Source organism: Centruroides vittatus, unplaced genomic scaffold (assembly GCF_030686945.1).
Source record: "Centruroides vittatus isolate TY-2023 unplaced genomic scaffold, ASM3068694v2 contig_680, whole genome shotgun sequence".
NCBI lineage: Eukaryota > Metazoa > Arthropoda > Arachnida > Scorpiones > Buthidae > Centruroides > Centruroides vittatus.
In genome coordinates this window covers 4,421,611-4,565,789 of record NW_027122427.1, presented here as the reverse complement: position 1 = coordinate 4,565,789, position 144,179 = coordinate 4,421,611, and the positions used below count along the sequence as shown (strand labels likewise).

Below are 144,179 nucleotides of genomic sequence, written 5' to 3'. Positions count from 1 at the left end.
ATATGGATCTATTAGGTTCTGCGTCAATAAACGTGTTTTAGTAAATGAATTCTTTGCATAAGTCATTTTCGGTGCATTGTCTCTGCCTCCATCCCGAATCCAATCACACCGTAACGCGACCAGACTTTAAACTGTTACAATTTCCGTGTCCATTACAACACGGTGGTGTCAGTCCTGACAGGGCATCGAAGAGGTTCTGACTCCCTGGTCACACTACTCATCACTCATCAATTACCTGTCCTATTTCAAGGCCGATTTGAGCATTCTTCATGTTTTCGTTTAAGGATAGAAAAATCACGCCCAGTGGTGTAGCGTAGCGGGGTCGGCAGGAGCGGACCGCCTCAGGTGGCACTTATTTCCTTTCCTAATAAGGTGCAATAAGTCCCCGGGCAGCACTTATTGCACCCGGTGCAGCAAAATTTCACAATAAATAATAATACCTTGTAAGAATACCTAAATAAGGGGGCGGCGAAACTTTCCTCTGCCCCAGGCAGCTGACACCCATGCTACGCCACTGATCACGCCTTTTTAAATTTAGTGCGATTTTTAAAGAAAAGGGAAATGAGATCCACAGATTATTGGATTAATTATTATGAATTATTGTAACAAAACATTTTATTTCTTTGATAAATTTCTTAGAAAAAGGATGTACATTTTTGTTTCCGAGAAAGGGAGCAAAAACGAACTTTCATTTTTTTACCAACTAAAACTTACTCACTGCCCTATGACGCTGGGTCAGTTACCCAGCCATCCCTATAAAAAGAGGTTGATATCCCTTTTTTGAGTGCAGTTCTTAGAAGACATACTTCTTCATAATAACTAGCCCAGTTCTTAAAACCTGAACTGGCCACGTAAGCGCAGTTCTTAGAAGACAGAAATTGCCAAAATAACTAGGCAGTCTTCCATAGTCTTGAAGGCATAATATAGAAGATATAAACCATAATGTATACTGAGGGCATAGAAGATTGATTCTCCTGTTCCGCATTCCTCAGAATACTTATAAACACGTTGATATTTAAGAAGATCAAACTTTAAGTGAAAGTAGTATAATATTTAGAATGATTGTAAGCTCTTTTTCTCGTGAAGCATTAGTGTCAGATATACAGAATATAGAGAGATTTAGATCCTTTGATATGATATTTTTGCACTTTATAATACTTGTGGACTATTGTATATATTTTATCGTTATATAATATAATATAATAAATAATGTATATACATAGAGTTATATAGAGGCATCTGTTGTTAAATGGCCCTCTTAGAAATCATCTTTAATATATGCTTGTTAGTCCGCGATGAATTGACTTGGTGTCAACCTCCGGACAGAAGACCGTGATTTTACGATCGTTTGTCTTCACCTTTAAATAAACACTATAATCGCCATCCTTCAACTCAGACAGCCAGTTTACCCAACTGGACAGCCAATTAAGTGGTATACGAGTACATTCCAAACACTATATCCCTGGTTAGCCCCTCATACATTTGATTTAATGTAAGATTGTTTAGTTTAAAGTCTTGATTTTGTTTAGTAGATATTAGTTTTTAATTTCATATTTCTGATGGTATTTATTTAGTCCTTCACACTCTCTTACTAAATGGTTCAAAGAATAGTCACTGGAGTTGCACCAATGACACCTGTCTTTGGTAAAATCCAAATAAGTATTATTACTAAACAATGAATATATATTTAGTCTTAATTGGATTAATAATTACTAATAATCTTTTTATATTCATACTGATATTAGCGGTTATGATATTCGAAGTAGACAGGATATTTAGAATGTTGATGTACCATGGATGGTATACTGAATGATTTAATAAGTTTTGATCCATTATTATTGATTGAGAAAATGCTGATTTGATCATTAATGAGTAGCCGTATTGCCAATTCGTTTCTGAATTATCAAATAATCTGTCTGATACATCAAAAGATTGTAATAATTTATTACATTTATATTGCCATAGATTTTTAGTGTTATCTGAGTTATTATTTTGATTTAGCGTTATTTGATGTAAGAATTTTATGTTATGTTCGTTAGTATTCTAAAATCTATAATAAAATTTAAACAGTCCCTTTAAATAAAACAGATATAGTTGAAATCTATTTGTTTCGGCTCGAATTTCATATTTTTATATAGTTTTTGTACGTAAATAACGTGGAATTTTTATTAACCATTGAAAATTATGACAGACTTACATAGTGATTAAAATAATTTTGTTGAAAAGCTGATTTAATAATTCATTCAGATACTATGATTCAAGACATTTAATTTATTAAATACATTTTTCTAACATTGTAAGAGTACATATTTACTATTTAGTTAAAATTTAGAAAGCAACTATACAAAATAAATACAACAATTATCAATAAAATTTAAAAATTTATAGATATAAATAAAATATTTTTTAAAATATAAATTGACAATAAATATATATAAAAACACACATTTTTTTGAATATAAATTGACAATAAATAAATATAAATAATATACATTTTTTTGAATATAAATTGACAATAAATAAATATAAATAATATATATTTTTTTCTAATATAAATTATCATTAAATATATATAAAAACAAACATTTTTTGAATATAAATTGACAATAAATAAATATAAATAATATACATTTTTTTGAATATAAATTGACAATAAATAAATATAAATAATATACATTTCTTTTTAATATAAATTATCAATAAATATATATAAAAACAGACATACTTTAAATATAAATTGACAATAAATAAATACAAATAATATACATTTTTTTCTAATATAAATTATCATTAAATATATATAAAAACAAACATTTTTTGAATATAAATTGACAATAAATAAATATAAATAATATACATTTTTTTCTAATATAAATTATCAATAAATATATATAAAAACAAACATTTTTTTGAATATAAATTGACAATAAATAAATATAAATAATATACATTTTTTTGAATATAAATTGACAATAAATAAATATAAATAATATACATTTTTTTCTAATATAAATTATCAATAAATATATATAAAAACAAGACATTTTTTGAATATAAATTAACAATAAATATATATAAAAAAATATAGTTGAATAGTTGAATATAGTTGAAATATATTTTTTGAACATATATAAAAAATAGACATTTTTTTTAAAGGAAAATTCACAATAAATAAGTATTAATAATATTCATTTTTTTCTAATATAAATTATTATTAAATATATATAAAAACAAACATTTTTTTGAATATAAATTGACAATAAATATATATGAAAAATATAGTTGAATAGTTGAATATAGTTAAAATATATTTTTTGAATACATATAAAAAATAAACATCTTTTTGAACATAAATTAACAATAAATAAATATAAATAATATACATTTTTTTCTAATATAAATTATTATTAAATATATATATAAATACACATTTTTTGAATATAAATTGAGAATAAATATATATAAATATACATGTTATTGAATATTAATTAACAATAAATATATATAAAAAATATGTATTTTTTAAAATATAAATTATCAATAAATATATATAAAAAATAGACATTTTTTTAACATAAATTATCAATAAATATATATATAAGAAAAATACATTTTCTAAAAGGTCAATTAACAATAAATATGTATAAAAACACAAATTAAAAACTAATTTCTTTTTACATGCAAATAAAAAATAAAAAAAAACAGCAAAAAACTTTTTCTTAAGTTTACATTTTAAACTATTTTTTTACTCAAATTTTAAACATTTTTTTAAATTTAAATTTTAAACTTTTTTTTTTAATTTTCAAAACTTTTAAACTTTTTTTTTAATTTCAAAACTTTAAACTTTTTTTTAATTTTAAACTTTAAACTTTTTTTTAAGTTTAAATTTTAAACTTTTTTTTTACTTTTAAAACTTTTGAACTTTTTCTTATTTTCAAAACTTTTAATCTTTTTTTTATTTCAAAACTTTTAAACTTTTTGTTTTACTTTTAAAACTTTTAAACCTTTTTCTGAATTTCAAAACTTTTAAACTTTTTTTAATTTTAAAACTTTTAAACTTTTTTTTTAATTTAAATTTTAAACTTTTTTTTAATTTAAATTTTAAACTTTTTTTAATTTCAAACTTTTAAACTTTTTTTTAAGTTTAAATTTTAAACTTTTTTTTTACTTTTAAACTTTTAAACCTTTTTTTTTAATTTCAAAACTTTTAAACTTTTTTTAAATAAGTTTAAATTTTAAACCTTTTTTTGTAATTTTAAAACTTTTAAACTTTTTTTTTAAGTTTAAATTTTAAACCTTTTTTTGTAATTTTCAAACTTTTAAACTTTTTTTTTAAGTTTAAATTTTAAACTTTTTTTTTAATTTTAAAACTTTTAAACTTTTTTTTAATTTAAATTTTAAACTTTTTTTAATTTTAAAACATTAAACTTTTTTAAGTTTAAATTTTAAACTTTTTTTTACTTTTAAAACTTTTAAACTTTTTTTAATTTCAAACTTTTAAACTTTTTTTAATTTTAAAACTTTTAAACTTTTTTTTTATTTTCAAAACTTTTAAACTTTTTTTTAAGTTTAAATTTTAAACCTTTTTTTAATTTTCAAAACTTTTAAACTTTTTTTTAAGTTTAAATTTTAAACTTTTTTCTACTTATTTTCAAATTTTCATTGTTCATTGTTTCACAGAAAATGAAAAACATTTTCTTGAATATTTTAAAATGAAAATATGCACAAATATGCACAGAATCAAGAAAAATAAAATTGATTGTGAATAAACACAAATAAAGTAAAATTAAATACTAAACATATAATGGCCAAACATCGATGTAGAAAAGATGAAATCTTTGAATTTCTTTTGTTCTGTAAAAATAAAATTATTATTTTAATTATATTTTTAAGATTTTTATCTAAAATATTCAATTATTTAAATAATTTTCAAATCAGTAACTTTTTATTTTTTAAGATAAAAATGTGTGCAGTTGAAATGGAATTATATTACAATAAAGAACTGGCGTATATCTACTATGAAATTAACTTGGCTTATGCTTCAAGGTTTCTGATCTCGAATGGCCTCGAAGCAACTACATTTACTGTAATCTGTAGCTCGAAGTGTTATGGGGACAGCTTCGTTGCTGGTTTCAGAGAGGCCCCATAACAGTTCAAGCTGCATAGTATCGAAAATGTAGGTAAGCATTGACTCTGAGCAATTCAGCGATACTGCGACGTGTGATTTATAATATATCCAATTGTATTACTGTCAATTCATATTCACGTCACATAAAGTTACTGAATAATCTTTCTATACATCCATTTATGCTATTGCTTTTGCAGTGCCGCAGGACTACAACCCTACAGAATTTTGTATTAGAGGGAACATTGAAACACGTACGTAATTTCGATCAGATAACCGACTAATTCACTAAAATTGTGATCCTTAAACACTGGTTTAGACTTACACTATCAACATCTGGATAAAATTACCGAACACTAGTAGTAGTTGGTGTGGATTCCAATCGAATGTATACACAAATCAATTGATATATAGAAATTCGGTTAGATTTACCTTAGGTAGTCAAAATGGCGGCTCGTCTGTGATTCCAGCATACAGAAGAAAGGAAACAGTGGGAACGCACGTTATAACCTAACCTGACCTATTCTAATAAATTACAATAATTATTACCAACTAAATTATTAGAATAGGTTAGGTTAGGTTAGAACTTGCGTCCCTCACTGTTTCCTTTCTTCTGTATGCTGGAATCAGAGACGAGCCGCCATTTTGACTATCTAAAGTAAATCTAACCAGAAATTCAATCAATACTTAGAGGTGGTATGTACTGTACGACATTATCTAAGTTAGAAGTATGTTAACGTAACTGCCGAGTGTCATAGCAATTTGTCGAACGGTCTATGTGTGCATAGCTAATAAACATATTCATATATATATACATATAAATTAAAAATACATACGTAACGTGTTTTGAATTTTCTCTTAGGAAAGACAAAAAGAAAACTAAAAATAACTATAAATGAACATATTACAGCTATAAAAGGAAATTTTGCAAATTCGGCAGTAGTACTGAAGAAGGATTTCAAATTGTTTTAAATACTACAAAAATAAAGAAAATGAAAGAAACAATTTGAAAAGACAGTCATACGAACATATTTATACAGAAAGGCAAAGAACGGAATAAATCATAACTTGGGTTGAAATATCCACCAATCATGAAACAGTATTATCGATAACAGGAGCAATAAAATGGAAAATTTATAAAAGGAGTATGCTAAGTAGCTGTTGTTACTATGTTGTTCGGCGTTTGCTGTTGCAGGCACAGCTATATGAGTAAAAACATATTTTATTAAAGGTTTTAAAACATTTATGTAAATGTGTTTTAACTTTATAGATTATCGTAGTAATTAACAAAGGTGAAATTGTAAATCATGCTAACACTATGCTATCATTGTCAGGTAATGTTTGTTATATAGTATGATCAATTTTTATAAATTTTTGTTTGTACACCATGTTTTTGAAAACCTGCTGAAGAGGGACCTGCAAGTCCGTAACACAAAGAAAGTGTGTACAGGCGTAATACAAGGTGAAGAATAAAGATTGATTATTTTCTCCGAATAAGTTATTCTCAATTGCAGAAACCAAACACCAGTACAATAAGTCGTATTAATAAGCTCTGTTTTAGTAGACAATTATATAACAAACTGTATAAAATAAGGACATAAAGGCATGTGAAATTACAGAGCAGATGATTGGATTTCATGTGCCGCCCCAAGTTCCTCATCACAAATTTTCATTATATAAATTTTGAAATGTGTTCTTCTCGTATAATTATATGAACGATATTTATTCATTAATTTATTAATCATTAAGTTTTAATATTAATTGAAAAAATCAATCTGAAATGTAACGTTCATGAACGAAGAAAAATATGATGATATACGTACACCTATTAAATTGTTTAACTCACCGATATGTAATAATTAAAGTTCATACAATCTTCTATAAACTTTCTTAACCATTGGCCAATTTAGTTTTTTCTTCTGGACCAAAAACAGATGATAGATGGAAGTTGACAGAAAAATTCCACAAAACCATCAAAACATTTGGTGGTTGCCTGCAAATAACATAAACATTTTGTAAATGAAATATGAAAATTAAATTATATAAAATTTTGGTTCGAAAATAATACTACGAAAGTAATGCAAGTATAATTGCAATAAATAATGGCAAATGGCATATTTAAATCTTTTAAATGAGTTGAAAATTTCCTATTAGAAAGACACGAGTTGTCTTATGTAAATGTTATCAAAAGTGGATAAATATGAAAACTAAATTTAAATGCCTAACATTTACAAAAGGTCTTTAATCAAATTAAACGAAAGTATTTTCTCACTTTCTTTTCTGTTTGTGGCTTGGATTCCTCTCCGACTAAACATACAGAGCCACCATATTTGATTTCTTCCAAATCAGTATTATTTAACATTTGGGTTGTGTATTCCTCTTCCTTAGTGTTTCCTGAAAAATAAATTTTACGATTTAAATTTAATTCATTTTTTTCATTAAATATTATAATGTCGTAATTGCGTATACACACAACATTAAAGAAAAAGAATAAGAATAAAATAAAGCAGACAGGATTTCATTTGTAATGACGACGTCACAATATTACAAGTGGTTTTTTATAGATTAACGGATTATCTGTGTATTTCGTATGCAAAGAAATTTTGTCAACAATAAACTTAAATTTGATAACTAAAAGTCTTTCTACTTGTATATTTTAATAGATATCTACTAATTTCGTGTCGTTTTTTTTTCTTGTTACTTTCACTTACCCCTATGTACTCCTCTTCTATTGGTTTTATACGAGAAACGTGTTTTCGTAATAAATATAAAATATAAAACTATTCATATAAAATTATTCAAAACGATGGAGTCGGTTTCTATATCATTCACTTAATTGTATTATAAAAATACTCGAAAAATAATTTTCGATTTAATTCGACTTGTTGAAGATAAAAATCCTCAAACTTTTTCTTGATACTAAACTTGACATAACGTTTTAACGTTATAAAAGAAAAGGACGTATAAACGTAGGAAAAGTAGAAAATAGAATGATAGAACGAGTCCAATTGCAGAAATACTTTTAATAAATTAATAATACCTCTGAATGAATTTTATTTTCGTATTTAGAAGGCTTTCTCAGTAGGCTTAGTGTCAATTACACAGTTTTAAACTCGCTCCACTCGTTTTATGAATGTGTATATTATAAAATTTAAATTTTCGTGCGAAGAGTAACAACAAAAGTAACAAAAATTTTCATTAGAAAATAAATCTCTGTATACATTTAAAAGTTTTAAAAAGTGTAACTTCAATTCAAGTTTACTTGAATATAATAAACAATTAAAGCGAACAGACTTAACAAATTGAAGATGTGAATTTAATATTACACTTGATAATTTACTAAAAAAACTTCGAATTACTTTAATATGTACATGTGAATAAGTCGTAATAGTTAATGCTTCTTAGGACTTATTTAAAGAAAGAGAAAATTGAAAGAAATGAAAATAGCCATTAAAGAAAGAAAATCAAAAAATTTCGAACAATACGAAGAAGGAATTAAACATAAAATATCAAATACTGGTGATCTTACCTTCATCAATTTTTTCTGATTCAATTGAATATTCTGCTGCGCTTTTATTAATTTCTGAAAGTTTAATATTTAATGCAAATTCGCATTCATTAAACTGAATTGCCACAATTTCACTTTCTCTTATTTCTTGACTTGTATCAGATAATTCTTTAATCAAATTTTCCTCAATCATTTTTCTAGAATTATCCATTAAAGAAAATTCGTCTGCATCGTTTTTGTCATATGTCGCTGGTATTTCATCACAAATTTCATACATTTCTGCTGTGATTTCTACTTGCGACAATGGAGTTTTTGGTACGTTCTTCTGAAAATGAAATATCGAATTATTACTTAAACATAAATTAAAGTATAATTTAATAAACATTTTTTCTTTATTGTAAAGTAATGGCCAAGCGAATGTAATATGTTCCTATGCACCATAAAGAAATTGAAATTTTCATGGGCAATATATTACTGATATCGTACGTATTAACCCACATTAATAAAAAAAATTAAAATACGATTATCAATAATAAATTTATTTCTATTGTTTTTCTGTTTGTTTAACCCATCGTCTCCAATCTTTGCATATTTTTGTAAAAATCACTTGTTTTCATTACGAGTCCTTAGACATGAAACGTTTAATCATGGATAAATATCCATGCGAAAGGTATTGGTATGTAATTTATTATTCATATCATTTAAATTTATTTTTCATAATTGGTATTTTTATTCACTTTAATCTACGAGTTGAAATGATTCTGTTTTAATAACGACCTTCATGTCAAAGTTAATTAATAAATGTTTTGTTATTCTTATAAGTACCGACTACAGAATATATTTTATATTTTAATCGCATATTAACTTTAGAAAGAAAAGGGCAAGTAAAATCATATAACAGTAAATAAGTAACGAATACGGAATTAAATACCAAGTAGGATCGTATTTTTAATATTTAATACGATAATAACGTGTATTTATCAATATTCAATGTTTTAATTTCAGAATTAAGAAATTTTCTGAAATGTTTTTAATTAAATTTCAACTTACGATAGGAGACAGTTTTGTAGCATCGAGTTCACAAGAAGTTTCTTCACTTCTGCTGTTTGTAATTATATTTTCAGACATTTTTTCGTGTTTGTTGTCTTTTAAGTCTTTCTCTGAATTACATTCTGCAAGACTGCTCTGTTCCAAGTCAGTTTCATACTTTTCAGTTTGATCAGAGTCTTTCACTTGAAACTCGGAAACTTAAAAATAACAAAGCATGAAAAATAATTTAGTAAATCAGTTTAGGAGAATAAAAGATTTTCTTTCATTTATTGCTTATATAAAACTAAAATTCTATACATCGAGTAAACATATCGAATCGGTACTTATTGAAGCTGCTTTTGAAAACTATTTGAGACTATTCAACTTTCACTTTCACTGTGACCTCACCGTGATTAAATACTTTCACTTCTTCACTTGATGCCAATGATGAATAGGAGATGACGTCAATAATGCTGTTTGTGGAACTCACGTCATCTTCGGATTAACCATGGTCCGTACTTAATTCCTCTTCTTCGTAAATAATATCTTTGGCTAAAGAATATACTTGTAAATATGCAAAGGCTCTCTTTAATGGTCTTCTCTTGCGTTTTTTAAAAGGAACAATTTGATTTTCAGACAGACAGAAATAAAAGCCTTCTATGTCGTCGGAATCCTGAAAAAAAGTGAAAACTTCTGATTTCTGATAGAATAATTTTACAATACACGTAAGTTTTTTATTAATTGAGAAAAATTTTCATTTATAATAAATAAACAACGTGCAGCCATTTTAATTAACACATATAAAAATGTGTTAATTAAATGTGCAATCTAATAAAAGATTGCATTGTTCTCATGGTTTTTCAATTTTACACCTTTAAATGATAAGGGTTATTAGATTATTTTTAATTACTTCGATTGAATTGTAGCTTACAGAAGAAGAGAGTTCTGTTTCTTCCGGGTTATTCTCACATTTCAGTTCTGTGATTCTTTTTCTTATTTGAGGATCGTCGGTGGAAATAACGCTTACATTTTTATCGAAATCGTCCGCACCAATATCTTCTAGATCAGACGAGGAACATTCATGTATATTGTCAACATCTATTTGATTTTCAGAAACTAGAGAATAAAAGTAAACACAATAAACACAGCAATTCGTAAAATTTTCTTCGCGTAAATTCAATAATTTTATAAGAATTTGAAAAAGAGAAACAAAGAAAATGACAAATAGTTTACAGTAGAAATCCTTATTGTCGAAATATATTTTGAAACTTTATTCTATTGCAAATACATAAAAATAAAACTAAAAATTAGTAAAAGTCTATTTTTGTCACAAAGCATGAATATTGCATTTTGATTTGACATAATTAATTGCGTGGAAGGTGTAAATTGTTTTGATCATAAAGTCAACTGAAAATGTAATATTACCGAAGAGTACCCGGTCGAAATAAACGGCTGGATGTTTATTAACGTATACTCAGAAGCTTACTTAATCTCTCTTGGTACAATTTAATGAACATTCTGAGTGAAATGTGTTTTAAATATTCAATTTGTAGATTATGTAACTGCAGTGACGACAATAGCTGTTCACATATCAATAAGAACATTTAAAGTCTGAGGTGACGGTACATTGATTCCTCTCTACTTCCATCTTGTGTCCACACACTTTGTTTCTAATATTAATTTATTATTAGTTTTTGTTTATGTATTTGAAACTATTTATATATTTACTATGATTTGTAATTAGTGTTTTTCATTCATATATTGGCTTTACAATATCGGCCAAAAAGATAAAAATCGGGTTTTTATTACAGTTGCGGCCGTGTGACTTATTTCAGTTCATGTAAATTTAAATTAATAGTATTTACATTAATGGTGTATGTGTACATGCATGCTGAGATATGGTGATAGAGCATAAAAGCATTGACGATGTAATGCGCGATATCCACTGATGAGGCTAATAAACGAAATACATATGGAGAATAATAAAGTAAGAGATAATTAGTAATTTCAAATTGTGTGTCGATCTCTGTGTTTGATTCTTTCGATGTCGGATTAAAAAAAGTGTCTTTAACTCGTTTATTCTTAAAATTTACAATTTTTTGGAATTATTATTTTAACGTATACAATAACCGATCCCATTGTTTTAATTTTTATTTTATAACTTATGTAAATTTGTCGATATTATTCGTTAATTGTATTTTCGTATTTCTATCTAATTAATACCGTAAGGAAATTAACGACACATACCGTTAATGTGTTGACAACGATAATCTGAGGAGCATTCAATACATTTTAACGAAGAAGGTGTTTCTTCCTCAATTCCAGCAATTATTTCATCCGAATCTACATTCTCAATCACTTCTCTTTCTGATTAATTTTCGAATGAATCCGACGGAGGTTCGCTCCTATCTACCTCTGTCGACGAACCATATTCATGGTATTCGGGCGCTTGCCAATATGGATTAAATTCTGGCGCCATCCCATACTCTGATCTTCGAATAGGCGGCCCATATTCAGGTACTTGATTTTGAACGTACCAAGAGTTTTGTATTGCTGGTTCGTATGCAGGCATTTCTCTTACTGGTCCAAATTCGTTCAATTCGAGCCCTTAAGCAGTTGGCCCATATTGAGGCCTCTGCCTGGCATGCTAAAGAATTAAACATAAAATTGATTAATATAAATAATTTCAAATGCCACATTTATCTTTCATTTGTAATAATAACTATTCTAAAGTGTTATTTCCTTTATAATAAATACTGATGGTTTGCCTTACGAAATAGTAAAACATAATAATATTCAACAGCAGTAATTTATGACGTAAGTAATTATTTTTAATGTGTAAAAGTAAATGCGTCTATCCAATGTAGTTACGATAATTATTTATTACTACAGAAACATTTGATAGAATTTTGTCATATTACGACTGATTTATTATATATATATATATATTTGGTATTGTACAAAACAAAATACACACGGCATAAAAGTCATGTCAAATTTAAAAACTTTCTATTTAGCCTACGTATTAAAAGAGTCATTTGCGAATGTTCTTTATTATTATTATTAATATTTTGTAGCGACAACAAGTTTATGGAACTCATGTTGTGTAATTTACGGCAAATTGTATTAAATATATATATTTTAAAATTTCGTTTTAAACATTGTGGTTTCTTCAGTAAAAATCTACACAATACTATGTTTTATACAATGAACATTAATCGCAGAGTACCAAACTGTGAAAATGAACGTGAAATTTCTTTCTGTGTTATGTTACACATTCACGTATCAATATTATACATTAAAAGAAACCTCATTGAGTGGAATGATCTACAAGAAATTGTCAGAAAATATTTTAGTTCGTGTGTAAATTCCGAGCAGTCTAAATTAAAAATGCAGCCATCTATCATGTAACGTTTAGAATATTTTTGAAGATATTTACTAGATTTGAAACGGTATTTGAATAAAATGTAAACTCGAACCATCGTTAGTAATTTATTTTAACTTTGTATTTAACTTACTTAAGATGTTCTTGCCATTTGATAATTATTAACTGTATTTTTGTTATGTTATAGATTATAGTCGAATCAACTTACCCCAAAATTAAAATAATCCATGTAATTTTCATAAACAAAATAACTTCCAAAAAAAAAGTATTCACTACCTGAAAAAAGTCATTTTATTATTTTAAATTTAATTGATGATGATTAGTTATAATTCATACTTAATGAAATAAAAAGTAATTAACATTATGAAAATGTTGTTATAATTTCTAATGTTTACTTTTTTTATACATTTGAATAAAATGGAATATTTAAATGTTAGAAAAGATACAGAAATGAAATAATAAATCGTTATTCATTTGCAGAAAATACGTTTAACGTTGGAATTGTCTTTAGCAGAAAATGACTGCAAAGTTAAATATCGTTAATGACACTAAGAAATATCTGATTGTGATTTTCGCGTTCCTAATAATTGGTGTTAGAAATTTTCTATTTACAATAAGTGACAGTTTTTGTTTAGAAAGTATTTAATGAATTAAAGTTAAGCATGAAGGTGTTCTTGGTGCTTGTTAACTGATAGCTTTTACTGTTCCTCTCTGTTATGAAATTCGTGCTAAATGCACGAGTTTCAAATGACTAATTGAAAATATTTTCAATGTAATTACCAAATGATAATGATTCAAAAATATTTCAAGGAATTTTTGAACGTAAAACAGAAAAGAAAAAACCATTACTTCCGCTGGTAAACAATCACAATAACATTTGTTTATTAATGTGATTAACTTATATTAGATTTTTCTAGAATCGTTCGCATTCAATGGAAAGAATGTATTCGCTCTCACTGTATAACATTGTTATAAAAATTTTGAAACATCTGGTAGAAATTACTATTAACTTGTTTTTGTTCTTATTGCGAACACGTTATGAAAAATTAATATAATTACACAATAAAAATATAGTTTAACTTACTGTAAAAATTCATCTTTATTCGCAACTGGCAAATCGCACAACTTTCTTTGACAATTCGCTTCGATAATCTCCGAAAATCTATTGTTAATATGTAGTTTTTACGCAACAATGAAAAAACGTGAATGATAATCGCGGCGCGTGCTAAGCATTACGCATGTCATGTAGTTTTATTTTTGGGTTTTCTCCACGTGGCCAGTTCATCGATAATGTGTCAACCCGATCAGCATAAAAAAATTTGTTTAATCGAAATTTTATATTGAAAAACTCTGGCTGTCACAGCAATTTTTACATCGCTATATTCATTGCACTAACACAATGACCAAAGTTCCATTCTTTTTCAAATTCGATAGCAAAATTGGCAAATTCTCTTCTGTTTGAATACCTAAAATTATTTTTACCAAAAATATTAAAGAAATCATTTATCATTTACATTTATAATCTGTAATTATATATATATTTTTTTATTTGTCATTTCTTTTGTTTTTCTTTTTTCAAATTCTTATATAAATATTAAAGAAAGTTTTACGAATTTCTGTGGTTTTTTATTTTCTACTTTCGGATTATCAAATGAACTTTTCGCATGTGATCTGAATAAAGTTAGTGCGGGAGATTCCGTCCAAGGTATAAATGTTATGGCAACCGACGAACCTGAAACAGAAACAAATAGTGTTGCAGACCTGAAATTGCTCATAATCCGGATGAAACAGAATTGTTTTCTCTTGTAAGTCATAATTCAATCGAAGTAATTGAAATTAATTTAATAATAATTTTTCTTTTAAAGGTTTAAAACAGAAATACACAACACGACAATGCTCATTTGTCTTGTTATTTAAAATAGCTGCAAATTGATTATTTATTAAATAAATTTTTTAATAAATAAAAAAATTCGAGTAATGTAACATTATTTTAACAGGAATTATAATTACTTCCTTGATTCTCTGCTTCCGTCAAAACTGTATTATATTTGTTTATAACAAAAACTACTGAATATGGATTGAAGTTAAAAGTTAAGACTTGTTATTATTTACAGTAGAGCATCGATAATTCGAATCAATTTGTGACTGGGGTTGTTCGGATAACCGATTACGTACGAAAAAATACATTTTTAATATAGTATATTAGTATATCCCATGTAATTGGTATATTAGTATATCCCTGTGCTGAAATTTTTCTCTGTTGCGTGTCACTTCGTGTTGAATTTTTGTGGATGGTAAGCCTAACGAATATTTTTATAATAATAATCGTGGCAATTGTATTGTTAAAGATTATTTCTTTATTTTGTATAAACAAAATAAATATGTTGAAAAATATCAAAACAAAAAAATATACTTTAGAAAGTTAATCTAGTATCAAACACGTTCGATTCAGCACGACACACGCCCCGACACAGTCCTACTGGGGCACTTTCGGTTTATCTTTGTTCGGATAATCGATGCTTTACAGTATTTTTTACTTTTGCAACATTCCCGACGTTAATATGCAGGCAAAAACCTAATATTCACGTGTTTTGTGATCATCTCGTATAAAGATGAATAAAAATTTCGATTTTACGATGACCGTGTGGCATTACTGTTACGATATATACTAGTGGTAACTCTCTCATCTGTCCTAGAACACACCACCTGTATGTCTCCTCTTGAAATGTGTTTAATAGCTTATAATAAAAAATTCGTCCCGTTTAAGTGATTAACAGGAACTATCTGGCTATCCAGTTCCATCGTTATTATTAGGAGGAAATTTCGCTCATAACTGGTGAATCCGGTAACAGAAATTTAAAATATTTTTGCGGACTAGTAATTTAGAAAGTGAAAGTAATTTCCGTAAAGCCGCCATATTTTTACGTTATATTCGAGAATATGCGTCACAGGTTTTCAATTGCTTTAACTTGGATATGGACAATGGTGGGTATTTGCAATTAGTTAGAAAATTCGAGTTTCATTGCTAATCTCACGATTGAGAGATATAATTTTTTGACCAGAAGACGAAAATCAGACGAGTCAATCGAAGACTTCATAACTGCACATAAACGAAGGGAGTGAAACAGATACTAATCACAACAAAAGTAACGAAAATAAGGAGCGAAATGGAGCAGTGAAAAAAGGGAAATCAAAACTGGAACACACAAAATTAACCAAAAATAGTAATAACAAAGCGGAACCCGTAATAGAAGGCGACGAAAAAGGCATTACTGTAAAAGAAAGCGAGATTATAAGTTACACGGACGTAACAGATGTCGACGAAATTTAGAATTGTCACTCTATTTTACCAAAACAATCATAGAGATTAACATAGCTTCAATTAATATTAACCGTTTAAAAAAGAGAGGAATAAATATGTTTTAATGACTTTACAACAACGGCGTTTTGTCCTCATTTTTGTACGTAATCTTATTGAATTAAATTTCTGCAGATGTATATAATGCATTTGTAATTGTTTTATACAGAGGACACTAAAGACAGTAAACTAGGCTAAGATTCAAAATACTCAAAATCTACCGTCATTCTGATAAACAAAGGAAGAAAATACAAAAGGAGCATTTTCTCAGGCTTAATTAAATGCATGTAAACGGAAGAAAATATTGATTTTCTCACAGTTCTACGTTATTTAACATGAATTTATTTCCTTGTTTCAATGCCAAGTCCATAAATTCTGAATTCTAGATTGACATAAGCCAATATACAACTACTCCGTTCAATTTAATCGTAGTGCAGTTTAATATTTAATGATTTTTCTGAATCATACACATGATACGCTTACGCAATAATTATTATATCAAATTTTTATATAATTCGAAAAATATCACGACGAGTCATTGTGATATCATCATAATGCTGAGCGGCAATTTTTAATCATATTTTTAATTTATTTCATTTAACATGTATGCTTTGCACCTCAAATTAGTACTGGCTTGCCTTCGTACATCTTACTTTTCCATTAACAATAGAGTCGTGCCGGTAATCTATGTGATGCCTTTTGGAGGTAAACTTTTGAATCGAAATTAAATTACCTCCGTTTTTACTAGAAGTTCGTATATACTTAATCGGGTCCTCCTCCCCTTATCGTTTCTATATCTGGTCCATATTTAACTCCGTTCTCGAAATTAAAGAAATGCCGACAGACAGCGGACTGCTATGGAAATTTATAGGTCTACAATTTTTTTTTAAATGGCAGCTTAATTATTTATAATTATGGGTAAGTACACATGATAGACTTGAAAAGGTCAGTAAAAAGAAAAAGTATCCATCAATTCTAAACTAAAGTTTCAAAACTCATTAAATTATTCATTTTGAATGTACAGTATATGAACTATTGTTATAAAAATTTCCAACAACGAGTTGCTTAACTTTCCCGGCAACATCTGGTGGCGCCATCTGTTATCATATTTTATTTTAAATCTTTTTCATATTTTTTAACATTATAAAAGGCAAAAAGCTTCATTTTGAAGGTAGGAATGAGTTTTATATAAAAATAAAGAAATGTAAATGCTAATAACAAATCAATTCGTCATAAAGTCCGACTCACGACCCTCTTTATCTCCCCACCCCTTCGACCTCGAATCATTGAACTTTAATATCATCAATCTCCCTAAAACACAAACCTTGCTACAAAATTTCAAAAATTTTTGACATTTGTCTTCCCGACGTATTCGGGACAGTAATTCCTGAGTATGTATTGGTTCGAATTCGATTTCTGGTCCTCACACCAAGGCTAACGCCGAATCCGCCTGACAGAGTCCAAAGTAATTAATTTATAAATGTAACACAATTGAAATCTACGTAATGATATAATATACTAGATACGAATATAAAAATACTCCATAATTAAGTATCAGTCACTGTGGTTAAATATAACTAGCTTACGTTTTACCACATACATCTATACAATTATTTTTAATGCATTACAGGAATTTAATGCTTACTATATATGTTGCTATACTATATATGCTACTATACTGCTTTTCCATATAAACACATAACAGAATATTTATTGCGTTAAACTTGGATTATGTAAATAGTAACTATAGCAAAAGACTTATCAAGAATATTAAAACCGTTCAATCAATAATAACACGTGCATCGTTTCCTTTATGTAATAATGTAAAAATCTTTCATTTTACACATACACAGGACACTAAAGTTGGGTTTATAATAAGCTAAGAAACGTTGAATTATCATTTGTAATTACATTTTTATAAAGTTACGTAAGTGTTAGGAAAACAATGAAAAATTTTTTGGCAAAGATTGAAACCGAAGACGATTATAGAGGAAATAGAAAAGATATGAACACAGGAACAGAGATATGTTTGAAATGCGTTTTATCTTCGTTTACGTCTATAGCAAGAGTTTACGGATATACTTTTTTCATTCCTTGCTCCTGCCACAATCGAAATGATAATGTTCACAGAACTGTAAGGAAATTTCATTCTTTCTTCATAGAATATTTCTACTGGATATTTTTCTGTTTGGTGTCTTCCATGACAATACCGGTTTTGTCAGAGATGACTCCTTGTCAATCGTGGTACTTAATTATCGAGAATGACGTCATGTTTGTCAAAATGACTTTTGTTATTTTTATTTTAACTTACGCACTCACTTTCAGTATTGTAATGAGAGTAAAATTAACCCCGTATATTAAATTGACGAAACCAGAATATTTCTGTCGGAAAAAAGTTTACGGGGTGATTACCTACACTAGAATGATCGCTTCTGTTACTGTTGTAAGTTTAACTATTTGTGGCCAAGCGATAAACATTTTTTATGTTTATCCTGCTATAGAGAATAGAAAAACTTTCGAGCGCGAAGCGCTTTTTTGCAGCGTGGAAATTGGCATTTACCTTACTTTAATTGTGGGTGGAGTATTGTATCTAGTTTCTTTTATTTTCTTGTTTCTAATCGTATTACTGACGATATTCCAGAAGCTATCGGAAGATCTGCAATTACTAAAAATGAATCATCCGAATTTGGAAACGGAATTAGAAAAAATTATGACACAACACAATGAAGTTTGGAACTACGTAAAACAATTCAATGGCCCATTCAATTCCGTATTGACAATTTTGTACGGTGCTCTATTAACGGAAACCAGTCTGCTTTATTATATATTGATTTTTTCGAAAAATGGAATTTGCATTGAGAGTTTTTATTTGCATACTTTGTGCTGTAGTGTCAGTTATTTGTGTTTTAGTAGGATTTTTAGCATCCGCTTTTACATCCACTGTAATTTTTGTATTGAATTAAATGCACTATTTTATGTTTCACTTTATTGTAATATGATTTTTTTTTTTCTTTTAGATGTAAACATCGTTTCTGGACATTCGAAGATTCGCTCAATGCGATTTGAAATTGGAACAGAAATTAAAAGTAAAGCTTCTGTTATAAAATAGAATTAACGATACTTTTTAATTTGCATAAAATAATTTTATGAATTTTGTACAGATTGTGAATTTTATGAAAAGATTTGGGAAGGCATCTTTATGTTTATCTATGAACGGTTTTTTCGATATCACAAGGAAGTTTCCAGTCAAGGTATGCGAGTCAATTAACTCTTTCAATATATTAATGTATTATATATATAAAGTTTGAATTTGCAGATGTGTAGCGCTCTGAATTCTGTGTATTCGAGTCTGTTAAGATTCAGGACCGTTTCTAAGAAGTAAACTGTTCTTACTGATATTTGAACTGAAAAATCTATTGTCTTGAATATCATTTTCTCTGATAAAAACTGAATTAGTTTATAAGATTTAAGATTATGCCTAATTTAGGAAAATCATCAACACTTACGTAGATTTCGTGTATTATGATAATTTGCACAGTTGAAAACACAAATAAATATACTTTTACAAATGTTTTATGTGTATTCTACGTATTGCATAAATATATTTAAATGTTGTATCGATTTTAATATTATATTGATAAATAAAATTTGAATATTGCATGTTGGGTTTGAAAAGTAATTGAATACGAATCTCTTTAAAGTAGTAGAGATTTATAAATGCAGTGAAATCCACTTAACGTGATCGCTTTGTGAATGGTAATAAAATGTTAATAAGAGCATTAATTAGACCAGCGGTAGGTCTGCGTTAATATTTTTTGAGACTCGTTTCGCACAAAATATTAATAAATATATCAATTTCTTACCTTACGGACGTATACAGCGTAAATTATATCGTTATTTTACAATTTATGTATGCGAACAGTTTGTTCCGCAACCAATTTAGTATAAAATAAAACTAGAAATCGGTTAACAGACTCACATCAATACTAATTTAAAGCTAGCAATAGTTAATGTGTTAATTTATAATCATATAGCCTATGAATAAATAATTGCGATTTACCTTCATTTTTTCGTTTTTCTCTTTTATGCGACCCGCGCGAGTTGAAAAGTTTTAAATGTGGCCCTTACATAGAAAGACGTTGCCCTGAATTAGGCATTCATTCATTTCATTTTATTTTTATTAATCTATTCGATTCCGCATTAGCACTATCGAACATCCGAACACGCTTATTACAACTGTGCATACATATCATTATTACGTTGATAATCCCGAAAATGAAAATGTCAGGGGCGAATCCTGACCAAAATTCTTGGGCACGCTGAAAGTTATAAAAATAATAGGCCTGTCTCTAGCAGTAAACAATAGGCAAAAACGTTATTTGATGTGAATAAAAAAGTATGGACTATTATAAAGCCCATTATATCTACATATGAAATATATTATAACGAAAAGTTAAAGATTTTATGAGAATATTTAAAATTTATTTTGTATACTAGTACTTTCTATATATTAACAGGACTTATTATACTGGAAAATATGGATGCAATAATAATGTTCTTTATATAGTTCACCACAGGTGAACTAAATAAAAAACATTATTTTTGATATGTAGGACTAAGTACCTGCATCCATATTTTCCAGTATAATAAGTCCTGTTAATATATAGAAAGTACTAGTATACAAAATAAATTTTAAATTAAGTTAAAAAAGGACACAAAGGCATAATAATTTATGAAAATAATTCAATTTTTGTGGGCCCAGGTTTGGAGCATTCCAGAATGGTTGGAGAACAGGTCTTCCTTTTCCGAGTCTGGGACATAATAAACTGCACTTATCTAGAAAATAAAAAATAAACAATTTAATCAATTGTTTACAGATCAGATAGTCTCCCCTCGTCTGTCTATTTATTTGTCCACCAGTCTTCTCAGAATCTCGAGAACGGAGTTGAAGAGATGAAGGTGGAGACCAGATATGGAAATTTTAAGAGCAGGAGGCCATGGTTAATTTCATTTAAAATTTCATAATTTTATATATTTTGTTAATAAAACTATGTAAAAAGTATTTAAAAGTGCTTTCTAATACATGCTATTTTATTAGATTAGTTTATTTCAATCATTTAGGACACGATTGGAGTTATCCTAAACTTTATCCTAACTGGTGTCAGCATCCTGACGGGACAAAGATCAAGGAGACCTTTGGCCATCTCGTTACAAAAAACCATCTACAGACCACTGCCAGCCTTTAGCCGATTAAGTGGCATTTAGGGATCATCCCCTGTGCTTCCCGGCTTCTCACATTGTTCACGCAAATAAAACACTAGTACGCAGGTTTAACGCGGCTCTTATAAACACAGGGATGCTCATGCTCAACCAAATGGTAACCGACAAGAATATTTTTCGCCTGAACTTTATCTTGCAGATGGCAGCAGAACCACGATGAGAAAAGAGAAAAACCGATAAGGCATCGGTAGCCAAAAGTAAACGGGAACGTCTCATAACTTTCAAAGAAGAGGCACCCTCGTCATCAGTCGCAGCGGGCATACGTGCCAAAAGTAACAGAAGTAAAGATACATGTTAGCAACGACAAAAGTTTGAGGAATTTTTATCAAAAATGTCAAAATACGTGTTCTGCAAGGATTGTGTGCATAAATAAGCTTCGAAGAAAACCTTTCACGTTCTTTCATTTTTATGTGTTTATTTTGATATTTAATAATTTTTTAATTTGATTACATAAATGCGTAGGAATAAAGAAGAATGCTTCAGAAGAATGTCTTTGCTTCTTGGGCAATAAAACTTAGAAATATTACCCAGATAAATGTCACATTTATTAATTAAGATCATATCTAACTGTTTTTTCGTTCAATACATTTGGCAGCAATTCAGATTTTTCGGGGACTCATCTGTTAATAATAATAATATCAACAAATACAACAAAATTAACTTTTTATATAGAATACAAAATATCCATGAACAAAAGATTTCACTTTGGTTAGTAGAATTTATTGTTAAAAAATAAAAATACAAAAAAATAAATTTAACAGAAAGTAAAAAATGTTCTAATAAAATCTGACACTATTTACTAATTGATCGTAACTATTCATCACTGTCTGTACAGATACTTTCAAATTCAATTGCAACCAGATCTAACGTGGTGACATTTCGGGACATGCAAAGTCAGGAAATAATTTCCTTATCAAGTAATACCAAAATTCACTTATGATATTTTTGGCGGTTTAAATTTTAAAAAAAGTCCTCTGCATAAGCACACACGTTGCAGCCATATTCTGGGTAGAAACATGGCCATAATTCTTAAAAACATTCTTGTCGAGATGATAGCTATCACGTTGCCGCAACGCGGCATTTTATATGAAGTTGTTTTATGAAAACAACGACAAAGTTGCAACTGCACTTTGCTATTGCGAAAATTTAGAATTGAAACTATTATTGATTCCACAAGTTCTCCAGAGTAAACTCACACGATCCTAGGAAACTGGACGTCCAAGATTACAGGTTTTACACTTTCAGAATGGAATCACGTTGAATAGTATTCCCTACGAGGCTATATGAACCATTCACAAGCCAAATCGATTAACTCCACATTTTGAATTTTTTTTTTTTTTTAATTTTAGGGTCAAAGCACTTGATATACTCGTAACATTTTACATTCGTAACAAGCTTTTCAAATAATAAGGATCAATACCACTTAATGACAAAATTTTATTGACCATCGAAAAAATGTATTATTTATTTCAGAAGCCAATCTAATTAACTCAATACTAAAGTAAATCCGCCAGCGAACACTATAGCTTTGCGATCGCAGTGTGCGTTGACCAATGACTTGTAGATAACGATAAAATATTTAATATTATCTCATTACAAAAAGTAAGCAGGCGAAGTATGTTACTGCCGCAAAAGAAGTGCTTATGGATTTTTAGAAAAAGAAAAGTTATACCGTTATATCAAGATAGATGAAACTAAAAATAATATTTTTCATTCCTCCTATTAAACATGATTTTTATAAAAATTTAAGAACAAATTGATATGATGGGACCTCAAATATAGCTGACATCATTAGGTTGCTGAATAATCAATTTAAACAAATAATAATATTAACAGAAATTGTAACAGAACAGTTATTATTTATTTAGGCGGAAAATATTTAATAAAAAATATAAGATAATGAAGTTTCTCTATAATAATAAAAAAAGATGTAAAAACTAAATTTGATGTTACTACGTTTTTTACTTGCCATATCGATAAACTTTTTCAATCACGCCAAAATCGTAATAATAATAACGATTATAATACAACTATGCGATCTTATACATTTTATATGTCGTTAAACAAAAGCTACATCTACAATAATACATTTTACAATGTTTATTCGAATTTATATTTTAAAAATAATTTTTAAAAAGAGTGCATATTACTTTGTCACTTTTCTCCACTTTTTGTTTTATGGAGTTAATCGATTTGGCAAATGAGCGGCACGTATACCACAAGTGTCTCGCATATAAATAAAAGAGCCAAAGTGATGTGTGTTGGTAAAAATATTCGTACGTCTTCCGCGTGTCCTGAAATATCACCATACAGTGCCGGATTAAGCCTCTAGCGGGCCCTAGACAAAATTTAAATTGGGGCCCCATTTAAATAAGTTGCATCTAAACAAATCTTATATAAAGTGACATTAGCGTAGCTAGTATGGGTGACACCCGGTGCGGATATCGTGGTGTCATCGATAACTTTTTAACTCTTTTATAAAACACTGTTGAATTGTAATATCTTCGCACTCGAGCAACTTGAACGCTATATCGAATATGCGATGTCGCGACGTATAGGTGTAGATTTAGAAAATAAATCATAACTATCCATACATCAGCACTACCACGAGACGCGGCCGTAGGAATATTTGTAGATGGCGCGAGAGATCTCGTGGCGTACATTACTTCTGACGCGCGGGTGGCTGTTGACCTTTTTTTTTTTTTTAGGTAATGGCTAGTCGAGCGGAGCCTGGTGAGAATTGTTAAATATAGCCTTTTCTGTCCTATCGAATTTCGAATTCGTAACAGAGCAGTCTTCTGAAGCCGGGCCCCTCCGGATTACGGGCCCTAGACATTTGCCTACTTTGCCTATTCGATAATCCGGCCCTGTCACCATACAATGTTTGGTTGCATTAGGACTGCTGAATAACAGCTAAAGTTGATAAAATTTATTAAACGTCTCTAGTCATAGTGAAATTTTTTACCATTAACCTTTAAAGTCAATACTGTTATGCAGGTTTTTACAACGAAACAATACTGTAAATTAAACAATAATTTTCCTTACATTATTTACAGTATTTCGCATAGTTAAAATCTATTTACGATAAATGGATCGGATTACAGTATTTTGCAATGACAAACAACAGATCTATTTTTCAAAATCCATTCTGTTTGAATATAGCGAAAGAATAAAAATAATGCTTCATTCTTATTCAAACACATCACTCTTTCTTTACTTACCACACTCTACGGACATTTTGCAACAAATTAAAGAGTGAGTTTCTGTAATTATCTTTTAAATACTAAGATTGCCATTCTAATTTGCATCAATAATGTTTTCTGCTATAATTTCCATCAGTTTTAAATCAGTAGTTAATATAGTAGTTCTACTTATAGTTCCGTTTTAATCGCATTTTTCGTATACAGATATCTGGAAGAAAGACAAGAAACCATAAAATCAATGCAGAATGCGATGGACATGTTCTGCGTAAGCAAACTATTAGGGCTACGTAATTTACAAAAAGTATGTCGCGATTTCATGACCGATCCGTCAAGAGTTCAGAACGTGTGTTATGTATATGACTTAGCATGTCGACAGGACGATAAGAAATTACAATATTCCTGTTGGAATATATTCAATTCGAAATGGCAAGAAATTTTCTCATCGGACGAATGGCTGAACTGTGAAGCAACAACCATTGATAGACTCGTTCGCAGGCCGATAAATCGATTTATTGAGGAAGCGGATATCTTCGCAATAGTTTTAAAATGGGCCAAAAAGAGAGTTAATAACGAAAATTCCCTGAGGCAGGAGATGAAACCATTCCTTCCATTCATACGATTTCTGACAATGCCAGAATGGTTTCTGGAATCTCAAGTGTTCGTCGAATCGATCTTTACAAACGTAGAAAGAGATGCAATAAGATGTTACTCGCAAAATAAGGACTTCGACGAGACATGGTTCATTCCAGACAGTATTTGTGACATTACGTGCCCTAGAAAACACGAACTACTCTCGTCCTGGTTCTCTTATGTCAATCGAAGCGCATACTTTATTAACGCAATAAGGAAAATGAACAGAAATATTCGATTTATATGCGACATAGTTGCTAAGGAAGATTGTTTTATCAACAAATTTTATCTTCCTATAACACATTGCAAAGACGAAGGTATAACTGTAAATTTGTATTGTTATGTTAACTTGGACTTTCGGGCGAAATACCATTTCGGAAACGCATCTAATACGAACGGATGTATTTTATTGAATGGTGGTTTTCTACGACTTCTAAAGTTTACATTTTATCGATTTATTGCTAAAATTCCAGAGAAACAGGTCATTGCAGAAAATAACATAAGAATCAGTACTTCGGCAAATTACTACAATCCGCTCGAAGGAATTCAAAGTTTTGAAGATTTGCAGTGTGGATTGAAATTGAGAGATGAATTTGAGTACTTCTACTTCGATGTTATGCCATATTTTTAAAAACGGATACACAAATTAATTTTCGTCGTTATTATATAATGCTAATCTCGTAATATTTAAAAATTTATGCCTTTTAATTTCGATTAATTAAATTTAATTTTTACTGTCGAAGTTTTTTGAGTTATTTGTGAACGCGGAGTCGGCACCTCGTCAAGGCGTCACGTCAGGGTGACACCACTTTATCTTTATGAACACAGAAATCGCGATAGTAAACGACCACGGGCGAGCGGTCACGTTCATATGGGGTCGACTCCGGGATGAAGACGGTTGAAGAGACGTAAAGAATCTAAGAGACTTAAAGACCCAGCCAAGGATCCATATAAATATAATTACTCGTTTGTGTCATAAAATACTATTTACAGGGAAGAATCATGCATATTATTTAGGATTTATAAGGGATTATTTACATTGTTACTATTGGTTATCGTTTCTGTATGTTACAACTAAGGGCTATTGTAATTATCTTTGTGAGTCCTACTTTCGAGAGAGAAAGAGTTTACATAGGTTTCTGGGTAGGTAAATACCTTGTAGAGATCGTTCAAGTCATTTTTTCATAGCCGAGTTAATCGGTCCGAGAATGTAACGAATCAATGATTCGGAATCTTTCAGTTTAGGTAACAGAAACGTTGTCGGTTGGAGGAATGTCACTAAGGGATAAAGTAGATGGCAATCTTCGATTTGAGTAAGTTATCCAAGATCTATCACGAACTCTAGAGAGGGAGAACTTTCGATGACGACGATCGTCATCGGTCCCTGTTTATTGGGGTGGTCCTTCTCGTTTTTTCTATTGCCCTTTTTAGGTAATGTGGCTGATAGATGAATTTCGGTTATAAGTTCCTGGTGACGAATTCGGAAGATATGTCGCCTTTGAAAGGAAGTGAATCCGGTTAAAGATACAACCATATCCTTCCATCTTTTTATTAATTGTTGGAAAAATATTATAGAATTTTCTCCTCATATGATATAAATTTTTAAGCACTATTCTATGCATACAATGTGTAAGAGTTTTTATAGTTAAACAAAATTCCGCTTAATTCGGGCTCTCACATATTTAAGTTTTAACTTTTGGTTGTATCCATCCTGTAGGCACTAAGAGAACCTTTTCTTTTCAGACCCATTGTACCAATACTTCGTACATGCTCACAATTGAACGTCCCAGTGGTGAAAGACAGAGCACGACACATTTTGATTAGATAATTAGTACAGAATCTATGGGGATTTTTTCCGGATCCGATCCTGTTTTGATCTCTTCGGCTGTCCACCGTCTACACGCAAATTTAAACTAGAGTCAGAACCAAATACCTTTAATAATTGACGGTACTCCTGAAACTTCTGGGCGACTAAGCATTACATATGAAATAACGACACTTTGTCTTTTAGATGTGATTTTCTGGTTACGACTCACTATAGACAAAGCTTGAAGAAAGCAACCTTTTCTTTCAAAAGTACTGTATTGTGCTTTTAAAAATCGATTTTAAACATCAAAATTATTTACAATTTATTACTGAAAAGTAAATTATTACAAAAAACGCGATATTAATCTTAAGTGGAAAAACACTTTCAGCTCAAATTATGCAATGATTTTACTTTTGACAACAGAAATAAGTGCAAATAAAATAAAATTTAATCTTTTCTAATAAAGAAAATACTAAAATTTAAGTTGTTGATATTTTATTAAATATTTTTTTCAACATAACTCAAGGACAACGAAGCACAATAAAACAATACTGAAATGCAGTTACAATTTTTTGGTTCGAGTTGAAATGTTCATTGGTTGTTCGTAAGAAGCCATCGATAACGTCAGAAAGCTTTAAAACCATCCGTGCATTCTTTTATTCAGCGCGCTTGCAGCGCTTTTAGCGTATGTGTTCAATTATTAAGCCTACTGTCAGCGCGCTTAAGGGCGCGCTTTCAGCGCACTAGCAGCGCCTCTTACCCAGGCTAAAAATAGTGCTTACAAAATGGACGCCGTTATGAGAAAGTATCTTTTTCCACTACCAAATAATACTGTTTATGCTATTTTAAATGTGTAGATTTTTAAGTCCTTTTGCTTCAAGTAAGTATCTTTTTAATAAATTTGCAATGTATAATAACAAAACGAAATATAAGAATCTATTATTATGTTGGGTTAAGTGAGATATACTCGGTTAACACCGGTGGCTGTGTACTATGCCGGACCAGAGTCAAGGCATAGTAACCAAAACAGAAATTAAAGAAGTGTATCAGTGTGTGTGTCTGTATTCAGGAATTTTCTCACAATATGACATGTATTCAATATAGTGGCTTTCTGCAGTGTGATGTATGTGTTTCTATTCAATTCCAATGTGCCCAGGCTTTTGTGTAGTGTGTGTGGTATGACACCTGTAGAGGAGAGAACAACAGGTACAATAAGCACCCTATCCATCCTCCACAGATGCCTTATTTCCTGGGCGAGTTCTGTGTACTTGCTAATTTTTTCAGTGCATGCGTTTTGTATATTGTGAGTGTTTGGAATGGATATGTCTATAATGTATGTGATTTTATTGTGTTTGTCAATGAGTGTGATGTCTGGTCTGTTGTGGTAAATTGTTTTATCTGTGATTATGGCTCTGTCGTAGTACATTTTGTGCGTGTTGTTTTCCAATACTGTCTGTGGAATGTATTTGTAGTATGGTTCGTGGATGTCTACTAATTTGTGTTTCTTTGCAAGCTCTTGGTGTATTATATTTGCTACTTGATTATGTCTGTGTAAATAATCTGTCTGTGCCAAGAGCTTGCAACCAGAGGTGATATGTTGTATAGTTTCTGGCATGACGTGACATTTTCTGCATGTGTCATTTGTGAGTGTTGCATCTTTGAGTATGTGTTTTCTGTAGTTTTTAGTATTTATGACCTGATCCTGTATGGCAATCATGAATCCTTCCGTCTCCCCAAAGAGGCATCCCCGAGCTAACCAGCTGTTTGACGCAGTTTTGTCAACAAAATCCTGGGCCAGATCATAAGGATGCCTGCCATGGAGTGCCTTTCGAGCCCACGATTGCTTAATGGTGTCTATGCTTTTTATATGTTGTGTTGTGTCCATATGATGTGAGTGTAAGTTTAATGGTGTGTTATTCGAGTCTGCTAGAGTTACTGCTTTATGTAATTGTGATGTTTCTTGTTTTTTGTAGAAAAACTCTCGCAGTGACTGTATTTGTTTGTAGTGAAGGTTAACTATGTCAATCAGGCCACGTCCGCCATCTTTACGTGGAAGGGTTAATCTTTCTGTGGCGGATTTAGGATGATGTTGTTTATGCTTAGTAAGTGTTGTTCTTGTTTTCCTTTGGAGTTGCTCGAGATCTGTGTGAGTCCAATGTATAACTCCAAAAGAATATGTGAGTACTGGGATGACATATGTGTTTATTGCTTTAACTGTGTGTTTTGCATTTAACTCTGTTCTGAGAATAGCATTTAACCTACTTTGGTATTCTTTAATTAATCTTTGCTTTATTTGTGTATGTTCTGTTAGTTTGGCCTGTTGGAATCCTAAATACTTGTAGAACTTGCCCTCTTCCATGGATTCAATAATGTCTCCATTTCCAAGTGCAAAATCTTCTTTCTTCAGGATTCCTTTTTCTATGTGAACTGTTTTGCATTTATCTAGGCCAAATTCCATTTGTATGTCCTTGGTGTATGAATGTGTGATTTGTAGGAGTTGATGAAGTTGTTTTTGTGTGGATGCATAAAGTTTTATGTCATCCATGTACATGAGATGTGACAGTGTAAACTGTGTTGTTTTTTCGTGTCTGATATTGTAACCATATTGCGTGTTGTTTAACATGTTGGATAATGGGTTCAGGGCTAAGCAGAACCAGAGAGGACTCAAGGAATCTCCTTGAAAAATTCCTCGCCTAATAAAAATTTGGTTTGTTTGTATGGAAGTGTTACTAACCCTGAGATGTAGTGTTGTTCTCCAGTGCTGCATAGTGTTTTGAAAGAATGCAATGAGTGATGGATGTATTTTGTACATGTGTAGAATATGTAGCAGCCAACTGTGTGGAACACTGTCGAATGCTTTTCTGTAGTCTATATATGCCATGTGTATGTTTCTGTGTTGTTTGTGTGCTTGCCGTAGAATGACTGAATCTATGAGTAACTGTTCTTTGCATCCCCTGTGGTTTCTACGACAACCTTTTTGCTGTTCTGTTAGAATGTTGTGTTCTTCAACGTGTTTGTATATTTTGTTTGCGATACAGGATGTCAATAATTTGTAGAGTGTTGGAAGACATGTAATTGGTCTGTATTGTGTGGGGTCTGTGGTATTGTTGTTTTTAGGTTTCATGTAGGTGATGCCCTGAGTAAGAAAATTTGGCATGTCTTGTGGATTGATGATGATGTGTGTTAGATGTTTAGCTAGTTCCTGGTGCAGTGATGTAAACTTTTTGTACCAGAAATTGTGAATGTTGTCTACACCAGGTGTCTTCCAGTTGTGTGTTCTGTTAACAGTGTATTGGAAATCATGTATGCTTATTTCAACACAGGGCATAGTTGGTATGTTGTGCAAGTTTCTGTTCTCCTCCTCGATCCAGCCTGCATCAGCATTGTGCGTGACAGCACTGGACCAAAGAGAAGACCAATATGTTGTGAGTTCTTCTTCTGTTGGTGTGCCACTGTGCTGTGTAACAGTGTTTGCTTTGTTATTGATTTGTCTGTAAAAGAGTTTTTCATTGTTTGTAAATAATTTATTTTGTTGTTTTCGTAGTGTACATGTTTTGTATCGTTTGAGTCTACGTGCTTTGGCAGCAAGTTTTTGTTTTAGTGTATCAATGTATTCTGTAATGTGTGTGTTGTGATGTTCATGTTTTGTGTGTGTTTTTATTTTCTTGAAAATGTTTTTGAGCTGTTTCCTTAATTTGGGTGTTATGTTGTTTTTAGCGTATTGTGTCAGCCTGCCTAATTGCTGTCTAATGTCATTTATTTGTATTTCTATTCTTCTCTGCCAGGCAGGCTTGTGATAGAATTTTGTTTTCTGTGTGTTTGTCTGTGATTGTACTTTCAGCCCATGGTGTGTCACTACTGTGACTGCTCCAGCATAAACTAATGTATGAATGTCTGCGAGTGTAGAAATTGAATGAATGTAGTGTGGTAGTAAGTGAGTGTTTACATAATTTAGTGTTTTTCCTACTTCCTTTGACGTGTTGATTTTTGGTATTCGTGGTCGTAGTGTGGGATCTGTACCTGTATATTTAGTGAGTGTTTCCTGAAATATAAGTGAGAGCGTATTAACTAAATCCAAGTCTATGTTATCAGTGATGGATGAGGAAGTGTCTGTAGTATCATTAGTGGTAATTGTTGTATGTGTGTTATTATCAATGCTTGTTGCTGGATTATCCTGACAGGTTACATGATCTTCATTAATGTTAGATGTTTCTGTCTGTTGATGTATTTGATCAGCAACCTGTTGTTTGATAAGTTCAAGTGTTGTTTGTGGAATAAGGTTGTTGTGTATAATTGTTCTTTTTTGATCAACAACCCTTTGTTCGGTGACAGTGAGGTGAGGATACTGTTGTGTGAATCTATGGTGTAGTTGTTGTCTGTATGCTGTCATGTTTGTTTCGAGTTTTGTGATGGTGTAGTAACTACGGATGATAAACTTGTTCATTTCTACTGTCCATTTCATCCGTTGGCGTGGTTTTCCAGCCTTTGTGGTCTGTGGATGCATTGCCACAGAAACACCAAGGCTGGGTTGGTTCCTCACATCTGTTGAGGGCATTGCAGTAGCCATGCTTGGGCCGGTGCTGCTTTCGCCACCGGTAACCAAGGGAGACTGTGGCCTATTTTTCGAACGTGAGCCTCTGCCTAACCCACGAACGCGGACCTTGTTAACCCGGGCGACGTCCGAGCCGGTATCACACTTTGATCTAGTTATTACCATAATAAATATCTCCACAGAATGTGGGTGTGGTCACTCTTAGCTTCATTTCTCCCCATAGACCTTACTGGCATGGGTGTCCCTACCAGGAGCTTATGCTCCAGCCTGCATTGCCCTATGGATCAGTAAAATTACTGGGCTCTCCCATCACGACCAGGTGGTGACCACGGGAGAGCTATTATTATTATTATTATTATTACTGTTTATGAAGTCAAATCTACGGTCAAAAGTGGGTTTATGAAATACTGTTTCTATTTTTTATTTGCAGATTCTAGTAATCTACTGCAATATTTGAAAGACAATAAAATTTTGTTTTCTAAAGTAGATTTATTCTCATTAAATCATATAAAAATACATAAAGCGTTAACAGAAAATAAGGATATCATAGGTAGGTGTATATTAACTTATTCTTGTCATAGTTATTTATATGTAAAATATTGAATTTTTCTGTGACTTTTATTTTGTATTATGCATGTTAATTAAAATTGTAACTTCTTATTAAGTGTATAATTATCATTTTGATTATAGGAGATTTGGCATTCAAAATAATAAATAAATTTACTGCTATTAGAAAGGCATTTTGAGGATTCATTCAATCATATTTCTTATATAGATTATTATTTTTATTTCGTTAAATTATTTAGAAGTTTGTCCTTCATTATTATATGCTTCTGAAAATAAACATTCTATACCTTGACAATAAATTTTAACTTTATAAACTGTATTTCATACATGGGCTCACCTTTATTGCTAGTTATATTCTGCTAAAGCAACTGTCAATTTAATTTGGAGAACTGTAAATAATTTTTTATTTCTTTTCTGATAGAAGTTGATAATGGAATAGAAGTTACATTTAATGATATGCATCATGGCATAAAACAATATGAACCAAAAGGAACTGTAGGTAAGTACAATATATTATTTAGAATCATTGTTATTACTGCTACCAATGTTACCATCATTAATTAATGATGGTAACATGTAAAATATGTGGTTCATAATTTACAGAGAAAGTGTGGTCAGATAATGCAACAAAATTACTAATTTCTCAGCGCATTGAGTTAGAAAAAAGAATTTTGTAAGCCTGTAATAAAAAAAAATATGGAATAAAATATCAGGTTTTATATGTGAAAAAGGACATTCTTTCACTGGTGAAAATTGTGTACTCAAGTGGATAAAATTTAGTGGAGACTTATTGAAAAAATCTAGACAAAGAGAGAAAATCTGGTGAAAGCAGTATTTGTTGGTCTTATTTTGAGACCTTTACAATGGCTTTTGGAAAAAAATGTAACAATGTACCTCCTGATAACTATTTACAATGAAACTTCAGTTTCTGTCCCAGACTTGTCTTCTGTCGAATTGTCCAATCATTCTGTACCCTCTCCTGTACTTTCACAGTCCTCCGCATCTTCTCCTACCTCTACCCCTTCGCAGTCTCTTTCTGTACTCTTTTCATTCTCATCATCATCCTGTTCTAATGTATCACCTGAAAATTATAACCTTTTTCTCTTTGACTCATCAGAAAACATTTCAAGACCACCGAAAAAAACAAAGCAAAACAAGCTGCACAGGAACCAGCTTGGTTTGTTAAAGAAATGAATTTGATCAAAAGATGTGGGCTGAAATGAAGATGCTAGAGTAAAGAAAAGTACAAGCATTGGAGAATTTAACAGAAGTAATAAAAGAGCTTGAAAAAAGAAAATAACAATAAACATTTGTTTTAAAATTTATATATTTACTGAAATTAAATTTACAAAATTTTTGCTCTATAAATTTATAAAAAAATACATTGTATTACAATATTTAAAATAAATTAATTTTTGTTTAATAATGAAAGTTGATAATGCAGGTATACCTCTTCAGCTATCCTTGCTCATTTTGTGAATCCAGTTTCGTAGGTATTGTATTAGGTAGTAGGTAGGTATTGATTGTAATGAGTCCTCAGGATTATCTGAACACATTTCCTCGTAGTCATTATCAATTGCTGGTGGAGGACCATCATTATACATAATACACAAATTGTGTATAACACATGCTGAAATAATCACAACAGGCACAAGCTCCCTTCTTAAAATATATAAATATTTTAGTCTCTTCATACATCCAAAGAGATGATCAACTGTCTGCTCAATAATAACTCGAGTTAAGCTTAAAACTTTGTTATAAATTTGTTCTTTTCTTCTAAAATGACCATTGTCTCTAAAAGGTGTAAGAAGGTAGACGTCTTCTAAGTGGATACACACAGTTACCTAAAATGCGTGAATCATTTGGTAAAAGGTTTGGATCATTAGCCATGGCTTGTGCAATTGGAGAGTTATGGTATACTCTAACATCGGTTGCTTATCCTGGCCATCCTGCGAATATGTCAATAAATTTTAAATCTGCATTGCAAATGGCTTGCAAAATCACACTTGTCACTTGTTTTCTATTAATAAGAACATTCTTCTCGTTTTCTTACAGAAAACAGAATGTCTGTTTTATCAATACAACTACGTGTATTAGGCAAACTATTAGCTCTTAAATTAGCAAAATTCTTAATTGCTTTTCGGGCTGTTTTACCATTTGGCTATATTATGTACAGTACATCATGCAAGAAGCTTCAAACTATGATTTAACGTCGAAACAGCTTTTTTCCACAAGGTGGCACTGTTTGCAATTTGGGCCATGCAATAAACTTGCATGGGACAATGGACAAATATCGTTCATTACTTTCTTTTGTATTCTCAGAATAAGTTAGAAGTCATGACTTTTCTGTTGTTTGTTAATAATGGAAGTTGGGGCTCCTTTGATGATCAAGAAAAAAGTAACCAAGACGTGCCCCGATGTACAGGCCGCTCCTCATACAAATAATGACGAATGCTTGTTTCTTAACTAAGCACTTCAAAATATTACCCAGAATAAATGTCACATTTACTTAACACGGTATTTATCTGTGTTATTATTTCAGCAACTACATTTTATGATGGCTCGAATTTTTCGAATACTCTAGTGTTAGTGATATCGCATATTGTGTGACACTATTTACTGACAAGTGAGTGATCGTAAGAAAAAATATATAAATTATATTTCTTCTTACGATCACTCACTTGTCAGTAAATATATACTTGTTGATAATATCATTTATCACTTTAAATATATAAATATATTAGCACTGTATATATAAATTATTTTTCGCTCAAACTAGTGACGTGATCATAAAAAATGGTTACTAGCCATACGAGAAGGTAATCATTACTCTTGTCAGCCGTGGACAGACGATCCTCACACTTGCCAGGCAAGGACAAGTGACCTTTATTGTTGTTCGTCATCTATTGCTTCGTTATTGTGTTTTGTTCCTTTTTGGCGCCGAGTTTCTGCTAGGCGCGCGCAATGTTATTTTTTGATTTTCTTTTTATTTTTGTCCTTAAATTCTGTTCGGCGCTCTAAATCGCGTCAGAAAGAAGGGGTAATGACATTTTTATTACACTGTATCTCAAAAACAAAGTCGTGGGTTCCATTATTATTAATTTTTGAATTCCCCATAGTAATGAATGAAAAATGGCAAAGTTTAATCACAATCGAGTGATCGAAATTTGAGAACGAGCAATTCTGTAAGCCACACAAAAGAGGCTTCGTTAAATTAAACTACCCCTGTTCATCACAGTCTGAAAAGGTAATTAACAGTTCAAATCCAACCAAATCTGGAATGGTGACATTTCGACACCTGCAGAAATCATTTCTGTATACAAAAGTAGTACTACAGATCATTGCTATGACACTAAAACGTTTCAAAAAACGACGAAAACGACGACAAAGCAGCAACTGCGTTGTCATAAAAATTCACGCTTAGAAAGATTGGCTTAACCAGCTCTCGAGCGAAAAAAATAAACACGAAATACTAATAAATTGATCGTCTAACACCCATCTTCACCAACACGAGTTAGATTTAGGGTTATTTTTTGTCTCGAGTTAACAAAACATCGTTTCCTTTACTTTTAGTACGTGAACGCTTATTGGTTAATTTTTAACTTTAGTTCTAATTCGTGTTGGTAAATATAAACGAAAGATATCGGCCCGGTTTTACATTTTCAGAATGGTGATCACATTGAGCAGTATCTTGTACGTGACTAAGGACTCTCTATAGCACGAGTGACCCCAACAAATAAAATGTCTGTTGATTGCAGTACCAAAAGTGATACAGTGATATTTTAATGAAAAAACTTTTAAGGAAATGACTTCCGAGGTACTGAAATGTTAGCATACAATATTTTGTTGCATTTGGACAGCTAAATTAATTTCTAGGCATCTTTAGACAATATAAATTAAATGTTTATTGTTTGCACCGCCGAAAATGATTACAGTGGTGTTTTAACACATTCACTGTCATCTCATTCATATATGGCATTGTCACTATATGTGTCATGTCGCCCATGTATTCCGCAGACTCCTACGCTTTGTTACCGAAATTTGTTAATAACTTTAAAAAAAATAATTTTTGCGGAAATGTTTTCTGCAGGTTCTGAAAGGTCACTATAATCTAACTGGTTACATGTAGAATGCTAAATAAATTTTATTGGCATTATTATATAGAGTATTCTTATAACGATCAGCCGTTGCTTTAAACTCGATGTATGTAACAATGTATTAATAGCGAAACAATACTCTAAATTCAATAATAATTTTCTTTATTTTATTTACAATTTCAAAATTTACTTATTATACATGGATCGAATTACAGTATTTTGCAACGATCAGCGACAGATCGACTTCTCAAAATCCGTTCTATGCGAAAATAGCGAAAGAATAAAAATTATGCTACGTCCTTATTCAAAGCAAACATCAGTCTCTTTTTACTTACCATACTCCGCGGATATTTTGCAACAAATTAAAAAGTGAGTTTCTGTAATTATCATTTAAATACTTACGTTGACATATTCTAATTTGCATTAATATTGTTTTCTTTTGCTATAACGTAATTACCATTAATTTTAAATCGTATACAGAAGTTCTAATTACAGTTTTTCTAATCGCATTTTCTGTTTATAGATATTTGGAAGAAGGACGAGAAACAATAAAATCGATGGCCAATGCAACGGACATATTCTGCGTAAGCAAACGATTAGACCTGTATAATTTAGATAAAGTATGTCGAGAATTCATGACCGATCCGTCAAGAGTTACAAACATGTGTTTTGTATATGACCTAGCATGTCGACTAGACGATAAGAAATTAGAATATTCATGTTTGAACATATTAAGTTCGAAATGGCAGGAAATTTTTTCATCGGACGAATGGCTGAACAGTAAAGCAAAAACCATGGACAGACTCGTTCGCAGGCCAATAAATCGATTTATTGAGGAAGCGGATATCTTTACAATAGTTTTAAAATGGGCCAAGAAAGAGAGTTAATAATGAAAAATCTCTAAGGCAAGTCATGGAACCATTCCTTCCGTACATACGATTTCTGACAATGCCAGAATGGTTTTTGGAATATCAAGTATTCGTTGAACCGATCCTAACAGACGTAGAGAGAGATGCAATAAGATGCTACTCGCAAAATGAGGATTTCGACGAGACTTGGTTTATTCCGGACAGTATTTGTGACATTACATGCCCAAGAAAGCACGAATTGCTCTCGTCCTGGTTTTCTTATGTGAATCGAAGTGCATACTTTATTAACAAACTAAAAAGAATGAACACAAACATTCGATTTATTTGTGACATAGTTGCTAAGGAAGATTGTTTTATAAACAAATTACATCTTCCTATAACACATTGCAGGGAAGAAGGTATAACTGTACATTTGAAGTATTCTCTTGATTTGATTGCATGGACGAAATTGCGACTGGTAAGATCATGCAATACGAATGGATGTATTTTATTGAAAAATCCGCTACGGATTCTAAAATTTACATTTTATCGATTAATTGTTAGAATTGTAGAGACACAGGTCATTGCAGAAAATAACATAAGAGTCAATCTCTCGGAAAATTACTACAATCCACTCGAAGGAATTCAAAGTTTTAAATATTTGCAACCTAGGTTGAAATTGCGAGATGAATATGAATACATCTGCTTCGATGTCGTACCCTACTTTTGAAGACGGATACTGAAATCCGTCTTCGTTCAAAATTATATAATGCTAATTTCTAATACAAACTATAAATATTCGAATTTTAAATAATTAAATTACATTTCCACTATCGAAATTTGTTCAATTATTTAGATTTATTACAGTATTGTTATTTTTTGCTTGATCCACCTTACAGACACAAAGTAAACTTTTCTTTCCAGGCCCATTATAAAATCGGTCAAGCCCATTAATGTAGCCGCCGAGTGTTGAAGGACAGATCGCCACACATCCAAAATTCCCTGATATAGATTCAATCCCGAATCCCTCAGACTAGTCTTAATCTTTTCGCCGTCCGTAGCTTAAAGGTGGATTAAAACTAGGGCTGTGGATCCTTTTGTCTTTCTTCATCTGCAATGGATCCAAATATCTTTAAATAACTCTCGACGCTCTTGAAATTGCTGAGTAACTAAAACCGCAGATATAAAAGTAACCACGCATCGTCTGTGGGGTGCCATTTTCTGATTATGGTTCACTCTACTCAAAGCTGGAAAAACGCAAACATCTCTTAAAGTGTATTCACGGCTTAGAGTTAAAATCGGGAGTTGACTCCTGTGCAATCCAATTTTTGTTTCTTTCAGCTTTTAGATCACACGATTACTTAATTTAAAATTCAATCACGTTACTTTATAAATTATTAAAGTACCTTAAATTTACTGAATGATGAAAAATAATAAATGATATAAATTTATTCAAGTATTGAATTAATACTTTTATGATTCGAACGAGTAGAAATGGTCTATTTAAATGAAAATATGAAAAATTCCAATTAAAAACAAGTACATTTTCATCTGTAATTGCCATTAACGTGTTCACCTCTAACAATATATTTGCAGATAATTTATGATTTTAATATGCGATATAAAAATATTAGTAATTTGAAATGTAAGATTTAACTACGTAAATTCTCATCAAATATATTATTAATACTTATATTAATTATGATAATTTAAAAACACTATTTTGTGCATAAAATGAAAAATGTAAATCTTGGAATAGAAATATGATTATGGATAAAAATTTCTTAAGAAATAACAATTCTTTTATAAATCTAAAGTAAGGAAAATTTATAAAATACAGTAGACCCCCCTATAACACGGGTTCATATAACACGGTTTCCTATAACACGGCGGAAAAAAATCGCGATCGGTTTCGTATAACACGCTAAAAAGAGACTCGTATAACACGGTAAAACGTCATCGCCGACTCGTGTCACGACATGATTAGTCGAATCTGGACCAATAGTGGACTAGCAACCAAACTACTTGCTGCCGTCTAGCGCCAGGCATATATGCGGAAAGTTTAGGCAGGAAAGTATTGATAAATTTTTATACAGTTTTTGTAAAAACAACATTTACAGTATTATTCAACGGCCATAAAAATTATATTTCTATTAATGATGTCTCCAAAGTTCAGCTAATTTTTCGCAGAAAAAACAACTTATCAGGAAACGCATCTGCCATTCGATGAGTCGCTCCCCGACGAAAACAAGCTTAGGCAATGGCGTCTTCGAATGGTGCACACTCGGTAAGTAATCCAACAATTTTTTGTTTATAGCATAATTTATATGGATTATTCCGAAAAAATTATACGTGATTTGGAAATGTTGACTCAATTATTCTAGAATCGATTAATTTTATGGAAGAAAACCTTTCAAACAGCCGTAGCCCCTAAACGGCACACGTGCCGGGCTGTGATTGGCTCATATATTTAAGGGCTCGTACTGTAAGGAACTGAGTCCGAACGTTATTTTTATTTTATTATTATTTCTGTTTTATTATCTTTTGTTTGGGGTTTATGTTTATTTAGGACGAAGGTTCCCCACCACTCTCTTGTTAGTAATGAAAAATGAAGATAAAACAACTCACGGAGAAATAAGCGCCATAGGAAACATCTTGCGCACTTGCGCTGCCCGGCGGAAGTAACAGTCCGCAGAAAAAAAATGGAGGGGGGAGTCCCCACAATCACTAGTAGAGAAATACTTGATAAACCGTCTTAAACATCCCAGAAAATTATGATAAATACTTTGTAAACGGTTTATAAGCTTTGTCGGAAACTTAAAGCTGCCAGAAAAGAAAATTAATGTTAGCAACTAAGTATGTAAATAAGGGGAGTAACCCAGCTCAAGTGTGACGTCACCTCACAATATAAAACCCGTACGTTAACCGAAGAAGGAGAGGCGAATTCCAAATCGAGGCGACGTTGAGAGCGAGGTTAATTCGAAAGCGAAGTATTTTCTGATAGAAGTCCAGATTGATAATTGGACGATCCAAGGTGTTAAAGAGGAGTTCGATTGACGATTTGACGATATCGAAAGGATTGAGGAAATAGTTTCTTCGTATAGTGAGGTGACGGATAGACGTTTAATTAGTAAGAGATTTTGTTCATAGTTTCTAAGTATTTGATTGTCGAATTTTCAAAGGGGAAATTAATATTAAGTTGCTAAGTAGCTAAGTTTATTGTCGGGTTGACTTGTTGATTTCGTTAATAAATTTTGTTTGGATTATTGACATTTGTACGTAGTACATTCTAGTTGCTAATTAAATATATTTGAACTTTTGATCTGACTTGATATTTATCGTTATTATTACTAATTTTTCGGTGCACGCTTAAAAGCCCAGGCCTGGCAAACTAATCTCGAATCCGCGTAAAGTACCCGTTAGGTTAACGGAAGTTTTACCGACCGCAATTATAGTCGGTTTCCTAAGATACTAAAATTAAGTACTTTACAACTGGCGCCCGAACAGGGACGTTCCTGGAGGTGGTGAAATAGCGGCAGGATCCCTCGTCGGCGATCCCCCGTTGCCCCTATCTGTCGTTGTTAGGGGTGGTTGCGTGCTTCGCCTCGGGAATAAGTTATACCTTTTGAGGTTAGCAATATGATGTCGTCCAAAACTGGCCTTAGTATGGGGATCTTGTACTTCGTATACGACTGGTGATATCACTTTGGAGACTTCGTAGGGCCCGGACCACTTGGGTGCTAATTTTGCACTATATCTGCGACTAGAGGAGGAGATTGGATGAGTTTTTATAACAACTAAAGCACCCACCTTGAGAATATCTGGTCGCCTTCTTAAATTGTACGCCCTCTGTTGCTTTTGTTGGGCCATTTTCACGTTAGTTCGGGCTTGTTTCTGAATCTTTTGCAGTTCCGCCCATTTCTCGGTAACTGTCGTGGGACTCTGTGGATAATTCGTTAATCGGTCCCAGTGGAAGTGCAAATTATGAAATTATTACTTTTACAAAACAAGAAGAAAGTCGACGAAACAGAGAAGGTGAATTGACGAAATCCGAAGATAGAAAAGATGATGATTATGAATTGATTCCAGAATTTGAAAACAGAAGTTAGAAACTACAGTAGACCACACTATAACACGGTAGATACGTTCCGTGTTATAGGGTGGTCTACTGTAGTTTCTAACTTCTGTTTTCAAATTCTGGAATCAATTCATAATCATCATCTTTTCTATCTTCGGATTTCGTCAATTCACCTTCTCTGTTTCGTCGACTTTCTTCTTCTTGTTTTGTAAAAAAAATCTAAATTTATTACATTTTTTCTAATTAAAAGTATAATGAATTCGCCATTAACTATAAGTAAAAACTAAAAGTATATCAAGTTATAAGTACGGTTGTTAAATATTCAATTACATTTCCTCTCACAAATTAAATAACGTTTACGTCACGTTACAAATAGTGAGCAAGCTATCATATTTAAATAACGTTACAAATAGTAAACATTTCATATTTAAAAAATTAAAAATAATTTAGATAATTTCAAACACAAACCCGATTTTGATGGCAATTTCCGACTGGCGTCCTTAACTCATGAGTCCCGTTGGATCACTCGAGAATAGGAGTCAGATAGGAAGTATCCCGGGGGCACCACGAGGAGGTAAGGCTCGGAGGATTTGGGTTTCCGCCCCCATTTAGTCCGGAGAGACGCGTATTTCGTCTCTCCGCATTAAATGAAGTCAAACAATTAAATAAGACGCCCGATTGTTATATTACATTCTTTTTATTTGTATTGTCGATTGTTTGTTTCGTCAATCGGTATATTGATATTTTCACAGAAATTTTTGCAATTTATAAATCAAATTCTTCACAATCATAGTAATGCATAATTAATGAATTAAATTATTGAAGACAATTTTTGTAAATTCGTTCTAGCAACGAAATTCTCCATTGGAACTTATTACTTATCCTGTTTTTAAATTTACATATATTCATAAACCTTCACTTTTTCTAAACATATTTCTTGTCGTTGTCTTAACTAGGGTTACCAACTGAAAAAAATAAAAGTAGCTAAAAGCAAACAAAAAAACTGTCTAAAAATAGCCCAAAAAGGCTGTACTATAGATTACCACCTACGGAATTTCGGGACTTTGAGTATATATTTGAACTCGGGCCCGAGACGAGTTCAACGGTGCCTTACTTTTGGACCGGAGGCAAAAAATAAGTCATGATAATTTTTGAGTTATCATACTTTTTTAATGCTATCATGCAGACGGCACCGTAGTTGCTAGTACCGCCATCTTGCGGTAATGTCTGCAAACCATGAGGTCGGACGACGGTCATCTCCCGGAGGGATAGGTTAGGCTTGTTGGACAAGCGGCGCGTAGTACTAGCCGACAGCGAGCGTGTCGGCGGCTGAGGGGCCGTAGGCCCCGAGGTCGAGGAGCGCGAGGGTGTGCGAAAAGGACTTAACTCAAACTGCAGACGATCCGTGTGCTCGTGGATCGACATCTGCCTCTGTTGAAGGTATATATGGCCGACTTGCCGGACACCCTGTTAATTTTCGTCTCCGGTCCAAAAGTAGGGTATCGTTGAACTCGTCTCGGTCCCCTCAGTTCAAATATACACTCAAAGTTTCGAAATTCCATAGGTGGTAATCTATAATATCCCCTAAAAAATTTTCAAAATTCTCTAAAAAATTAGGTTTTTATTTTTTGTTTAGCTATCTTTAATTAATCTATTTTTAACTTTATTCAAAAAGTCCATTCGTCGCTAAATTCCATTACTTCTTCAACTTCTTCATTGTGTTCAAAAGATGGTCCTGCTTCAAATTGTAAATATTGATATGATTTTAAAGTGCCTATTTTTCGAATGACATTTGCTGGCAATTCATAATCATAACTGCATTTCCCTAATCTTTTCAAACCATATCTAATCGTTAATATGCTACTGACAGTAAGTGAAATAATATTCAATCTATTCCGCAGTTTGGTTTTAACAATATTCATCTGGCTAAATAAACGCTCTACTTCTGCGTTTCAGTGAGGTAATAAAAGAATTCTTAAAACAAAATTGACCAAGTCTTGAAAGGGATTTTCTCTGGCAACATCTCGGTATTGAGCTACCTCCATCCACAGGTTTATCGTGCTGGAAGTTTCTTTCCACTGGATTGTATGGATTTTCCTCCATTGAAAGTCAATTCGAGTTAATACTGCATCATCAGTGAAAAACATTTTCGCAAAGTTTATTATATCACTTTTTAATTGGGTTGAGACAATGGTCAATACTTGGCGACATCATGGTTTTCAACATTGATATATTGTCAGGTAACCTTTGCCGAAGTTGTTTTATAAGAGACAAAAGGAAGGCAATGCAGCGACTACGAATATTTTTCTTTTCTTCATCTAGCAGTGCAGAATTGTTTATTTCAGTTTCAAACTGATAACCCAAATATGGATTGAGTGCTAAATGGTTTTCAATCACTACATCATTGTTATTCCAGGAATAAAAATAACAAATCTTAGAACAACAAGATTCTATTAAATTTAGCAATTCCTGTAGCAACTTCGTAGGATCATTATTCTCAGGTTCAAATATTTTAATCTCCGAACTTCATCAAGTACAGGTTTAAGAAATAAAAGAAATAAAAAAATTCCTTTGATCATCAAACATTGAGAACAAAATTTCTGCCCTATATCTTTCGTTTGTTCTGGCCAAATTAAAATTTGCCTTTAAATCATTCCATTGTTTCAAAATTCTATCAATAGCGGTCTGAATTGACATCCAACGAGTCTCACTACTTTGTACTAATTTCAATGGTTTATTTCCATCATTCATCAAAGAATAGAGGGGGTGCAGTCACGTGCTATAACGTCATCGCTCCGTCCAATAAAACAATCGTCCGCCATATTGGTTGCTGATTTCACGTTACCCTGCTTGATCACTTTATTACGTCAACGTGGAAGAAAGGAATTTTACTGGCTTTGCAGCCGATTTAAAAGGTAATGATTTGATAAAATATAAAGAGAACTTCTTTTATTGAATTGGATCCACAAGAAATGAAACAGACGGATTTTCATCCAACGATTTAACCACGTGGCCAACTATAGAACATGGAGACAGTAAATTATTTGGAAACTCCTTTACACAAAAACTCCTGATCAGCCAATTGCAGGATGTATTAGTCTGGAATTGCTATTTATGTTAAGATGGTCTTGATAGATATTCGTGTTTATACTGTATAGGTGTATGTAGGCCGATGAGGAGTTTTTCTGCCCGAAATGCATTCTACTAAAAATTTGATTGTGGTTAATTAAAGGCTAATTTTTGTAAAAATTTAGTCTATTTTGCTCCAGTCAGTCCCTGATGTGATAAGCCTTCCACTTTATTATAGCCATATTTATTAGGCTAATTTATTTAATCTTAATAATAGAGACTTGCGCAACACAAAACCATAGTGACAAAAGAAAAAATGTAATGGTAATTATAAATACAACTTGACTTAAAATGTGACTAAATATAAAATTACATTCATCTTTATATTAACGCAGTTATGTTATGAGTAATGGAAAGTCTCGCATGAAGATACGTACAGTACCTTTCCTACAAGCAAAATTAAATCATTACGAATAAAATATCACGATAAATAAATCCGCTTGTCAAATAATTATGAGCATCGAGTGATTTGTATGCCTTCATCTGGTCCAGTGGACAGCGTTAGTTGTTAAAACCAAAGAATTTACTGTGTCTCCATGTTCTATAGTTGGCCACATGGTTAAACGTTAGATGAAAAATCCGTTTGTTTCATATAATTCTTATGGATCCAATTCAATAAAAGAAGTTTTCTCTTTATATTTTATCAAATCATTACCTTTTTAAATCGGCTGCAAAGCCAGTAAAATTCCTTTCTTCCACGTTGACGAAATAAAGTGATCAAGCAGGGTAACGTGAAATCAGCAACCAATATGGCGCCTGTATATGTGAGCGGAGTCATGTGACGTCACGTGCACCCCCTCTATAGAGTTCCTTGTATTTGGATTGTCTAATCGCAGAATGAGAGAACCAATTAAATGTTTGGTTACATTACATTCGTCAATGTTTGGTTACATTACATTCGTCAATTTATAGTTGCTATCACCTATATCAACTATTAAATTTTCTTTAAAATATGGTGCTAAAACATTTGAAATTATGGCTGAACATTTTGTTCGTCCAAGAATCAGATTATTACAACTTTTGCTATCTGAAAAATTTGTTGTACAGAATTTAGTTAGTTTGTCTACATGACTTTGTAGCAGAAAGTTGTCTTATAAAAGTGCCATATTTCCCTGTTCTATGAACATTTAAACTTTTCATAAATGGAAGAATATGTGCACTCCGCTGAATACTAAACGATGGCTCGGCTTTTATGTTTTTTGAATTTTCCTATGCTTTTCTAAATCACTTACTTCTGCTATTAAAATGCAGTTACAATATTTACAGCGACACTTTGTATTTTCTCCTTCTATTTCCCGCAACCAGTTTTTATATCTATCGTCACGTAGCCATTCTATTCGAAATTTTTGAGTCTATTTTCTTTCATTTGGAATTTTCACTGATATCAGGGTAATAAATAATAAATTGCAATACTAATAAATAATAGTAAATAATATTATCACAAAATGACACTATATTACAGCACTTGGTTATTCACGATGCTGGATAGGTAACTTATAAGGATTCCCAAATTTTGAATGTAACAACGATGACTATCAAACTTTAAGAAAATTGACAAACTATTTGAATCAGGATTGGACCTGCTACTGCTAGTCGCGACGATAATGCCCATTAAGCTCCGTCCCCTTTACAAATGTTTACCATATTTGGTCATGATAAGAAAACTTGAGCTCTAATTAGTGTTGCCACTTATTAAAAATAAGATTTGCTACTCGTGCGCATAATTATTGCACATTAGCAAATTTCTTCATTTATATTATCTTTAAATTTTAATAGTTTTATGAAATTTTTTGATTTCGTGAAAAATCTGTAAAATGTAGCTAAATTTACTTTAAAAAAATTTCTAGAAAAATCTCCATCGCTAAATTTCAAAAAAAAGGCGCTAACTAAAGCAAGAATTTGCCAAATTTAGCGACTTTTTCGCTAAGTTGGCAACACTAAAGAGTTCGTGTATTACGGGAATTGATTCAATTAAATTTTGGTGGTTGGTGAAAGTTCGAGAAGGTTGGGAGATGATGGGGGTCGTGTGTATCTCCAGTAGGGTCGGACCTAATGACGATTTTACTCGTTATTAGCATTTACAGTTTTTTTGTAAAACTCACCTCTACCCTCAAAATTAAGCTTTTTGCCATTCGATAGTAATTAAAAATATAAAAAATTATTTAAAAAAAAAATTAGCAACGACCGGAATAGTTACACAACTTGTTGCTGGATTTTTTCACAAGCTGCTAGATTTAAAATATTGTAACGTTTTAAGTTCCTTTTTTTTTAAAAAAAAAAAGCGATGTTAATAATTCTTACCGGAAGGTATTTAATGAAATTTGTTCCAAACATTTGTGTTGTTGGCATGACGAACAAAAGATTAGTTTATGTTAATTTACTTTTGTTATTCAGAACGATGCATATAGTGCACAATTTGTACACATGCACTGGTGCAGTTTCTACATATCAGTCTCTTGCACTTCCTGGCATGTTTTCTTTGTGTATTTTTGATGGGAATGAGACACTTCTATTTCTTATAATTATTTGCTCCTTATTACTTCTTTGAAGCATTTAATTAATCGCCCATAGTTTTTTCTAGCTTCATCACTAGTAAATCGATGCAGTTTAAATTTAGGAGCTTTATTTGAGCAAGTAACGGCTGAACAACCCGGCATGATTTATTTTTATGTGGTAGCTTTGGACGTCTTGGCAGATCTAAAGGCTAATATAATGATTCTCAATATAACAAAATAAGAACTAACTTGATGTTTAAAATTTATTTTAGATCGGAATTACCTGGTATATAAAGTTTCCAATTCTGTTATTTATCGTAATAAACAGATGTTGACACTCACTTGTCATAGGCAGATCGGAAGCTGGCCTCATAATGGCGTCCATAAACCACGTGACCGGAAGTAGCCAATCATAGTTTGATCCCCAGTTGACTATACTCTGTATACAGAGCTCTAGTCCGCCGTTCACGTTTTGGTCCGAATACGATGGCCGCAACCTCTCTAATAGCATTTTCAATTTGTTTCTTTTATAAATCTCATCCCTACTCTCAAAATTAAGATTGTTTTTCAAGTCAACGTATTTCCTTTCATTTCTATGCGACAATACGATTTATAATTAATTTTTTTTTTAAATTACAAATTGCTCTTTGGATTTTCAAAAATACATATAACATTACTTTAGAAGAATTGAATAATTCGACATTTTTATAATTTTATTTATTAGAAAAAAGATGATTTCAACTTTAAAAAGTTTTCTAATAGGATTATTTTGTTAAAATAATATTTTTCTGAAATACAGTAGAGACTCGTAAATCGGCACCCCGGTAATCAGAATCGCCGGTAATCGGCACGATTTTCAGTCGGACTGTGTCGTGCGGAATTGAACGTTTTTGATACTAAATTTACTGCTAAAGTATAATTTTCATGTTTTTTATATTCTTCAATATATTTATTTTGTTTGTACAAAATGCAGAAATAATTTTTAACGATATGATAGCCTCGATTATTATTATAAAAATTTTCGTTAGGCTTAAAATCGACGAAAATTCAACACGAAGCGACACGCAACGGAGAAAAATTTGAACATCGGACAGGTTAATATATTTTTTCGTACATAAACCGTAATCGGAACAAATCCTAATCTGAACAACCCCAGTCCCCAATTGATTCCGATTTTCGGTTCACTACTGTATTTCAATCATTAATGTTTTTACGTAACACGTAACGTAAAAATACGACGGAACCGTAATACGTCACGCGTTGTTAAAAATATATTCCAACAATACCTAACGAATTCTTAGAATATATTGTTGGCTTTTTCTATTGTAAGTAGCTATTGTTAAGCGTAAACTTGTTCCAAATTTTCACGTTTTTTCTTCCTTTTTCTTAGCCTTCCCGGAAATTTTGTGATTAAGAATACTTCAGGAATGTATGGAAGGCAGAGAAGGCTCTGTGTGTCCAAGCATCTTTAAGGCCGCGGAATGAAGACAGAAGATGCGGCCGGGAGGAAGAGAAGGCTCTCTGTGTGCCGTCTTCTTGAAAACACGATCGAGCGAAAAGGCCGACGGGAGATGAAGAGGGCTCTTTGTGTTCGCATCTATATTCCAACTACATAAGAACTGGGATTTCAACAACTGTGCGAAGACTGAGAAGTCCGTGCAGAGTATTCTAAATCTGACAACTATTCGTTTACTTTTCATTATCTATTATTCCATTAATTGTCTGTAATATAATTCATTCAAACTCTGTATGAAAAATGTTATGACAAAAAACATACTTATGTCGGGAAAAATTGTAATGCGGCTGCGACCGCTCCAAAAAGTGTAAACTCCTGCAAAGCTTGGCGAAGAAGGATATACTGGAATAAAGCAGAGCACCTAAACTCCTGATGCGGCCAAGCACCAGGAACGAAGGAATGCTCTATTAAGTGTGTGTTCGCATCTATAAAACCCCTCGAGAGAAGACAGGAGACGTCGACGAAAGTCGGAGAAGGCTCTCTGTGTCTCGCTTATTTAAGGCTACCTTGGTTGAAGACAGATATGCGGACGGCAAATATTTTCAGTCAAATTTTGTAATAAACATTTTTTTACAAACCAACAATATAACTTTTCTTTTTATGTGTAGTATTTCATTAAATTTTTTTCTAAGAATTAACATATGGTTTTTTTACGTGACGCAATGTTACGTTAAAAAATTTTCACAAAAGATATCGAAAAAAATAAATAAATAACTTACTTTCTGGCGAGGTTTTTAATTTCAAAATGGCGGCGGCAATTATAAATATAATAAATTTTTATCTGTCGTACGTTACGGTTAAGAATATTTCGTTTTCTACGTTACGTTACATATATCTTTACAAAAAGCATGAAAATAGCGAGAAAAAAAAACTATTATTTGCTAGCGAACTTTGAATTTTAAACTGGCGGAGGCAAACGGAATTACAACAAATTCTAATCTGTGGAACGTTTCGATGAATGATATTTCTATTTTTATCAAAATATTTGTACGATATATTGTGTAATCTTCCAAAATATTACTTACATTTATATCGGAAGCAATTATTTTCACGAAATCAAGTAAAAGATCGCAAAAGTTTTTTTCTGATTCAAGAATCGCCCAATTACAACAAAGAAAGTGAAACAATGGACAAATGTATTGTTGCCGATATTGTTGCGTTTTGCGGACGATCAAGCCGATTTGGTAAAAATACCTGAGTATTTTTAATTCAATGCATATTTTTAATTTATTTTCGTTTTAATGATTTTTATTTTCTAAAGCTTATTCTGCAATTTCGGAACAATTAGGAAAGGGCTTTTTACATGCTATATATAGTAAACTCTTAAAATACTTGCAGGAGATAATAACTTACTTCATTTAAAAGCTTTCTCTTGCACATGTAACAATTTTATTTATTACCATATAAAAATTAATAAATAAATTTATAAAAGTATTTTAAACCAAAAGCAAAAAATAGAAATATCTATTTCAACTTTATTTATATTATTATTTTATAATAAAAAAATTCTAGAAAACTTTTATTATGAAGATTGCGGCGTCTATTAAAACTATAACAAATTCTAATCTATCGAACGTTACGATTATAAATATTTCGTTTCTTACGTGAGGCAATGTTACGCTAAAAAATTTTCACAAGAAATATCAGAATAAAAAAAAATCAATTTTCAATTTCTAACGAGCTATTCATTTCAAATGGGCGGCGGCAATAAAAAATAAAACATATTCTTATTTGTCGAACGTTATAGATAAAAATAATTCGTTTCTTACGTTACGCTACAGAAATTTCTACAAGAAATAAAAAAATAACCTGAAAATTAACTTACAATTTATAGCGGTCTTTTTATTTTAAAACAGAAACGGCAATTAAAATTATAACAAATTCTTATCTGTCGAACGTTACGATTAAAAATATTTCATTTTTTACGTTACACAATGTTTCGCTAATTAAATGTTTACAAGAAACATCGATATAAAAATAAAATATCCTTTGATTCGTTGCAAACATTCTATTTCAAGATGGCGGCAGCCATTAAAATTACAGTAGACTTTTCTATAACTCGGTAGATAGGTTCCGTATTATATACATTCGTGTTGTACAGTCCGTGTCATTTAAATACATGAGCCAATCAAAGCCCGGCACGTGTGCAGTTTACGAATAACGGCTGTTTAATAAGTTTTCTTCCATAAAATTAGTCGATTCTAGACTAATTTGACTCAACATTTCAAATTCACGTATAATTTTTACAAAATAATCCATATAAACTATGCAATAAACAAAATATTGTGGGATTACTCACGTATGTGCGACCGTTCGTCGACGCATTGCTTAATGAAAAGCGCAGCCGAAATGTTTAGAATTTATAAAGCGATACGAACCTATGCACTGCATGATTTCGTCGCGGCATAAATCTTCGATTTTTAACAAAAAGCGCAGCCGAAATGTTTAGAAATTTATAAAGCGATACATCAGTGCGAATAGCACAAATTCCAATTTGTCGAACTTTACGGTTAAAAATATTACCGTTGCTTACGTTACGCATATTTAAAAGGATGTAAAATATCTCAAATTAGTTTAAAATATTGAAATTTATCTCTTTAAATGATATTTTTATTCTAGTTCTGTGCTCTCACTCAACTTGAAGAACCTTATTATTACTGAATGATAAATTTTTAAACAGGTAGTTCTATCTTTAATTAATGTAAAAGGATCTCCACATGAGTAGACAATGAGTCCGCATCTCTATGGTTTATACAACCAGTTGTCATGTGCGCCTTGCAGATTTCCAATCTCTCAAGATGTTTGACCGTTTGCCTATTCGTCGTCGTTTTTATAATTGCCGCTTGATCCCATTGGACGTTAACATCCTTCTGTTTTGCGTATGATGCCAGCGCAGTGTTGTCAAGGTTCTTACTGATTGTATATTTGTGCTCTTGAGCCTTTGTTTTAAACTGCGCATCGTTGCACCCACATAAACAAGCTTGGAATTGAAACGTTGGTTGTGTAAAGGCACCGAATATATACCCGTTGTTGAATTCCGATCCTCTTTCTTTTTATCGTTTCTTAATAGTTTGAAAACAGTGGGATTACGTCGGTATACAATACGAAAATTATCAGACCTGGCAGTACATCTATGTATCTTGTTTAAAAAAATGGGATGTAATTAAGCACTATTCTTTTTATATTTATTCCAAACACATTTTATGTTCTATAGTTAATGTTGTATTTTTTTGTAACTGAGGAAGATCGTTAAAAGCGATTGAATACGTTATTATTTTATTAAATTTTGCTGGATTGATTAAGGTATAGTTTATTTATAAGTAATTTAATTATTAGTGTTAGTAAAGTAGTGAGTAAGTAATTAGTAGCAGTCTAGTAGTTAGCAAAGCGGAACGCGGACGACGTAGACTTTTTCGCAATTATTTAGAAAGTTAATTGAGTATTTGCGGATCCGCAGCGCTGGATCCAGCTGGATTGCTGGATGAGGGATACAGCAATTGCAATCCCCAAATTACAGTATATATCTACTAAAACTTTGTTTCCCATTATGTGTATACCATAACAATTCAATAAATAAAAATTTGCATATGTCATTGTTATAATCAGTGTGCACGTAACTAGCCATTCCTGTGCCCTGTGCAAGAATTTGCATTTATGCCCCTTAACTAATTAGGTTTGAGAAATTAATGAAACAAATACATGCATTTTGGGCCTCCCTTCCAAGTGGGCCTGTGCGGGTGCACCTGTTTGACCTGCCTAGTTACGGCACTGATTATAATGTGCAAGTGCGAATACGAACTCTTGGTATATGCAATAAAAACTTATTCATTTTAATATTTGTTTTACCTATTTTAAAAGCATGTTTGCCTAAAACTGTGGCCACCGTAATGTTACGGCGTGATCAAAGATGGCCCGCGAAAGAATTTGGGTTGGCCAGGCCTTCTTAGAACATGTACTGCTGCTCAGGGCTTTCATAAGAGTGAGCAGAGAACGAATTACCCGTCAACAACTTTTTCATTTTCTGAAATTTGACAAAAACTTGAAGGAGAAAAATAAGCACTTTAGTTGAATACTAATGGATTGATAAACAAAAGATAAATTAGAGACTTATCTAAAAAGTCTATTTTGCCGAGCATCGCCTAGCTCATCTGCGAGTTTTAAATAACTTGTATATATTTAAAAATTGCATGTCTAAATTATATTTTATAATGCTCTATAAATGAAATATAATTTATTAATTTTAAAGTAATTTTTATTCACCATTTAAAACTAATAACAGTCTTCTAGAGTAACCTTAAATAATTTTGTTGAAAAGACGATTTAATAATTCATTCAGAAACTATGATTCAAAATATTTAATTTATTAAATACATTTTTTTTTAACATTATAAGAATACATATTTATTTTTTAGTTGAAAATTGAGAAAGTTCTGAATTTTTATTAAATGTCTGTTAAAATTGTTACTTAAACGGTGACAAAAGTAATTAATAAAAGTATTTTTGACGACATAAATAAAATCTTTGTAGAAAAAACATTTTGAAATTAATTTTTAATTTTTGAATTGTTTCGAATATAATGACTGCGGAGGGATAATTGATATGAAGTTTGAATCCTGGCCCTTGGGCAGTTAACCAGTGGCGTGCCGTGACATTTGATGATAGGGAAGCTGTGTTTCTGTAAGAAGCCGACTTTACAGGGGCAATCAATTAATTGCGCGTCAGGGCCCGTTCGTATTCGTTTGTTCGATAAGCCAGTAAAAACCGTATACTTCTTTAAATGTTTTTTTAATAGATTATCTGACGTACTTAATAAATAAGAAAGTTCAATATAATTACCTCCGTTATTAGATTCAATAAATTCCCTATGCCCTAAATGCCAATTCTCGCTTTGAGAAAAACATATAACATCTATTAATTTAGATATATCTATTAATCGTAATTATCTCGTTATAATTTTCAATATTTATTTTATATTGTCTACCAATGTTAAATTCTATTCCTCTTTGATTTCCAAATTGCTTCAATTTTACGAAAAGAATCGTCATTCGTCATAAATTTTATCGTCAAAATGTCGAAATGTTTTTGTTGACGTATTTATATTTAATTTAGGCATTGGTCTTTCTCTTTTAATAATGTTTTCTTTTTCATTATATGATCTCGAGCCAAAACTTTTTTAAATAAATTTTTGAATCACTAGCCACGATATAAGGACTAAAATTAAAATTATCAGAAAAACTTACTTGGTAAAACAAAATGTGTGATGAATATACCTACCTAGTACAAAAAATTCTTCAATTGTATGAATATACTTTTAATGAAACTTATAATTATAACTTTGTGAAGAAACGTACATAAAAATAACAAAATATTCTTTACTTTTTAAATCTTAAAACAATCCACTTACGTTAGTGAAATAGCTCCCTACGAGTGGCTAATGAATGGAATCAGAGACGGTCCAGGTAGGTGTGTGCGTGCCAAATCCCGAGGGTGCCGATACCGGTCAATGTCAAATGCCTCTTTTGTCGCATCATTAGTATATATCAATGGACGACGACAGGGTTGTTGTAGATTTTAAACGTTTCTCACCATAGCTGTAGAAATCTAAATATGTTACACTTAACAGATTGTCAGTCGTTCGTTTTCTAACTAATTCTTTTAAAAAGTGTTCACGGAAATTTCCAAAATTTACAACTTTTCGGTCACTCTCATTGAACTGGAAAAATTTCTGCCTTTATTACATCTAATATTACGAAGAGAACAGACCCCACTGTACTCGGCAAGAGATTGGTTCGGTTAAGCTTCTGATAAAGTAAAATTTCGGCTCTTTCATCAGGGTTTTATTTATGTTTCTAATTTCCTAATCGCTTAATTATTTAACTACTTCTTAAGTAGAAATAAATTGAAACCAGGTACTTTGTACTCGAATATCTGTAGTCTTGGCAAAGAAGTGGAAAGAAATTTTTATGACAACCGATACATAAATCGTAAATTTAAGGAAAATAAATTCTAGAGGCTTTTTTGTACCATTGTACGTCTCATTCATTAAATTTGGTTGTAAATGATGTTGCCAAAGTAACAGTTAATTTTTAGCACTGTACTAGAATTGTACACGTTTTTTCTGCATCCCCTTACAGATGGGACATACTAAATCGTAATATCACCGGTTTAACATTGAAATTCGTAAGTAATATAAGATGGGAGAGCGGAATAAACGCAGAATAAATATATCAAATATTTTAATGGATTTTTTTATTAAACTCCTGTCAACTATACAGAACTATCATAAAAACATGCCAGTAAACTCCTATCGGTTGGGTTAAGTTATAAATCTAGTCTAGGGTGAGCAACCGTTTTATAACATGGGCCAGAATAAATTTTACGTTTTATCCGCGGGCCGTAGTAGTCAATTGACGCCTTCTTGTGACTCGTAATTTTTTTAGTCTGCAAATATGAAATAAATAAATAAAAAGTTAATTACTACATTTATTTCTCTTATCGTTTTCGAAAATTACAAAGAATTGGATTCCAATTTAATAATCTATTAAAGATCTCGCGGGCCGGATAGAAAGTTTTCGCGAGCCGTAGCTGGCCCGCGGGCCGGGGGTTGTCCGTTGATCTAGTCTACTCGTGATTCACATAATCGAGTGAGGGCGGCCGAATATCTAGCAGGCAGGCGCTAACAGCCCACAACCGGTCCGGGATATAAAATTAGAAGCTTATGCGTGTGTCGCTTCTACCAGCTAAACCGGGTGAGGTTGGTGCTCTGTAAACCGCATGTGATAATGCCTATGGGTACGTTCGTTAAGTCGAACGAGTTAAACGCGTTAGTAACGAATCGTTCGAAAAGTAGTAGTCTCGCTCAGTGCGCATGCTCCGCGGTGATGACGTATCGAACGAAACTCTAACGAAGCTCACGAAGGAAAGAGTTAGTTTACTTCGTTAAGAAAATGGCGCCCGACGATATCGATGTTTCTAGATCTACTCGAGTGTTTAAATTGTGAATTAAAAGGTGAAATGATTGAAATAACTGTCCATCCGAAGCAACCTAAGAAAAATATTTTGGATAAGGCTGCACTAGCAACATTCATATCTTCGATTTTAGAAACAGCCATTTAGTTATAACGAATCGTTCGAAAAGTCTAACGAAACAAGAATAACGATGACGTCATTCTCGTTTAACTCGTTTGACTTAACGAACGTACCCTATATAATCTGCTGATTGGAAACTGACCCGGTTTCGACACTTCTTCCGCCACCGAATCATTCGAATATACAATAGTAATCTTATCGTTTTTTTCACATGTAGTATAGAAATTTGTAAAAGATACATAATGCAGTTATAATAAAATATTAATTTTAATTAATGCAAAGTACGTTTAAATATGAAAATTTATATTTTATAAAATACAAGGGAAGGTCATTGGAAGGTGGAATCGGCGCTTCCATCGCTTCCAATGACGGCACGCCACTGGTCTCTAGTTTTTCTGTTAACCAGTTTAAATAGACTTTCGTCTGTGACAAGGTTGATTTCAGATATAGAGCGTAAAATGCGTATAATTTATGGTGGCAGCCATCTTAACTTGTCTTCGGCGATTGTGAACCTTGCTGCTTAGCGCTATAGCTGCTAACTTAACTTAAAACGAAATGCTTTAATTGTCTTTTAACAAAGAGGCTTTTTTAGTTAACGCCACCATTGTTCATTGTTAATATACATTTCTAGAATGTTCTGTGGCACTCTTTTGTGTTTTCCCTAATGACTTTTGTATTGACGATATGTTGGCTAAAGAATCTTATTTCGTTTTTTAATAGAATAATAAGCTCTTTCTGGATTCTTTGTTATTTAAATGTTGAAATTAATCTAAAAGGGGTGTACTATAGATTACTCCCTATGGAATTTCAGGACTTTGATTATATATTTGAACTCGGGGAACCGAGACGAGTTCAACGGTACCCTATTTTTGGACCGGAGACGAAAAATAAAAAAGTTATCATACTTTTTTCCGGCGATCGCGCGATGATAGGGAGTCGCGTCGCTCTCCGCTAAGTCGGCCTCGCTATCGCGATCGCTTGCCGATCGTTAGTAGACGTTTCCCCCCTTTTTTTTACTTTGTTCAAGAACTACCGTGAATCGATCACTAGTTTAGCACATGGCGGCGTGTGGTGGCACCCGTACGAGAGGTCAGTCGGGCCGCCATGTTCGCTGCCATAAGTAACATTTACCGAAATGGCGATCGCGCGATGATCAGAAGTCGCGTCGCTCTCTCCGCTCTCGTATCGCGTGTTTAACGCTCCGGGAGATGACGTAGTCCGACGTCACGGTTTGCAGACTTTACCGCAAGATGGCAATACTAGCAACTACGGTGCCGTCTGCATAGAGAGCATTAAAAAAGTATGGTAACTTAAAAAGTGTGATAACATTTTTACTTTTCGTCTCCGATCCAAAAGTAGGGTACCGTTGAACTCATCTCGGTCCCCCGAGTTCAAATATATAATCAAAATCCTGAAATTCCATAGGGAGTAATCTATAGTACATCCTCTAAAAGTTATCATTTTTTAAAGTCATTTTTTTTCAATACCACTTTTAAAGTATAAATTAGATCAACACGATAATCAGAAGTATGTAAGATCAACAGTTTCTGTTGAGGAAATAATACAAATGAAAAAGGTGTAGACACACTTAAAACTGTTGATTGTATGTATTATTATTCAACAGGTATTATGAAGAAAATGACTTTTTGAAACTATTTAAAAATAAATTCTGAGTGAAATTTAAATATAGAATTTTAATTAAGCATGATATACATATACTTGTATTTTCCAGCTGATTACGATCAACCAAAATGGGAGCGAATTCAGATTGGATGAACTTTGCAAGATTATTGGGCCTTACAAACCAAAATAATTACATTGAAAGAAATTAGAAATCGTGAATTTTATTCACATTTGTTCGATTTATTTGTACAGTTGCTTCGTCAATCTTTAACTACAGTGGTTTCCAACCTTTTTGTACCTGCGCCCCCTTAAAAAATTGTTGCGCCCCCTTAATTTTTCTAACAATCTAATTTCATAAATACTCAACTGATATTATAATTTATTTAATGGGCTACAAAATAATATACAATATTATGTAAAAATATACATAAAAAATAATTATTTATTATAAGAAATAATAATTTTAAATGTACTAAAAATAATGTACTATTATAACAGTTATGAAATTTACCTCAATATTAATTTAGAAGTTACCAAAGCGAAGTGTTTCATTCTATATATCAACGTGGTTATCGCAAGCACTACTAACGAACTAATTCTGTTCATAGACAACAGAAAAAATAACAGATGCTTCTGTTTACTGAAGTTTGACGCGAGTAAGCACGAGAATACCCGGGATGTTCCGAGTGCTTGTCTTTTGTTTCCTCGCCACGCCGGCGCTCGGCTCCAAACGCGAAAACGAGATGTTTTCGTTCCAGCAAGAGTATGGATGGATGTTTTAGCATTTGTACCCGAAAAATTCGCGGCGAGGATTGTGGATTACGTATACCTATTTTGCTGATTCATTTTTTGACACCTATTCGACTTTTTTGGTTTGTATTCGAAAATGATATTTTGGAAACAGCTGCATGCCCCCTTGCAACAGTCTCGCGGCCCCCTAGGGAGGCGCGCCCCTACAGGTTGGAAACCACTGCTTTAACTGATTAATAAGTATGTAATATTTTACTCCTATTTATTCAATTTCTTTTGTTGTTTTTCCGATTCAACTGCCATTCCCTTATCCGCTCTGAATACCTCAACGGTTCGGCCCGAATTACAGTACAGTACTTTGACAATTCTGACTTTCGGGTATTGAGCGTATTTCTTTGTGATTAAATCAGTGTACCGATTTTCGAACTCTTCAGAAAACCGACTGAAAATTTTCAAGGCCTCTGTTACTCATTTTGGCAGTTACAATAAGTAGATTGGAATAACAATAATTTTCATGCCTGATAAGGTTAACTTCGACACTCGTTAATAATCTTAAAAATTCTACGCTTCCTAAAAACTTTAGAGCCTTGGATCAGGGCCCAACAAACCAATTAATAAATCCGGCACTGATTATTCTAAAGCGGGCCGGATGGCCGAGCGATCAAGATGCCACCTCTACCGCTCTGCGGGACCCGGGATCGAATGCGGACGGGTCAAAAATCCCCAGAACTTTTTGGGGAGTAGTCCGTTCGAATATGTGTGGCCCTATTGTGGGCCTGGTCGAACCCATGGGCTTGCTAATAAAATGCTAATAAAAAGAGCCCACAAGACAGAAAGAGTTTATATATATATATATACATATCTAAAGCGTTAATTAACATAATTCAATTTAATATTATATAAAATATTTATATATATAGGTAGTAATAATTGTGAAAAATTTTTAATGCAAATTTTTCTCAAATTTTAAACTTAAAAAATTATTTTATAGGTAATTTTTGGGCGATATTTAATTAAACGTTGCGGACGAATCCGACAACTGTATTCGAATTGTATACAGTCCGAGTGATGGCGTTTGTACGGTCTTTTCGATCAAAAATGGAAAATAATAGTTCTTCTCCTCAGTCGAATTTTAGTTTTAAAATTAAGAAACTCGATCAGAAATTACAAAGAAATGTTCCGGAATTAGCGAATGAAGATAATTCTCAGAAAGATTTCATCAAATCTTTGGAAAATAAGAAAATCAAAAGGCAAGCATTTCACACATAATATATACCTTGTTTAAAATGAATAATTCTTACAGTGTTTTTTATTCGAATATCTAAATAGCAATCTTTCAATATTTATGAATACTTTTTGATGATGATTAGAAAAAAATCTATACTTATATCTATATATACTTAATGTATATGTAGTATTTATTTATATATTTCTATACAATACAATGAATGCAAATAAAGAATTAGTTTATTATTTAATATCTTAGTGATTGTTAAATATGATGGCAGAGTGTTTTTATACTATTGAAATTTATCTGATAAAATTTTTAAAAATTATACAGAATAAGAATTTATTTTTATATAATTAAAGTTTGTTTTTTCAAATTTCAGCCAGATTCAATCCTTGCTCTGAAATTTGCTGGAGTGGTAGAGCTTAAAAGGATCCGTGGTTTTTTTTTGGTTAGTTATTTCGTAGGCCGTTTCGGTCCGAAGTTTTCTTTGCGTCCCTTCTGTTTTGACCGGTTAACAAAATACTTGGTCTTGTTTTTGAAAGGTTTTCTTAATTGTTTACTAGGAGGAACCTAATAATTTGTGTATTATATATATTAGTAAACGGTTTAATTTGTTATGGTGTACCGTCCGTCATCGATGTCGTGCGTGAAGTGTGTGTCGGCAAGTAATCGTGGATTTGTAATACATTTAACATATAAATATTTTTAGTCACTTTTTATGGAGTTTTAGGATACTCTTCCAATTTTTTGATTTTTTAAATTTTTATCAGTTTTTTCAAATTGGTACTGCAAAGAAACAAATTTTGGAGAGCCATTTTTCATGAAGGGTTGTTCCTGCTCCTAGATGCATAGCTTCATTTCTTTGCTTCTAGAGGGATGGTTTTTAATTTTCATAGAGTACTGTGTTCCTGGCAGTGATAAAATCTAGTTCAAATTCCAATCCTCTGAAAAGTTCCCAGTTTATAGGATTCTAAATATAATTATTGTAGTCACAGATTGTTCAGTTAGAGAATCAAAGTTTTAGGAATGGATCTAGGTTTTAAAATTTTATGTACATATACAAATTAATAAATTCCTTCACCTTATTGTTATGATGTTCCTTATATAAATTAAGATTTAAAAAATTTATGTATGAAATGTAATGCTTTCTTAATACTTTAAAATAATTTTTACAGACATCTAATAATCAAATTTTAAATTTAAGCTTTTGTTATAAAATATAAGTGATAACTTTCTTGCTTATTTTGAGATTTTTAAACCCTAAATGTTATATTATTGGATCTGGTTAAATTTTAAATATTTGTGGTTTTTTTTTTATATAAAATATTATTAAATTTTCTGTAACTTTGGAAATTATAATAGATTATCTATTTTCTTAATTTATTTATAATAGATTATCTTTACTTTCTTAAACATAAGTATTTGTAATAAATACTCATCTTTAAGGAATTAAGGCTTTTATTTACAGTAGAACATCAATTATCCGAATGTCGATCAACCAAAACGTCAATTAACTGAAAGCTTTTCATTCGGACTATGTCGGGACGTGTGTCGTGCTGAATCAAACATTTTTGATACTGGATTAACTTAGAAGTTACTAAAGTATAATTTTTTTTTGTTTTTATATTTTTCAATATATCTATTTTGTTTGTACAAAATAAAGAAATAATTCTTAATGATACAATAGCCACAATTATTATTATAAAAATTTTTGTTAGGCTTAACCTTGACGAAAATTCAATGCAAAGCGACATGCAACGAAGAAAAATTTCAACGTGGGATGTATTAATATACTATTATTGGGATATACTAATATAATATATTAACTGATTACGTAAGAAAAAATACATTATTATCTGAAAAATCGATTTTCTGAACAACCCCAGTTCCCAATTGATTCAGATAATTGACGTTCTGCTGTATTAAATTTTTTAAAATTCTGCATGACTTCAATTTTTTTCTTTTGTTTATAATGTATATTTTAGGGTTTTTCATTTCCCAGTCTTTTGCTTGTCCCGGGATTCTGGGATAAAAAGTGAACTGCTTCCCAGGATAGAATTAATTATTTTTAAGATATACAAAATATCTCGAAATCAAATGATATAATTATTTTTCAATTTTTTAAAGTAATTTAATACGTTCTGCAACCTCCAAAATCATATTAATAATGCTGTGTAAGATATATATTAAAAATTACTTTTGAATTATGTAGAAATTTTCACAAATAGAAAAAATTTATTAAAGTTTGCTGGAAACTGCAAACAATAGCAGCAACAAAATGCTTTGAATTGAGTTGAAAATGTAAATAATAAAATGAATTTAGATCAAACTTCTAACTTAGAAGGTAATTTTTGATTTTTTAAATAAAATATAATACAAATATTGTAAATTTTTATAAGATTTTAAAAAGTAAAGATGGTCAATACTAATTCTTATTTTAGTAATGAAAAGTCTTGCTACCGAGAATGCCTTTTTCGATTCAATTGATGTGATTGGAATTGTGATTAATGCATTTAAGAGAAGACAGATGTTATGTGTTTTTTACCCGTAGCCTGGAAGATGTCTAGTTCATTTTCATGATTGTAGTACTTCTTTTGCTCTCTAGTATTCTTGATTTGTCTATTTCAACTGCTTTAATAGAAACATCATAGCCCACTAGTTCGGCTGTTTGTTTGTCTTTAATAATCAGGTTTATGAAGAAAAACTTCATACTTGCAGACTTCATACTCATTTGTATCCTGGCCCAATTTGCACAACCTGGCATTATGCAGTTATTGAAGCTGCTTGGCATGGTTAAAAATTCAGACAGCATAAGCACAATTATTCCACAAATTAAATGTTCTGAGTAGGGTTGCCACCTATCCAGGTTTGACTTTGAGATTCCAGGATTTAGTGAGTTATCTCCGGGCTCTGGGGTTAATTAATATTTCTCCGGGTTGTGCAAGTTGAAATGAATATGTACAAAATTATATGCAAACTGTCGTGTATATTTCTTCCCCGTGTACCGAATTACTAGTGTGGTGGTCATTGGCATAAAGACATAATGTCTATAACTGGTATAGGCGCAGTGCTGCTGCGTGCTATGTAGTTGTACTCTCTCTTGTGACTGTTCTGTCAAGAGATGTCTATTGAGAGTGACAGGATATAGCCTACATAGGTGACAGTTTGTTAGTCAGTGTTCGTGTTGGTTGATGATTAATGGTAAGTTATAGTATATAGTTACTCCTATCGTCCCATGTTCTAGTCAGTCTAGAGCAGGTTAAATAGCATTACATAGGGTTTCTCAAACGGGATCCCGGGATCTTGGTTGTTTTTTTAACCTGGGAAATTTTTCTTATCCCGGGAAATCCCGCAAATTTCTTAAAAATTCACTTTTTTCTTATTTTATGTTAAGATTGAGTAAATTTTGCAAATAGAAAGTATAATTAACTCATAAACTGTCAGAATACATTTGTATTTATTAATTTTAAACTTACTTATTAGTTTTTTTTTTTAATTTTTGCTCGTTATGGTACGTCACAAATGGTCAATAATCAATACGTAGCTTATTTGTGGCAGGACTCTCAAAATTCTTTACCAGTAATATCTGGAATAATTGTGCTTAGGCTGTCTTAATTTTTAACCATTCCCAGTTACTTCAATGACTGCATAATGCCAAGTTGTGCAAATTGGGCAAGGATACAAACGAGTACGAAGTCAGCGAGTATGAAGTTTTTCTTCATAATCTGATTATTAAAGACAAACGAACTGCCGAATTATTGGGTTATGATGTTTCTATTAAAGCAGTCGAGGTAGACAAATCAAGAATACTAGAGAGCAAAAGAAGTACTACAATCTCAAAAACAAACTAGAAATCTTTCAGGATACAGGTGAAAAACACATAATATTTGTCTTCTCTTAAATGCATTAAGCACGATTCCAATCACATCAATTGAATCGGAAAAGGCATTCTTGGTAGCAAGACTTTTCATTACTAAAATAAGAATTAGTATTGACCATCTTTACTTTTTAAAATCTTATAAAAATTTACAATATTTGTATTATATTTTATTTAAAAAATCAAAAATTACCTTCTAAGTTAGAAGTTTGATCTAAATTCATTTTTCTTTAAATTTTCAACTCAATTCAAAGTCATTTTTTGTTGTTGTAAGCAGTTTCCAGCAAACTTTAATAAATTTTTTCTATTTGTGAAAATTTCTACGTAATTCAAAGGTAATTTTTATTATATATCTTACACAGCATTATTAATATGATTTTGGAGGTTGCAGAACGTATTAAATTACTTTAAAAAACGAAAAATAATTATATTATTTGAGTTCATGATTTTTTGTATATCTTAAAAATAATTAATTTTGTCCCAGGATTTCCCGGGATCCCAGGAAACAGTTCACTTTTATCCCGGAATCTCGGGACAAGCAAAAGACAGGGAAATGAGAAACCCTAACATTACATAACAAACAGGTCTGTTGGACCCTCAAAAATATATATATATATTTAATATATATAAAAAAATTTATATATTATATTTATAAAATATATTTATAAAAATATTTATAATATTTATAAAATATATATATATATATATATTTTTTTTTGAGGGTCCAACAGAACTGTTTGTTATGTAATGCTATTTAACCTGCTCTAGACCGACTAGAGCATGGGACGATAGGAGTAACTATATACTATAACTTACCATTAATCATCAACCAACACGAACACTGATTATCAAACTGTCACCTATGTAGGTTATATCATGTCACTCTCAATAGACATCTCTTGACAGAACAGTCACAAGAGAGAGTACAACTACAGTAGAGCGTCGTTAATTGGAACGTCTGTAATTGAAATGGCCGGAAATTGGAACGATTTTCAGTCGGACTGTGTCATGCTGAATCGAACGTTTTTGATACTAGATTTACTTTTAAAGTATAATTTTCATGTTTTTTATATTCTTCAATATATTTATTTTGTTTGTACAAAATGCAGAAATAATTTTTAACGATACAATAGCCTCGATTATTATTATAAAAATTTTCGTTAGGCTTAAAAATCAACGAAAATTCAACACGAAGCAACATGCAATGGAGAAAAATTTGGACATCGGACAGGTTAATATATTTTTTCGTACAAAGTCGGAAATTGGAACAAATAACTAATTGGAACAACCCCAGTCCCCAATTGACGCCAATTTTCGACGCTCTACTGTACATAGCATGCAGCAGCACTGCGTTTACGCCAGTTATATTTTTAAATCTCCAAATTTTTTCAAAAATTTCTACCCGCACAAAAAAATTTTATCACGATTTTTATCAACCTTTAATGATGCACGATTAATGCTTAATTGTTTTTTTATGGGATTTTTTTATCAAATTTCATTCATCTTTCTAAAGTTCTAGTGCATGGAACTTCGGATTTTACTTCGGTAAAGTTATTTAAAGCTACTTTCTGATGTCAAAAACAACATCCAATAGTTTTTAAATTTTTTTAATTAATAGATTTTATTATATATATGTTTAATTGAGTCGGGGGGTCAGAAATTGCAATAAAAAGTGTAATTTTTGAAAAATATTTAGAAGTATACAGCCAGCTAGAATTCACCCTACTTTAGACCCTTTACCTCCTGAGACTTCTATGGAAATGTCCCCAGGTTTTTTTCGTTTCTTAAATTATCATCTCTGGGCGAGACTAAGTTATGAGGTGGCAACCCTAGCTCTGATAAGTAAAGAATTTTCAGAGTCTCCCACAAATAAGCTACATATTGATTACTGACCATTTGTGACATGCCATAAGAAGGAAAAATTTAAAAAAAAACTAATGAGTAGGTTTAAAATTAATAAATACAAATGTATTCTAACAGTTTATGAGTTAATTATACTTTCTATTGGCAAAATTTCTTCAACCTTAACACAAAATAAGATAAAAGTGAATTTTTAAGAAATTTGCGGGATTTCCCGGGATAAGAAAAATTTTCCGGGTTAAAAAAAACAACCGGGATCTCAGGATCTCATTTGAGAAACCCTAGTATATTTACATAATTTTATAATTTTATGTTTGTTTATTAAAATTAATTTACTAATTAGTATTTTTAAAATCTGTTTAGATCACTTGTTTGAATAAGAATTCCTTATTTTTCAGAAGTGCTCAAGCTTTTCAGTTTTAAAACTAAAAGTTGAATATATGAATTAGCTAAAAAGCACTTTGCATTGCTCCAAGCAGTTGTCATCAAACTGTGATTTTATAAAAAGCAACTTTAGCCGCTATAAATTATTATGCCAATGACAGAGAATTTTGCTTTCAATTGATGAAAGAGTGGCTTTACCTGGTGCTATTAATTTGAATCAATTTATTTGCTTTAATAACTGACTAAAGGAATAGTTTTAATTATCTCAAGACTAAAGTTCAAACAAAGGAAAAAATTTTTAAGAGTGGAGATATGCAAACAATCACATAAAACATGCATTAATTTTAAAGATGCATAATGTAAGGAGAATTGTTAACATGTTATAATTGCTTTGTTAATTTTAGTTTCTATGTTATGGTTTAGTTTTATTTAACATAATGGGTATAGTACACTAATTTGAACTAATTGAGACCAGTGATAATTTGGATTAATGAAAAGTTTATATTAACAGGGATGATTTTTATTCATTGAGGCCATTTTTTACTGCTGTAAGATACCTTATTGCAGCAAAATACTAGTAGAGATTAGAATTGTTGTTAAGTAAAATAGGATCACAGAAAAAACATGTTTATTTTATACAGCTGCAAGTATACAGTTGATGAGTCCATTATTTTAGTTAGGGAAATGGTAGAAGTTGTTTGGATTACAACAGGTTTGAATTAGCACGACTGTACTTTATTTGTAGAAATTCAAATGCTAATGTGTCCTAAAGAATGCAAGATATACTCATGTCCCAAAATTAAGGTAAAAAACACATTGTAGGGTAGCTGGAAAAGTATTTGGTGAGTCTGGATGAAATTTTGTACAGAGGTACTTTATGCTAACAGCATAGGTGTGCCTGGTGGGGATTCAATGGATCACGACTTCCAAAACTTTAGCATAAAGCTGTTGGACATATCTAATTTTAAATTACATTTTGTGACCTTACTTTGAACTCTACCATTAATAGGAAGTTAGAGTATTAACTGATGAAATTTAAATCTTTCTTCTAAAATGAAAATGAAAAATATAAACCCATAAACTTTTAGAGATATACACATTTTCACAAGAATACCCAAAACATATAGCGTATCCCCAGAAAAAAGAAGTTAATAGGGAGTGTGACCACCCCTGACAGCCATATGACATCTGCAATGTACAGTCAGGCTATTTATGAGGTTCTGGAGTTTTTGGGCCAATAAACCCACTCCACTACAAGACAAAATTTAGGTCAAGGCAAGTTCTGGGAGAGGGCTGATGGGTTGGTACATTGGCTTTCCCAGAGCATTCTAGACATGATCAATCAAGTTTAGGTCCAAAGACAACTCTAACTTGCAAATATACTCCTTCTCAAGGAAATCTATAACCAACTGAGCTTTGTTGTAAATGAACTGGGACACCCCCACTCGCAAAAAATGCCTCATATGTGACACATAGATCTTATCACTATAGCTCTGAGCAGTCAAAGTTCTTCCCTAAAGACATGCAGAGGCATACAGCCATTCAACATGATGTTTCTCACACTAGGATGCCACCTCTATCACAGCAGTCATTTTCCCTTATGTTTGAGGGTTGATAATGTATCTTACACACTCTCTAAGGTTAATGCATAAAGAATCAGTTTGCAAACTGTATCTTTTCTCATCGAGAACATAACAAGGACTTACTGGTTTTGTATCCACAGATGATGCTTACAGCATATGAAAGGATGCTTCTTCTGAAAGAGGCCTTTCCCTTAGACACACCACTGGTTGTCTGAAACAGTGGTTCTTAACCTTTTTATACTTGCGGCCTTATGCTTATCTATAATAAATTGATTTTTTAATATAATAAATGTAAATCATAACTTTATTATTTCATTATCTATTTAAACAACATTCAAACTTCACAATTAAACATGAAAACTCATTAATTTTTAACAAAAAATAAAATAAGAAACATTTAAAAAATTCATAGAAAAAACAAAAATTATTCGCAAATAACTTAATGAGATTTCTGCTGCTGAATATCCTCAACTAATTTGTTAATTCTTGGTTCAATTGTTTGTAATGCTAGCCACATGCAGGCACCTAATCGCAATCAATTGCATTTTTTGTTTTTATTGAATATATCCACTAAAGTTGAGAACTCTTTCTAACACAAATATGTACTAGCAAAAGGCAGCAAATTTTGCTTTGCTACTGAAAACAGGGGATTTGGATCTGCATGAATTTGTATCCAAAACTGGGACACATTTTTAGTTTTGGGACACATTCTGTGTAATTTTGACACAGAATTCAAATTACAATCATTTATTAATTCTAATAATGTATCTTCATCAGCTGATGATAAATTGGTATTTTTATAATTGTTGTATGAATCTTGAATCCATGGTTTTGTAATGTGAACTTCATCATTAGGAAAATATTTATCAAATTTATCAATTAATTTTAAAAGATGACATTTAATTAAGGAATTTACATTTTGTTTCTCAAATTGAAATTTTGAATCAGAGATTAATTGTGAATAGAATGGAAACATTTCATATATGTTTGAATTTATTCTTTAAATCCATCTTTGTAATTTCATTTTCATAGCCTCAATTTTGTTCTACATATTAAAATATTAGATTGAGGTCCTTGCATAGATAGATTCAGCTGATTTAGAATTGTAAAAATATCTGCATATAAAGATATGACAGTTTAGCAACCCAATTATTGTCATCAAAATAGCTTGATAGGCTGGATTTTTTTATCATTTAAAAATGTTCAACTTTCAGTCTCAATTCAAATAAATGATTAAAGATTTTTCCTCGTGAGAGTCATCTCACTTCTGTGTGAAATAGGAGAGAAGTATTATCTGTACCAACTTCTTCACAAAAAATTGAAAATAATCTTGAATTTAGTGCATTTCCTTTTATGAAATTTATAATTTTTACTGAAATCATAATAATTCGTTCAATTCTGTACTCATTTCCTTGGAAGCTAATTGTTCCCTATGAATGAAACGAGTAGTTAATATATTTGCATGCGCAATATGTTTTATTCTTGATGTAACACCCTTATAACAACCAGTTATAGAAGCAGCACTATCTGTGCAAATTTCAACACAGTTTTTCCATAGTAAGCCAGTAGTATTCAGAAATGAATCAATTTTGTTAAATATATTTTAACCTGTTGTATCTGTTTCTAAATCTATGCAAAAGGGAAATTCTTCAGATATATCCATTTTTATATAATCAATAAATCGCACGTATCCGAAGTAGATGCTCCTGTTAGCAATATCTGTAGATTGATCGATTTGCAATGAAAACCAAGGAGAATTTTTAATATTACTAGTTAACTGCTTTTGAAGATTATTAGCTGTCAATATAGTCCTATTACGAATTGTATGGTTTGATATAGGTATGTCTTTAATTTTGTTTGACACAAATGGTTCAAATAGTTCTTTACAAATATTAAACATGGCAGCTTTTAATAATTCTTTGGTTATTGTAAATGGTTTTTTTGTTTTAGCAATGTGCAATAAATGAAGCTTTTAATAATTCTTTATTTTTAGTAGTTGTCACATTTATGAGCATCTTTTGATTTTTTAATTTGTCTTTTTTTCTTATAAAAAAAATTTTACATTTTGTTTTCATATTGTTCATGCTTAGAATTTAAATGCCTTAACAATTTATTCGGTTTCATTGCTTCATTAGAGAGAACTACACTGCAAATGACACATTGTGGTTTTGTAATTCCTTGAACTTCTATGCTTACGAACGCATATTTGATATAGTCATGATTGTATTTTCTAATTTTATACCTTTAGTTTTAGGACTTGTGGTTTTTTCTGTTGTATTTTTCACTGTATCATCATGGAACTTTCACTAGTATTTTCTTCATTATATTTTCTTTTTGAAGGTCCTAGTCTGCAATTACTTACATTAAAAAATTTTTTAATGTAAGTAATTGCAGACTTAGGACCTTCATTAAAAAATTTTTTAATGTTCTTTTCTGTTTCTTGCTCATTTTTATTGGTTAATTATAAATAATTAAAACTAAACACATAATATAAGAAAGAAATGCACTATTATTCGATCCAAAGTCAATGCTAAAACTAAAACACCCACAACTTGTAAAGATTTTGCATATCTTTTGCAAAAATATTTAAATTTTCAAAACGTACTACTAAGCCTACTATTTTTCCAAATTATTTTTAAAATTCAAGCATTAATAGTTTCTTAGAATTACTTTGGAATAAAAGAAGTAAATACTGCAATGTAAGTAGCATATTTGCATTTATTTCTTCTGTACTAACAAAGTTGTATGTAGGAAGAAATAAGAAAATAAAGTAGGAAAACTTTATTTTCTTATTTCACTTTTCAATACGATATTCAGTTATACATCAATTTTCTTTTTATTATATTCTGAAAGAAATTTTGTATAATTTTGCAGCCCCTGGCAAACTTCTTATGGACCCCCAGGAGGCCGCAGCCCTTCTGTTAAGAATCACTGGTCTAAAAGTCTCTTCTTTGCTAGCCACACTTTGACTTGATACCAATGTTCCAACAACAGTAGCGAGCTTACAAGAGTTTTCTGGCTATCATCTCTCTATGGCAGAGGGCAATTAGAGCTAGTTGATGGTTTTCATAAGGAGTCATTGAACTTACCAATTTTGGCTTGCTCTTCCAGTGATGGTTCTTGTTTTTTGGAATTGTTTCCACAGCATGCACATCACTTTTCTAGATACCTTTAGCCATCTGGCTACCTCCAATTGGAACTGGCCTGCCTCAAGTCTACTGATTGCCTTCCAACATAATGAATCATTCAAACAATGTCATTTTATCAAAATTTGATTGACCTGACTACAGTCATACTCACAAACAGTCAAATTACAGGTCCATGAAACTCGCATTTTCCTTTGCTTAATAATTTGCATGTTTCTTTAGTTTTTGCTTCAAATCAATATGATAATTCAATTCATCATGCAAAACTGTGTATATATATATTTTTTCAAAATTTTACTGGTTAAAAATTCTGAAAAATCTGGTAACAGTCATGATTTATTGTGTTAAATGTGTTTATTACCTTAAGTTTGGACACCAGTGTAAATTTAAATATGATCTATTTTGGAATGATATAGCCTGAAGATAGATGATTTAAAGATGAAAAAATTTTCATATATTAAAATTTAGCTGGTTTTTAAAGTCATCATTAATCTCAGGACTAAAATTCATAATAAAGTTTTTTAAGTTATCTTGTATTTTTCAGTTTGCTAATACCCCATACATGCTAGCTTGTAAATTAACTTTTTATGTCTGGAAAATTAAAATAATGGGTTGACTTATTTGATGAGTAGAAAATGCAAATCTTTATTAAAGAAATGTGAACAAGTAAAATAGCAGTCTTAACAATTGCTGTGCATCATTAAATGTAATTCCAGTAGGTTATTACAAATATTTCTGATTAAAACTTGTGTTTGAAGAACTTATCTAATATAAAGGTTACTATAATAAAAATACAGTATAAATGACCACATAACCACATCAGTAACCATATACATGCTATTTCCAATAGCTGATATGCACCATACATCATTGTAGTGATGCATAGTATTGATGGAAATTAACAATTGTTTGGTGTCTCACATAGATTCTGTCCCTCACATCTCTTTTTATATTACCTGTGTATATATTTTGAAAGATATTATCGATAGTTACTTGATGAAAATGGTGTGGTAATATATGCTTTTGCTACTGTATCTTATATACTGTTTCATTTCTAGCATTCTAGGAGACTACCATTTATTTGGGGGTCTAACCTAAACATATGGGAGTTTACTGTATGGTTAGATTTTGTTATACAGTAGGATTACCTGTAATTTAAAATTTAAGATTGAAAATAAAACTATCATAAGATTAATTTTTTAATTGTTTTATTAATTGCAATTAAAATTGTTAATTGTTCAACACACTAAAATGTTTGCATATTCTGTACTTTACAAAAAAATTTAGTCAGCTAGATTTACTTCTTTAAGTGTTTCAAATAATCAATAATCTATTTTATGTAGATGTTTCAGACACTGCTGTTCACATTGCATTAAGAAATTATTTTATATAATTAATATGTGAGATATTTTATATCAGGAGAAAGCTATTTGTATGATCTTCATTATATATATCTAGAAATATCAAATTAGTCCATAAGTTTATGTGTACTTTTATGATAAGAAAAATTACAATATTTAAAATGTTTTATTTCATTTTAAAATCAATGATATATTCTCGATTATTAACAACAATATTTTGTCATCTTTCAGGCAGTTTTTTAATTCCCACTTTATAAAAAAGTTTTGGTTTTAAATTTAAATAATCCAACATAGGTGTTTTGATATTGGTTTCGTTTATAAAAATTTTTTTTGTCTTTCATAAAGTGTTGCAATATGAAATAGGTGATAATTGTTTGGAGAGTATCTAGAGAGTAAGGTAGATATGGCATAATTTCTGGGACACCATCATTTGGGTGACAACAAGTGGATGATGGTCAACTGGGCACTGGACATTGGGTGACAAAATAAGAGATCAATAATGGACAAAATACAAAATCTTTTATTATTTTCTTTATTAAAATCACCATTATTTTGTATTGATATACTTTATTTATTTTTACAAGTAAATAGAAAAGTTCCAAAGGACAGTTGATATCTACCCTCCGAAATTAACAAATATACATATAAACAAAGACATCAATTACATAAAATTAAAAATACATTACATTATACATTAAAATGAAAAAGTATAAAAGTTCTTTGAAATAATTTATTTTTGAAGAACTGCTTTTCTTTGATTGTTTTGTTAACCACTTTTGACATATAATAATTAATGATGCTACAGTACATTGTTTCAAAACATTTGTTTTTCCTAATTTGGAAATAACTTGTAATTCCTAGCTCATAACATAATACAAATCATAACTCATAAATCTTAACCATATTTATATTTGTATATATTTTACTAATATTTACAAATATATATATATATCCATCAAATTGTATGCTTGCTAAGTGCAAAAATTTTCTGTTGCCCAATTAACAGTCATCCACTTGACTAACATCCAGTTGACCATTGCCCAGTTGTTGTATAACCTAATTTCCTAGTTATACTGTTTAAGTTTCTGTAATATAATATTTGCACAATGTTATCTTGCATTGTGGTGAAGTAAGACTTCCTTTCTGTTGACAATTGCAGGGTGTTAAGGTTAGCTTTCACAGTGCTTCATTAACATGAACTGGTACTACTAGTTGTTCAAAGTAGATGCTTGCCATTATGGTTTGATTAGGCTCCAATAATTTAACATAAATAATGCCTGATTTACCCATATCTCTTCAAACTGATAGTATCTTTTTTGGATGTAATCCAGCTGTTGCAGTAGTTTTTTTGCAATCTATACATTGTCTTTTTTGTACTTTATTATATAGGATCCATTCTTTATCTCCAGTTGCCAGCCAATTTAGGAAAGGTTCTACTTTGTAGCAAGATAGCAGAGAATTGCAGATGTTTACATGTACTCTCTAATTAGCTATAGAGAGCTCATGGGTAATCAATTTTCTGTTTTGACACTTTCTCCATTTCCTTAAGGTGGTGATGAATAATTCTATGGAATGAATTTAGTTGTTCTGCAATTTCATCTACTAGTAGTTCTGGTTCTGTATCAATTAGAGCAGTAAGAGCATCATTAACAAATTGATTAGGGTGTCCAATTGAAATTTATCTTTCACGAGAAATTTTTTTTATTTTTTAAACTGCTTCTGTGCAGTTCTAATGCTAATAATGTCATGATTATGTACTGTATTTAATTTTTCTGCATTTTGTAGCATTTTTTATCACTTAAAAATGAAAAATATATCTTTCAATATCTTTTGTATTATCCATGTTATTTCAAGTATTAGTAAAATCCAAAAAACTAAACAATGATAAACTATTTTTAAAATATTATACTCTTTCACCAGATCAATTTTATCATCAACTAAATGTTATTCATTGTCAGATTATGTTTGATATCAATAATGTCAAAAATATGCATATGGGCTGAGCTGATATATTGTTATAGAATATAGTAATCTAGAGTCTAGTATAGCATTTATGCTTTATTTATTTAGGATGTTTAGAAGCTATTGTGAAGATATTTTTAGAATGTTTTGATATAAAAAATGATGATAGAATTGAGAATTATTGTTTTATCTTCATTTTCTCATGTCAAAATATAAAAATGAACAACTAAGATATGTATGTCAGAATTGATAGACTATAAAAGCAGAAACTGTTTCAACTTTAACTAAAGCTTATATATGTATTGATAAAATTTAAAGAAAAATGCTAACTCAATTTTAATTGCTGTTAAAATAGTAAATAATGTTAAAAACTTTAAAATTTGAATACAATGTTTAGAATACAATAAAATCTGCTTAATGTTAGAATTTCTTTTCTTCTAATTTAATCTTAATTATTCTATATTCTTTAAATCAAGTTTATCATCATCATCAGTATTGGCAAGTCCCAAAGTGATTACATTATATGGAATCTATTGAGACTCTGAAATTAATTACATTGAAAAACAAAAAAAATTTTTCATTTTAAATTTTTTAGATGGGACAATTTCACATTATTTGCTGCTTTGAAAAAAAAAATTGTTTTTGTTTCCAGTTTGTTATGGGGAATTCTTATCTTGATATATGAAAATAAAATAGAAATAGAGAAGAGATACAAATCCCAAAAGATTATTCAACATTAGATACGAAGTTATAAAGTATATAAAAAATACTGTATATATATATAACTTTATTTTTTAACCTAAAAGGACAGTTTGTTTTCATTGCACTGTCAATTGTACAATGTTTATAACAGTTAAAATATTTTGGATATATAGATTTTTTTTAAATATATAGATAAAAAAAATTGATATTACAGCAAGTTTTCTACTTACGAACTTAATCCGTTCGTAGCGGTTGTTCGCAAGTCGAAAAGTTCGTAACTGGAAAAGACGATGTTTGGCACAAAAACTCAAATACAATGTTGTTTTTACAATTAGGTAATGTTTAGGCTACTTGAATAATGTTGAATTAAGATTGTTAAAGGGAAGTATAAATTCAAATCAGTCACATGCACAGTACATTATTTATTAAAATTACTCATTTAAAACAACTACAAATGTACATATGTATGTACTGTAAATGTTTTAATGTAAAACTTCAAAAATAAACTTCACTGTACATAAAAAAATAACCAACTGCACTTTAACCCGCCATCTGTCAGCTTTGTTCGTAACTTCGAAAGTTCGTAAGTCGAATGTTTGTAAGTAGAGGACTGCCTGTATTTTAATTTTAGATAGAAAAAATATTTTTAGTATTTTGAATAAAAAGATTGTTATAGAAGAGTTCTTTTCTTTGCCAAAAATTATTGAAAAATATAACAAATATAATGTAAAACAATCACTTATCTTAATCTCTATTCTTCCATGTAGTTTTTGTTTTCTTTGAATTTTCTTAGAAAATCCATGTCAGTAATAAAAATTTTTAGATGTTTACTGAAATTATTTTTATATCTCCAGCCATGCTATTTGATCTGAATTTTTATCAGATATATGAGTCAGATCTGAATTATATGATTGATTTACGGCTTAGCACAATTTAATATAATTAATGGGGACATTTGTTATTTACAGAATAATGTACTTTTGAATTGTTATTCAAAAGAAAGATATTATTTTTTACTCTAACATTTATCATTATTAATTGAATGTTATAGAAATCAATTGTATTATTTTATTCATCATATAATTTGGACTTTTCCTTATCAAAATTTTATGTTTAATCTAATAAAATATGCACTTATGAATTATAAACTTACTACCACACCTGTGCATTGCTAGAGAATATTTATTAACAAATGTTTTCAGCTACTCCCTAGCACCATCATCTTTGCTAAATTTAATAATTAGAATTTTAATTAAATAATTTAAATAAATTTAGGCCTAACTGGAAGAAAAGAAACGGCCCGAAGCGGGACTCTAACCCGCAACTTCTGCTATCCGTGCAGACACGTTACCAGTTACGCTACCCAGACCTCCGATCCGCTCTCCTCTTCCAGCTGATATAAGATTACCGTACGACCGACGATCATTACAATGCTGGCTGGGGACACATTAATTGCCCACGTCCTCCAAAGGCACTCAACTAGCTATCGCAACCCTGGCAAGGCAATATATATATAAATAAACAACTACTAGCCCGTTATAGATAACGATCAACCAATGCCGAATTATCGGGCTAGCAAATTTATTTAAATTATTTAATTAAAATTCTAATTATTAAATTTAGCAAGAGATGGCGCCTAACGCCTAACTCTAGTACTTATGAATTATATATTCAAAAGAAAGCTATATTTGCTAGCCCGATAATTTGGCATTGGTTGAATGTTATAGAAATCAATTGTATTATTTTATTCATCATATAATTTGGACTTTTCCTTATCAAAATTTTATGTTTAATCTAATAAAATATGCACTTATGAATTATAAACTTACTACCACACCTGTGCATTTGCTGAGAGAATATTTTTATTAACAAATGTTTTCAGCCTACTCCCATAGACAATCATCAGTTTTATAGAACTGTTTTTAGAAAATGTTCCACGAATAGAACATTCCATTTAAATTTTATCTTTGACTAATTCTAAATACAAATTTAAAGTGAAATAAATTAAATAAATAAATTACAGAAGGACACATAATTCATGGGGTTTTTATGTCCTAATCTTTTTTCAATGATGTATTTTCAAGCTGAAGGTAAAGAATTTGCATCTCTCGCAATCAGGCATTGCTCTTTGATCTTGCTCGTGTAAATCTCTATTTTTTCCATACCCATAACGATGGTTGGAGAATGTACCTTTTTAATAATGTTCGCTTCATTCCATTTTATGACAGAGCCTTTCACCTGTGACATTGCCACTAAATTCATTTCACTCTGTTGTACTAAAATTGTATTACTATGGCTTTTTTCTATATTGTACTTGTGTTCCATGAGTCTCACCTTAAGGTTTCTTTTTGTGACTTCACCATAATCTTTTTGGACTCCTAACAGCTGATTACTTTTGTATACTCTAGCCTGTTCTATCTTTAGTTTGTTTTTATCATTCCCCAGTAAGTTGTAAATATTAGCTCTTTTGTAAACTATTCTCAAGTCTTTATAAGTTGCCAGCTCATTTATAGTGCATCTCATTCATTTGTTGTATGTAAATTTATTGATTCTATTGATGTTTTTTGGATACTTATCTTTGTTTCTTTATAACTCTTGATGAGCCCTTCTATAGAGGAAATTCTATACCCTAAAGTTGTAGCAATTTTTTAAATTCTATTAATTTCTTTTAAGTGGTCCTATATATTGGAACAATACAAAAAGGCCCTTTTAACCAGTGCTCTGAATGCAGAAAGTTTATACTTGTAAGGGTCATTATGCTTATCAACTTATGCTCCTTAGGGTCATTAGACCATGATGGGATCATCATGATCTAATGACCCTAAGGAGCATAAGTTGGTTTGATATATTCACCAGTATAAATACCTTTATTCTTAAACTGGATGTCAATGGCTAGGAAATGCAGATAATTAGTGCTCTGTTGTTCTAGTTTTAGGTTCAAACTGTCTATTGTTGTTAACCACAATCAACTCCACAAAACTCCTGAACCCTCCAGTTGTTTCTCCTCATTATGAATATATCATCCATATATCTTTTCTAGAGTAAACTATCTTCTGTGAAATATCTGAGGATATCTTTTTTGAGCTTATGTAGTACAAATTTACATAAAAGTCCTGAAACAGGACTTTCCATTGGGACATTTTTCTTTTGTTTATGGATTTGCTATTGAATCTAAAAAATGATTGATAGCAAACTAATCTGACTAACTGACTCATTCATTTCATTTGGGTAAGCAGATAACTGGTTTATGTCGAATCATGAACTCAATAACTGCATTGAAGCAAGATTCCAATTTAATAGAAGGATACATACTTTCAAAGTCCATTACTGTTCTTATTTCATCATCCAATAAATTCAAGCCTTCTAATACCCTTACTATTTTGCTTGGATCTTGCGCCACATAAATACTGTCCTCTAATTGGTCAGAAATGTTCTGTGTAGGTGTTTTTCGAGAATAAACATTAGTGCTTTGCATTTCTCTACTACCAGTCTGATTTCTTTGGTTACCTTGTGAGTTCTTGCAAAGGCAAAGATTCTTGGCATTTGGGGACTAGGGTTATGCGATCTTTTTAGGAAAGTTAAGAGCAAAGTGAGTGGTGTTTTTTCTAGTTTTTTTTAATCTTTCTGTCTGTTATTGCTACAATTTTTTCAACAACCATTACTCGCCCTGTTTTGTAATATAATCTTTCATAGCTCTGTTATAGAATTGTCTTTTCATAATTACCAGCTGTATGATCTCTCATTAATATCAGCTCATCAGCTGTATCAGCTCTCATTAATATCAAATCTGTAAAAACATAGAGATTACAAGAGCAAGATCAAAGAGCAGTACTTGAATGTGAAAGATGCAAATGCTTTACCTTGAGCTTGAAAACACATCATTGAAAAAAGATTAGGACCTAAAAACCCCTGAATTATGTGTCCTTCTATAATCATATTTGGCTTGTGTTATACTTAGTTTTTATTATACATTTTTATTTTGTTAACCTTGTATATTTCTTGAAGTTTATTTTTATTCATTGCTAATCTTATCTATTTTATTCATGGAACATTTTCTAAAAACAGTTCTATAAATCCTGATGATGGTCTAGGGGAGTAGGCTGTAAACATTTGTTAATAAAAATATTCTCTCAGCAAATGCATGATCAGATTATTGATGAGATGAAAAATTAAGATTTCAACACTAAGTAGTAGTTACAAAATAGCATATCATCTTCTATCTTGTAATTGCTCATTTCTGTTTTTTGTTCTATATTTAAAACCAGGAGATAACTAATTTTCTCAATCACATTTATTAGCTATTTATTTATAGTTAATTACCTCATTAAAAGTTGATATTTATTTTCATCCAGTCATCATCCAGTTTTAGTCTATTACAATTCTATTTGTTTTATTTTGAATAATAAAAATTGAATTATAAATTATATTTTCAGTTCGGCACCTAAAACAAAAGAAAAGAAAAAGGAACTTGTCATTCCTCATATTAAGAATAATAATTGGAGATTACCAAATGCAGATAAATCTGTTTCTTCTTTGGAGGATTTGGCTATTAAAGAAATACTTGACGGTAAGTCTTTTTTCTATTATTAAAGATATAAAAAGAAAAACTAGTTGTTTGATATAAATTGTCATATAAGTGATATATCATAAAGTAAATAGCATTTATTTTTCTAGAAAAAAATATTTTTAGTTAATATTTTACAGTATTTTATATAAACTGATTTTTTTTTAAATTTCTGTAGAGAAACATTTAGAGTTTACCAACAGTATCATGATGTTCAATTCTGAAAAATTGCATTTTCTTCCATTTATAATTCTTGCATTATTGAATATTCATGCATTATGCTTATAAGGAAATTCTTTCTATTGTCCTATCCCCCTAAAAATTTAATGATCGTATTAAATACCACATTTTTTGCTGATTAATTTAATGTATTACTCAATGGTTTATGTCTAGAATTGAATTTGATATTAAATTTTCAAGTTAATTTAACAAAAGTTTCAGTACTTTTAACATCATAGATGGCATGGTACATTTTTGCATACAGGTTTGCAAAATTATTCTATTTGTCCATGGAAAATTAGTAGATTTAATTACTTTATTATTGGACTGCAATTTGAAAAAAACTGTAAACCTATAAATTTCTACTGTCATCCCTCCAACAGTCTATTTGTCTTTCTTTCTTTAGTCTCGAGAACGGAGTTAGATAGATGAAAGACAAGATCAGATATAGAAACCTCAGGCAGGAGGTCTTGATTAACTATATAAGAACTTCCAATGCAAATGGAAGTCATGTTATTTCAATTCAAAATATTTTCCCTGAAAGGTGTTGGATAGATGACTGGCATAACTCCATATTGTTAAAGGAAAAGTATGATGTACAGCAGTGTTTCCCAAACTTTTGACATCTGTGTACCCTTTGTATAATTTTCTTAATGCTGAGTACCCCTCGTCAAAAAAATTGCATATACTTTAAATCAAAAACCAAAGATAACGAGGATATCATTTCTATATGCTGCTGCAATTGAAAAATCGAAAAAGCCAAAATAGAAGACTATGTGGAAAATATTGTTCCTAGATATAGCGATATGGACTTTAGGTCTCATTTTCGTCTTTCTAGAAGCACTGTCAAAGTAAGTCTCTGCTAAGAATTGTTAGTTGTAGTAACTAGCTACAGAAAAATTGGTTTATTCGGCATTTTTAGCTTTTTATTAATACTAAAGCACATAACAAACCTTTCCTGTTAGAAAAATCGCACAAAAGCTAAAAATACACACGCGCACATTGTAACAATTCAATGTGTAGATACTGGAGGTTTTTGTGTGACACTGTTATCTTGGCCATAAGGTGGAAGAATACACAGAATCACAGCACCCAGCGAAACCGCTAAGAAGTAACAAAGTTTTTTATTATTTTTCTATGTTCGAAATCAAAAAAAAGTAAATTGCTTGTTGCACCAGGAACAGCCGAAGCACGGTGCAGCGTGTACCCCCACTAAACTCTTCCCGTACTCCTGGGGGTACGCGTACCACACTTTGGGAAACACTGATGTACAGGAATAAGCCACTACTAATTTGAGGTGGAGAGCATATATTTTTTAAGTTAAATAAATAAAATATGATTAAAAATTGCAGCCCTGCATTGTGATGATGTCACAATAAATAATTGCTTGTTTATTTTGTAGTTGTAATATTTGCTATTATTAATAATATTTTGGTATTGTTAAATTCCTTGATGCCTACTTTGTCAGTTCACAAAATTTAATCAAATCTTCATAGGTTTGCAATGAATTTTTTTGTTTTTTAAAGATTTATCAGTTTTCAAGCAAATAAATTTTTAAATCAATCTGTTTGAGAGACGATATAAAGAATTTGGAAAGCTAATTTTCAAATTTTTTCATTTGGTTCAAATTAACATAAAAAATCTATATAAAATATTTCAGGTTTTAGCTAACAGCCAATAATTTTTAATTATGCTGCAAGTGCTATAATTTGAAAATGCCTGAAATGCTGTAGAATATTCTAGAATATTGTGCATCTGATTTTCTGCTTCTAAAATGCAAAAATCTTTATATGATAGAAGATGGCCTTATGCCTAAGAGTGTACAACTCTTAAAAATTAAATAAAACATTGGTTCGCAGTAAACTTTTATTTTACAAATGAAGGAATTTTAAAATGAACTACATATTGCATCCTCCAAGTTTTCAAGAGCGGATTACCACCATAGAATAAAGTACTGTCTAAAAAAATGTGAACTAAAGTCTTATACAGAAACTTGCAGTGCACACCCAAAGTCAAATTAACTGTATCTGACAATGGATTTGACATGTAGAAGTATAAAAATAAAACATAGTGTACAGTTTTTATCACCTTTCAAATAACTACTTAGTTTATAGTTTTCTTTTTTCCAGGGTAAAAGTTATTTACACAAACTTATACAGATTTTTTTCTGAAAACCTGTTAAGTGAAATTGAAATTTCGAATATGCCAAATTTCTAACTGAACTTGTATATAAACAGTTCAAATTTGCAGATATAAGCATAACTGTTGAGGAAGAGGAAGCTGCTATTTTCTTTTAAGTTACATATTACATATGCAATTTTTGTTACATAAAAGAAAACATTTTTTATTTTTACTCTACAGCAAAAGTTTAAATTTTATTGATGATTTATAGCATATTATTATATAAACTAACTTATTGGCAATTAAACTCAGATTTTTGTTTTTATTTCTTTTATTTCAGAAAGTGCTAAGGCTAATGAAGACTGGGAAAAACGTGAAAATAGAGACCATATGATCATTCCATTGCTTATTCAAAATAAAATTCCTGATGGGTATGAAACTGAGACTAAAATGGATGTTACTTTACGTCCTAATGATTCAACTCTTGCAGACTATGAAAATGTACCTGTTAAAGAATATGGGTATGCTTTATTAAGAGGAATGGGATGGAAGCCTGGATATCCGATTGGAGATAAGAATAAAAAGTATGTAATTTTAACAATAATTTTATTTTACTTACTTGACAATTACACTAATATAATAATTATATTATTGTAGTTTTAATTAATAATATAAGTTTTACAAAATAGAAATTAAGTTGCAAAAATAAATAAAAGAATATCTTGTTAGATTATGATATTCTTTATTTGCAATTTAAAAAGAATTTATATGTATAATTTTATATTACAAGCATAGGTATCTCAGTCTGAAATAATCTGAATCTGAAATAAACATCATGATATTGTTTGTATATAATTAAAACTATTGAATGTTTTTAAATGTGTTAATAGGAAAAGAATGTATATTGACTAAAATCTGCCCAATATTGTGTGCTTCAGATTTGAAAGATTTATATTGAGCAGTTATTTCATTTCGATTATCACATATATAAATTGTTGTGTAGAAAGCTTGCTGACATTATCAATAATTAGTTTTACTATTTTATTATTTCTTGTTACCTTTTGTGTTATTTGGAAGAGAGGCAGCAACCTATCTTCCAAATAACATGTGTTTGCTTTTGGTTATGTATATAAATAAATAAATATATCATAGTAATCCTTTAAATCTGGATCTATGCAATATTGTCTTAAGTTTGTCTAACACTAGTTTAAGCAAACCAAATATGTTTCGACTGATTTTTATTAATCTTATTATTTTGATTTGTTAATGCTGCCATAGAAACTGTTTAGTGTATTTGTTTTGATAAGTAGAAATGCTATTATAAATTTTGAAATTATTATAATAATTATTAAATATTTTATTATTTGTGTATAATTTTTATTTACCAGAAGTTTACCTTTTATAAATGTATTAATTTATTATGAATTTTTCATTAAGTATTAGTTGATTATTTTCTAGTTGTTATATGTTTAATTATTTTTCATACACAATTAAAACTTAAACTTCAATACTTTTATTCAAAATGTTTTTTAAAGTTTTTAGTTTTTTGGTATTATATATAGATTGGCCAAAGAAACAAATAATATTTACTTATGTTATAATTGAATGAAAATGTCCATAGTAAAGTGTATTTCCACCTTCCTTTTAACAATTATATCCTCATTAAATTCAAAACAAGGAAAACAACAACATAAATATAGCTATATGGTGTGTATGAGATATATATATTTTATAATGATGACTTTGTTTTAAAACATATAACATATAACATAAAATTAAGGAAAATTTCATAAATGGAAAGCATTTTGTTGAATTAAAAAATATATTTAAAAAAGAAAAAATTAGAGAACTAATTTAAAATGATAAAAAGAGAAAATACATATTAATTAAAATTGAAAAAACAAGTTCATTATTAAATTTTATATAAAATATGTTTGCATGAACTTCTAAAGATATTATAATTATGATGCAATATGTGTCCTTTGGTCTTGGGTTATCAGCTATACAGTAAAAGAATGATCTGTAGGAAATAGATAGGTGATGTGGAGTATATAGACATGAATTATTACAGATTCTCTTATTAGGAACTCTTAGGCAAAGCCAATAGTTATGTATTATTCGATTATAAAATTTTAAACATAATATGCAGTCAAAATATTTTATTCATTTTATAAGATTGGGTAATCCAAGTCATGTTCTTACAACTTCTGGTATATGGAAGGTTGCTGAGTTTTTTTAGAAGAAAGTATATCTTTTGAATTTCTTTATTGGCTTTATTTAGAAGGGATGGAATTGTCATTGACTAGACAGGCAAGCAGTAGTCAAAAGTGGATTGTAATTTCATTTTAAAAAAATGGATCTTAAGATAGATTTGAATGAAATAGTCTACAATACTGAAGATTAACTTTATCACTTAATTTTTAAATTTTATAATGTTTTATTTGCTTTTTAAAACTTTTTAATTTTTTTTTTTTTTTTTTAACTTTACCTAAATTAATTGTTGCAAAATTTTGTCTTTTTGGACCATTCTCTTCACTTTTATCAGCTGGTCATTTCAACGTAAACCTGTCCGAGGAGGTTGTTTCTTTTTTTCTTTTAAAATGTTTCTAAAATGCATAAGGTAAGTGTCATTAACTATAAAGCCATAACATGACTAGAGGCAACTTTTTCTGGGTGTTTTCTTTCAACAAAGTCCATAAATTTCTCCCACATTGCAAAGAGTTCTTTAATTTCATTTGTAGAGATAACCTCCTCCAGCACTGGCACTGCCATTGGGGTACCAATCTCATGTATAACCTCTCTTATCTGCTCTTACTGTAACTCCACCAACTCTTTAATTATGAGTTCTGAATACTGGGGCTGTATTCTGGTCACTGTCTCTGGTCTCTCATCTCTCACAAACAGGTTGCTGATTGGCTAATCATTTGGATTAGCCAATCAGCAACCAGTTTGTGAGAGATGAGAGACCAGAGATGGTGACCAGAATATTGGCTCCTGATCTACAACGTCATTCACATCTTCCTCATCCACCTCCAGACCCATGGATTTTCCAAGGGACACAATCTCCTCTACCACTTCCTCTTCAATTTCAAATCCTTCAAAGTCCCTTTTAGCCACAGTTTCTTCCAAGCAGAGGTCAATGTCCTCTTTGTAACACCCTGCCAGGCCATGTCATTCACAATGTTAAAATGATCCTTTCAGAACTTTAAAAGGGTGAAGTTGGTATTTTCTGTAACCTCAAAGCATTGTTTGAAAAGGTATTTGATATACAGTTTCTTGAAATTGGAGATCACCTGTTAGTCCATTGACTGTAGGATAGGAGTGGTGTTAGGAGGAAGGCAAAGAACCTTGATGAAACTGAACTCCTCAAGGGTGTCGTCTTTGAGGTATGGTGGGTGGGCTGGCACATTATCAAGAATGGCTTGTAGCAGTAGATCATTGTCCTACAGATATTTTTTTATGGCAGGACCAAACATCAAATTTATCCAATTGACATAGAACTGCCTCATCACCCACGCTTTTGGGTTAGCCCTCCATATGACATGCAGTTTTTCCTTCAGTATTTCTGCAACTTAAAAGCTCTTGGGTTTTCTGAGTGGTATATGAGAAGTGGCTTTATCTTGCAGTCACCACTTGCATTTGCACACAGTGAAAGAGTTAACTTGCCCTTTATCAGTTTGTAGCCTGGCATCTTCTCATCTGCTGTGATGTAAGTCCTCCTCAGCATCTTCTTCCAAAAAAATCCATTTTCATCAGCAGTTAAAGACTTGCTGGGGATGTATCCTTTGGTTCTATGATCTCTGCAAATGTTTTGACAAAATCTTCAGATATGTTGATGTTTGAACTGGCCACTTCATGCCTAATGACAGAATGAATGAATGCCAATCCTTTTTGAAATTTTCAAACCATCCGTGGCTGGCTTTGAACTCTTATTCCACCAAAGAACTATCGTCTTGTTGTATCGAATCTGAGTAAATAGTTTGTGCATTTTTGCAGATGATAGCTTCAGTCAAGGTGTCTCTGGCAAGTTGCTTCTTCGTTATCCACAGAAACAGGAGATTTTCCATTTTCTCATGGACTGAAATGCATAGCTTTAATATGATTGTTACTCCCTGGCTGCTGTTATACCCATTATAGAGGCTTTCTGTTTCAATATAATGCATATCATCTATGTAAAATGCTCATACTGTCTCACCAAATTCATTATAATTTCCCACTTTACCTCAAGCAAAATCATATGGTTTGGCTTTTTGCCACTTCTCTTTATGCTTACTTTCTTTGGACCTGTGATGTCACTAAAGGAATTTTGCAAAATAACAACAAAAAAAACACAACATAACGGAGATCCTTCCAGAGTGGGGTGAACACATGTACTGTGGTTGGAAATACTCTCAAAGCTTGGCGCTTGCTGTGCAAACTAGTGGATGTGTAACTGAAACTTAGTTGTATCTCAAAATTCAGCTTGTATCTCAAGGCAAAAAATCAGCCAAACTCTGGCTCATATCTCGAAAAGCTGATATGTCAGTATGCTCATATCTCAAGGCATTACTGTATATAGTTTTGACAACTAATTCTGAAATAAATTATAACAGAAAGATTAATAAAAGATTGTTTTAGCTATGATTTTAAGTATAGCATGATTAGCCAATACCTGTTTATTTATGGTTCTACATTATTGAAGATGAACTATGCAAGAGAACTTCTATGAATAAAGACAAGTGAACATAGTACAGTATAGAATATTAATCTTTGCCAGATGATACATAATAATTAAAAGGGGCTCTAGAAATTTAAAAAAGAATTTATTCTGATGACTTCTTACAACAATATGAATTTTAAAAATGAAGAAAATTAACTTCAATTGGAGTTATACATTTACATTTATTTTAATAAATACAGTTGTAAATATAAGTGTTCTTTTGTATAATTTAAAAGTTATTATGTTCAGTAAGTAGGTTTAATCTATAAATTGAGTGTATTGTTTATGTTAATGCATCCAAATTTAGTTTTTTTTAATGATTTACCAAATGTTCTATGTTATTTGCATTTTTTATTATCCAAGGAAGGTTTATAGTATTGATGAGGACAAGCCGACTACAGTTCACAGTACTATATTTTCTACTTACAACATAGAATTTATTAAAAATGTTCTAGATTGTAGTCATTTAAACAATGAAATTATAATTAAAAAATTTATTTTTATGTTTGGAATTTTAGTTAAATAAACTATTATTTAAATTTTATAAAAAGAAAACAATTTTGTAGATAATCAGTTTTATAATCTAAATATTAAAATTATTCAATTTTAAATTTTATATAGAGCTGTTACACCTGTTGAAGTTGTTGTTAGACCTAAAGGATTAGGGCTTGGTGCTGGTCAAAATTCAACAAATAAGAAATCTTCTGTCGAAGAAGAAAATCTAATATTGAAAAGAGGTTGCTTTGTGTATATAGAAAAAGGACAGCATACAGGGGAGTATGGTCAGGTAAATATATATATATTTTTCTTTCTCCTTGAAAAATTATTAATAATTTAATGAGTTGATTGATTTTTCAAACTGTGATTTACAGATTCCTTTTATAGTTCATTAAATCATCAAGTTTTATACATAAAATTTCTTTTTATTTCAATTAAAAAAAAAACAAAAATTATTAAAAATATATACATTTTTAAAATAGTCTATATATTATTCATACATTTTATAATAAATACTTATGTTTTAAGCAGTAGAAATAATTATTTATTAAAAAATTATTCAATAAATGATTTTTAAACTAATACAACTTATAAAATTTGAAGTCAGTTGAGTCAGTCTTTTTTACTTTTATTTATTTCATATGATATTTGAAGAAATCTTCATAATTTTTGTTCAAATTAGAACATCTTGCATCACTGCAGAATCTCCCATTCAAAGTGATACAGCATCCACCTTACAGCTCTGATATGTCACCGTGTGACTTTTGTGTTTTCAGGCCTTTAAAAAAGTTTCTCGAACATTGCAGATTCTAGTCTGACAACAAAATTTGAGCATCTATAACTGAATGAGTCATTCAGCAGCTTTCTTTTATGTAGAGGGTACATACAAACTTGTATCATGTTGGAAACATGTCTGAATGCAAGAAGTGATTTAAAGGATATACTGTAGTCCTGCTATAGACAATATTTTATATAATCCAGTCTTTTTCATTTGAACAACTCTTATATTAATTTCTGAAACATTTTATATTAAAAATTGTACCACTATCTTTTATATATTCACGTCTTATTTAATGATAATTTGTAGAATGACTATTGCCTGAAAGGATCTTAAAATTTAAAAACCATTTAAGATTGGTGATTACCAATTTTGCTATCAAACCACTAGTTAGCAAAATTGATGAAAGTAGTGATTTTCATTTTTTAATCTTGTTAACCTTATTCATTATGGGTTTTAAGTAGTGTTTCACATTTAAATAGAATTAAGACTGAAAAAATAATGCTGCTTTAATAAATATTGCATATGTTCTAGTAGAATATTGGTATAAATTACAATTGTTAAAAAGTTTTTGTGAATTATGAACTTAGGATACTCACAACATGTATATGAAATGTTTGACTAAAGGCAGATTCCATCAACAACAGAGTTATAGAAATTTTTATTTATGATCAGTAAACAAGAAAAATATTAAATTAAAGATTACATAATCATAAGTATTCTGATTTAAAATTTGTTTTGCAGGTTGAAGGATTAGATGAAGATAATGGACGTGTCATTGTAAAGTTAGCAAAAAGTGACGAAAAAATTACTTTACCTGAATTATTTATTAGAGTTGTAACAGAAAGAGAATATAATAAAGAAAGTCGAATTATTAGTGAGTATATTATAACAAATTAGTTTTGTTTTTATGTGTTCTTAAAATTATTTATTTATTATTATGAGAAGTTTTTTACAAATTAACTGAATATTATATTATCTTGATACATCAAGATAATATAATATTCAGTTAATAAAAATTTACAAAATTAAAAATAAAATTGATTGTAAAAATATCATATGAAATGAGAAAAATATATTTTTAATGATGCAAACTTTTTCATTTTTTTTTATTTATACATTATATTGGGTAAAGATATAAAATATAATCTCAAAATTTGATACTTTGGATTTTGTGTTACATGGCTTTTGATACATTAAGTTAGTTATATATTTCTAAGCTAGATTAAAATATTAGAGAGAGAAAAACTTCAAGAGAAAGACTTTCATGTTTAACTGTATTTTTTTACTTTATTTTCCTTTTTTCTCCCAATTTCTTAAAAATATTATAAAAATATTAATAAATATTTAAAGATAGTTAAGTACAATCAAGTTGTGAAATTTAGGGAATGAGGATGGAACAAACTAACATTGGAACTGAATGAATTATATTTTCATATGATAAAGATGAGAGAGTTTACTTTTATTTTAGCTTATATAATTGAAAGAAATAAAAGTTGTAAGTAAATGGTTAAAACAAGTGCTATATTATTCATTAAATAAAAAATTAAATTTGAAATTACGATTCAAAAGCAAGTGATCTGAAAAATGTTTATAATTAATAATGTTCTTGACATTTTGAAAATTTATTAAGAATACTGTAATCATTGATATTATAAATAATATTACTTCATAACTAATGTATTACTTATGGAACAAATAAATATTTGTTGGCTACTATAAAGTAAAAATTTGATTTACATTATTACAGTAATGGTTTTATCCATGCTTTATTTCTATGGGGAGAAATCACAGCAGTTTCCTTACACATTTGAAAAACTGATTTCATGATTATTTGAGAGAAGTGTTAATATATTTATTTTTTAATTAACATCACTTTATCTTATTATTAAGAGAAAATAATACTTTCTCATTATGTAAAAAATATAGAAAATATGAAACATATATATTTATTTTTATAATATAGACCTCTTCTAATTTTAGATCATATTAATATATGTAAAGTTTTTGAAATTTACTGAATTTTAAATAACCATTTTAAGCTATGATTACTGTTATACTAATAAACAATACAGTGGAACTCTGATTAATCAAATCACCACTTATCCTCCTCCTCCCACTGTCACCATGCTGTAATTCTCTTATATCATATGACTGCATGATCAGTGGCACTTACTTGCTGTGACAGATCCAAATGACCAGTAGGATGTACTCATGTACTCATACATTGATGAAGAAATAATTATGTACAGTATGTGTACAATGTTGTTGTGTGTTACCCTGTAATTTAATTTTTTACATATTAAACCACTTATGCAAATTTTCAGTTATCCAAATTATCTGCAGAATGAATCAATTTGGATAATCAGAGTTCTACTGTAATTTATTTTTTATGAATAAATTAAAAACTATAGTTTTTTGAATATGGATATAATAATTACTTGTGTTATAAATACAAACATTCACAAAGTTTCTATTTATATATATTTTGTTACAAAACTTTTTAAAGAAGTTTATTTTTATTTCTAACAATAGTTTTTTCTTTTTTAAACTAAATTTTAACAAAAATAGAAGCATGAAGTGAAATAATGTTATGATTATTTTAAACTGTAAAAGATGAAGATAAAAATTAGAATATTAAACTTGACAATGTTAATAGTTTGCTGGCTAAAATGGCTTTGCTTTCTTAGATGTGGTTGTAAGAGCTACACAAGTATAGATTGCATTTAGAAACATGAACAAGTAAAAACAAGTACAGTAACTAGGAAATCTTGGTATTTTATATATATATATATATTAAATGTATTAAATTTACAGTAAATTGAAGTTTTGACTGCACAACTAGATTTAATTGGATTACACAACTAGAATTAATGATGATTTAAATTTATTACATATTGATATCCGGAAACTATAAACTATATTGACAGAAATTAATAGAAGAAAAGATAATCCATATGAAGGATTAAATCAGATTAATAAAATGAAGCTTTTTGCAAATCTGAACCTAAAATTGTAGGCACAGATGAGCTATACCATTTAGATTATGTCATTTGCATTACACTTAATTATTTAGATTAATCTTATTGAAATTTGATTAACTAAACTATGAATAAATCATTATTTTTTTAATTAACTTAATATTTTTTGCAAAAACTCTGGAAAAATAAAGGACCAGATTAAAGAAATTTTATAATATATTTATCTTTCATTGTGATATCAATGTATATTAATTAAAAATACCTTGTAACAAAAGGGCAATTTTACAGTATAACTGACTGAATGAATTGGACCAGTTTCAAGTCATGTTGCCATGACAACAACAATAAGTCAATTGACTAGTAGTTCCAGTCAGACAGATTTAAAAAGTTAATGTTTATAGTCTATCAGAACAGTCAGTGAGCTACAGCCAATCAGACTTTGGATTTATAAAAACTTGCATAATGGGAAAAGATGGGAAAAAAAAAAGAAGATTTTTCAAAAGACTTGATAAATGAAGTAAGATAATATCTGCAAATTTATGATATTAATTGGGCAGATTACAAATAAATAAAAAAAAAAAAAAAAAAAAAGGAAAACTTAAAAATGATTGGCTGCTGTTTTGATTCTTAATTTAAGAATGTAAATTTGCACAATGTAGATATTCACTAAAAGTAGAGCAAAAAGGCCGGGATGAATTGTGAAAGTTTTTGTGACTGGATACAGCAACTTGACAAGGAAATATATGGTAGGAACACTGTTTCTGGACAATGCAACTTATCATAACAGTAATGATCTAAAATTGACAAATACAGAAACTACTATTCTTCTTTTAAATATTTTAATCATTCTCTAATCATTGGATGCAGGAATAATTTGCTTCATTCGAGAAATATTGACTTGAACAAACTGAAAGTGATTTTTCAGACTCTAAACGCATTAATCTCATCATTAACTATCTTGATGCTTGTTTACACTGTTGTAGGTTTGAATGACATTTGTCCTGCCTGTTACAAACTGCTGAAGTCTATGAATATAATTGCAGGTGAAACTCAAGAAGATCACAAAGTAGAGAGAATGAAATTTCTGACAAACTTCAAAGTAACATTGGAAAATTGAAGGTATTCTCAAATTTAGCATTCAAACTCTGAAGTGCTCAAAGTTAGTCATTTGAAGTACAAGATACCATTGTATATAACATCAGAGATGAAAATATCATAAAAAATTACATTCCGAATACTGATAAAAAAAAACTATCTAACTTCTGATGAAATCAATTGGAACTGTGGCTATGAAGAAGAAAATTACTAATAAAAAAGCCATGATTCCTGTAAATTGTATCATTAAATACAAATATAAAATGATGATTTCTCAGCTCAAGCAAAGAATATATTTATCATGTAAGATGTAATTAAAATTAAAAGCATCAGATTTGCAGTGCAAACTACAACTTTAGATTTTTTTTTTTTTTTTTAAACCAGTAAACAAAACTTAAATCATTGAAGCTGGATTGTTAGTTTTTTCATTTCTGATATATGTTCACTACTTTGATGTATACATGAACAAGGTTTTCATTATGTTTGTTTTGTGTGTGAATACTTAAATTGTTGTTCAATTGCCTTATTAAATTACATTTATTGTATACTTTTAACAAACTCAAAATGTAGCTTTTTAAGGTCACAGCCCAAACACATGTTATTCAAATAGGTGACATTAGGGAAGTCTGACTGTAAATAAAAATATTGTATAAAAAATGGGAAATGGTAAGTAATAATAATAATTGATTTTATGTAAACTTATAATGAACAAAAACATTTTTGTTAAAAATCTTGATTTACTTTACTTTTGTTCTAATTTCAATATTATGCAAGATTCAGGTCATGAAAATAAATATATTGTACAGTACATGTAAAAGGATTATTCCAGTTTTAAATACTCAGTAATTATTAGATTCAATAATAAATTAGGATTAGAAAAAAATACTAAATACAAATAAAAAGTTGATGTCTTTACACATCCTTCACAACCGCAGGAACACAACAAGAACAGAGTCAATGTTTTTTTTTGAGGTTGTTTCCTGCTTACAAATATGCAAATTGGTTAAAAGTTTCTTTGTAAATTGTGTTCCTGTGGTTGTGAAGGATGTGTGGAGATATCAAATTTTTATTTGTATTTTGTCTTCAATATTTTTAAAAAATATATTTCATCCTGGATTTTTATAAATTAGGATTAGATTTAAAAAATGAATTTTCTTTCAATAAATCAGAGAGTATCAATACATCATTCTCTTTCTCACAAGTCCCACTAAAATGATTTTAGTCAGTTAGTCAGATAGTATAACTAATTACTAATTGTAACAGAACTCTGATGATGGTTGTGCTGCAATTTTCCAAGATTTCTCATTAAAAATATAAATGAAATTGAGTCTCTTTGGCATTATCAAGTAATTTAATATATTTATCTTTTATTTCAAAATTTCCAAAAATTGTTGACAGAACTTTATAAGTTATTTTGTTTAATTCTTGGATTATTTCAATTTTATAGAGGTAAAAATATATATATATATTATATTGCATGAAATAATTTCCAAACTCAATGTGATGAGCTTCATGATATTCTATGTTTATATAATAAACATAGAATATCATGTTCCATTTTTTATTTTAATTTTACGATTTTGAATTTAAATAACATTCACTTCGGTTTTTTTGTTCCGTTCCACTTGTATTTGGATTCTCGTATGAACTTTGTCTGATGAAGACCCCGATGGGGTTGAAAACGTTAGCTTTTGTATAGACACGCATTACTGGATTTTAAAGGTTGCTTGTGTGATGAAGTAAAAGTAATTTTTTTTAAGTTTTTAAAAATTATTGAATTGTTATCAGACATAAGAAAGAAATGCAAAAACTTTGTCCAAAACAATATTTAATATTATAAATTACATGTGTCAAAGATGCCTTTAAATAAATATACAAAATTAAATAAAAATACATTCTTTGACTCAAGATTCTTTCACAAGATGTCTTCAATTCAAAAATATAGATTGAAATGTATTTAAAGAGTTACAGAAGGTGAAATTGAAGTTAAATGAATATTACAGGAGAAAAAAATAAAAATACATTGATATAAAATATGTAAAGAATTTTAGAGTTATAACAAAAATATTAATAAGTCATAAAAATAAGATGTTAACAAAGTTAATTTCTGACAAGCAATTTGAACCATGTTGAAATGAAATTAGAATTAAGTATTTTCCATGAATAGAAATTCATTATTTTTGGTCAATTTTCAGTATTTCAGTCAATGAACCAATAAATGCCAACAGTACTGATAAATTATTAATAAATGGCTGGTTACATATATTATGTAATATGTGTAGTATGGCCAGCCATCTTTACATTTATCTTGTATAAAGAATTTTTTTTTTTTTTCATTTTTATAAAGTGCAATTAATTTCAGTTTCACTTTATACAATGTTTTGTTTTTTTCTTTAAATATTTGAATAATTTAAGCTTTAGAGATTATTTGAGAATTTCATTGTTCTTGGCTTCAGGATGTCTTAAAGAGTTAATAAAGGTAAAAGTGCATTTGGTTAAATAATTGTGCAAAATTAAATATAAAGATATGTGACTTACATGATTTAAGATATTGAATTGTTTTCAGATAATAAACATTATAAATTACTTGTTTATTTTTAAAATACATTTATTTAATTTTCTATTTTTGCATTTAATTTAATAAATAACCTGCGTTCCTATATATTGTAGTATAATTTATATGATGGCCAACTGGAAGCCTTTGGGCTGGATCTGACCCTCCAGGTTATTTTTTATGCCTCATGCAATATCCAATAGTTTCAATTAACTGATGAAAAGTAATATCTCATGAATTCATGAGTTATGAGTTATTTAAAGAAAAGTATAAGATGTAATATAATTTTTTTTTATGATGATGAGATTTCAGTCATGTGCACATATCTGATAATTTTCATGTATGTATTTTCTTGCTGAGAAGTTTGAATATGGAAATGAGTCTTTGCACACTATGTTCATGAAATATTTCATTATACATATCTGTCTATTTGTGCTAAAATAATTAAAATTGTGGAATCTGAATTGCCAAAAATTCTCATTAAAAATAACTTTAACTGCTAATATTTTAAAATTTGTTTTATACTTATTGCAAGATCAATACAACTAATAGGTATGTGGAGCTAATATACATGATATATCAATAATATTAAATTCCTTTTATGTTGAAATGTTAATTGTATTTTTTTTTTTTTTTGCTTGTCTGTATTTTTATATAGTCATATATTATATAATATTAGGGTCTTTGCTTTTAATTCTTAATTTTTTAAAGTAATTTTTAGAATTAAACTTTTTAAAAAGTAAAATAGAACCACACTGTAATGAAATCAGATCACTGCCATTATCATTTTGAATAGGAGTCATTTTCATCTCAAACAACTATAAATACAAAACTATCAATAATTAGGAAAATATTTAATAAATATATAAGTAATCAAAATATATTCAGATTATGATGGACTTCTAAGTCAAAAAGTGTTGTAAATACTTAATCATTGATTAAATCTTTGAAATGAGAAAGAAATCATGGGCCCTTCTGTTTTCCTGGAGTGCAAAGCTATACTTATATAATTGGCAGAATATAGTTTGTACTATAGTTAAAACTTTGATATCTGATTGATATAAGACATTTTTTAATCTTCATTTTTAGAATTTTTGTTTTCTTATTCTCATTTTTAAGCTGTACAAATATTAGTTCTTATGAAATTCAAAGTCCTGAAGTTCTGGCCTTCTGTGATAATCTATTAATATCCTGCATTCAGCCACTCTAAAGTCGGCTACCTCAGAATTATAAAATTGTAATAAATAAAGATTTAAAGGTTGGATTATTTATTAATTATTTAGATAATTGAAGATGATGTTGAAATATCATATAAATAGCATTTGATAAAATTGCCAGGACGATAATTGTAAATTCACAAAAAATATAAAAGACTATACAATAAAAAGTTTTCTTATATCCTTTCTTGCACCTCAGGAAAATAACAGTCATATGGCAGAGTCAACCTTTATTTGGTGGTACTCATTTGCGTCAATATACAAAATGTTAAATTTTGCATATTGAGGCAAATGAGTATAAAAAATTTAAAGTATATTTATTGATATAAATGCATCTCAAAATTATTATATTCCTAAAACTAATGGTGCATTAAACTGTATTAATCTAGTAATATATCTTGATCTGATAAAGAAGATATTTATGACTTACGGATTTTAATATTATCATTATATATTAGTTATTTCATTTATGTTTACTTCTACAGTATATTCTGTCTATATTTATTTATTTTTATTTTTGTATACTTTAATTTTAATTATAGAAATTTTACTATATATTGCCATTTTCTGAAGAAAAAGAGTAAAAAATTAAATATATTATGTAATATTTATTCATAAGTACTCAATGTAGTACAATACAATGAATGCCAACTGATATTTATGAGAAATTATTCTAATAATGAAATTGAAATTCCTTCATGTTCTAGTTTCCATATTTTTTGTTTCACATACATTAAATTTTCATTCACTGAGGTCATGCTATTCATTTCAATTCAGTTTGCAGTTTATTGAACTTACGTGTCTATGACAGATTCTTCTATCAATGATTACAATTTTAGTGATTAACAAGTAAAATGGCAAAGCTGTATTTGGGACAAGACTATATCTAAGAGACTCACTACTAAGCAGGATCACTTTGATGCTCAAGGCGGATCTCATTATCATTCTTCAATCTTCTTTAGTATTGCTGGTTTTGAGTGCAATCATTCAAACTTCAACAGCCACAACCACAAGGTCATCCACAATGCATTTTTGATGAAATTAACTTATCCAAGGTAGAAATTTCTTTCTGTTGCGTGTCTCGGGTTGAATTTTTGTCAATGTCCAACAAAAATTTCCCGTTTTTGAAAAAAAAAATCGTGGCTATTGTATCATCTGAAATGATTTTTTTATTTTGGACAAACAATACTGGGTTGCGTCCTACCTTGTCTGTTGACCTCAACCATGTGTTCTGCCAGTAAAAATTAACTGAGAAACCGATAATTTACTTAATTTGTATCAGCTATGTGATATTTACAATAGTGTCGAGATATAATATAAATCTAAGATCGGCACAGCTGTCGAATTGAAAGCTTAACTAAATAAAATAAAAAGATGTCTCTCCTCATTAGAGTTTAGGAGCAAAGTGAGGTCAAAGGGCAAAGGTCACACGGTGGTGCCCTCTGCTCTACAAAATTAGATTACAAATTTTATTTAACATAGAAGATACTACATGTTCAATCCTAAGGTCAGAGTTCACTTCTTAGAATGACTGTGGGTGGTACTCTCCCCCACTTGACTTCAGTGGGGTGAGGTGCCTGTTTGTAGAAGAGGGTCGCCATTTTGTATTTTATTTTGACTCGGTTCTTGGTTTCCTGACTACCTACAAGTCTGGATTTTTTTATGCGCAAATGATTTGGGCACCTAATACTCTGTGCCAGATATCAACTCTTGACATGTACTCCTTCATACCTCTAAGCTGGTAAAATTAACCGGTAGTACGATTTTATAAACAAGACCATAGTCTTGTCAAAAACAATTTTATTTTACCCTATTTTACTTGTTTCTTCATATCTTTATGAACTTTTATTTTCTTACTATTAAATGAAAAATTTCTGTTCATGTTTGTAATTTGGAGAATATGGATAGAATGAATTCTGTGTTTGCTATTCTAACCAAGAATTCTATCTATTCAAAGATACATTCATACTTATGAATCAGGATCTTGCTGTATTTCTAGAATTTAATATTATCTCAAAACATGCTTCTGTTAAATTCTTGCCATATTCATTAAGATGGAATCATTGGAAATTGCTAAACTGTACCAAGCTTAAAAACCCCAAAAATAGATTACTAAAAGAAAAGAAGAGAATTGTAGACAAAACAAGATGATAAAATAATGAGAAAATTAGCATTAAATCTGAGCTATTCATTAAATTACAACAATATAGAATTTTTTTCTGCGTCTTATTACATATAAGGGTAAATATTGTTAATAAATAGAGCTTTATAAAACTATAATAAATAACTAATCTAATTAATCTATTGCTACATGTTTAAGAAATATTGCTAACTGTATAATTAAAGTAAGAAATGCCAGCAGTTAAACTACTTCAATGTGAACAAATTAAATAAATTAATATTTACTGTTTGAATTGTTAATGATTGTGCATTATCACCTGTAGAGCATGAAAAGTTTTTCTTTTTTTTTTTATTTGGAGATAATGATGACAATAACTGAAATCTGATTACAATAACTGAAATCTGATTACAATAAGCAGAGTCTGCTGTATCTATATTGATATTTATATAGTAGACCCAAATCAGCATGATGAGAAAAATCTTGAGTTTATTACAGGTATCTGTCACTTTCAATGATTAATTGGTTCCAAGAAAATATTATAATTGAAAATGTGGCTTTGAATTTAAAGTGTGGCTTTTCAATAGGTAAAATAGGGATGCATTTCCAAAAAGAAATGCATTTATATTTTTCTGTTAGTAAATCTTTTTAAAAATTTTACCTACCTTGTAAGTACTAAAAGGACTATTTTTCATTCTAATCATGGATTTGATCAGGCCCACAGTGAAGGTGACCAAATGGCTAGGGATGAGATCCAATGTAATCTGGTCAATCCATGAACATTTCTGCTTTGATTCAAATACAGTTTCTTTAGAATAGCAGGTTAAAGCCTTTAATACCTTGACCATTTTTGCCTTTAAACTAGTACATTTGTAATTAGTAATTTCACAGAATGAGTCAACTGAATCTAGACCAACCTTTCATCATTTTTTTTTTGAAGATTCTGGGTTAGTGGATTGATGGTTTTTGATGCTAGAATGCTACAATGAAGAAGTGGTTATAAAATTTGAGATCTTCTGTAATTAAGAAAATTTAATAAGAAAAAATATCCTTTGTGATGTTTCAGATTCTGAACTTGCAAAATATTGAATACTTGCAACAGTGGTTGCATTTAAGGTGTTTGAATCATAAACATAAATGCATGATGATTGATTTATTCCTACATACATAGTAGTTTAACTCGATATCTTTTGACTTTTTAAAAATACTTTGTAGCAAAAGTGCATATAACAAGAGATATCCGTGTATGATATTTTTAGCATTGATTAGTTAAAAATGATTGGAGACATTAGCTCCATAAGAATTTTTTTTAATACATTCCATCTTATATGGCTGCTGTGATAATACATTTATCTGAAGATAATACAATACAAGATAATAAATGTATGTTCTCAGCAATAAGGTGTATTAGATGTAACTAGTATATTTAGTAAGAAGGCTGAGTTTGAGTTAGTGAATAATACAATGGATGACTATACTGTGTTAAGATTGTGAAAATCCTGTAAACATATTAATAAACATGTTATTGGACGGGTTATTTATTTTACTTTCTTCATTAAACTTTCTTGTTTTGTTTCAAAATATCTGACTTTATTCTATTTAAGATTTTCAAATTGTTGTTCATTTCCAATCCTTAAATTTTCTATTAGTTTTAATTGGTCTTTTTTTGGACTTTTTAGATATTAATTTGTTTTAATAAAACATCAAGGAATTTTGTTTTTTTATGCTTTGTACTTTTAACATAATTATTGAATTAAATACAAGGGAAGCTGAAACTATATACAAAAAAAATTTGTGAAGAATTTTCAATTGAAAACATAATATTTTAGTTTTATTCATTTAATAGTGGAATACAGTATGATGAATTTTGAATAATAATAATCTGAATATTGTGTATGTTTGAATGCTTTAAATAGTTTACTGTATCCATCAAAAAAATTATTAATTCATATCAAATACTTCAGTTATATTTTTTATTGATGATGATAGTTATTTTGATGATAAAAAATACATTATTAGTAATAGATGAATATAATATGCTTTAATAACTTAAATTTAAAAGATCAACACCAGAACAAGTGACAGATTATTTGAAATCTAACATTTTTGGTCTATTTATCATCAGGATATGGAATCATTTGAAATTAGAAAACATTCCAGCATCATATTCAAATTATGAAATTCAAAATGGTTAATGTAAATAGCAACAAAGAAATGTAATAAATACATAGAATTAAATATGAAACAGGACAAAACACTACAAGTATCAAATTAATAACTTTAATTTAAAACTATAGATCCTGGACATTTTTAAGACAGTGAATGCTTCTGGAAGTTATATAAGACAAGCTTTTATACTTTGGATATTTATACATTTGTATATATAAATATCCAAATATGGAATTTCAAAATCAAGACATTTTAATTGTTTCTGATAATTAAAAACCACATTTTAATTTTTTAAAAATACATGAATATAGTTGTATTGAAAGATTTATTATGATTATTCTTAAATATAAATAGATACAAATAATTGAAATCATCTCATGTTTGAATATATTGTATTTAAATTAAATGGAATGTTAGCATTGATAAAATGGATCAATATTTTTATAAGTAAAACATGTAGAATATATAAAACAGGGTATCATTACTGTTTATTTCAACTCACATGGTATACATGATATAAGTAGCAATAAGTAATGTGCAGTATTAAAATTATTCTCTCATAATTTATGATTACTGTTTTCTTATATTCTACATGATTTCTGTTTAGTTCAAACGTGCCGATTTGGAGCCGGCCAAGCTCATCAACTTTGGCGCTAGGTTCTGTTTCAGGCACGCCGTTCCACATTTTAACCTTATTAATGTAAGTTAATTATAATAATATTTTTTGTTATGTTATTTAATTTATAGTTCATCATGTCAAATTGCTTAAATGAATGAAGTGTCTCTCAAATTCTTTCAGTCAGTTTAATGATGGTTAAACCTTATTTATAGAAGAAAATTATCTTTGCTTGATACTATTTGTGATCTAGAATTTCGTAATTATTATTCGTTGATTTTTTTCTAGTGTTTACTGATCATTGTTGTAATATACAATTAAAATGAATTTTATTGAAAATCTTTGAAATTTTTTTCCTACTGGATTATTATTTGGATTATTAATTAAATATATTTTTTGCTATTATATAAATATTTTATTTGTCAATGATTTTAAACTTGCTGTTTATTTTTGAATTCGTCAAAATTTGATTTTATAAATCTTTTTTTGTGTAGGAAAAGCCGCAAATCCTTATACCTGTATTGAAAGATCTTAATTATACTTGCTTAAAATATCAGTTCAATCTGAGAGTTGTTTCTGCAAAAAAAGGCATTTGCAAAAATGCCTGTAGGCACATAAGGATAAGAATTTTTTTTAAATTTTTGGCTAGTAGCTCAAAATATAAATTTTCTAAAGTAGTGTAATGAAACTATGTTCTGAGTCTGTGTAAGTTTCAAAAAGTTCACAAAAATAAGAGGAAAAGATGATCAATGGTCTCTTGGAGTTTTGACTTATCCTCTGTGAAGGAGCCTTTTGAAAATATAGCTAAAATTTACAATGATGATGGATTGTTTTAGTGCAGCGTCAGCAATTGTTTTGTTCATGTTTGGAGGCTACAGCACTGATGACAAGTTACACTCTGGATCATCAGCGGTGATCAGGTGAGGCAGCAGCTGGTTATTGCAAATACCTGATTCACACAGAATGAGATGACTGAGCAAAGCCCAATTCAGAAGCTAACAGTGCTCAGCCTGCAAGGTGCTAGAATGACTGAGCATCAAGTACACAAGTAGAAGGTGCATGCTACAGATTCTGATTAAGCATAACATGCATATCCATATTTCCCAAATTTGCATCATCCCTAAATTGATCCCAGAACTTTTTCAATCCCCTTGTGACCTGCAACAAGAAGTGGATTTACTATGACCTGAGGTGCTTATGTAATGCCCAGTGAACAACCACCCACAAGTCTTAGGGAGCTTTGAGCAACAAGATGTTATGTTCTATGATTGTCATGGTATCATTTATCATCAACTACATGCTCTTAGGCAAAAGGATCACCAGCAACAGCTACTGTGATAAGCTTGATAATCAAGGCTACAGATTGCCAAAGTTCACTCATTGTTGCCAACTAGATGGGAGTTTTATTCCATCAGGATAATGCTAAATCAACATACAACATAAGAAGACAATCCACTACCTGCAGTAGAAGGGCTAGAAACTCGTTGATCACTCCCCCTTATTTGTTGGACCTTGCCCCATTAAATTTTTACCTGTTTTGGAGTCTGCAAAATCATCATGGTGATCAATTGCTGCCTGGACCATCTGCTGCAAAAGAAAAAAAAAAAACAGATGGGGACAACTTCTTTGCTTTCAAGCAGCCATCGTTGTTTGAGCTGGACAATTCAATATGCTGGTCCTGGATCATAACCAACAACGACAAATACTATCCTGATGAATTTTTTAATATTATCTTTGAATAAAATTACTTTTTCTGCATCCTAATTTCCAGTAATAATTTCTGATTTTTTTGTGTGTATTTGTGGATTTTCATGTTTTCTCTTAATGGAGTTTGATAAGAAGAATGAAATTTTAGAGATGTATATGATTTGTTCAAAATTGTTGTTTAATAATATTGTGTTGCTATATAAGCTTGCCTCTCTTAAAGCAGTTTATATTGATTTTTAAATTATTAAAAAGTTTGTAAAAGAATTTCTAGCTTGTTCATTTTAAGAATTGAAATGAATGATAAATTGTATTAATTATGCTTTTATTCCTTCTATTTGTTCATAAAGGTTCTATTTTTATCATTATGTTTGTTATTACTTATTACCAACATTTTTCACTTAAATAGAAATAGAATATATTTATTGCTTTTACAGATATTATTATTAAATTCGTTTTTTTATTATTGTAAAGAATTATAATACATTTAATAAAAAGTTTATTGTCTGTATTTTTCTTTGGTTGTCTTTTTATAATTTTTCAATTAATTATTATTATTTAGATCAGTAATAATTGATTAACTTGTTAGAGATTCTGCAGAATTAAAACTCATACTAAATTTGTTATTTTTAACGTTGATAACACTAATTTACAGTCATTTGCGACTATGGGAGGAAAAAGTATTTTTTTTTTGTTAATTCCTATGTGCTGAACACAAAAATGAAGTTAAAAATTCTCTGGCACATAAGATTTTCAAGTTGTGATATTAACAAATTTTAAAATACTTGATGCAGACTTAATGTTAAAATACAGATATGTATTTTAACATTATAGGAGGTTTAAAAGTTATAGGCTTCAGGTTGGTTTTACCAAATACTGTTGTTTTCTTTGTCTTTGGTATAGTAAAGCAACACAAAATCATTTTAAAGTAAAAGAATGGCCTCAGAGAGATGAATTTGCTCAGGTCAAGTTAATATAAAGAATATACCTCTAGTTCAGTGGTTTCCAAAGTGGGTGCTACTGTCTGCTGGGGTAAGTAAATTTATAATCTAGGGGGCACTGGGGTCAGGATCCTGGCTGAACAGTGACACTGCGTCTGGTGCCCTGATCAAACCAGTGGCGTGCCGTCATTGGAAGCGATGGAAGCGCCGATTCCACCTTCCAGTGACCTTCCCTTGTATTTTATAAAATATAAATTTTCATATTTTAACGTACTTTGCATTAATTAAAATTAATATTTTATTATAACTGCATTATGTATCTTTTACAAATTTCTATACTACATGTGAAAAAAACGATAAGATTGCTATTGTATATTCGAATAATTCAGTGGCGGAAGGAATGTCGAAACCGGGTCAGTTTCCAATCAACCAGATTATATAGGCATTGGCACATGCGCTTTACAGAGCACCAACGTCACCCGGTTTAGCTGGTGGATGCTTCACACATAAAGCTTCTAATTTTATATCCCGGACCGGTTGTGGGCTGTTCGCCACCTGCCTGCTAGATATTCGGCCGCCCTCGCCCGATTATGTGAATCACGAGTAGACTAGATCAACGGCGGGCAACCCCCAGCCCGCGGGACAGCTACGGCTTGCGAGAAGTTTCTATCCAGCCCACGAGATCTTTAATAGATTATTAAATTGGAAAAATAACTAATTTATAGTTATTTTTCCAATTCTTTGTAATTTTCGAAATCGATTAGAGAAATAAATGTAGTAATTAACTTTTTATTTATTTATTTCATATTTGCAGACTGAAAAAAATCAGAAGTCACAAAAAGGCGTCAATTAACTACTACGGCCCGCGGAAAAAACGTAAAATTTATTCTGGCCCATGTTATAAAAATGGTTGCCAACCCTAGACTAGATTTATAACTTAACACAATCAATAGGAGTTTACTGACATGTTTTTATGATAGTTCTGTATAGTTGACAGGAGTTTTAAAAAAAATCCATTAAAATATTTGATATATTTATTCTGCGTTTATTCTGCTCTCCCATCTTATATTACTTACGAATTTCAATGTTAAACCGGTGATATTACGATTTAGTGTGTCCCATCTGTAAGGGGATGCAGAAAAAACGTGTTCAATTCTAGTACAGTGTTAAAAAATTAACTGTTACTTTGGCAGCATCATTTACAACCAAATTTAATGAATGAGACATACAATGGTACAAAAAAAGCTCTAGAATTTATTTTCCTTAAATTTACGATTTATGTATCGGTTGTCATAAAAATTTCTTTCCACTTCTTTGCCAAGACTACAGATATTCGAGTACAAAGTACCTGGTTTCAATTTATTTCTACTTAAGAAGTAGTTAAATAATTAAGCGATTAGGGAATTAGAAACATATATAAAACCCTGATGAAAGAGCCGAAATTTTACTTTATCAGAAGCTTAACCGAACCAATCTCTTGCCGAGTACAGTGGGGTCTGATTTCTTCGTAATATTAGATGTAATAAAGACAGAAATTTTTCCAGTTCAATGAGAGTGACCGAAAAGTTGTAAATTTTAGAAATTTCCGTGAACACTTGGTCCTAAAAAGAATTAGTTAGAAAACGAACGACTGACAATCTGTTAAGTTTAACATATTTAGATTTCTACAGCAATGGTGAGAAACGTTTAAAATCTACAACAACTCTGTCGTGTCCATTGATATATACTAATGATGCGACAAAAGAGGCATTTGACATTGACCGGTATCGGCACCCTCGGGATTTGGCACGCACACACCTACCTGGACCGTCTCTGATTCCATTCATTAGCCACTCGTAGGGAGCTATTTCACTAACGTAAGTGGATTGTTTTAAGATTTAAAAAGTAAAGAATATTTTGTTATTTTTATGTACGTTTCTTCACAAAGTTATATTATAAGTTTCATTAAAAGTATATTCATACAATTGAAGAATTTTTTGTACTAGGTAGGTATATTCATCACACATTTTGTTTTACCAAGTAAGTTTTTCTGATAATTTTAATTTTAGTCCTTATATCGTGGCTAGTGATTCAAAAATTTATTTAAAAAAAGTTTTGGCTCGAGATCATATAATGAAAAAGAAAACATTATTAAAAGAGAAAGACCAATGCCTAAATTAAATATAAATACGTCAACAAAAACATTTCGACATTTTGACGATAAAATTTATGACGAATGACGATTCTTTCGTAAAATTGAAGCAATTTGGAAATCAACGCGGAATAGAATTTAACATTGGTAGACAATATAAAATAAATATTGAAAATTATAACGAGATAATTACGATTAATAGATATATCTAAATTAATAGATGTTATATGTTTTTTCTCAAAGCGAGAATTGGCATTTAGGTGCCATAGGGAATTTATTGAATCTAATAACGGAGGTAATTATATTGAACTTTCTTATTTATTAAGTACGTCAGATAATCTATTAAAAATACATTTAAAGAAGTATACGGTTTTTACTGGCTTATCGAACAAACGAATACGAACGGGCCCTGACGCGCAATTAATTGATTGCCCCTGTAAATCGGCTTCTTACAGAAACACAGCTTCCCTATCATCAAATGTCACGGCACGCCACTGGATCAAACAGTCCTTTTCATCCATTAAAACATTACGTTTAATTGTTTCCACATGTGGAGAACAATGTACAGTAAGAACACAAATTATGAGGTTCATAGAACATTTCTAAGTCTTTCTCACACAAGGCAAAATGGGTTATGAGTGCTGGGGATACAGTTGGGGATATTGGGTATAAGTTTATGGAACCAAGGGAGCAGTGGCTCAAAAAAAGTTTGGGAATCACTTCTCTAGTTGATCTCAAAAAAGTCTTGATACCCCACTGCATATAAAACTTGGATTAATAAAAACTCTTATCATAGCACTAGATAAAGAATGCACTGTTTTCAAATACCTTAAACAGATTTTTTTTTAAAACTAAGTGACACGAAGTGCTAAAATTACTGTTGGATGCACAGTTTGCTCAAAACTTGAATGACATTGAACTAAGTGCATGGATGTCTTTTGAAAGAAGTTATAACAGTTTTTGAGCAGTAGATAAACAGAAAACTACAAAAAAATACTCAAAGAATTACTCACAAATTACAATAAAATGAGTTGTAGAATGTTCCTTAAACTACTTTTACATTCACATTTAAATCTTTTCCCTGGAAATTTGGGTACCATCAGTAATGAGCAAGGGGAGAAGTTCCATCAGATATTCTATCAATGAAACAATGGTGTCAAGGCAGGTGAGATCCTGGACTGATTTGCAAAAAAGTTATCAACAGCAGATTGAGCATAAATGTAATTTCATATATATTTTTGTAAATAAAACAATTTTTTTTGGTTTTTTATAAGTTGAATTTCACTCCTGTTTTTACCTATATTTACAATAAATAAAAATAAAAATTATATTCTAGAACTCAATATATAAAAAATTATGCTTGCCATATTTGTAAAATGGATGCTTTATAGACTGCTATACACTTCTATAATATTAGTTACAAATTTTATTTTTATTTGTTGAGTAGTGTGATTTTTTTTGTATAAGGAATTACTACATAAGTTAAGAAAATAATGGTTTATTTTGAATGTTGTTATAATTAAAATAATAATTATTAAGTCAAAGGTTTTATAGAAGTTTAGATGTAAGTTTGTGCTTTTAAAAATTTTAAATTTCTCTTTCTCTATTTATATTAACAGTTAATGTGCAAATTTCTTATAATCCAGGAATATAATTAGGTAACATTTGATTTCCATCCTCCAAACCAATAAAAATTCTAAACACAGATAACAAAGAATAAAATATCAAACAATATTTAAGAATTATAAAGCATACTTATACAAATTTTTTATATCATGAATATTCAAGGAGAAGCATGTGTTCTGTATTTGTCAAACTATTTGCTACATGATAAAAGAATAACCTATGAGTTATATTTAAATGAAGAAACAAATATGAATACATGATAAGTGAGTGCTTCTAGAAGATATTCTTAGGTACAACCAATCAGATAAAATATACCTATCAAAATATTTAACTCTTTCATTAAGAATAGGTAGGTAAGCTTATTCTAATCCTGGCAATATATGGGAGTAGTAATGTGTGGTAAATGACGATATGAATTTCGTATTGTAGCATAGTTTCATATTCACGTTTTATTCAGTTTCTGTGAAATTCTGTCAATGAGTGATGGAGCAGTTATAGATAAAATAGATAAGAAATAACTAAAAATTACAAAAAAGAATCAGAAAATAGGCTTGGAGGAAATAGTACAACAAAAACTGTCACAGGATGCCATGATATAGTGCTAAAGTTTTAACTAACGTATCAATATGACATTTAAATAATAATTTGTTATTGAATACAGTTAAAAACTTTAAGGGAAAGATCATAAAACTAAAAATTTGATTTAGATTATATAGAATGAACAAAAAATCACTGTGCAATCCTTTATTCAAGTGTAATAAAACCATAGAATATAAAAAAGTGTTTTTATGAAATTCACTAAAAATATTTAATTTTGTTTGTAAATGTGTTAAAAGAACATACACAAATATTTCATTTTTCCCTTCAATCAGCCATGATGTTAAAAATTTTTGTCATAAATGTTGTTTAACCTTCCATCAGATGCATTATATCATTTTGATACATCGTACGCATTTTGAATTGTCATTTCTTAACAAAAAGCTTTTAGCCATGCCTACTTTTCAGTAACTTCATTTTTCTCATTCCTTATGATAAATTTTATTCTTAAAATTTGAAAAACCTTCAAGTGATTAATTAGTATTTATTAGTAGTTAAATAGTTAAAACATGTAACGTAGTACTAAATAAACATTTTCAGATTTACTATCAATTTTATTTAATGTAAAACTGATACTAAATCTGCAAATGTTTAGTTAGATAAATCAAATTTTTACCTGAATCTTAACTTTTTTAGACAGACAGATGTATGATTTATATATTAGTTTTTACACGTTGGATATTGTTTGTTTATTCAAAAAATTGTTATTAATTTTATTAAAGCAAAATTTTTTATTCTGTTTACATATTTATCGATTATGTACTGAAGATATTCCTTATGCCGCTATAAGGATTAATATAGATATTGCAAACTGCACACTGATGATAAAAAAGTTTATCATTAATGTGCAGTTTCTATAATTTTTTTCTCAAATTTTATGATGTGAGAAAAGATTTTACTTTCACCATCATAATAAGTTTTTGGTGATATACATTTTTAGTGGCAAACTATATATAAAATGATTGGTGAAATCTTATATGAAACCATTGTTTACTGTAAATTTTTATCCTACAGATAAAAGAAAATATGAAGAACACAAAAACAAGTTAGTTGAAGAAAAATATCATGATGTGAAAAAAGAACATAAACCAAGAAATTCAAGTAGAAATAATGATAGACAAGAGAGGCCTAGAGATAAGTACACAGAAGAAAAAATCAAAAGACGACGACATTCACCTGAAAATAAGAGGTAATTTTTTAATATATATAATTTTTGTAATTTGCTTAATTCTTGGTACTTTTTAATTAGAGTAAGTTTCTACATGTGAAAATATTTTGGAAACTGGATTTGTTCCATTTATTCATTCATAGTATTGAAATAGCATTTGATACCCATGACATCTTTTTTTAATCAATTTATGTCATTTTGTAAATGATGTGCCCAAAATCAACAGCTGAGGGTTTAAAGTGTTGACTGGATGCTGAAGATCTTTGAAATTTTCACTTGTAAGGCATTTCCAAATGTGAATTATTTAGAAAGTCGAAATTAAAATGATTTTTTTATTATTCATCTTAATTCTAAAAATAACTTTTTACATAGTTATAGAAAGTAAAATGAACCAAATCTGTATTACTGTCACTTCTGGAATATAAAGATTGTAATAAGAATAGATTTGAATATTTATAAATTAATAATTTATGTAAGATACACTATAGTAAAATAGATAAGTAATGAACTTCCAGTGCAATGAATTTCATGAAAATTAATGACTATATAATTCTTAGTGATGGGATGATACCAAAATTTCTCCTGATTCTGATTCCTGTTCTGCTGAAAACTTCTGATTCTTTTGAATACTTTGTAAAGTTTATTTTAGTTTAGAAATGAGCATGGTACATTCATTAATTAATTAACATCAAGCTTAAGAATGGAAAATGATTGGAAAATCCAGAATCAATCTTTCAAATGAAACATGAAAATTCTTCATTTATATGTGGATACACACGCATTTATTTTGTACTACAAAATAATTTGTAATTTTATTTCAAATAAAGTTAATATTGCAACACTACCCCTAAAGAAATTACAGCTAATTGTCTTTTACTCAACAAACTATCCCATCATGTCATCTAAGGTCTCCATCTCTCAAAAATGTTTCATTGGCCAACACAATGACCAGGGGAAGGGAAGGTAAATGAGATGCACTTTTTTTTCATGTTTCCTGCAATGGGCATGTCTTGCAAACGATTTAACTCTGTCATATTTAATATTAAATAAGATTTGGCAAATGATGCAACAAGTCAAACAAATATCATCATCATCATCATCATCACAAGTTAACCAACTTCTGAATTCATTCACTTGAGCCATGAATGTCTAGACTGATTCATCTTGAAAAATCAAGTTTTAGAACTCAAACCAGCATTAAACTTAGTATGAACAAGTACTTTTACTCAGAATCGCACCAATTGCATTTGGAAATTTAACATATTAAGCATCATCTGTGAATCATAATGAAAACTTTTATAATTATAATGAGAAAGTCGTTTTATCATTATAAGTAAATATACTAAATATTAAAAAAAAATTTTATGTAATATTTTTCAATTGAAATGTAATATTGTTTACATTTTAAACCATTTTGTTGACCGTATCCAATATTTTTGTAAACTGCCAGCCTTAAATTGAAACTAGATAGCCTATTTTTAATAGTTCACTGTTAACTCAATTATAATTAAAATTTTTAAAAACTGGGCAAATTTATGAAACAAAAATTAACAAAATTACTAAAAAATTAAAATAAATTTAAATTTGATTAATTTTTGTGTGAAACATCACTAAAACAATTTCTCTAGTTACGTTGCAAAAGAAAAAAGAGTTGCATTTAATTGAAAAATTTTAATTAAGGATTTAAAAAATGCAGGCAAAATTAAATAAATAAATAAAATTAAAATTAAAACAATGTTTTTAAAAACCATTTAAACATTGTTTTGAAATTTTCAAATTGTAAATCAAATTAATTTTTAAATTTACGTTATTTGTGTGTGGTGGTGATGGAACATTTTGCTTTTAATATATATTATATACAGAATACAAATTGCCACTCAAGTCAGTTGGATGGCAACCCTAATATCACCCTCTCTTGCTGAAATAGGGACAATTAGTACTGACCAGATGTAATCTCTCATCACTTTGACTACACAAAAGAAAAGTCCACTGTGATAGACATCACCTCATATATAGGCCATTGTTAATATCATAATTTAAAAAATTTTTAATCTTCGACTGAAACAAATAACTAATTTTCTCAGAAAATGTGGAAGAATCATTTTTAGAATCAAAAATCATGACAAGATTTTCTCAATTCCAATTCTGATACCCAGAAAATGTCCAATTTTTCTGATTCCTGATTCTGATTAATTGTTGCATCACTAACAATTAGACATATATTCATTGACAAAAAAAGTTGTGTGTCCAGATAGAATTGTCTGATTACTGAAAACTTATCTGTCTGATATATAGCTGTAGGCTATATAAATATTGATAATTAGAATTTTGACCTGATTGCATATCAGGTAATAGAGCCTTAAAATCATCTCAGTATGTTATAAAAAAAAAGCTTGCACAGATGCTCACTGTCCAGAAATTTCAATATATTTGTTTTCTGGAAGTCTTCAAATGTCAGTCATGCCTGTCCTAGACAGTGAAAGACATTAGCATAGTTGATAGAGTTTAAGAAAGGCTGGATGGTTGTTTTGCCAAATTGGCTTGCCAACTGGGGTGTTCTGACCATATTGTGTTGGAACAGTGGATATATGAATATATGAGACACACATACATGACCAGATAGTCTCGGGATACCCATACAAATTACCAAGAGAGATGATTGTCCGATTTTGTGACAAGCAAGAACAAGTGCAATGGTATCTTTGTTCATTACCCAGAGACATGTGGAAACCTTGCTATAGAACTGTCTCTCTTCCCATACCATTAACAGACAACTAGCAGAGACTAATTAGCTTACAGGGCAATCGCTATATATTGTCATTAGCATTTCAACATTATAGGCTTGTTTGCAGTGTTGTCATGGCAGTGTATCATCTTAAGCAATGAATCTTGGTTTTGTTTGGAACAGATGCACCATGTTAATGTGATGGATCATTGATGAGTTTGAATCCCATCTTACTGTTGAGTCACACACTTCCCCTATTGCTGGTATGTAAATCTGGAGAGCCTCTTGAATGACAGTCAGTCATCCTTACTGCTATGAAAAATATTGATAATATTACAGGTATGTATGGAAGTCCTGTGCTCCTAAGTGTTGCATTTCATAGCAGAGCTGCAAACAGCCATTTTCCAGCAAAATAATGTCTGGTTACACTGAAATATTTCTATTGCATTGCCACACTTCTTTGGTCTGTCTGGTTTCTAGATTTGTTGCCTATTGAGCATTTGTGGAAACAGATGGGACACCCATTTCAGCCATACAGAAATGTGAAGTAACTGGAGCAGTAGTTGTAACATTTATAGGTAAATCTCTTGCAGGATAGTGCACAGTTCCTGTTTGCTTCTTTGCTGAACTGTTTCTCCACATGTATCTAGGTGAAAGACTAAAGGTACTAAAGATTTGTTTAAATTTTATCATTGTTGCATAAGAAATTGTTCCTTTTCTAAGATATTGTAATCACTTATGACCATTATTATTTTATTCACACTAATAAAATTTCATTTGATTCCAGTGTTTCTTCCTTTAAGCATAACTTTTTAATCAGTGAGAATATATCAATTATTAACTTAAAATTATTAACTGCGACATTCGTCAATAAATTATTTAGGATAAAAGAATGCCTTCTGTTACTGAGTTCCTCAAAAATGGTACTATTGTTTTTTCCATATATAATCTCTGCTAAATTAAAGATGTATCTTATAAGATGGAAAATGTGGTAATCATTTTAGTGGTTTTTAAAATAATATAAATATATAAGATAAGAAATAACTTTTATTGATTAATTATATTCTCAAATATTCAAAATAACTACTTTGAAAAGATTTTGTGATTAACATTATAAAATTTTATATTATTTAAATTTATTTATATTAATAAGGAATTGGAATATGATTAATAATAAAAAGTATGAACAGAAACATTTCAATGTAAACTAATATAAATATTAAAAAATTATACTCATCTATTAAAGAAATATATACAGTGGAACCTCGCTTAACAAGCACCTCGCATAACAAGCAAAACAAATTGTAAGAAAAATGACTTGCTTAATGAACAATGTTTCACATAACGAGTGACGAGGAGAGCGAAAGTCCCCTCTATTATCTGTGATTATTTTTTTGTTTTCTGCAAATCGAATTTACATTCCAGGTTGGTTCATTCCACGCTAAAAGAAAAGATGATGTTTTACGCTCCTTAATAATGTATATTGTATAATTTTCTTTGAATAAACATTATACATGAAATATTTGAGTATTTTTTTCGGTATGGAACGCATTATCGTATTTTACATTAATTTCTATGGAAAAAATTGTTTCACTTAATGAGTGTTTCGCATTACGAATAAGATTCTGGAACGAATTATGCTCGTTAAGCGAGGTTCCACTGTAATTATATTTGATTGTTTGAAAAACAATTATAAATAGGCATTTTTTCAAGATTGCACTGATAATTAAATAATTATTTACAAGATATTTTAATTTTTTAGAATTAACTTTTTAAAATATTTGAATTCATCTGATGCTTATATTTATTTTTATGATTTTATTTTATTCTTGTAGTTTTACTTATCCATGTAAATATAATACAAACAAAAATATTTTATAGGCAATAGAAACTTTTTAAAAAGTTATACAGTTATACAGTATATTAATTTTAAGAGATAAATGAACCTCATCTGTAGTTTTTAAAATTGTATTGCAGAATGGTGATTCTTTCTGCAACAGTGTTTTTTACTTTGAAATTTTAATTTAATTAAATTTTTGAATTATTTACTATAGTTATAATGAAGAAAAGGAAATTCCAGCTGAATCATGGGTGATGCCTCTATTAAGAGTAAGATTTGTAGATAAAAACTTCAAAAATGGAAAATATTTTAACACTAAGGTAATATTTTACTTATAAATATCTTTAATTTTAAGGGGTGTTCAAATGAAAGTGATTTGCGGTGTGTATCCATGAGATGCGTAGGGACAGAAATGAGACAGATACATAGATAGAAAAAACAATATTTAATGAGTGAAATGCATACAAAGTTTATTGAAAGAAATCACCCATGGTATTTAGGCAGGCGTCCCATTGCTTAGGAAGGTTACGAATTCCGTCCACTAGGTACCTATTGGCAACAAACTTTTCGATACTTCAAAATGTTGGTGACAATATTGTAAACAGTACCGATGGAAACGTTTAACTCATTTGCGACGTCACAAATGTTTCGACGTCATTTCCCTTGATTGCAGTGCCAATGTCTGCAATCAGCTTCTCTGTCACAACTTTGTGCGCCTGACCGGGCCGCGGCAAATCCCTTGTCTCGTGTTGACCATCGCTAAACATTCTCGCCCACCTCGTCACCGTGGGCTTCGACACACATGTGTCACTGTACACAGCCAGCATTCTGCGATGAATATCCACTGGCTTACACCCTTCCAGTGTTAAAAACTTAATTACAGCTCGCTGATCCATTTTGGACACAGTTGCATCCACATCAGCCATTTTTAAATGAATGCCACGTCCTTATGAATGAAGTTATCACAAATCTGGTTGCGCACGCGCATGCGTGGTACATTGCATTTGTTTCACGAAAGTAGATTGAAAACTGTTCGCACACGATGCTTCGAATCACTTTCATTTGAACACGCCTCGTATATTATACAACCATATCCTAGTATCTAAATCGTTGTAGCCAAACTTCCTCTACAATAAATAACATTATTTAGTACCCAATTCTATATTTTAATCAAATAGTTTTTATAATATAAATTTATTCAAAATTTGAAAATGACACTGACAGAAGTGAAAAGTAGGGAGTGACTCTGTTTCTACTCTGTTTTCATTTGTTTCAGTAGCATTGTCTGTGCACTAGTGCAGTTTAATGATTTCTATCATAAAATTTTAATAAATCTTAACAAGCTTTTAGAAGCTTTTTCTTAACAGTTCAATACAATAAATTTGCTACTTTATTTATTTTCATTACTATCTATTGCATATTAAAGAAAACACACTATATCCAATTCATAATAGGGTGTATTATACAAACTTGTTATGTTACTGCTTATAAACATGTTTATTAACAAACTCATTAAATGTTTGTGAATAAATTAATTGGAGTTTGTAATATTTAATATCATGCTAAGATCATGGATTGATAGGTAACTAGGTGTTTTTCAGTGTTTTGTGGATGTGGAAGTGAGGAAAGTGGATCAGGGATAAGTTAGAATTTTTTTCTTTAGAAATAATGAAAATACTTTTCAATATTTAAATTATTTTTGGGATTGAATTAGATTTTTGATAACAGGATATGTATATTTATTTATTTATTTATTCACTTTACGTTGCATTTTATGTTTTAATGAAACTTATATATTTGTTTGATCAGTTTCATAAAAATAATCAAAATAGTTGCTTTGCTATATGTTAAATTTGGATGTTAATCACAATAAATAAATAAACTTCTTATTTATAAAACAAAATGCCATAATATGATGATGATGCAAATTCTTTATTTTACTACCTTCTAGTAGATGGTAGTAAAATAAAGAATTATGTCATGAGAAATTCACCAAAGATCATTGAAAGACAGCTTTTTAAAGACAAATAAACTTTATAAATTTGCTTTCTAAGGAGCACTATAAATTCTGAGCAATTTCTGATTAATCTAAAGAAGCCAAATTATTAGTACTAGTAATAATAAAGAATTTTTATTTTTGCTTATTAATTTAGTTTTCACGATTGAAAAAAATTGTTAAAAGAAAGGAAAATTTACTTGTGAGCACTATCATAGCCTCTTTGTTCCTAGATTTATTATATCGTCTTTAGACACAAGATCAGCCTTAGAACATCAATTTATTTTCCAAAAATGTATGCATTTCAGACCTACTGTCCCTCATCAGCTGCTTTACAACTATTTTAATTATAACATATGTAAGTTAGGCTGTATTAACATTATAAATTTAGGTCATGATATAACTTACATCTTCACAAAATTGATACATCTACAACTTTAAAATGTACAAATAGAACATCAACGTTTGGCAAATTTCCTTTTACACATTCAACCATTAGGTATTTACTATAATATTAACAAAGTGTTAACAATTTGAATACCCAAATAACAAAAAATATAGGAATTATAAACTTACATTAAACATGCTAAAACAATGTTTAGAGCATTGTGAATAAAACAATACTTAATGCTACAAGTTGGTCAACTGTTATAACTATTACAAATAAAAGACAGCATTAAAATAATATGATACACTGTACATTAAATAACCTATCATTAACACTGCTACAACCAGTTTAGTGCCACCGCCCTCTTTTTTTCTTCATATTTATACACACCCCCTCCCCTGCATCTTCTCTTGTCAGATACACATACCATGATTCATGCACTTTTTGGCCAGAATTATTATTCATAATTTTTTTAAATTATTTCTAAATGCTCATACCATCTTCTTTTATATGTATTTGATTCTTTCTTAACTATCATAATTGTTTCTTTTATTATTTGACACCTTCTTTATTACAGTGGATTGCTATAGCTAAATTATTATTATTATTATTATTATTATTATTATTATTATTATTATTATTATTATTATTAATGGCAGATATATATATGTTCTTTGGAACAGACTTTTAATTCTTTCCTCTTTCTCCTATGTAAATTTAAGTATATTACAACTGCATTCTAATTTATATATAACATTTCTTTGATCCCATATGTTTGACTTACTGTTATGTACATTTATTTCTCTTGTTAAACTATTATTTTGTTCTGGTATCTAAATTATACCATATTTGTTTTATTTATTTTTAATTATTTCAAAAATATTTATTTCATATTTAATTTTAAAAAATTTATAAGGTGTGTTATCTGTTGGTTGTTTTTGTGTATTTTCTTTTCTGTTATTAATCCAATTAGTGATCATGCATTTGCTATAATCATTTATTAAATACATTTTGTAATATCTTGAATTTCAGTGATTTTATCTATTTTATTTGTGGTTCTTTGTATGATTTTATCTATGTACATATAAAAAACATTCTTCTTTATATATCTAGGTACCTCAGAAGTAAAATGCATAATGCAAATCCAAACTGTCAATTTTACATGATTTTTTATATTTTTTAAAAATTATTTTGCCTTTTAAGTCTAATAACTAAAACATCTAAGAATGGTAATTGATAATTGCTTTCTGGTTCCAGATCAAATTTGATGTCTACAACTGTTTGATTTACTTGCTTTTAAGACCTGATTTGCCTGTATTATATTATCATATACCAAAAACAATCATCAATGTAACGATACAGATCAATTATTCCTTTGATGTTAACAACAGCTTGGTCTATATTGGACATACTTAATTCCACAAGAATTGGTCTTATTATTAACCCCATTGGAATACCATCATTTTGACTATAAAATTTATCATTACTTATAAAGTAATTATTCTTTAATATTAAAAACACCATATCATTAATCCATTTGTTGACAGTTTTTGTTTTTCAGTGTGTCCAGAATTCTATTATATTTGATGGAAAATTAGCTAAATGTATGCTAATGATCTTTAGAAAATATTTTGGAAAATTTCATTGGTTGTATGTCAATTTTGAACAATTTTACAAAAAAGCCAGAAGGAAGTCTGAGACCTTATAAAAAATTTAATTTCTTATGTTGATTTGATTTTTTTAACAGTAACTTCTCTTCATGGGAAGTTTTCATTGGAAATCTTGTTGTTTCTTTAACTTCACTCACTTGTCAGAAGAAAACTGACATACAAACTTATAGCACAGACCTGATTTTTTATTACTCACATTAATGCAGTTTTTGAAATAATTTTTATAATTCAATTTTGTATGATTTTAAAAATGAAAATTCTTGTATTTATTATATGTTTTTTTAATATTTCAGTTTTAATAATAATTCTTAATTATTCTTAAGTATAACTTCATATTTTATTTAGATGGTCATTGAAGATTTATTAACACCTACATCTTGTGTATGCAAAACTGAGAATGGAAATGTTTTGGAAGGTGAGAGTAATTTGCAAATAATAAATAATCACTAGATTTTATAAATATAAGTAAAATTAGGTGTAAGAATATCTAAAATTTTTTTAAACTAAATGAACCATTATAAAAATTAAAAAGTAATATATAATAATAAAAATAAAATATCAGATCATAACAATATAAATAACAGTAATACCAACATAACATTGATTTTATATAAAGTTATAAAATTGTTGGACTGCAATTTGAAAAAATTGTAAATCTATAAATTCCCACTGTCATTTGTCTGTCTTTCCTTAATCTTGAGAACAGAGTTAGGTAGATGAAAGATGAGACTAGATATGGAAACCTTAGGGGTGGGAAGCCCCAATTAACTATATATGAACTTCTGATGCAAACCAGAAGTCACATTATTTCAATTCAAAAATTTCCCCAAAAGGTGTTAGACAGATGACTGCCACGACTCCATTGTTAAAGGAAAATTATGATGTATAGGGCAAGCCACTACTAATTTGAAGGTAGAAAGCATATATTTTAAATTAAATAAATTAAAAATATGATTAAAAATTGCAGCCTAGCATTGTGGCAATGTCATAATAAATAATTGCACATTTTATTTGAAACATTTTTGAGATAATGTTTAGTTCTTAGCAATACAATACACATTTCTTCTGAATTCTGAAGAATATATCATTTTATAATATAATAGCAAAAATTGAAAACCTATCATTTATATTAAAAAAATTTCTTTAAACCAACGATGTATAATGCATTGTATTTTAAATTATATGTGGAATTCATAAACATATTTTAACACATTAATAGCTTTACTCGTATATACATGTCAAGTTAGGATAACAGACATAATTGCTCGTTTTCCCATAGGGCAGCATGTATATTATGATAACTGATAATCCTACAGGCATCATACTTGATATATCGATAATTTTTTATTAAGTGCGATAAAATATATTAATTTAATAGCATGAGGAACGGGTGACTCGTGCAGCCCTAGTTTAGTTAAAGCTTATTTTTGGGCGGTACAAGTCACACATGTCTTGTGCCTGCAATCTGGGGTTTTAGTGCAAACACATTATTTCTATTGTTCCTGCATTCTTGAAAGTTCTTTGTTCACATAAGTCTTAGTGAATCAGCTAATTTGTCTTACACTAGTGTTATTACTACATATATTTTGTGAGGTAAGTTATTTTGTTTAAAATAGGACTTGGGCTAACTTTATTTTTCATTGGATAAATGAATTTTTTAATAATAAGTATCATCTTATACAAATAGAATGTCTAGCTGTCAAAACATTTTGTTGGATAACTTAGTCAGTCAGTATATGTATGACCAACGAATCCAGAATATCTGACAATGAGTTAGATTATTCAAACTATATAGCATTTTTGGATTAATCAGAATTGTTTTGTAGATCAGAAACCAAAGGTGAAGGGACTCCTGATGCTTCTGATGATAACTCAGGTGCTAGTGATGATGCGAATGACAGTAATTATTCTAACATTCAGCAGTCTACTACTACTGTTTGGCAACCAATTGGCTCGACAGCTCATAACGTCCAAGGAAATCAAAAGTTGAACCTTTGTAACACTAATCTGGATGATCCACGAAATTTATCAAAAATTTGTCAGTGATGATATTTAGATATAATGACTAATGAGACCAATAGATATGCTCGTCAATATTTAGCAAGCAAGATTTTGACATCAAAATCGCATGTGAAAAAGTAGTTCCCTACAACCAATGAATAGAGTCAAAGTTCTTGGCCATCATGACATGCATGGGTCTTTCTCTCTTGCTCAATATCAGACTTATTGGTCCAAAGACCCTTTCTATGAGAACTGCCTCATAAAATCAGTAATGCCTCAAGGTCAATTCAAAATTTTACTGATAATATTTCTCTTGACCACAGTGACCGTCTGTACAAAGTTAGAGAAATTCTCACCAAATTATCTGGCAATTTCAAGGATGCTTATTACTCCAGGAGCACAGATTGTCATTGATGAAACAATGATTCCTTGGCGAGGTTGACTTCTGTTTTGACAGTACATTCCTGGAAAATCACATAAGTATGACATCAAAGTCTACAAGTTGTGCACACCAGATGGGTACACTTCTTTTAGCCAGGTCTACATGGAGAAACAGATGTCAAATTCTGGAGTTTTACATAGCCATGATGTCTGAATGCAACTGTGCAGTGGTCTGTGATTCAGGTGGATCTCTTTACACTGACAGTTTTTACACAAGTGTAGATTTAGCTTATGAGTTAATGGCAAAAAATACAAGACTGTGTGGAATCCTTAGAAAAACAGGCAAGGTTCTCAAAAAGATTTGGTACAAAAATGACTAAAAAGGTGAAGTTTGTGGTTTAGAAAATAATCAAGGAATTCGAATAATAAAATGGAAAACTGGGAAAAAAATAAAAAATTCCAAGAGCCTGTGATGAAACCACAATATATCATTGACTATAGTTATGACAAAAAAGGAGTAGATCTGTCAGATCAAATGCATCCTACTACACCCTGCTCCAAAGAGGTATCAAGTGGTACAGAAAGCTAATGGTACTTATTTACTTGGCATTTCCATGGTCAATGCTTACTGTATCTATTCCCAGTACCATAGTCCAGAACAAAAACATCTGTCAATGATGAGTTCCGTGAAGTAGTGGCAAAAAAAATACTTGGTGAAACTGTACAGACAAAACTGATGACATTTTTTTGCAAAATGCAGCATTCATATTTTGCAAGAAAAGTATGTCGCTGTTGCCAAGGTTGCTATGCAGGAGCACATAAAAACACTACCAGCCAAAAGGCAGACAGTACCACAAAACAAGTGACTACATTTTGTAATGATTGTCTTAGGCAGCCAACACTTTGCATAGCTTGTTTCAACAGAAAACATCATTTTCCATGAGATTCAACATAATTACATTTTTATGTAAAACTGTTTCAAAAACTGTTATGTATTATCATTTCAATAAATGTAGGTTTTTATTATATATTATTTTATTATATCTTTAGCTCAGTGTTTAGAAAATATGAATTGTAAAGTGTGTTTTACTATGAAACATTGAATTATAACTCAATAAAATTAATATTAAAACATGAAAATTAGTACACAGCCTTTAAATTTCTTAGTTTTTTTATTTTTGCATTCTATTTGCAATGATAACTTTTGTAATTGCATGCTAAAAGTTCTTATGTTACAAAATTAAAACGTCAGTTTTGACTCCCCTATGAATCACATTTTTGTTGGACTACAGTAGAGGAATATATATTAATAGTGTCTTATATTTAATATATTAATGATTTTGTCTTATGTCCAATCACTAGCCGTATAGAATTCATTAATGAATTGATGTCACACGAGTCACCTGTGCCTCATACAGCCCTGTATTGAAATAGACAACGAGTCACCCGTGACTTGTAATGCCCAGCAGCTGCCTAAAAGTCTATCTACTGATGCTGTTAACATGTTAATATTCTTGTTTCTCATATATTTCATTAACTTACTAGATTGGATTTTCTCTTCTGTCTTAACTTTCTCAATTCATATTCCATCTTCCAGATAATTCTGTTGTATCATGATTCATTAGATTATATTGTATATCTACAGCAAAAATAAATAATTGTTTCATAACCTTCAGGCTTGCTGATTCTTTTCTCAATGATACCTGTACATCTTTTACAAACTTATTAAGAATTTTTCATAAGACAGTCTTATTCTTTAATATTCTTGCTTTTGAATGTTTTAAGTTGAGCATACATAATTTCTCTTTTCTTTATTATCCTTAACCTTAAATTCTACTTCATATTTCCCAGTGAAAAATCCAGAAAAATATATCCTTTTTTATTTCTTTCTTTTTGTAAGTAGATTGCAAAATTGCAGAAAATGATAGTTTTAAAAATGAATAAATAGTTGGAAATCAAATTTTATAATGTAACCACCTGTAATAGAATAAGATAATCCAATTAGCTTCTATTTTTTGATTAGGTTAGGTTTTTTTTGTTCTAGGATCCATTTACTATAATTCAGCAAATATCATAAGTAATCAAATAAATGGAGTTCAGTATTGGAATAATATGAAAAATATTATAAATTATAAAAATAAAACCTAAATACAATACATTCAAAGCATGCATTATAATTTTTGGATCTCCTTTAATTAGTGAGATGATTGGAATTGTTTCTTGAAACGTGTCTAATATTAATTTTTTTATCCTATTTGTACTTTTATAAATGATTTAGAAGAATTATCAATTTCATTTTTTTGTTTTTATTATTTTTACAATTAAAAGTGAGTCACATTTAAATAACAAGGAAATTAATTTCCTACTAAGTGTCTATTACCAATGCATTACAAATTTATACCATCTTAGTAATTTAACTGCTGTTATTATAACTAGGTTTACCATCTTACATATATAGTTCAAAGCTTTTGTTTTTCCCCTCTTACATCATTAAAAGAATAGAAAAAAAATTTGTATTTTTTTAATTCTTACAAATTACATAATGAATTAATGATTGTTTTAATATATATTTCATAAAATTAATAATACACAAAATAATTGAGTCTGTAAAATGTAGATTTATAGAATATTATATTTCAATGATTGAATGAGCTAATGAACATACATTAATTATACATCTCAAAGAGTTTACTTTATATCTTTTTGTGTACAGTTATTTTTAAATATTAGTTTCAATTGGGTTTATTTTTATTTCAGATGTACATTACTCAATGTTGGAAACAGTGGTACCAAGATCAGAAAATAGTTATGTTATGATAGTACAAGGCAGGCATAAAGGACAGGTAAAATTTATTAATGTATTACTATAATAATAATATATAAAACATTAAATTATTTGTTTAATGTTTTTACTCTTACTCTTGCTCTTTTGGGCAGAAAGAGTAAGAGAAAGAATTTTTATTTTTTTGGCCTTTGGGCAGAAAGAGTAAAAACATCAGTACCTTTTTATCAAGTCCATCAGGAACACAATGCAACTGTATGGTGGTGAAGACAGCCTGGTATATCTGGGATAGACTATTCCAAGGAATTTCTGTGCTTTTTTCATACTAAATTTGATAGAAAATGAATGTAATATAATTATAGATAGAAAGTGTGTTCAAAATTTATTCCTGTTTATTATAATGCATTAAATTGTTTAATTATAGCAGGCTAATTAGAAATAAAGTGGAACATCAAAATTCCAGGTTTGGTTGTTGAAAAATGGATTTTTTTCTCTTTCAATGGTAACTTAGTTGATGGTCTTTCAGCTTGTATTCTTTTAGCCTTGCATTGTTGATGTGCTAACATTCAGTCAAAATTCTTAATGTTTTAATCTCACTAAATCTACTCTGTAAGTAATAATCTCAAAATTAAGATTATGATTATTATATTTGTTTGTTTAAATATAGTAATTCTGTTAATTACTTGTATATTTTAAATATTTGTAAGTATTCCTACATTCTTTGTGAAATACTAGTTTGAATACCTAAACTTGAATTTCTCTGTAGTTTATAGTTCTTAATATGCTAAATTACACACATATTTGTATGTACATCCAGATGGGTTTGAGCCCAATTAGTCCAGATTTTTGATGCTTCACTGTACAATGCCAGATATATTGAAAAAAAAATACACTATATACTGTATAAATAATCACAATTTGAACAGCATTACAATATAGACATGAAATGTTAAGTTGCTTCAAGCTTAAGGCTGATATGGTATATGGTATATAGCAATATTATGGAACATATGAGATACTTGATAAAATCAGTCATTTGACTCTCATTTTAATATTACCATTTCATATATTGAATACAAACCAAAATATTAGAAGAATGCATTAAGGAGTAAAGAAAAGATAGAATGGAGAGGAAAATATATGATAATCATCCTTTGCAAATTTTCAATGAATAATTGATTGAGATTGATTTTGTATATTAGAGAAGTAAGAAATCCATACTATGTTAAATATTCAGATTTACTGTATGTGAAATACCCAGAAAAGGCATAAAAAAGAGAAAAATATTATTTGGCGCACAGAAATTTATATTAAATCTCAAAAAAAAATATTAATTTTTAAACTGGTCTTAGAACTGACTATAGTTTTTTTTATATTCCAATGTTTATTTGTTTAATTAATATTTTACTGATTATAAAAATGAATATATTTTAATTAGTTTTTACACACAAAAAAGATCAGATTGAAACAAAATTTCAGAAATATTTTAATGAAATATTTAGTCATATTCTCTTAAATGTAAATTTCTAATGACAAAAAATGTTAATAAAGTTTTGTTACAGAAATTTTGAGTTTTTAAATAATCAAATTATGATTTTCGTTTTAATTCTGATATATGGACAAGACAATCTTTTGTTTATCTTGTCCATATATCAGACTTATGAAAAATATAGGAAGAAAGTACCTGTATTTTCTAGACTTTCTGTAATTCTTAACTTATTTCATATAGCAAATTTTGGTTTATGATACTAGAAATGATCTTTTAAATTATTTATAGGAAATTAATGTTAGTGTTTTGTAAATTAAAGACCATACTTCCTCTTTTGTTACTTCAGAAAGAGAAAATTTCAGATTTCATTCTGGTTCCAAGAGTTTATTAAAACTCTTGGAACCAGAATGAAATCTGAAAATCTTCAAAATGAAGTTGTGTCTGTGATCAAATAAGGCTTATGGGGCACCATCTACACGTTCTGATTCCAGGATTTTTAATAAGAACCAGAATGAGTGGTGTTGCTGGATGAGTTTTCATTATATTACAGGAACAGTTTCATTTTAATCTTTCGGTCACAAAAGAATGATTTCCTTCAATCTCAGGAAGACTAATTGTCATCTTTAAAAAATATTTCCTTAACTATTCTTTATTATATTTTTATTGCATGCTATTAGCTGTTAATTGTCTGCAACATTATATTCTCAACTCATTCACTAAACATTACTCTTTTGCACAGGACATGGCTATTTTGTTCAAAAGCATAATGTTTCATTACTGTATATGATACTCATGTGTTGTTTAATTACATATTATAAAACATAAATCACAGTGTTATAAACCATTATTGGAAAAATTATTGTATATTGTATTACGGAACAATTGTCTGATTTGTTGTGTAAAAAATAAAATGAAGAGAGATCATATAACTTTATTTGCAATGAACTGTCAAAGAAAATAATCTAAATATGACAAAGGAGGGAGTTATCTAGTTCCCAATTTTTGTTATATGTACTGAGAGTCTATTTTTGTTTTGGCATTTAGTTTGGAATCAGTTAAATTAACTTTAATTCCCAAATTTGGAAGTTGTGCACTTAGTTTTTTGGTTTAATTAATTTAATGTTTATTTTATGCATTACAGGAATTGAATGATAGATAACTAAGATATTCTATTTTGAGAAATTAGTTTGAGTTTGTTGGTAAACTAATAAATTTATAATACTGTTTTACATAGATTACTAAATTTAGAAAGTCTTTGCTTTTAAACAGATTATTTCTTTGGATTTCCTTGTTGTTGAATATGTATTGCTAGGATTATTTTTTTAATCCATTAGACATTTTAAGAGAGATCTAAACCACGAGGTTTATCTCGTTGTAATGCATTGAATTTACTTCATATGTTGAAATAACAATGTGGTGGTCTCATTCTTCAGGACCTAAAAAGTTTCAATAGTTTTCATTATATAATAATTTTATAATTATGTCAAATCATTGTTACGGTTAGAAATTTCATCTGCTAAAATTTAAAATAATAATAAAAATGAAATCTTTTTTAAACATTCAAATAATAAGTCATAAAAAAATTGTGAATGAGAATATCTTTTAAATAAATGTCTTTAATATGGCAATTAAAATAAATAACAGTTTATTGTAGATATTTTATATCAAACCAATTTCTAAGTTAGCTTTTTTAAGTTATTTTTTTCAAATGAAAAAGTAAATAATTACATTTTTTTAAACTGAAAATTTTATTAAGAGTTTATTATTATTTAATTTCAATTGTGAAATAATTTTGTTGTTTTTTTCCATAGGTTGGTGTCATATTGAAACGAGATAAACCAAATTGTGTCGCGACTGTACAATTACTTAGTGATAGAGAGACTGTAGTGAAATTAAATTACGACAACATCTGTGAATATCTCGGCGACGTGTCTCGTTTTGACTGAATAGAAATGCCACACAAAAACTGTAAGATATTATCTAGATGCTATCAATGTTTATATAAATATATATATATTGTGCTTGTGAAAATCATCATATGAAAAAAATATTAAGACTTTGTAACACTTTTAATAATGGCTCACCATTAAAATTGTCATTGTTTACATCTATTTGTAATTATTTGCTCTAGTTACATGCATATTACATTAAATCTTGTAAACATGATTGTTTATGTAAATATCATCTATAATTATTAATATCTCTGTAAATATCTGAAGTTGAAGTGTAATTCAGTATTTTCTTATAAAAATATTTTTATAAAGAAATATATGCAAAGAATTATTTAAAGATTTTAGTCAAGATAACAGTTTTCAATAAAAATTATTCCAGTCTATTTAAGTCCGCCTGTGTGATAATTTATACTGAACTAAATTTGTTTTATTATGTTGTTATATAAAAATTGATTTCTAATGATTTTTAAATGCTAAATAAATAAATTTAAAATATTCCATGTGGAATAAATTTTTGAAAACAAATTATTTTGATTTGGAAAAGAACGTCTCATTAAAACTATAGTTTTTCTACTTTTATTTTTAGTACAATAAAACAAACTTTCCTAATCTTAACAGTTAAATATATAACTTTTTAATTTGATTAATGTACAGTTAATTTTAAGACTAACTTTACCTTAATATGCATTCTTCCACAAACTAAAACAGTATAAGTAATTTATAGTTTGGTGACTAACATTAATGCTGTATTAATCTTAAATAAATAAATAAGCACATTTTGAACAGTAGAGCTCATCTACATATGAATTGAAACAATATGCTTTTTTATTTCAGTTTTAAAATTTTAAATTTCAGGTATCCCAACGGGCTTTAATCGCTGGTGATAGTGAGATAATAGTGAAGAAAAACAGAATCAATAAATACAGTAAAAGAATCAAACTATCATTAGCTATTTTAATATATGCTAACCCGATAATGAATTTTATAATAATAAAAAATATACAAATGTCCAAATTTTATGCGTGCCCACCTGTGGACTAGTGGATGAAACCTGGTGGTTGGTCGCGGGTTCAGCCACGTGGAATTTTTCGGATTTACTTTACTTGCCGAGCAGCTAAATAGGGGTCATCTTCCCATAAAAATCCTCTTGGCAGATCGCCCATGTTATTCCGTCAGTCTTACAATCCTTTAATTGAACGGGTTTTACGGGGAATTACAATCTAATCCAATATATTTGTTTTTACGTATTTCGTCTGATTATGCTTATTGTCAACATAAAAGAAAATTGTTTTTCTGTTGTTTAATTAAAAATAATTATTATGGCCTATTAGGAAAATAGTAGGAACATGTTTATATTAAAGTGTGTATATATATATATATATATATACAGTCAAACCTGTTTTTATGCGCTCTTTTTATGTGCGATTTTTATTTGTGCGATTTTTTTAATGCGAAATTTTAATTTGTGCGGTATAGTTGGCGACTAGTCTCGTGCGATTCGTCATGTCTTACGTTGACTTATTATAGCTAAATAAACTTATTATAGCATAAATGCACTTATTACAGTAATATTATTGCATGAATATGCGAAAAATGAAATAATTTACTTTTTAAGTCAACAAAACACCACCTGGACAAAAATATGTAAAACAGACGATAGACCAGACGATGCAGTCAAGTGCTGACATCTGTTGTCAATAAATTCTATTTCGTACGGTTTTGAGTTATTTTCTATGTGAGACTTTTTTTATGCGGTCCCTGTTGACCGCATAAAAAAATATTTTTAAATTGTGTCGCGAAAACTATTATTTACAGCCATTCGTGAAGTTTCGTGAGATTTTCTTTTATGCGTTTTTTTTAATGCGGTCCCTATCCCCCGCATAAATAACAGGTTTGACTGTATATATAATATGACGTTTATACCGTTTGCATTATTTGCCGTTAGGATGACCAGATGACTAGGCTAGGCTCTGGTGGACCCAGGATCGAATCCTGGCGAACCACCCAAAAACTAAGCGTTCTGTCTCGGATACGTCGGGCCCCATTCGTCACCAATGCCCTATCGCAATGGGGTAGACTGGTTAGTCTACTCCATTGCGGGCCTGCCAAACCTACAATGGATATGGAAAAAAGGCCCTCTCATTTTCCATGGAGTGGAAAGTAAAATAGTTATAGTCTATCTATGGAAAGAATCAATTTATACATTACCTGAAAATTGTGTGTGGCCGGCATTTGTTACGAGATTTTATTTTTAAAGACTTTTTATATTACTAATTATTATAAAATGGCAAAAAGCATAATTTTGATGAAAAGATGAGCTTTATAAAATGAAATATAAACGCTAATAACAAGTGAAATCATTAAGTCCGACCATTCAAGATACGAAACGTGACTCTCCACCTATTTCCTCACTCCCTCGACATTTAATTAATGACCAAAATTTAATAGTACTAATGCCCCTTATATACAAATCTCCCTGCAGATTTCAGAAATTTTCGGCAAAAGGCATAGAAGTTAAGCTTCAAATTTGATAAACAAAATCGTACCCTCCACGAACATCATAAACGCAGAAAAAACACTCAGAATTTTTTGCATTTCTCGAGGTTTCGAGGTCCTCCGAGTCCAAAAATGTAAAAATCTTGAGGGCATTTTTTTAATTCCATACTTTGTTATATGTATAACAGCCGGGAAAGTAACAAAGTAGACACTAAATATATAAAAGCGAAGATAAATTTCAGATAAATCAACGCATGAACAAATGATATTCGCTTAAACCTTTGAAGCGAAAGTAATCATTGTGTTGTGATTTATTTCCTGGTGTTAAAGAAATACGAGTAATACAAATTGGTTTCTTTGTCACGGGGTATTCAAAATAAAAATAAAAAATCTCGAGCAGTTTCTGTTAATGAAAACAAAACGTAAGATTGATGACTTTTAATGGAAAAATAAAAATGTTCTCGAGATTAAAATCTCCGATCGCTTAAGAAAATGGTAAAACAATTCAATTGCCATTCGTGAGATCGGGACATTTTAACATATTAGTCCTATTATAGTGTACTGTACTTGAGCAATTTATATTCATTGGCTCGTGTCCCGAACTTTAGCGTGTTCTATTCACGAATGAAATAAAAGTTCTAACGGTTTCTTTAGGGCAGAAATTTTTTGTTTGTTAAATAGGGGTTTTTTAAATCTATGGACTGTAGTATTTTAGTGGTAATGGTTGGATAGTCGAGGAAGTTAAGACGTCAGTCTATCGATATGGGGATTCTCTGAGGCTATTGAATACTGAAAATTAAGCGAAAGTAGATTATAGACACTCTAGAATGACGTGCCTCATGTATAAAATATTCATCTTAATATCGTCGCGACACTCTCGTCTCAAAATTCTATTATATATATAATAGAAACGGCGGCACCGGAAACAGATGAAGCGGCCTGAAATTTTGAACAGGTGAGCAAAGTTTATATGGCGAACGAAAGAAACGACCGAGGGACGAAGTTGATAGTAAATATATAAGAAGTGAAAGGTAAACTTCAAAAGCTGCCAGCCAGCTGAAGTGAAAACACGTGTTCGAAGCTTTTTCTGTTTTTCTAAAGCTTTATCAGTCTTTTCTTACCATCAACCTATTTATTTTCCTTACATTTGTTTGGTTTATACTTTCAAAGATTTTTTATTTGTTTCATTTTTCTGGTAATACTTTAATTCTTCCTCCAAAGTTTCATCCTCTAAACTGTTATTTTCTTCTGCTTTTTATTTCTTTTCAGATTTTAAATATTGTACTTATTCAAAGAATTTAACACAAACGTTACTAACTTTAAGGATAATTTGGATGAACTAGGATCTCTTCAGTAGGCCCCACAGCCTGGCAGCGGCAGTATAAGTTATTTATGCTCGTCTTTAATGCCGCTTGAGGGAAAAAACTGATTAAACACGATTCTTTATTAACATAGAACACACTGAACCCGTTAATTATAATATTTTGTCATTCGATATTTCAAAATATTGAAGTTCGAGTACTGAACTACATACTTATAGCAGACTCCCACTGTTTACTAAAAACAGTGGCATCTGCCAGATACACGAGCGCCCACGACAATCCGCCATTTTGAAAACGTATCCAGGAGGCTCCCTCTTACTTTTTCAATTTCGCTATATTCGAAGGACGTAAGCTGCAATCGTAACCAAACAGGAACTCACTGGTATGCCCCAATCAAGAGTTATAGGTATTTGTTTTAGGGTCTACCGGAAGTGTCCGCCGGTCATTCAGGTAAGTCCCTTATCCAATCAATAGTTATAGGATATCGTGCGACCCTTCACAGATCACATATTTTCCATCCTAAAGACGAAATTCTTAATATAAACAATGTCATTATGATATTATTGATGAAAATTTAAACAAATATTCTATTGAGTATGAATTGTTTCAATTATCTATTCATTCTGATAATTTTAATCGGTTTTAATGTTACCTATGGTTCCAAAATGGCGGTTCGTCTCTGATTCTAGCAAATAGAAGAAAGGAAACAGTGGGGATGCACGTTCTAATCTAATTTAACCTATTCTAACAATTTTGTTGGTAATAATTATGGTAATTTATTAGAATAGGTTAGGTTAGGTTAGAACGTGCGTCCCCACTGTTTCCTTTCTTCTATTTGCTGGAATCAGAGACGAGCCGCCATTTTGGAACCATAGGTAACATTAACCGTGTTTTTTACTTTTATTGGGATGCAATTTGAAAAAATTGTAACCTACAAATTCCCACTGTCGTCCGTCTGTCTGTCCTTCCTTAATTTCGAGAACGGAGTTACATAGATGAAAGCCGAGACCAGATATGAAAACCTTAGGGGAAAAAGAGGCCCTGTTAACTAAATAGGAACTTCTGATGCAAACCGGAAGTCACATTATTCAAATTCAAAACTTTTTCTCTGAAAGCAGTTAATAGATGACCGGTACGACTACTGTTAAAGGGAAAGTGTGATTTACAGGGGCAAGACACTACAGTATTAATTTGAAGTGGAGAGCATATATTTAAATTAAAAATTGTAGCCCCGAATTGTGAATAAATATTTGCTCGTATTATATTATACATAAGTTGTATTTCTAAACTTGTATAATTTGAATTTTACATTCTGTAATAAAATTTTTTCAACAATTTATAATTTATTGTTAGCGCCCGTTAACGATACTGTTTATTTTCGATTGTTCTAGAAGCGCTTTCCTTCAGTTCTAACCATTCTCGCGATTTCCCAAGAGAAGAGTGAGTGAGGAGAAGAGTTTCTTGCGTAGGATCTTCGGACGAAGATCTGCGAGAGAGGAGAGACGTATAGAGAGAGAGAGATGGAGAGATGGAACGTCGTCTCACAAAGGATCCGGAATTCCGCCCGAAACACTGGAGCATCCTCGACTTCCGGATGATGGAGAATTCAATGGACTTCTTTCAGAGTTCTTCGAGCATCAACTTCTCGGAGGGATGAAGCCGAAGCTCCATTGGGATCGGGGTAAGATATTCAGACTGAGATTGGCAATTATGAGCCACGAGGAGATCGAGGCCGAAGTGTGGACCTGGGACATCGAGTTCGATCGAAATAAACTCCACTCGGACCATTTCATCGGAGAGGCACTTCCAGAATAAAAGAAACTGCTAAGGAAGGAAAAGAAACGTTATCTTGCTTTGGTGTTTGCAGATTCGGCTTTTCGGGTTGTGTTGTGATCTGATAGATTGGATTTCGTTTAAAATCAATTTTGGATTTACACAATGTTTAATCTTTGGTTTTATTTTTCAGCCCTCGTCTGGCAAAGGCCGAAAGAATGGAACTGAAGGAGTTCAAGAACTCAGATTCTGGAGTGGAGAATTAAACTACGTAGTCCAATCGTCCGATTCCTCAGTTGTGATGAAAGGGGGAGTGCTATTTACCTATTTCAGACTTTATTTGTAACATCCCGTACATAAAATACTTAACTTAAAATCGCCAGGAAATTTTTGAACAAGTGGACGAATCCCGTGGGGAGAACAGACGAAAGGAAAGAGTGGGCCAAGCCCTCTCGCATATAGATAATAAATTAAAAGATACATACGATAAAAATGAACTTATCTCATTTATATCACCTATACTTTAAATTAGGGGTGCCATGTACAGTGTTAATTTTAGACATTTTTGGGGAAAAATATTTTTTTATAAAAAATTGGTTTGGGGCGGAAGCCCCAGACAATTGTCCTTTTTCTCTGTAGGATAACGCGCTACTGGATTTCGATTACTTTCTATCTCATCTACTGAAGTTGCTAATGAGGCTAAGACCAATTTTTAAGTCAATTAGCCACAAGATTATCTTTTAATATTTCTATAAATTGTCAATGTCGGAATCTCCGTGTCGATTTTGTGTTTTAAAAACTGAGCATTCAGGGATTCGATTTCGGATTCTCAGATATACGAGCAGCAATTGAAGTGCCGTTCTGTAGACAATCTGATGGCATAATTAACGATGAAAATATGCAATGAATTCGAAAAATTAATTGGCCGAGAAAATATTTCAATGTTAGCGTCATTTTAGAATTTCATATGTTATTCAAAAAATTTATGAATAATTTCTATAATAATTATTCATTGTTATGTAAATGATCTTAAATAAACACGAACAAAATAAAGTTTCGATAGATAATACAAAGAATATTGATGATCATTTTCTTCATAAAGGACAACATCCGGCCAAGTATTGAAAAACGAATAAAAGATTTACGATGGCTTTCAGTTGACTTTATAAGCAGTCAGTTATACACTGGACATTACTATGGTCTTCGGCAAAACCGGCGAGGTCAGTATCAGACACTAATTCTAATCATCCTCATCCTCATCGCCTCTGCTTTTATGTGGCTTTCAAATGGACTTTGTTTACTTTGTTGGAGCGGGTGCTCGTTCTTGTTTTCGTCTGCAATGCGGCTCATCGGTCAATAAATTATCTGATTTTGTATCCAGCCATAGTTACGTTTGTACGCCGACGGCATTCAACAACTACTTCTATTGTCTAATCGTTATTTGTTTGTACTCCTCTTTATTGTAATCAAATTGGGACAGGGCAGTCACTTTCTGTAAAGGTGTTTTAAAAACGAACGATACCTTCGCGATATACTACCTGTTTAATGCCCGGCTCTATATAACTGCCGCGATTCAACGTAATATTGTAATCGACGCCTTCTCGTGGAATTTGATAGCCAGTAATGGCACCTTACGGAAACTATGCACCCTGCTGGGTAATGTAACGCGCTATCTGTAGTTCCACCCCATTGCCTATGTACTGTACATGTACCCCCACTCTCAAGCATCTTTTTATAACTATTCACCACATTCAATTCTTGTATTTGTAATTATTCCGTAACCACAAAGCTTTTCGTACATATGTAACGCGTCACAACTATTTGTGTACCCTCTCTGTAACCTGTACATGCATTATTCTATTCGAACTACTGTGATGCTCGCGCTGACGGTCTCTCCCATCTTCACCATCTTTTCTATCACACTTTTACTTTACTTTAGCCATTCCCCCTCTTACTCTTTTTTTTTACCTCAGGCGATACCTTTGAGTAGTCCTTACTCAGAAACTTAAGACCTTTCCGAAGAAAATTTTAATGTTAAGGCTAGGAAGACAAACTACCTTTGTTTGCCTACATACCGACAAGTTGTCAGGATTGTATTGTAAAAATATAAGGCAAAAATCTTGTATATATATTGAAAGGTTTTCTATATTTTTAGTTATGTTTATTAAAAAAGGTAATTTAACTTTCTGAAAGTTAAATAAAGTCCTCCTTGTCAGAAGTGTTCGAAGGTAGGGTGGCCGAGCGGTCAAATAAGGATGACTCTGATTCTCGAATAGGGGAAATAATGACCATATAATGAAAAAAAAAATGTCAGTTGAGGTGATTATGCGCTAGTTTCGTTGGCCTGTTTACCTCACGTTGGTTGTTGTCTGCTGCCGTCGGCACGCACCTGGTTTTAGGAGAAAGGCCGAAACCTTCTCGCCTTTTTCTTAGTTGATGTGGCATTTGTCAGAAGTGTTCGAGTGGTAGGGTGGCCGAGCGGTCTAAGGCGCTGGTTTTAGGCACCAGTCTCTTCGGAGGCGTGGGTTCGAATCCCACCCCTACCAGCACGATTTTTTGCGCATTCTTGAAACGCGAAGCTTTCTTTTAACCCCTCCACCTTATTTAAACTAAAAATCTTTACGCTGTTTTACAGTCATATTTAATAAACGTTGATGCAAAGCGCGCAGAAACAGTTTGCCTGCAAACGTGTCTGTTATTTCAGTTTTCCACCGTAACGTGCACAACTCGCATTCGCTTCAGAAATCTTTCCGATAACCTTAAATTTCTAAGCGCGAATCTATTGCAATGTGATCGTTCTTTGTTCATTCATTTTTGTACAAATCGACAAAAAGCGACTTGGAAGACTGACGATTTAATTTGCATACATGGACGCAAAGAACGCATTAACTGGCAGGGGTAGGCTTCGAAACCACGCCTCCAAAGAGACTGGTGCCTTAAATCAGCACCTTAGACCGCTCGGCCACCCTACCGACTGAGTGTATAGTTACCAAGTTGTAACTGTGCAAATTCGCGATCGGATCTCTCGTTCTACTTGTCGAATATAAATGAAATTTTGAAAACTGGTAGATTTCGCTTTTCTTTGCGTTCTAAGAACGTTTGAGTTCGATTGTTCTTTGTCTAAAAGTGGAGGCAGCAGTTGCGAGCGAAACTGACGAGCACATCAAGCTTTTTTCCGAAGGTTTTTTATCCCGCGCTGTCGTAAAAGCCCTCAAGAAGAACGGAATTGAAGTTTTCCAGTCTACAGTTATCAGAGTTCTTGGTAACAAAACGAAAATGCGACAAGCGAGTACTTCTGGCGAGTTACACCCAATATTTCCAAGGGCTCGCAAATCTCGGAGTAAGGATAAAATAAGGAAAGTTAAAGAAATGATTAGAAAAGATAATCCACCTTGCCAGAAAACCTTAGCAAAACGTCTGGGTATATCTCAGTTCACAGTTAATACCATTAAACACGAAGATATGCAAGCAGCTACCAAGAAAAAGCATCTAAACATCGCCTCACAACTGCGCATAGATAGAACCGACAGACTAAGGGTCTAAGGCATTGGTTTCAGGTTTCAGGTTCCAGTCTTTTCGGAGTCGTGGGATCGAATCCAATCTCTGCCACTGTCGGTGCGTTAATACAGTATAAGTTTTTAAGTAATCTTTCTGCTCCGTGACACCAACGAATCTTTTGACAAATCACCACGGTTTGGCCAGCTCCATAATGGGGTAATCGGTTGGTTAGAGGCGGAATACGATGTATCCGGCCAATCAACAATGAAAATAATTAATAATACGATCCTCTCTCCTTTAAAAATTATTAATGTGAGTGTAATTATAACAAACTTTGCATTTTTTTTTTTTTTTTTAATGTAACACAGGAATTTTGGGGTTAAAGGTCGAGGGAATGAGGAAATAGAGGGGTGGTCACGCGTCGTATCTCGAATGGGATCGGACTTAATAAAGATTTTACTCGTTATTAACGTATACAATTTTTTATAAAATTCATTTCTACCCTGAAAATTAAGCTATTTTTTGCCATTTTATAATAAGTAACGAGCAATTATTTATTGTAACAACGTCACAATGCCGGGCTGCAATTATTAATCATATAAATTAAAAATATGATTAAAAATAAATATGCTCTCCACCTCAGTACGGTAGTGTCTTGCCCCTGTAAATCATACTTTTCCTTTAACAATAGAGTCGTGACCGTCATATATTAACTACTTACAGGGGAAAAGTTTTGAATTGAAATAACGTGGCTTTCAGTTTGCATAGGAAGTTTGTATATAATTAATCAGGACTTCTTTCCCCTACAGTTTTCATATCTGGTCTCGGATTTAATCTATCCAACTCCATTCCCGAAATTAAGGAAGGACGATAGACAGTGGGAATTTTTAGGTTTATAATTTTTTTCAAATTGCAGTCCAATAATATAAAAGTTTTTAAATAAAATTTCGTAATTGATAGCACCATACATTGCCGGGAAAGTTATGCAACTCATTGGTGGATTTTTTCTATTATATTTTTGCCTCTCCTCCGCCTTGTCAGTATTAAGAGAACCTTGCTTGTAGGTCTATCGTGGGTTCGACTGGGTTTAAATCTAAAAGAGATACCTGTTAATGATACCGTATATGTAACTGACCCATAGAATAATCTCCTTTATTTGAATCCGCAGTGATTTATTATTTTTCTTAACGACTAATCATGCCGATTCTCTAATTGAATCAAATACAAATAAGCGATATTAAATATATTTCTTCATTAATTAAAACCGAGATGTTTACATTAATCACCAACAGCTTTCAAATGCATTTATTTTATTAAATTTTTCATTTATAATAAATGTAAGCTTTTAAATTCTTACACTTTACGTCAAAAGTTGTAAATTTAATCAAAATTCGTTTAAGTGTCTTCGAGAGAAAACGCATAAAACAAATTTCCTAACTTTCTTTGTGCTAATGATTATTTATAATTCGGTTGGTGCCACGTAAATAATTTTTACGGCTTAATTACACGAAATTAAAATAATGAAAAGTAAACAATTGATTCATATTTAAAATGAAATATTCATAAATTTAATTGTCGAAAACTGCATATAAATTATTATTTTATACGAAAATTGGCATCATTTTAAAGGATAAAATTACTAATTGCTTACTTATGTAATTACTCCATTAATCAGATTTCTGAAATTTTATTAGCTTTAGAAATTAATATAAATTTTATTTGAAGAAATTTTAAAACACGGGAAATGCTTATAAATTTATTACACTTTGTTGCGTAAAAAGTCTATTATTATTATTATTATTATTATCAACGTTGGCCTTAGAAAGATTCGTTAAAATTTTATCAGTGATTCTTAACCTCCTCCTCCTCCTCCTCCTCCTCTGTACTCATCCCTTCAATTTTTGCTTTTTCTGCTGTTATATATAACAGAGGGATTATGGCAAAACGTCGAGAAATGCGTGTATATGTGTATGTATGAATGCTAGTTTGTGTGTGAGGGGAGCTCACAAGACACGCAGAGACACTAAAGGAGTAGAATCGTCGCATTCTTTATCCTGTATTTTATCCTAACATTAGGGGCACCTAATCGATTAAGAAAGACTTTCGAAAACAACTTGCAAAATTATATCGATTCAAACTACAAATATACATATATTTAATAGAGTTTTAGAGCTTTATTAAAGCGACCGAGTGGATGAAACCATCGAACACGGGTAGTTAGTCGCGGGTTCACGTCTCACAAATTCTTCACGAGCAAGCACCTAAGTATAGGGACCAGTTTCCACAAAATGTCCTCGACCTCGGCGGTTCCTGGCACCTAAATAGGAGCCAGTTCTTTACAGAGAGTTTTCCCGAGAGACACCCGCAGATCGCTTATGTTTGTGTTACCTTGCTTTATTCCATATCAATCAGTAGATTTAATAAGATCGTTCTTTTGCAATTTTTTACGCATTTTTTATTACGAATTAATGATCATACGCCAGTATTTCTTTACATAATTATACATTCGAAGTTTTAAAAATTCATTCTTTTATTTTTTAACTTATTTTACAGACTGGAAAATTTAAGCTAAAAAAAAAAAAGATAATCTAAATCACATCTTCATTTCTTCTCGGTCATCGAACGAAAAATAACGACCATTTTTTATATTATGATTATCAAAACGTGAACCAGAATCTTTCCATACAACAAATGATGTACTTTTCTGAATAAAGTTTACATCTTCCGGAAGGTCCGGGTTCGATTCTTGTTTGAAACTGGATTTCACGTTTCTCTTTAATTGAATTTACAGATTTCTTTTTAAAAAAAAATAAAGTTCTGCGATGATATAATCTAGAATATTGTAATTAAAATAAAGTATAAATGTGTCGAGTGATAGATTCCACGTCAGTATAAATAAGCGAATTGAAGCAGTTGAAAGTCTTAAAAGGCAATTTATCAATCCTCAATCAATTAAGTTTATGGTACATTGAGAGAAATAACTATAATGGAAACAGATTAAGCTATGTAATAATGATAGTGTTATTAAAAGAGGATTAATGGGTTTCCGATTAATTAAATAAGAAACTAGAAAGTAATCATCTATTTCTGGTATGGTCACTTCTGAAATCTTATTAATCACCATTAACAAAATGAACTTTTAAGCCTAATTTCTAATTATCCTTCTGATATTCGGGAAAATTGCTCATCTTTAAGTAAGATTACATCGAATCTACCCATTCATTTGGAGAAATTAATGAGAGGAAGAAAGAAACAAACGGAAAAAAGTCAATCTACAGAACACACACACTTAGTTAAAGAATAAAAATTCAAAAAATTTCAATAAACGTTTAATTGGAAGCACGTTTATTCAATTTATTGTGGCACCGCTCTATCTTTTCATATACATTGTAATCGATGCACCCATCAGTTTCTTTGCTAAGTGAACGAACGGCAATTGATGGAATCGTATTTCAACTTCGTTAACCAATAGAAAAGACTACTAATTGAATGGAAAAACTGTTTTTCTGTAACTGACGTGGCCGGATCCATACCACCTGCCGATCTATCGAATTTGTATGGATGGTGCCCGAAGCGGGGAAGAACTGATGATCAAGTAACGCCTCTTTGAACAGCTACATCATTAGCTAACGGTCATGCTATCCATCGACCATCGGATAAGTTAGGAAATTTCGTTACAGCCCGAAGAAAAATCGTGATACTGCAGATAACAAGTTGTAATATCGCACCATTACTGTAACACTGTATCCTTCAGGCGGGCACGCCCTTAAAATAAATTTCACTTCTCTATATGCCATCTGCCAATTAATAATTCATCTTTTGCACGAAAACAATTGATACTTGTTGAATAAAATAGATTTAAATTTATCATTTAGGTTAATTCGTAATAATAAAGCGACTTATCTTCTTTCTTAATAAAAGAATCGGGTCGCTAATTCTACTAATTCCATTGTCTGGATGCTTACAAAAGCGTGAAAAATATTTCTTTTAACTCATCGGAGATTAGACAAAGATAAATATTTCTGTGGATATTAAAGAATTTTTTATGTTTAAAAAAATTATATAATGGCGTGTTTGTTGCACTCTTAATATAGGTCACGTTAGTCATTTGTAGAAGAACCCGAGCCGTGTGGTGTGGGGTTCAAAATTCGATACACGCCCTTGCCTAGTGGCGATCGATGCACAAATTATGCAAATTAGAATTCGAATTGCATCGAAAATAGCACATTTCAATTTCTGACGTTAGCAAAAACAAACGTCTTGTAGTCGTTGGGCGTTAATGCTTCCGCTAAATGTAATATATATTTTTCCAATTTTCTTTTCGTTAAAATCGATCGTACTGGCGTATATTATTACGTTTTATTAAAGGTAAAGACACCGGACAGATTAAAATAAAAGGTTTTCTAGTTTAATAGTAATTGAAGAGTCTCTTAAATTGTTTACTTTCCACCGAGTTTCTCCTTTCACGTGGTTGGATTAAGATCGGTATCGCCTTTATTGTTAATAAATTATCCGAAGAAAAGATCCGACTAACGAGGTCAATTGCAAAGAGAAACCAACCGATTCTTAACAATGTTTAAACTTAATATTAAATTCGGAAAAGTAAACAAATCAATCGTAACTTCGAAGAATCGACCATTTCTACGTGTCATTTTTGCATCGTGGGGTTAATGTTTGCAATTCAATTTATTATTCTCGCATTTAAGTGCCATAAAAATGAAGTTTTCGCCTCGTTTCTTCGACCAGAAACGTTTTGATTGAGACAATATTTAGTTATATTATATCATTCCATTCCTTTTAAGTGAATTTCGTCAATTTTATTCGGTTTTCTTTACGATAAAGTGGGACTTTACGTGTTTATCATCAATTTTCTTCGTCATATCAACGTTATCCAACAAAAAATAAAGATAAAATAATTTCTCGTCGTGTTTATATCCTTAAAAAATTCCCCATCCTTAGAGAATCTCGATATTAAATGCAATACGAACACGATGTAATACGAATATATTAGTATTTACCTAGGAAACGTTCGTGGAAATATTATATCTTCGGATAATTTATCTTTTTCTGCTTGTGTCTTGGGAAATGGCGTACATCAAAGAAGATTTTAATTGAAATCTCAAGTATTAAAAAATAAAAACATGTAATATTGTCAGCTCGTACGTTCGGAAAATAATTTTAATATCGGAGTTACAGAGATTTTTATCGTCGCTTCTTCGGATAAAACGATTAAAAAAAAATCCCAATTTAATATCAAAGTTTATATTAAACAGAGCGTGCGATCAAGTCTTTAATGTTTCGATCCTACCTTAATTAAGATATCGATACAATTCTCAATAAAAAGATAAAGGTCAAAGTATGTGTTTTTATAAAAAGAAAATGCCCTTTTTCTATTTACATTATTATTATTTTCGAATTTTTACGCTTATTCCCGTAAGAATTAACGTTACAGAAGTTGATTCGAATCGAACTTTTTTATTTCCTGACGAAATTTACGATGAATTTAAACAATTCACACCGATTTGTACGAGCATTCGAGTTATTTAAAATGCCAATAATTTAGCGTAAATTACACTTAATAACCGCACAACAGAGTTAAGTTATTGGCATTTTAAATCCCGAAACAAGTCGTAAACTCGAGTGTATCGATTCTGAGTTATAACTCTTACGATTTATGGATCACTTTATTTAACCGTGGCTTGGAGAACATGCTTATGTATGTATATATATATATATATTCTTTTTTTCTATATAATCTGATGCGTTTATCACTCGACAATAAAATATTTACTTTATCTACTCATAAATAAAAATAAAGTTTGTACAATATTTATCATAAGAGTTGCACTCTCTCTATAAATCATAACTGACTTTGCATATTTGCATTTCAATAGAGGTATTCCATTCGTGTTTGTTCTGCCTTAAATCAAGCTAAAGAATAACGAATATCAATTTAAATGACAAATAGAGGCAATCAAATATAAAATCCAGATTGAAATTCATGGATTAGGATCACTTACCCCATAGATACAAGCATTTTCACTAAATTATTACCACGCCAAGTCGCATAAACAAAGCAAATAATCTCGTATAAATCGATTGTATTCTTACCCACGCGTGTTTAAAATTTAAAATTAGTGATTTTATAATATAAATAAGGGAAATGTATAGACTTTTACCCTTTATAAATTATAAAAATATTCAGTTTTAAAACGGTTGAAGTAGTATCTATATGTGATAATTGTATCAAACGAGTACCCCGATATGTATGAATTTTATGATAATATATGCAAATGGCCGATTATTATTCGAGTTTTGAGAAAGTTTTTGAGATGCGAAACAACATTTTAAAGCAGAATTTCTTTCTACTTTTTCTTAAAAAAAAGAAATATATATTGGTAAGCGCATCGTGTATATATCTAGCGGTGGAACTCTTAAAATGGCTGGAAATGGGAAAAGAGAGTAACGGTGAAAGTCTATGTAACTTAGTGAAATCTCTAAGAAACAGTAATGTAAGTGAAGGCGAATGGGCCGCGGGCGAACAACACACATTCTCTTTTACGGAAAAATCATATTTCGAGTTGTCTCTTGGCTCTCGAATATTGTTTGCTTCTCCGCAGTTATTCATTCCTACAATTTATATTTCTTTTTCGTGAGAAAACTTGTAATATACAAATTATAATCCCAGATTAGTCGACTCGTAATACTACAAACACGAATTTTATTGTGTAAATTGTAACACAACACGAGCTCCGTTAAAAAAAAGAAAAGAAAAAAACATTATAATCACTCGAATAAGCATTAATGCCTTATTAATTGAATGGCATTTCCTCTTTCTAGCTCTGTTTGCACTGTGTGAGGGATTTTAACCTCATTCGACAACTAATTAATCCCTTCCTTATTGTGAAAAGAACTAATCTTGTTTAATCTTTTATTTTATACCTTGGAAAATTTAATTTAAAAGATAATAAATTTTATATTCTTAAGCTACCAAACAACAGAAGAGGGGAGTAGGAGAGAGCAAAAAAAAAAAAAAAACAAGCAATACGCAATATTTTTAATGTATTTTAAATGTAAATTTGTAGTAGAACAAGCGGGAAAAAAGTGCATTAACCAGAATTAAGGGAATTAAAATTAGATCAAGGTAAAATTATCCCGATAATGTATAAATTATGAAAAATTGATGCCATTTGTTATCGAGGAAATCTTTCCTATTTTCGATTCGTTTAATCGTTACAGAAAGGCTCATTCTGACAAAAGTAGTACAAAAGTAATCATGCGAACAATTTTCATATAAAAATGTAATACGGAGGAAAAAATTTCAATCGAGAAAAAGTCAAATAATAGTGAAAGACACGGTTCTAAAATTTCTTTAACGACCATTAGAAGTGGACTAAGTGAAATTACAAGTAGACGAAATGGTTTTCCGCGCTGTTAAATAGTTACAGAAACGAAAAAATAAAATGAAATAATAAAATTTAAAAATAATCTTTTTATAGTAATTCTTTTAAAATTATTCTGGATAAAAATGTTATAATTAAAATTTCGTTTCGAATTAAAAAAAAATCGAATTGCATAAAGGAACAAAAATGAAAATGCTCGGTTAATTACTAAAAATAGAATAAATTAAGTTACTAATAATAGAGAAATTCTTTAAATTGTTTCTAATTACCGTGGCATAAATTAATGAGGTTTCGTCAAAAATTTTATAAAACTTCCAATCGATTTTTACGGAATTTTATTTTATTTTATTTTTTTTTAAATACAGTATTTAAAATTATAAAATGCTAAGATTTGAAGCCGTAAAAATCATATATTAATTTATTATTATTATTATTATTATTATTATTAAAAACACGTGTTAACACAATTCATCACTTTAACGACTCCTCGCACTTTAATGATGATTAAAAGATAATATCAATATCATTGGCTTAAACTTCGAAGAGTAAATTATCTTTTATTGATGTACGGAATTATTATTAATGTTTTTTGTTTTCATCTCGTGGCCTTAATATGGGTCGGGGTCAACATAAATAGACTAAGATATTGTTTACGTTACGTCAAAAACATACCCCCGACGATCTATATAAAACTGATAATTAATAACAAGTATCGTACTTCTCGTTGTAAAATGTTAATAAATAATACTTTGAATTGTAAAAATTTCCTATAAAGTTTAGTGTATCGTTTTATTCTAGTAAAGTTTCTCCCTTGATGCGTGTTAACGCGTGTCTCGACGATAAAACTATCGAAGGAACACGCTCTAAACACGCTTCAATGGTTCGGATACTCATCACTGACTTCACTACAATAATATATATATATATATATATATTTTTTTTTTTAAATATAAGATTTTCGTATCGTTAGTACATGCTAGCATTTGATATAAGCACCCTACATCATGCGTTAGCACGTACACGTGATAAACTGCGATAATGATCCTTGGAGGAGCAGAGGATGCTTGGAGTAGATTATCCGAAGATTATCTCTTACGGGAGAATTTTTGTAATTGTAAACACGTATAAATACGTAAATAATAATTTATTTTCCTGTTAAATAATAGTCCAGATTATTATCACTTCTTTCGTTTTTCCTTGTTTTTATTTTATCGTTTCATCTCTCTCTGGCTTTTATCTCTGAAATCATTAAGATTCTTCCTTCGAATTATATAAAGAAAATAAAGAGAAAAATTTACGTGTGACTTAAATATTTTATTAAATACAACTTAGAAATACGAAAGAATAGATTTATTTTTTTATTCTGTAGTATTTTATAAGAGTAAAATAAGTTAGGCGTGTAGGAACTGTGTTGGAATTCTGTTTATGTAATTTGAATTTCGGATAAACAACCGATGCCTTAAGGCGATTTAAAAACGTGTTGTAAGGATTCGCCGAGTTAACGGGTTTCCAGTGACCTGGTCGCCATGTCAGTCAGGTGCTCGCTCCTACAAGAATTGCAGGTTGTGCAGCTGTTACTATCTTCTTAGCTTGTTTGGTCGGGGGTTGAGTTTAAACCAGTTATCTAACTTCGGCCGCTTTATAAAGAAAAGTATTTTGTTAAGCTACGTTATTTTATATGTACTATTATTTATAGTGGCAATATTAATGAATCCATGTTGTGTTTTTTGGCTTTAAGGAATCGTTAAAAATTCTTTTGCGCTATTTTTTTTGGTGTATTTTAAGTCTTTCTTCCTATATTCTGTGCAACAAAAAGACTTTTCAGCAGGAAAAAAAAAAAAGAAAAAGATGAAGAAAGACTTCGTAAAAAGAAAATGGCGGCTTGAAGAAAATCAAACTCTACATCAATTAAGTCGTACGTCTATTGGCTATAAAAATTCGAAAACGATTTAAATTCTATAAAACAATTTCCGATGTTTTCTCTTTTTCGCTTTTAAATAAAACATTTTAAATTTAAAACAGAAATAATAATAATAATAATTAAATTTAGTTTGTTTATTCCCTTCTTTTCTTTAAAAAAAAAGAAAGAAAAGAAAGAAACTACTTTTAATATTGATTTAAAAAATTTTGTAAGAGAAATCGATGGGGCGCGGAGGGTGAAGAGCGGATGATAGATTAATATGCGAGACAGAATTCAACTTTGGGATTTATCTGTTGTAATCACTGGGAACGATCGATAGGAGATTAGCTTTAAATTTATTCTCAGTCAACCAAACTTAAATTTGTTACATCGGCGGCATTAAAACGAAGAAAATTAACTTCTGCTAAAAATATCTCGTTGGGCGCGACATTGATTTAAAAGTCGGGCCGATAAAAGTCGATATATTGTACATCATTCAACGAATGTCACTGATAAAACGTGCTATTGACACCGCGCAAGACATTCCAAGCCTTCTTAGGAACTGATAAAAAAGCAACGTTGATCCGATCG

The 144,179-nt window shown here is 30.3% G+C and overlaps 2 protein-coding genes, 1 long non-coding RNA gene and 1 other non-coding gene across 4 annotated transcripts; all 4 read left to right on the top strand.

Annotated features, from left to right (window-relative positions):
- The first annotated feature begins 19,421 nt into the window (after window positions 1-19,421).
- On the top strand, window positions 19,422-19,777 carry LOC136980131 (uncharacterized). Its single transcript, XR_010881499.1, has 3 exons — window positions 19,422-19,491; window positions 19,567-19,656; window positions 19,722-19,777. It is a non-coding gene; the product is annotated as an uncharacterized lncRNA (long non-coding RNA).
- A 4,925-nt stretch (window positions 19,778-24,702) lies between these two features.
- Window positions 24,703-26,149, top strand: LOC136980242 (uncharacterized). The gene is made up of 2 exons (XM_067276336.1): window positions 24,703-24,940; window positions 25,093-26,149. Exons 1-2 carry the CDS (start codon window positions 24,774-24,776, stop codon window positions 26,147-26,149), a joined length of 1,224 nt encoding a protein of 407 aa, XP_067132437.1. The 5' UTR covers window positions 24,703-24,773.
- Window positions 26,150-59,107: 32,958 nt separating this feature from the next.
- On the top strand, window positions 59,108-125,349 carry LOC136980226 (G-patch domain and KOW motifs-containing protein-like). Its single transcript, XM_067276321.1, has 10 exons — window positions 59,108-59,319; window positions 78,609-78,742; window positions 81,420-81,663; window positions 86,400-86,565; window positions 87,799-87,931; window positions 107,819-107,993; window positions 112,752-112,857; window positions 116,937-117,006; window positions 121,731-121,816; window positions 125,056-125,349. Exons 1-10 carry the CDS (start codon window positions 59,138-59,140, stop codon window positions 125,188-125,190), a joined length of 1,431 nt encoding a protein of 476 aa, XP_067132422.1. The 5' UTR covers window positions 59,108-59,137; the 3' UTR covers window positions 125,191-125,349.
- A 7,902-nt stretch (window positions 125,350-133,251) lies between these two features.
- TRNAL-UAG (transfer RNA leucine (anticodon UAG)) lies at window positions 133,252-133,333 on the top strand. Its single transcript has one exon. It is a non-coding gene; the product is annotated as a tRNA-Leu (tRNA).
- The last annotated feature ends 10,846 nt before the right edge of the window (window positions 133,334-144,179 follow it).

Bases quoted from the DNA above. Each gene is read 5' to 3' on its own strand.
- LOC136980226 (XM_067276321.1), top strand. From the start codon at position 59,138: ATGGCGTTTGTACGGTCTTTTCGATCAAAAATGGAAAATAATAGTTCT. The intron at 78,743-81,419 runs GTAAGTCTTTTT...CTTTTATTTCAG, and splicing joins TATTAAAGAAATACTTGACG to AAAGTGCTAAGGCTAATGAA. The intron at 121,817-125,055 runs GTAAAATTTATT...TTTTTTCCATAG, and splicing joins AAGGCAGGCATAAAGGACAG to GTTGGTGTCATATTGAAACG.
- LOC136980242 (XM_067276336.1), top strand. From the start codon at position 24,774: ATGGATCGGATTACAGTATTTTGCAATGACAAACAACAGATCTATTTT. The intron at 24,941-25,092 runs GTGAGTTTCTGT...TTTCGTATACAG, and splicing joins ATTTTGCAACAAATTAAAGA to ATATCTGGAAGAAAGACAAG.